Below are 107,693 nucleotides of genomic sequence, written 5' to 3'. Positions count from 1 at the left end.
TACTGTATTTTTTAAAACTTGTTTCCTTTACGCGTTCATACATTTCTATTAAAAAATATATATTTTTTGGTAGTTTACATTTATATTTTTTATTGAGTAATTTATTTTTTTATTTGTATTCTACTCAAGCGAAACGATAGGAAAACCTTCAATTTATCTAAAGCACTAACTAACTAACTAACAATCACGCCGTTTCCCCGCATGAGTAGGCAGAGAGGACGGACCGCCAAACAACTCGGTCTTGACACACACTTCTTGCCTCATTCACATTCATACATCGTCTCATACATACTCTTCTATTATTCTGACTCTTGACATGGCCCGACTCGAGTATCTGATTCACTTGATCGTGCCATGTCTTCCTCGGGCGTCCCCGACTTCTGCTACCATTCGCATTTGCATCACATATCTTCCTTACACTCCTATCTTCGCTCATTCGCTCTACATGCCCAAACCATCTAAGCGTCCCTTTCTTAATCTTACTCATTACGCTTACATCAGCCTTGCACTCTTTGCGGATCTCCATATTCCTCAGACGATCAAACATGGTTTTACCACACATACGCCTCAGGGATCTCATTTCAACAGCATTCAATCTACTTTCATCCTTTCTTTGCCAGTTCCATGCCTCACTTCCATACATCAAGGTAGGTACCAGCACTCCGTTGTGGACTGCTAACTTCGCTTCTTTGGACAATTTTTTGTTAGCGCCAACGGCGTTTAGTCCTCCATTAACGGAATTACCTGCATTTACCCTTCTTTCAATATCTCTGTCAGCCTTCCCATCTCTCGTAAACATACTTCCTAAATACACAAACTCATCCACCTGCTCCAAGTATTCCTCATTCACAATTATATTGCACACTGTTTTCGTACTCTCTCTTTCAAACACCATTACTTTAAACTTACTTACATTCATCATTAACTCATTCTTCACGCATACTTCGTTCATCCTAGACACGAGAGACTGTAGATCTTCTATACTATTAGCAATCAGCACCGCATCATCAGCATACAACAGGCAACATACTTTCAAATTATTCAAATTCGCGCCCAATCCCACCTCTTTCAATTCTTGCATACAATTATCCATGTATAAATTGAATAACCACGGTGACATTACGCAGCCTTGTTTAACACCTTTTGTGATATCAAACCACCCCGTAAAACCACCGTTTACCTTAACACATGCAACGCTTCCCTCATACAGAGACGCAATTGCGTCAGATTTGTATTTACTCCATACTTGGACAACACCTTCCATAGCTTTTTCCTGTCGACTCGGTCGTATGCTTTTTGTAGATCTACAAAGGCACAGAAAAGTTTCTGGTTTTTTGCCAGAAACTTCTCGGTGAGCATACGCAATGAGAAGATCTGGTCCATGCACCCCCTTCCACTCATAAAAGCACCTTGCACATTCCATATTTTATCCTTTGTCTCCTTTCTTACTCTTTCAATCAAAATTTATCTAAAGCATATTTTTTTTATTCATATTGTACACCAATTCGTTATAAAGCTTAATCAAAATAGTGATTTAGCACTAAGCTTCGCCGTAAGAATTAAAAAAAGTTATTTTAAAGGATTTGTTTCACTTGATCGTGCCATTTTTCCTCAGGAACTTTTTCTGACTTTTTCCACCTATCACTACTATACACCATATTGTTACTATTAAAAAATACATTATGTCGACTTCATATGTAATGACATTCCAGTGCAAAGATAATGCGCTAGTCTTCACTACTGATTACCATATTTTGTCACTTAAAAAATAACATTTAATTTGACTCGTATGTATAAACATAAACATAAGTGCGGGGAAATTAACTTAGATTCACCAAAAAATAATATTACATACCTAATAAAACGTGAATGATTTCGTTTCTTTCGGACTCTACTGATCGACTGCAATCTACATCATTAATACGGATATGGTCCGATTCGTTTTTTCCGAAAAAACCCTCTTAAGGCGATGCACTACGTAGTAATGCAAAATCATGTATTTTTGGTTTGAAAATTTGGTCGCCTAGAAATGTTTCAGATGCTTTAATTAAATACTGCGAGTAGAATACATCTTGGCCTTTGAAACAATCGAGTATTTTCTTTAAGTCTAAGTCTTTTTATAAGCCCAGAAAAAAATAATGTCCTTAGGCCTATGAAAACTGCTTTAAAGTTCAAAATCTCCTACTTACGAACCAATTTTCGGTTATGATTTTATTGTATAATATGGAAAATTAAGTTATTTATAAAATGATCGGAAAAATATAAATATTTATGCCTGAACATCCACAAAATAAAATAAAAGTCACTTTTTGGTCATGTTTTTTTCTTGCATAAATCAAAACTGGCGGATGGTGTTAAGCGGGAATTTAAACCTTATCGCCATCTACGTAAGGGGTGTTATTGATAACGGCTCGATTTAAAATACTACACGACGTGGTGCATCGCCTTAAATACATTTTCTACGAACCTTGGTCTACATCACCATTTTAAAATTTATCATTGGCAATAGTAGGTACCTTTTTTACGAATTTGGTAGCCATTTTGTCTATTTTCTCACGAGAACGGGTCGTTTCTACGACTCGTTCTTGATTTCGGTTGTGGAAATACTTTTCACTCCTACAACATGGGTCTCTTCAAAGACCCTCTGCACAGCATCTCCAAAAATGACATAGGCCCAGAAGAATTTATTTTTCTCGAGCTTCTTGTGCGGAGTTGATGTTCAAAAAATACTTGTAAGAATTCCATGCTGAAATTTGCGCTATTTCGGTATAATTATGTTGTATAATAAATAAATTGTATTATTTCATTTAGCCGTGATTAAAAGAATTTGGGGAGGGGAAGGAAATGGGGTAGAGGAAGGTCTGGCTATTTACCCATGGTCACAAAACACGGCTAAAGCTATTTCAAGCAACGCTTCCATTTCGAATGGTATTCTTTCACGACTTTCACCAAGGTGATACTGAAAGTATCTACCATCATGTGCGACTCTTTGTATAAATACAATTATTCTCAACATTTTCCCTGTCATATCCATGATAGTTTGCTAAATGAATCTTTCAGTTTGAATATTTTAATGTCTTCAAAGGCAATATGTACTAATAAATAACCTCGATTCTGCATCATCAATGCATAAGTTACACTGCGAATGTTCCTGGGATTTTTCCTTTTCCGAACATAAGTTTTAATATAATAATTAGTATAATATTACCAAAGCATTATAAATAAATCATTGCAAATGAATTCTGAGTCGCATGACGCCATTTGTATTGCAGTAAATTAAAATCTCGCAGTGGAAAATAGGTTTCTATTTACGTCACGATTTTCTAGCCAATCACCGCTCTATCCCCTGGATGGGCTACCCTTGTTAAATACATTTTCTATGAACCTTGGATGTAGACAACCCTAAACTAAGCTACTACCTACTAAGTATACAACATAGACATATGAAATTCCTATGTCTGTGGTATACAATATTATTTCTAGAAGTGGTAAATAGTTTATTTTAAATAATTGTGAACAAATTACAACAATGCTTAGTTTTAATAATTGTCGTTATGTCGTTAATATAATCGCGGAACTAAGAAAATAATAAATATTCAAGTAGGGTAGGCACACATGCAGGTAGGAGTGACGTGCCACAATACACGGTGGAAACCAGTTGTATTTTATGAATATATCTGGTGTGAGTGGTTTATTTATGTATCTGGTGTAACCATTACGTAGCCTAGCGCATACCAAGCGCTGCTGAACAGCAATAAGCCAAAAATGTTTTTTTATCATTATTTAGTTATCTTTAGTATTTATAAGTAGTGTGGTGCAAACAAAACGAAATGAAATCCCCTAAAACACTGGCCGATAATGTGTCAAGCGGCAGATTCAGATAACAGTCGATACCGGTTCGTAAGTTGATAATTTAGCTGAGACGATAAGGCCAGCACCTATTATAACGTTCATATCGTGATATTTGTACAAGTGCGAAGGTGCTACGCGTCAACATAGATGCGAAATACGTTTTGTTTTAGTTAATTTGTGGTATAAATTAGTATAATGGCGGACTTTTCAGTTTTAACTTCCTGTGTGAAGTACATGTTGTTCATCTTCAATCTCGCATTTGTGGTAAGTTTCATGATTATTGAGTTTTTATCTTGCTGCACGATCATTTTGTTTTATTTCTACCTAGTTTCACAGGTGTGGGCATACTGGGCATTATAATTTATATCTGTGGTTCTCAGAAGACATAAAATATAGTTTCTTTACTCAATTGTTTAAAATACTGTTGTTGTCGGGCGAACTTTTTTAGTCATCTATATAAATTAAAATGTAAATGGTCGTTGTTAAAATCTTTAATTTTTTCCAAAAGTTATTCAATTATTGCTTTTAATTTTTGATACGACGTTGCATTTGAATACGCGTGTTTTATATACCTATATTATATAGGGTTCCATGATAACTCAACACTGTGACAAATCAACACACTTTTAAAAAGTGATATACCTAAAGTCATTAGAAAATATGAAAAAAAAATTAAACCAAACCTAACCTAACCTACTTAACGTTAATAAAGTTTTTGTTTCATCACTTTCCATGACTTTATATAACTTTTTAAAGATGTGATGAATTATCATGTTGATGATTTATCCGGCCACCATTATATAGATTTCACCTGTGACAGGCAAAAACATGTTTTTTTATTTTTAAAGCGCCATTTGTTGGACGTAAAAGCAATATGCTTTTTCTCTACCTGCATAGATAGACTGAGAAACAGAAACTCGTGGCGGGGTACAGCTAGTGTCTAATAATTTTAAAATCTAACAAAGACTTTTTATTTAAACTGTTTTCAAGTGATTGAACGTACATTTTAATTTTTTTATCATTAAGTAGGTAGGAATATGACGGAAAGGAGGCTTCTTGAAAACGCTTTATATTATGTCGATTATTTAGGCAGGTACTTACTTTGCGATCAAATTAGGTACCTGCCAAATTTGGTTGCACGTGATATTGGAATGGCTAACTCGTCGTATTCTAGAAAAATCTATTTTTATTAATCGATATATTATTCAAAAATATATATTTTTTGATTTGCCTGAAGATTGAACCTTCCTCCCCAGAGACGGTAGTCAACCGCGCTAACAAGTGAGCCAGATACCGATTGGGTAGGACCGACATTTATTTCGTAAATTAACTGCTGTAATGTCATCCGATTTCAGAGAATGTTAAAAATAACGTAGCATTTATATATCGCAGTTTCGTTTGATTTCACTTCAAATGAAGATAAATTCAAGAGAAATGCGTGTATGTTCGTGATTGCCACCAAAAGTTGATATAATGCATTGTCATTGACAACGAGTGTATCTGCCGGGTTTCAGGTCGGATGTCGGGAAGTAGGTTAATTTCCGCTTCCATGATTTGCATTCATTCATTACCGAAAAAAGAGAAATTAAAAATACAGAAGATATAGATAATGCGAAAATATGTCGCGATATCAAGAGAAAACAAATTAATAATCTTCCAACTCCAACCGATAATGTATTATCACTAAAATAATAATGAATCATTTGTTTGATACATATTAAACATTATAGAAGATAATCTACACAAATTATCAAAGGTTTTCACAAATAAAGTTTTTCTACACATTCATAATGATGTTTCACAATATGTCATAATTTTAAAACTTTTGGCGGGGGTTTTATTTAGGCTTTCGTCAAAGATATTGGTAAGAGGTTGACGGACATAATCGAACAATCGCTTTTCGACGTATTGGAAAATCTTCGATTCCTAAAATATTCAGTTGAAAATTAATCGGATGAATTAGAATCGAGGTAGATTATTTATAATCTATTGAATTGCACGAATATACGATGAGACACAGCGTAATGAAATAATAAAGTTGTCATCATTTGATAACTGATAACAAACTAACCAACCGTCACGCTGTTTCCCGAAGGGGTAGGCAGAGAGGACAGGCCGCTAAACAACTCGGTCTTGGCACACACTCATTGCCTCATTCACGTTCATACATACTCTCAGACTTATTATTCAGAAAAAACATGAACCGAATCAAGTATCTGATTCACTTGATCGTGCCATGTCTTCCTCGGGCATCCCTGACTTGTGCCATTAACATTTGCGTCATATATCACACTTACACTCCTTTCTTCGTTCATTCGCTCTACATGCCCAAACCATCTAAGCGTCCCTTTCTTAATCTTAGTCATTACGCTTACGATCTCCACATTTCTCACACGATCATATATGGCTTTACCACACATACGCCTCAGTTACATTATTTATTAAATATCAAAAATTTTCGATTACCCGGTGAAAACTTCCTGATAAAAATATTGCTAATTTATTAAAAATCTCTTATTCATGTTGAAAACGGAATTATAGGCCATTAACGAATGAATTGATAGGTATCCTGATAAACTTTAAGTAAAATACCAATGTTTTGTCACAATGTACGAACACGTGTCCATAAAAGTCCTAACATGTCATGATATATTATTGAGGTGGATGAACGATGTTAATTTATAATTTATCAACACTTTATCAGGAAGCGGCTTGCAGTCCCGTTTTTAAGAGGATAACTTGAAGAGATAATTTGAGATATTTACTCAATTTTCTCCTTAGATAGACTCTGGAATTGAGGTATAGTGATTGTGCTTGGAATAAGTGTTTTATTATTTTAATTATTATAATAGATATCCAATATACGATATCTAATCTACTTGAAATATTTAATGAAAAATATGCATGGATGGTAGGGAGAATGAAGCATTAAGTTAGTTAGTTAATCTGCAGGTTTATGGCCCGGTATATCGGTTGATTTAAAGCTCGGCTTGGTTGGAATATAGAGCTTAGCGCGGCTTGGAACATAATCCGTATATAAGCTTAGATATCAGTAATATCACTATGATTTTAGAAGAGAAAAGTACTTGATTTTCTATGCTGCGTGAGTGGTACATCTATGCTCCACGTCATCAGGAGATCAAGACCTTTCAAAATGTCATTTTTTTTAGGCGGGCTAATTTGAGAGTTTTTTTATAAAGTTCCCTTTTTCAATCAGCATGATGGTATACTAATTTTAAATAGTATTTTTTTTCTGTAGTCAATGCACTATTCATGAAATTATGACAAACAAACCGCTGAAAACACTGTCCTTTCTCAAATTTCTCGTATAGTACCTTACCAGACTATTTGTCTATTTTAGATTGATTACACTGGTCAACATTTATTTTTTTAAGTGCAGTCCCTTAAGCATAGCTAATTTTTTTATGTGTATAGTATCCATAAACACGAAATGAAACAAAATTTTTTTTTTTAGGTCAGGTTTTTTTATTATTTAACAATGTTTTTTACATAATTCTTCCATAGTATGACGGGTACTTACTTAACAAAATTTCAAAACTAATTCAATTTCATTTTTTTTGCTCCTGATTTGCGCTTGTGAGTATCTTGAGAGTCTCTCTGTAGGGTTCAGCAATAGTCTGCTAGCATAGATGGACTCCACTTTCCTTGGTATCGCTTTTCCATAGCCGCAATGTCCTGGTGAAATCGTTCGCCGTGCTCGTCACTGACATCTCCCATATTTTCGGGGAAAAAATTCAAATGAGAGTGAAGGAAGTGTATTTTTAGTGACATGTTACATCCCATATTTTATAGGCCATGAGAATTTCAGACACAATGCTGATATAGTCTTCACTTTTATGACTTCTAAGAAAGTTCTCGACAACATTCTTGAAGGCTGACCAAGCGGCTAGCTCGTCTGTTCTCAACACTGTTATAAAATTCGGATCAGTCAAGATCTCCCTTATTTGTGGTCCCACGAATATTCCCTCTTTGATTTTTGCGTCGCTGATCTTAGGAAACTTTTGCTGTAAGTAAATCATGCCATTTCCATCCTCAGACAAGCCTTTAAAAAATTTCATCAAACCCAATTCAATGTGTAAGGGTAGAAGTAAGATATTTTTAGATTTTACTAAGGGAGCATGTTGAACATTCTTCGTGCCAGGTTTAAGGTGCTTTCTAGTAGGTCAGTCCTTGGTCTTTCCTGTCTCTGCTGTCCCACTCGCACAGAAAACAGCTTGCAGTCCTAGTAGGAGCCCTATTACTTTTATATAACCACATATTTTCCATTCGTATTATACATATTTAATTTTTGTTAACAGCAGCTTCATGTTGTCATAGTTCTCTTTCATGTTTGTGAGATTCAAATGACATTCAAGCCTAGTTTTGCCATATTATAAAAAAAAATCAATGATAACTCACGAATAAATATGAATTAATACACATTTTAGTAAAACTTAAAACCCATAAAAACCTGACGTGATAGAAAAAAACTAATCACATATCTGAAATCAGCGTGAAATTTCCTATCAGATTTGGCTACTTTCGTTAAAGGGACAAAAAACGTGTTGACCAGTGTTATCAATTAATAACATCAACATCCCCCGTCGGTCGACGAATGTAACACTCCATACTGATAAAATTATGCAATTTACGTATATTTCGGTGAGATTGGAGTACGTATAATTACTTACGTAAACGTCATATTTGACATTTGTTACTTCGAGTGACTCGGTGTCCAAAGATGGGACTATTCTGCGTATTGCCAAGGCTTAAGCGGCCGATTTAGCTCGCTTAAATTTGCGCGAGGAATGTCGCACATAGTGAGGATACGGACTGACTGATATACCGGAAATGCCAGATACGAAAAAACTATAGAGGTCTAAAAAGCACGACCTATATTTTATTTTATGATGAAAATACAGGGTATATATTATCTATATTATGTAGATAGATAGTGGAAGGTATGCAGTAACCCATAAGTGTAGGTATGTGTTAGGTACCTACATAACCTTTTCAACATACAATGGATGAACATTGGTTAGAATTGTGGTGCATAATAATTCCATATTTTAATCATACTTAGAGGTAACTTTTCACAAAAACGACGTCGTAAAAATTCGATTTATTTTTTATTTTATTTTTCGATATTACCCTCATTTATAAAACAATGCAAGTATGAAAACATATTTGAAAATTTGCTATATTTTAACCATTTGCACGACATATTTAACGGTGTCCGGAAACTCGCAGTACAAGCGTGAAACGTGAAACTGGTAAATCTACATCATATAGAGAACCCAAAAAACTTTTTTTGATTTTTAATTTATTTTTACTTTTTACTATTTTTTTCGACAAATAATGGATACATTTAAAAGACTTTAAACAACTGATACTAACTCCCCAGCGACCGATTTTGTTTTAAAATACCTGAAAAAAATTCCAACTTCAGTCTCGATTTACGAAAGCTGAAATCAAAAAAGTTATGCCACTAAATCTACCCCAAATGTGATGTAGATTTGCCAGTCGTATAATAGTACCTACCTCTTCCAACCAATATTACATGTTATTTCAATCCCTTTGATCCTAAATGCCTAACCATCGCGCATTAAGATAATCTCAGTATTGCCCTGGTGAAAGGTTGCTGAAATGTTTGTAAGTATGATCTGAACAGCCAGGTAGTTCCCAACGTTCCTAATCTATTTTCCAATCTCCTGCCCTCTTCCACTTTCTTCAGCCTCGGAACATACCCCAATTGCGGATACCATAGCGCTTATACTGGCTCTGCACAGACTCACAATAAGACTCACCTAAATTACGGATATCATAGCCCTAATACTGGCTCTGGACAGACTCACGACATACCCCGATTGTGGATATATCCCCAAAGATGACATAGGCCCTGAGGGAAATTATTTTCTTCAGGGCCTCCTGTGTGGAGTTAATATAAAAGAAAATACCCCGATTGTGGATAGCACAGCCCTAATACTGACTCCGCACAGACTCACAACAAACCCCAATTGTGGATACCATAGCCCTAATATTGGCTCCGGACAGACTCACAACGTACCCAAATTGCGGATATCATAGCCCTAATATTGGCTCCGGACAGACTCACAACGTACCCAAATCGCGGATACCATAGCCCTAATATAAGCTCTCCCCATCAGGCTGCGGACAGTTGAAAGTTAAACCCAAAAATCCAAATCTGCCAATCTTGCATCGCATCAAAAAATAATGCGAAATTATCAGATCACATAACTACGTTCATAATAACTTCTCTTACAAAACATCTTACCTGTTTGTGCTCTGGAAATGTAGTATTGGTGTTATGAAATAATAAACTTCTCATACGACGCACGAGTGGATAAGTTTCGGTGAAAGTTGTCCACACCTGTTTGCATTAAAACAACTCTACCTTTGGACCTGACATCGCATCGGCGCAACCGAACCGAGGTTCCGCAATCAATATTAAATATTCGATGCCGTGATTCACTAGATTTGTCGATAAGATAATATTCGGAATTTTATCTTATTTTTTTACCAAAAGTAATAACATTACGAACGTACAATATTCCACAATTTATTTTATTTTATAAATCGTCATCTTCATGATTCAGAAGCAAGCCCTTTGGCGTTCAGTTTTGAGTTTTCGTTAACTATAAGGGGGGGTTTAGGGGGTTCACACCCCCTCCCCCCATCCGCCTCAGTATTGCGTAGGAAATAAAGAGAATCGTATTCGTAGATTACATTCCTGGAAAATTCAACAATATTATTTGCATCACACAATGTGATGAAAGTAATAAGTAAAGGTCCCAAAAATTTTCTAATAAATTTTCCACCCTCCCCCTTTCGCCTTTCCCCAGGATCGAACCCCCCCCCCCCTCCCGAGGTCGAACTCTTCCATGTAATGATATAGCCATGCCCTTGCATCAGGGTTAGTAGTTTATGAAAAGCATGTCACTCTTTTGACTTCATAAAAGAATTGATATGTTTTATATATTTTTTAATGTATATCTATACCTATGTATCAGTAGGGGTTCGTGCTATGAGGCAGGGGAGGCTGTGTTTCCCCTAAGAAATGAGGAGAAAAGGGGAGACAATATGCAAGTATCCACACTTCCAGAATACAGTATAACTCTGTTTGATTTAAATATTACAAAATAATAAATTGCAAAGTTTTAAAGTTACCTACTTCAATTTAAATATTAACCATTTATGTTTTCTTGAAGTTATTGTTTTTATAATATTATGTAAGTCATCGTACCAGCCGGTCACACCTGGATTTCCGACCACCGAGCTACATATCGCAGTACAGTACAAAATACACTACTACTGGTTTATCATATTAACAACAAAAAAAATGCCAGATAAATAATCGAAAAAGTTATTTTTAAAGAAATAAAACAACATTTGCATTAAAATTAAGCGGTGTGTCCACTGTCCATATAAATATTATTGAAATATAAATTTGCCTTTCCTTTTCTCCAATTATCGATAGCCAAGAACTTGTTGAACGGTGAGAGGCGCACGGAGAAAAATGAGTATTGCTGATTTATTGAAATGCGATTAAAAACAGAATTACAGGCCGTTTCCTGTTAAACTTTTAGTACATTCATAATATATCGTAATACGTGTTCATACACCTGGATTTGTCCTGATAATATATAATGACGAAATGCGATAATATAATGATTATTATGAGCACGTGTTCTGATATCGCGATACTACATTCCTTTTTTACAAAAAAAATTAACAGGAAATTAATCAATTCATTCGTTAAGGACCTGCAGTACCGTTTTCAACAGGATTAAGTTGAAGAGATTCTTAATAAATTTGAAATATTTTATATCAGTCCGTGCATTAATATTGTAAAAGAAAGTAAAGTAGGGTTCTTCATTGTAAGGTATTTATTTCAGATAACTGGTATTATCATAATCTCAGTGGGAGCCGTGGTGCAAGCAGAGTATGACAACTACTCGTCTCTCCTGGACCAGCCATACCGCTCCATTCCTGCTTTCCTGATCGCCATCGGAGTGCTCATCTTCATCGTGGCCTTCTTCGGCTGCTGCGGGGCCATCAAGGAAAACTACTGCATGACATTAACGGTAGGTATTTATATAATATACTACATGCCGACTGTCGCTGAGCTATGACCAAACTCCACGGACTCTTGGCTCCATAGTAAGCGTTCAAAAAGAAGAAGAAGATGGTTTGAAAGGGAGCTATGTAGATATGAATGTTAGAGAGAGCGCGCTAACCTTGAAAAACGATTATAATTAATATTTAATAAAGTGTGACTTATTTGAAAAATACCAAATATCCCTCCAGCCCCCCCACTCAACACCTTAACACCTCAACCTTTAATTAATATATTAACACATTGGGATTGCCCCCTTAATACTTCAACGCCTTAACATCCCAACCCCTTAACTCCACAACATCTTTATAACTCACTATCCCAGCGTTAACACGTCCCAACGTAAAAATCTCAAAATAACACTTTGTTCTTCCGATATTTGGTTTTAGTTTTCGGTACTGCTGATTGGGATCTTCATCCTGGAGGTGGCCGCCGGCATCAGCGGATTCGTGCTGAGGGACAGGACCAGCAGCCTCATCCAGAAGAGCATGCTGGATAGCATTCCCCTATACGCGAAGAATGACACATTGGCCGTCACCCTCATCTGGGATGAAATGCAACAAGATGTAAGTTCTTCCCGAAGGACAGCTTCTAGAATTTGTCTCTCCATTCGGCCGTCGCTTTATTCGTTATCACGAATTTTGTTTCCACCTTTGTGTTTTTATTTTTTTATTTCATTACTTTGTAATCAAGCCGTTTTTAAATAGTTTTTTAGAAAAACCTCTCAGGGGTTCGCAAGCTCTTTCAGGAAGTCAATTATATATATATTTTTTAGTTTGTTTGGCGAAAATCTAAGAAATACCACTATGGCAAGGCGATACTGAGAGTTTCTTTCTCTTTGGAACGTGTCGCAAATATACTATACAGGGTGTTAAGTACGTACTTGACTTACTTTAACCATTGATTCCTGCCATTATTTGGAGTAAAAAACGTAAATGAAATTTTGTTCTCCTATGATTTTTATTTTAGTTTGTTAGTAACCGCTCAACCCCTCACAACGACCCTAGCTGTCCAATTCCTACTGATTTTCTAAACCTTCATTTTATCTAAATTTTTTCTCCAAATAATATTAACACCCTGTAAATTATTTTTAATGAATATATTGTACATTAAAAAAATCAATTAAAATTTACTTGCGCACGCCGGGATGTGAACCCGCGTATCCGAGAGTTTTACCTCTTGACCACGGACACCGTCAATTATTGATTAGGCAGAAGAATTCAGTGCGTACTTGTTCAGCAACGGCTATGATTTTTTTGCAGTTCGAGTGTTGCGGAGTTTCTGATTACACAGACTGGAAAACACAGGATAATAATACATTCAAGGAAGGGCTTCCCATATCGTGCTGCTCCCCCCGGCCAGGAGCCATCTCAGTGATTACTTGTACACAGGCATCTGAAAACCTGTACAAAATTGGATGCTCTCCCGCCCTGAGCGAGTTCCTGCGAAAACATGCCGGCAGCATAGGAGCCACGGGTGTTTGCATCGCCATCATTCAGGTAAAATTACTGTCAAAAATCAAACGGTAACAAGCAAAGTTCTCACGGATTTCTCGAACCTGACTCGGTAAAATTTAGGTACTTATTTTAGGTGCTGCTGCCGCTCTGGCTTATTGATTTTATTGATTAAGGCGAAGCTTAATGCCAAAACTCTATTTTGATAAATCTTTATAACGAATTGGTGTACATTATGAATATTAAAAAATATGTTTTAGATAAATTAAAGGTTTTCCTATCGTTTCGCTTGAGTAGAATACAAATAAAAAAAATAAATTACTCAATAAAAAAATATAAATGTAAACTACTAAAATTTTTTTTATATAGAAATGTATGAACGCATAAAGGAAACAACTTTTTAAAAATACCGCTAAAATTATCTCTAAAATTATTTATGACAGTTTCACTTGATTAACTTTTTTGCTTTCTTATAAAATTATTTACAAAATAAATAAAAACCAGTTTTGTGCTTGAAATTTGAACGTTTCTAGACTCATTTGTCAAGCGATTTTAATTCCTATTACCTACGATATAAGGTATACCAAGAATATACAAATTTTTGGCTTGTAGCTTCCTCTTAATCCTAATTTTATGTGTAATTGTACATTTGCCCTAATGAAGGACACTAACGCTGATTGAAACATTGGCTAAAGAAGGCTTTTGCCGTGAAAATCTCAAATCATATCTGACTATTAATTCTTGTTGTATGTTTGTCTAAACAAAATAAAGAGAGGAGGTAAGTCTGATTGGAAGAAACTCTGAGAGTTACGCGGAGTGAGCGCCGAATATTTTGGTGGCTGTCGTAAAAATTTCAAATATAAACCTAGTTAGGTAGGTATGTTTATCCTTAGTTAGTTTTATTTTGCTGTCTCATAGTATAATATATGCTATACCTATTCTATGATTGGTCCTGAACAAATGCTTATTATAATTTATAATTATTAGCATCCCAACGCCATTTATCTCGACTGTGATAATCGATGAGATTGTTACGAACCTCGAGCAGGTGATGCTCGTATCTCGCAACTTTAAAATAGATTCCAATTGTAATGGTGTCGTCGCAACGATAATGAAATATGAATGCGTTATTCAATCAAACCTTTCAAGATGTTTGTTTTGTTTTGCTCGTTACCGATCGCTAAAACTCGTATGCCTTAAAAGCAAGCAATATGTAAATACTGTGCAATAAGGTGGAGTGAATTTTTTTTTTGAGAATTTCGAAATCGACATAGTTGGGAAAGATGCTCCATATATTAAAAATTACAACAAAAATAATTAAAAAAATATATTCACAATACCCGGACATCGCCAAAGCTTTATATTTTATCATTTTCACGATTTTACCTAAGTATTTATAACTCATGTACGCGAAATAAAACACACATAAAATTTGTATTTTACCATTTATTTTACAGACAATACATTCGTAGATTGTTAGAATGGAACAAATAGTGGAAATAAAAGATGTATATATATTATTTACCGCACTGAAAAACTTGAAAATTACAAAAGTTACTATGAACGGTACTGCATTTTGGTGTTAAAAATAGGCATAAGGTGTCGTGACTCTAACCTTGTTTTTATTAATCCATCTCGCCTCAAGGGTCCACAAACAACTGCTGAGGCTTCTGTTACAATTTTCACACATCTCTCTGTAGCTTAAGTGTGGCAAGGTAAATTCTTTATCATTGGTAGTATGACATCCTCAATTATTGTGTGATCGGTAATGGCTTGTAAAATTGTCTCGTCACTTACAAATTTGGTTAGTGGCGGCTTGGTTATATTTTCCCACTTTATAACATGAATTTGAAAGGCACCAAATAGGCACTTTGAAGGTACGAATAAAGTCTGACTGCATTTTCATTTGCCGAGCTTTCAATATTCTTCTCAACGCCAACTCTCTTACGTATTTTCGGTTGTCGTTTAACATGGCTAACAATATATTTTCGTGATGCCCAAAAAAGCCATTACGCTGGATTACTGGATCAATAATATCTTTTAAATCACTGGGCAAATACCGTGAAAGCACTATTGTTTCGTGTAAATGCCTTGCACCGGAAAGACATAATGGTTTGGTCTTAATTTTGAACCACATAGGTGCGTAAACTGTTAATACAAATGTCGTTAAAGTTACCATATTTTTGTATGGTTTTAGAGTAGAAATTTAAAGCCGAAGAATCCGATTCGCTGTAGTGAGCCACCTGGATTGTACAATTTTACCGGGATTTGTTTTTGATAAATTTTCATTGCAGAATCCGGAGTCAATAGTTTTACACATTTTCAGTAGCTACAGCTGATTTGTACTTAAATCTTGTGTATTTAGTAATGAACATTGAATGATTTTAAATTTCACGACAGGAAGTTGTTCACACTTATTTAAAGATTTACCAATAATTCCAGTGAAACTTTGCGGTCCAGTCGTGGTTCCGTCGATGTTCTCAAAGAGATGTCGCAAAATGAGTTCGTTTGCTTGTAATTGACAGACAATCCACTGTAAAGGCCGTTTGAGATGTGATTCAAGGTGCCGAATAGCACCTCCTTTATACCCCGTATTGACTGCAGTTCCGTCGCATCCAATTGCAACAATTTTTTCCAAAGCAATATCTTTCGAAGACAGTAATGAAATAATTCCATTACTTATTGCTTCAGATTTTCCGGTTTTTAATGAAATTTGTCCCATGTACTTGCTACCTGGTTCTTTTACTAAACTAACATGTTCTTCAGTTATTATTTTTTGCCGGTTGTCCTCCATGCTTAAAGTTTTGTCCTTCCGTCCGTCGAAGTATAAACCAAATTGATTGGAATCGATTACTAACGGCTTACTAGTAAGGGCAGTTCTTTTCTCCATTCGAGCTCGACGAATTTTACTCCTATCCACAACGCGAGATGTATCGTTCTGTGAAATTTAGCCAACATCTTGTAATACAGCGAAAACAATTGCAGCTCCTGCTCGATCTGAAATACAATATCTGTCTAGTTTTCTGGCCACAACAGGGAAGTCTTTCACCTCATGGTGAGAATTATTTGGTTGTGCTTCACTTTGCATTATTTCTTGAGGAATTGAAGACGAAGCACATTTTTTTTGTGAGTCTAAAGTTTAAACTACAAGAAGGAATAGCGTCAGTACCCCGATCTACTAGATAATGTCTAGCGGATCGGAAACTTCGCCAAGATGATACGCGATACACTTCGCTCTGTTTGATACGCGTTTGGGGTAGAAGGATTCGTTGCTGTGTGGGAATAGTTCAACTGTTCCTACAGTCCTACTTTATAATTATACTATAAAATAATAATGTAATTATATCATAGGTAATAAATAAACACTAATTTTCTTTTAACATAATTATAAGCATTTCTAAGAATCGGGAGAACATTATTGGTGTTTTCAGTGTTTTTATCAAAAATTCAAAGTTGTGGCGATGTCGTAATTATAAATAAATATTTTTTATATTTTTTATTTAAGATAAGTACATAACGGAGCACCAATCCCGCGTATGTTGAATTCTATATTACGAAAAAAAAAATTCTCCATACTAGACCGCTCCACCTTACTGTGCAATCTTTTATGATATTTTTTTACACAACAGAAAACATATATATACCTAGTAAAATCAAGAAATTAAGTAATTTATAAAAAAAAACACAAATATTGATAGTGGCAAAACAGACTCGGAAATTAAATCAAATATAGTTTGTATCTGATTATGATTTTTTTACATTAGCTCCACAAAGGAGGCCCTGAGGAAAATAATTTCATTAAGGGCCTATGTCACCTTTGGGGATGCTGTTTGGAGGGTCTTTTTTAATGAAAGGAAGGAGATAAAGTTCTGAGAATGAAAAGGGTATAAGGATGCAGGCGATGGGTCGAGAGAGTCCGGCTGGAGAGGTCAAAAGGTTCCCTCAATCGGCCTCTCCAGATCCGGCCCAACACACGCGGGCTGACACATTCTTCGAGACCTAGACAAGCCTCCCCACATGAACACGGGTCACCCTTCTAAGTCACCCAACGTAGCGAACCACTTGGGGTGGATGGCGGAATATTGGTTATCCAATAAATGATTCCAGGGGCGGCGGTACCCACACCCGCCTGTTAAAAGGGAAAGTTATTTTTTTAACAGTCGATTTTGACAAGCTATTTTTCTTTTTTTAAAACGAACTAATTTGAAATGAATAACCTTTTATAAATGAAAATATAGAGGTACCTAACCATGCGGAAATTCCACACAAATATTTCAGTTGCAAACAGGTGAATTTGCAACTGAAATATAGAGGTACCTAACCATGCGGAAATTCCACACAAATATTTCAGTTGCAAACAGGTGAATTTGCAACTGAAATATAGAGGTACCTAACCATGCGGAAATTCCACACAAATATTTCAGTTGCAAACAGGTGAATTTGCAACGGAAATATAGAGGTACCTAACCATGCGGAAATTCCACACAAATATTTCAGTTGCAAACAGGTGAATTTGCAACTGAAATATAGAGGTACCTAACCATGCGGAAATTCCACACAAATATTTCAGTTGCAAACAGGTGAATTTGAAGACAAACAATCTGCTTTGATATGACTTGAAGTAAATTGTTTTGAGGGCATGTAATCTAGCGCATGCATTATCGTGATCGTGATAGTCAAATAGATAGCACAAGCGGTGATAAATAATGTTATAATCTTTGTGAAACATAAAAACAATAGCCGTTTTCATCACTTAACGGGCCAGAATCCCAGAATTTTAATTAATGTTATTAAAGTATTTTGTACGTTTTAAGACTCTAGCCTTTTTGATTTTGAAAATATTATGGATTTTTCTTTTAATGTGCAAGATTTTGAAAAGTTTTCTTGGAATTAGTTTGTATGCGTCATATCCTTCAGAAATCTAAGTGTGTAATAATTAATAATGATTTATATGTATTTTTTTCAGTTTATTGGAATCATATTTGCCTGTCATCTAGCAAAAAGAAGTAAATACGAGATGAACATAGACTAAACCAGAGATGACTGACTGAAAACTGATAACGGTAGTAATACATATTATTTCCTTCAAATCCGTTATAAAACTTCAACAAGCCAGTACCCGTACCAGCAGTGGATAAATTATTTAAAAAAAACATCAAATTGAAAACTTCTTAGATTTGCATCTTTTCTCCTGAAAAACCTTCTAGAACCGGACCCCTAAAAAAATTTTGGCAGCTCCATCTAATTTTTAGGATGTTCTTGTGAGTAAATTTGAGTTTAAGGCCTAAATACCCAACCAAGGCCATTAAAGAATTCAATTTTTCACAATTTTAGAGACAACTGATTATTGTGAGTTAGGATAATTATTTCAAAAAATAGTTTTGCTCCATTTACTAATCAAATACGATGAAATATAAAATGTTACGGGCGTAAATTTAAATTCCAAACGACTAATTTGTCGTATATAAATTAAAAAATTTTACAGTGTTTTATTTTTTAAATTTTATATTCCATTATATGAACACAGAGGGTGGGGAGTTTTTTAAAATATAATTACCGTTACTCACAAAAAACACCAAAGTTACCTCTAAAATCATGAAAATTAAATTTTAATGGAATATGGCATAATTTAAAACACAAATAAACAAGATAGTACGTAGTAGTGGGTTTGGTCGGGTATTTTGGCCTCAAATCTAAATTTAAGTTTTATGTGTAAAAGGCCGCGCAGCCATTCCTCTAACAAATTCAGCACCGAAGTTAATCTTCGTAGTTTGTGCAACTATGTATAGTGTTTTGCATTGTACCCGGTTGAGTGGATATGCCGTTTGGTGTGCTTTGTTTTTTGGTTAGTAGGTCAAAAACACATTTTTACTCATTGATTTTGCAAATTTGTGTTTTAAGAACCTCCTACACACTTTGTATTATTGGACTTTTTCTAATTTTGTCCATTAGAAATAGATTTAAATTCATTTCATTTCTCAACGTATATCTGCATTCTTCTTTCCATTGTTACTATTTATTATTTAGGAAGCTTTAAGATCATTATTGTGTTTGATGTGATTTAAAAATAAAATAAAAAAATGTTTAACCTATTCATAAAATATTTCCAAATAAAAATTAAAAAAACAAATACCAAAATTACTACTTTTATTTTATAAACAAATGATTTTATTTGCTGTTCCTGTATATCTATGTATTATTAACCTATCACATAATATACCAATGTATTATTAACCTATCATATAGTAATATACGTAAACAGTTTTGATTTTATTTTCTTTGATGTTCCTGTATACCTATGTATTATTAACATATCACATAAAAATATACGTAGACAGTATTGATTTTGATGTGTTAAGAACATTAAAAACTTTAATGTTTAGATGTGTCTGTAGGGAAGCTATAGTGTAGATTTGTGGATACAAATAAATCTATCATTGAAGAAGAAGATAATACTAATAAATCTAAATAAAATGTAAAACAGACCAAGACACATAACATAAAAAAGATAACGGTCACAAGTAGGAATCGAACCCAGGATCTCTTGTCTTAAAATACTTAATTCACCATCTTCTTATTCAATGATATATTACATTGTGATGGGTACTCTTCAAAATAATCAATCTATTTTTAAAATATTTTCGTCCTTTGGCCACCTGTGAAGTAAAGTGTATTAACCAAGTCGTTTTATAAAAAAATAATGTAATCGAGTAGTACCTGGGTACTTTTCAAATCCAAAAAGTTTTCCCGATGGAGTTTTCCCGACAATCTTCAATTAATTAGTGAGAAAACTTACCAAGGTTCCTATATTTTCTGCGAACCTTTGGGTACCTACATTATTCTATGGAAAATATCCGCAAATCAAAATTTGGGTTTTTGTTTTTGGCCAAAATTCACATTTTTAAAGTTTCAGGTGTTTCGGCCCTATTAAAAAAAAGCTTTAACTCTCTCTCTTTCTCTCTACCAGACTGGATATAATTATTACGTCACGCGTTAGTAGCTTATGAATAATGTCCATTAACAGTGACAGTTGACTGTTGCAAAAATATGACTTATCAGCTTAGATGTAATAGCTAATTAACACTTAACGGGTAATTGCGAAAAATAAACGCTTATCGCGGCCGTCACGACATTCGACACCGCTGACTGCTACAAACAGTCGATATCGACAGCTACAAGCAGTCAACAGGGACAGCATAGTTCCCATAGAAAAAAAAAACATTACAAAACCTAAGTCGAATGGCGCCTGGACGAGCACTTTGAATATTGGCACCTTTAGAAAAAAAGTAAATACCTACCTTCGGTATTTTTTGTACAGTTTCATTTTCTGTGTTTTTGCGTTTCATATATATGTAGCAGTGTACGTTGCTACTATAATATACATACCTACGAGAGGTGACGAGGAGGTTGCTATTGCCGCCGCCTTCTCAATCGTGGTTCAAGGTCAATAGCTTGGTGGTCCATCTTTACAAAACACTTTTAATCTGGAGGTGGGTTCTACAGGGTTTTCCAACAATAGGTGTTATTTTGATATTCTATCGTAAAAGATCCATAGTTTCGTTGCTTGTGTGGCATGTAGCGCCGTCTTGTTGAAAGTTAACGTTGTCCAGATCAATACCATCCAATTCCGGCCATAAAAAATCATTAATCATCTCTCGATAGCGCAATCCATTCACCGTAACTGTTGATCCAGCCTCATTTTCGAAAAAGTAAGGTCCAATGACTCCGCCGGACCATAAACCGCACCAAACAGTCACACGTTGAGGATAGAGTGGCTTTTCAACAATAACTCTTGTGTTTTACGAGCCCCAGATGCGACAATTTTGCTTGTTAACGAAGCCACCGAGGTGGAAATGGGCCTCATCACTCAAGATGATTTGCATTTGATTCACTCAAGTGAATTTTAATAATTTAAATGCGTTGTTAAAGCGTGTATTGTTTCATATTAATGACAGCTTCAAAAGTAACATCCACCGAAATAGCGGGCTATTCAAAATAACACCTCTTATTGGAAAACCCTGTATTACAGCACAGAGCAAAACCACGTGTATTTTTTGTAATTCACCCACTATATGGGCGCTCTGCGTTTGAATGAGCAGGCAGGGTGTAGGTTTTTGATTTGACACATACGGCGCCTAGCCGACCTGTTCCAATTTCCAGAATTTCCTCTTTATCACTTCGTTAAAAAGATTCTCCACATATGATCCCCAAAGAAGACAAATATTTTCCTCAGGGACTCCTGCATGAAAAAAAAATCAACGCCTGATCTAGGGAGGAGCCGCAAAGGAAGCAGACGCCCCTGGCGGCACACGTGATGGTTGCGCTAAAATGGAATTTGCTATTTACCGACTGACTTTGGGAAAGGTTGAAACGGTGTTTACAGCGGTATTCTTTATACCACTGCATTGTGCACTTATTTTTTTAACAAGAATAAAATTATAGGTTGACGTTGCAGACTTGTTTCCCAGAATGCTTAACAAGATAAGAACCAACTTGCACTTATATGTATTTGCAGGGCCGGCTCTGAGCCAACGCGGCGCCTAGCGCGATAAAATTTTGACGCCCCTTGTCAAAATCAGTAGACGCCTAGGTAGATCATTATAATCAATAATATTCGGATGATTTGTATTTTTTGTTTAGAGCCGATTTTGTGAAAAATAATCTCAAGGACGATGTATTAGGACTGTAAGGGCCCGTTCCCACTTCCGTTTTCAAATCGGAGGCGGGTCCCGTTTTAAAAACGGATGCCCTAGTGGCTGTAGTGGATGTATGGAGCTGTTCACACTTGTCCGACACGATTTGAAAACGGATCCGACATTTTTTGTCGGATGGCTCGCCTACGCAGCGCGTCCGTTTTCAAATCGTGTCGGAACACGCTCGCTCATAGTGTTGTATGGAGCTGTTCACACTTGTCGTCCAGTCGTTCCGGCAGAGTCCCCGCCAAACCCCGACCCCTCCCCGTCCGCTCCCTGTCGCAAGGAAGCAGGCACGCTGGGTGCTTGTATTTGGTTATTTTGTTAAGTAAATAAATCAAAACTACAATAATGGATAAGGAAATAAATCCCGAAAATTTAATACCACTGGTCGAAGAAAGAGTATGGTAATATTTTATCTTTAACTAAATAAAAACAAAACACTTGGTGTACACAAGTTTTGTACATCAAAATTTTTATTTTTATTTTTTTAATTTTACTTTTTTTAAATTTAAAAGCTTTAATGAGATGCACGGAAGAGCGTATTAGTTTAATAAACACATAATACAAAATATTTGAGTTGTTATTGTTTTCTTACTTTAAAATATCGATAGCCTTTCTTCAGGACAAATGCACTTTCTCAATTTTGTATTTTGATATGTTAAGCTCTCTGAAACTCATTCCAGTAGATGGTTAAAGGAAGTGATAGACATTCTCTTAAGCCATTAAGCGCCCTTGAGGTGATTTTTCATGGTGAAAACGGCGCTATATAAATAATCCAACCATTATTATTCTAAAATAATTAAAGAACTTTAGTTCATCACTTCTCAACTCACCAATTAACACTTGGAAAATTCCTACAGAAAATCATTTGGCTATGATTGGGTGTACCCAAAATTTTCTTTTCACTTTTTTCCTTCTTTTTAATAAGTACAACATGACAACAAGAGCTTCATCGTCGTCCATTGCGCACCATTACTGAAGAATGAGCAAATAACATGTTTTTGTTGAATCGACAATTATTTTTTTTCGTAGAGTATGGTCCGTTTTTAAAACGGATCCGTTTTTAAAACGGTAGTGTGAACAGGGCCATTGGCCATCCGTTTTTAAAACGGGACCCGCCCCCGATTTGAAAACGGAAGTGGGAACGGGCCCTAAGGTGTTAGGTATTATCAGCGCCTTGATAATATGTCGCCCGGACCGGACTGCTCCAGTTGCGCCCGCATAGGTCCGACTAAGTGAAAATGAAATTATGATTTAAAGTTATTATAGATTATTATTTTTAGTACCTAATACCTACTATTGTAATAATAAGTACTTGCCTACATGTTTTTCTTTAATTTCAGACACAAACATTTTTTTTACAGAACTAAAAAAAATAAAAATATGGTTTTGTAGGTAAGGGAAGGTTGCAATGATTGGACTACCTAACTTTGTAGACGTACAGCTCCTTAATCTTGGTACATAGAGAGTAAAAGTAACTAATATAATAAAATAATAACCACTGTTTATTCATATGATAAATAAATAAATCATAGAATTTTAGAACTTATCATTATTAACTTATCACACAACAAAAATCATTTTATTTATTTATTTGGGTTGTCTAATTTGAACCACCGTCGCGCGTCGTCATGTTTGGACCACTAACAGTCCAAGATTTTCAATAACAATAGTAATAAACCTTAAACATTAATTAAAACTCAAAAACAAACATAGTGATAACAATTACAGTAAAATACTTCTTGGCTTAATCATTGGTTATCTTTTTAAGCATTAGTTAATGACAATATACATAGTACATATACATATCTTGCCTGTTTTGGCACACTCACAACAAACACAATAAACATCAAAAACCGAAACACTATAAATATCATGGACCTAATAAGCCCGTAAATATCAATAGTGAAACAATAAACCTTTATTTGCAGGCATCGTAAAATTATTAAATTTGGTTGAAACTTTTTTTTTGTGCATTTATCAATTCTTAACATCTTATGCTACTTACACATTCGCGAGCCGAACTGCCGACAACTTATGGGAAAGGAACAAAGCAACCGCAAAGGGAGCGAAAAGCCGCTTGCAGTTGCTTCGTTCCTTTCCCGTAATTCGTGGCTCGGTTCGCGTTCAGGTTCGCAAATGTATACGTAGCAGTATAGGTGCGTATGCGGAAGCCTCACCTTGGTCTTAGATTTTAATGATATGAATATAATTTCACTAACGCATGATTTTGATATTGCTACCAATTACCTGCTACCGTCAGATATTTCGTCACCTAACGTGTAGGTTTTTCAAAATTATGGGATATCTATACATTCCTGTATACCGATTTTATATAATAAACAGTGGCACGTGATACGAGAAAAAACTCCAAGAATCTTGTAGGTTTCTGCAAAGGAATAATTATTAGAATTCTGTGCAAAGTAATTCGATGGGAACCTTTTTTTCAGAAATCACTTTGATTCTTGGAAACGTAATAAAAAAGTTATTGTTTTTGTCTATGAAAATAATTCACAAGAAACCGCAGCTAAAGATTTATAGGGTACTTATTTACATTATTATAAATTAATTTTATTTGTGACTCCCGCTCATTTCCTTTGTTGGAGAGTATAGAAGTATATAGGTACCTACTTAGTTACAAATTAATGCTTTGTGATTATTTATTTTTATTGATCCTCTCTTTCCAGGAAACGAGACAATTAGAACACATCGTTAAACTCCGCAAGTAAGTGGAAAACTATTTTTTTAGTATCTACGTATAAATTGTTACGATGGCAGTAGTAAAATTGCATGGAATAAAAAATAAAACGCACAGGTAAGTACCGCCTACGTGGCGTTTCAGTCTTGCAGGCCTTATGAATGGCAAATAAATAATAAAGTTATAGCCCAAGGCAAAGAGACTTATTCAAGTCGCTATCGAGAATAGTACAAATGATTAAAGGCAGTATTGTTGTGTTATCGTTATCAGCTGTGATAGCGAGCGACGGATCGGGTGCCAGGTAAATTGTACGACAAAAATCGATAAAATTGTTTCAATTGAGGTGCAAAAGTTAAACAAAAGGTGCAATTCTTAAAAAAAAAGCCTTAAAATGGCAACGGAATTAAATATGGGCATGAAGTGCATTAAATACATGCTTCTGACTGTGAACCTCATGTTTGTGGTGAGTTATTTGGAATACTTATTAAGATTTGCGAGTAAAAACTAATGTTGTGTGTGCATTTTCCTTCCAAACCATTATTCGTAGATTCCATTTTGTGACGCATAAGATATAGCACAGAACAGTGGGCAGCATATTTCATTCGTATTTTTTCGTCAAATTTAACAATCTATCTACAGAATTTTCTATAAAAAAGAAGACTTGGATGTTTTGCAGAGCGCCACCTAATCTTTGCAATAATAATTCGCCCAAATGGAAACACAACATAATTCTTAACTGGAAACTACATGGCTTCGCAGTTATGTTTTAATTTTCAGTCTTCAGACCAGGAATTATGTTAATATACTTTATAACAAAAACTATTATAACTGTTTGGTAGATGTGTATTAATGACAAAAAAACTATATTTGTCATGAGTATTACTAAGTTTTGTGCGTCATCGGTTCTGAAAATAGATGGATTATAATATGAATAGATAGTCCGTAGTACTTACTATGAGACACGCAGACAAGCCATGATATATAAGATGGTAAGGTTTTTTTTCTCGAAAAGAGTATAATAAAAATCTACAAAGTTATTTTGGTAAGAATTGAGGGCTCTTTTCCTATTCACAGTCGATATTATAAACACATTTGAAGTTTTATCGTTACTGAATTAATTAATTTAGCTTGTTGAGAACACGTTAATTATATTTTGGTTTCATATAAAATACATAAACTGAAGACTGGTAAGAGGAACCCAATACGAGCGGGCATCAACCATTTCATAATTAATGCTAGATTCTAGTAAGACTGACAAATCACAGAGAGAGATCAATCAATTGACACTTTTTTACAGTTAATTAAATTATCTTTAAAATGTGTATGTTACGTTCTGCTACTTTTGAAAATAAGGATTTATCTCAAAATAAATCACACAATAAAACTAATATAATTAGTGCTCAGTTTACAGCCTCCTTGATCATTTCTATTGGGACTGCAATCTACGCCATATACAGCGACTATGATCACTTTATCCACGATGGCTACTACTCGCCCGCCAGCTTCTTGGTTGCTATTGGCATCATCATGCTGTTTGTCTCCGTCTTTGGATGCTGTGGCGCCGCTAAGGAGAGCACACTCATGATTAATATTGTAAGTATTCCTTCGAAAATCTCGTGGCTGACAATCATCAATCCTGGTATAATGACATGATCGCCTGTATGAAACGCCTGCATTCCTGTCGTTCTCCTGCTGTCGCCCTCCAGTTCCGTATGTCTTGGGAAGGGGTTATTCTCCTCCATATCGTCCTAGCCACACAGGTTTAGTTCTCCCAACCCTCTTTGTTCTGCAAGAACTGAAGAAAGGAAGCTATCTTCGGTGGTCAGTTAAGCTATCAAGAAATATTTCTGCAATCTAAAAGTAATGACACTAATCAACAAGTCATTGTTCCAGTTTTGTAAATTTCGAAATTCAAACAGACTTTGAAGGACAAAATGAGAAAACACCAAATATGAATAAGGGGGGAAATAAATCACGTACCCAAAACAAAAACAACAGCATATATGAGTGATAAAAAAATCACGTTCACATAAAGCGCCCTTGAGGTGATTTTTCACAAAAATGACGCTACACAAACAATACAATAAATTCATATTAAAATGTTAATATAAAATAATAACATTTTAAAATCAAACATTTTAATGTCAAAACTCTTTTGCTTTGTTTATGGAATTTGTAAGAATATTGTCAATTTACTTTTATCTATCTCGTTTATATTTATAACAAAAATATATAAATAATATTTGAAGTTAGCAAATAAAATAGCAAAAAAAAATATCTGAAATTTTTCGCCATTTTACGTAAACTTTATAGGTAAAACTCTTTTTATATATTTTCAGATTTAGGAGATAATTGAGTTTTAGCGAAATGTGGGGATTATAAATCTCCCTGATGTCCAATTAAAGCTTTTTGTTTAGGTTCCTTCTTTATATTGCAATTTCATAAAATTCCAGTTGTTGTTTTCAGGAATCCTTATAATTTATGAATAAATTAAACACTTTGTTTACACTACTTTTAATTTACTTTTTCAATAGTGGCAAATTACTTTGTGGCGTTATTTTAATTATATGAAAATGAAATACTTTGTATACACCACTTTTAATCAATAATAATCTACATGTTTCGAAGCCAAACACCCTTCGACAAACTACTAAATAGTAGTTTATTGGGAATTTTATCTTCCTTGTATTATTTCTTATGTGTAATATATTGAAATAATGGCTTCTTCGTCAGGATAATGAAAATTAACTAATTATCATTATCCTGACGACAAAGACATTGGCTTCGAAACGTGGAGATTATTATTGATTAAAAGTGATGTAAATAAAGTATGTCACTTTCATAGTATTAATATATTATTGTATAAAAGAAATATTTCGAGATACTCTATTGCTAATAAATTAACAAATTGTATCTAGCCAGTTTTTTCCCGAACACTCGCCGTTTCTCCGCAGGGGTACGCCCCTCAAACTACTCGGTCTTACCATACACTCCTTGCTTCATCCACATTCATACAAGGTCTCGTACATGGCCTGACTCAAGCATTTGATTCACTAGATCGTTAAAACTAAAATAGGCCATGTATTCTCATGATTCGTAATTCGGCCACACATTGTTTTACCACACACTTCTCAGAACACCTTGCTTTGGTGCATGTAAACTGATACATAATTAATTACGCTTTGAACATAAAATAATATTATGTTATAGGCATTTTTTGACGCCTGCGAAATGATATGATTCTGCAATGCAAGTAGCTTCAGAGTTGCGAAGATTGCATAAATGACATTTGCATGAGTAAATTTATTTTTTTTACCTCTCCATGTTCTTTTGCTAATGGTTGATTTCTTATTTTGTATGTGGTGTTTAGATGAAAATCGCTAGATAATTAATTATTTTTTACTAATTCGTGTAAAAACACGGGATAGTAATAAAAATAATAATTGGCTAATTTATTTAGCACTGTTTTCGTGAAAAATCACCTCAATAGTCTGAATTTTTCACACAGTTCAAAGTTCAAAGCAAATCAGAGTTCCAGAGTTCATTGAACCAGAGTGCAGGACCCAAAGCAAAGGAATATTTTAAAGCATAACTTCCAAAAAGCGTATTTTCATAAAATAATTAAATTAACGCCATCTATGAACACGTAGATTGTACGTTTCCCCTTAAGGTAAATATTGTATCGATAATTCAATCCAATACTGTATTTGTATGCCTTTATAGTCAAACTTAGTTATAATGAGCATGAGGGGACCGGCTAAATTTTCGATACATCCAAAATAGGTTTTTTTTTTTTAAATGATGCAAACACAGTGACTTCACATTTTAAATAAATGAAATGAAAATACTTGGTTTTAGGTCCCTTTATTGATAAATTTTATTGTCTACCGGTTTCGTGACCCAAAACCAAGGTTTTGTAGAAGTTGTATGTATCTACCCACTCTATGTACTATCAATATATTCGCAAAAGTACAGTATATTTTCACAAAACAGGAAGGTACATTGATGTGACCGGGTATCTCATAAAAGGGACAATTCAACACACCTACAAAAAGAGATATAAAGTCATGAAAAGTGATGAAACAAAAACTAGGTTAAATAGGTCACATAGATAACTAAACTAGGCTAAATAGGTCACATGGATAACTATTTAACCTAGTTTTTGTTGAATCACTTTTAAGGTTAAACGCAACGCTCGTTGTATTCTACGTGTTCACAGGTGGCGTTAATTAAATAATTTTGTTTAAATACGCTTTTGCAAGGTATTGCTTTACAATATTAAGACAAATCATTTGTTTGCACCCGTATATACGCAATATGAATATGAATCAATAGTTTTGTTCGTTTAAAGACTTAATTCTTTCGAGAAAGGCACACAAATACAATATTTTACCGATGATTCAATCCAATATTGTATTTGTATGCCTTTCTCGATAGAATTGAGTTTTTATATGGACAAAACTATTTATTCATATTCATATTGCGTATATGAGGGCGCAAACAAATAATTTGTCTTAATACTGTAAAGCAATACCTTGCAAAAGCGTATTTAAACAAAATTAATTAATTAACGTCATCTGTGAACACGTAGAATACAACGAGCGTTGCGTTTAACCTTAATGACTCTATATCACTTTTTAAAGGTGTGTTGAATTGCCATTTTGAAGAGATACATGTAACCAATTGATGTATATCTCTATGAGTAGGTAATACTTTCTCAAAATATTTTCTCAAATTTATTATTATAATTTAAGGATTTTGCTTTCATTTCCCCTTTAAAACAATCAACGTATTACAACTATCATCACCTGGTACAAGGCTTCCAAGAAAAATATCACTATATCCTACTATCACTACTTTGTGCGTACTTTAACTACCCCTAGTAAAATATCACTATATCCTACTATCACTACTTTGTGCGTACTTTAACTACCCCTAGTAAAATATCACTATATCCTAATATCACTACTTTGTGCGTACTTTAACTACCCCTAGTAAAATTGCACTCGTCATAAATACCTAGCTTGCGGGATTGTTTTGGTTTTTGGCTGTAAAATTTTACTTGTCACAAACCGATGATGCACAACCCACGACCCCATCCTTGCGGCCGGCATGTCAATTTCATACAGCTCACTTGGCTATAGTGAAAAATCTAAATATTTAGGGTAATACTTGAAAACCCTGGCTGAGAACATTTTTTTATAGAGTTGTGCATCACTATCGTAAATTTACCCCGTGCAGGGATGTAGTATGCAGGGACTCGTAACTAGGTACCTTCATAAACATATTTATTGTTTTATAAGAAAATTGACGATGAGTTGCAATACAAAAGAAGTCGTAAAAAGGGAACAAATTTGCAAAGCTCAAATTTCGCAGATTTGATGACAATTTGACATTGTGCCCGATGGATAGCAATGGTTCACATAACCAACAATCTTACACAGGTAATGAAATGTAATGAATCTGTCCCCAACGAGATAGGAAATTTCCGCCAGCCGCCGTTGTGCACCGTACAACTAACCGCTACTTCGAGAATAATTCCCAACTATTTCTTCAGACCCAACGACCCATTCATGTATTCAGAAACTGTGTTGACAAAATTATTTGCCCGGTATATCTGTGAATCGACCTCGTTATAACAGCCAACAATTATATGAAGATAAGCCTGAACTAAAATATCATTTTGTAATTGTTCATTATAGCCGTGATCTATTGCCATGATGGTTATAAATAACCAGGTTCGACATTCATCGTAATGTTTTAAAGCATAACTTGCAAAACATGTATTTAAGTGAAATAATTTAATTGGCCCCATCTATGAAAGAACAGTTTACCCTTAACCCTTTCACAACCGCAGAAAATTATTTTAAAATTTTTGGTATTTTTTTAAAAATTATTCTATGTTAATTTGGATTAACATTGGACGTCAGAGGGTATTTTTTTAAATAGTAAGGTAAAAGAAACATAACACAAAAAGTAATACAAATAACATCTTAACTAAAATTCATGCAGAAATAATCTAGCATTATAAATCTTTAAAAGTTCGCCATACTAATCGAAAACATGTCTGTCACTACCAGTCTTAATTTGAATGAACATTGTAATTGATTTAAAATATTCTAGCAAATGACTGTGAACAGTGAATTGAACTGATATTATTATTATATAACACATCTTAATATGTAAAAATATTTGTAATTCGAGTAGAAAATATTGATATCTCACCTTAAATTAAGTAATCAATGACGGCAGAAATTCGATGAAACTCACAATCAGCAGATGTCAAAATATTTATCGTTGTTGTGGCAAAAATAAGGATTTCAACCGAGCGGAAAAAATAGACGCCACAGAAAAGATTACAAGCTATAAGAAAACAAAAACATGGCTTTTCTAGATCTCTACCGTTACGGTAAAAAATTCACAAAATTCATGTTAATTTGAATTAACACTGGGGCTCAAAGGGTTAACTTATCCCAAGGAAATTTGTAGACATTATCATGACTGTGTGTTAGTGGTGTTTTGAGAATTGTTTGTTTTATTTTTCAGTTTGCATTGTTGTTGACTCTGGTATTTATACTGGAAATAGCAGCAGCCATAGCGGCTTATAGCCTCCAAGCGGGCCTGTACGACCTGATCTCCGATAAACTGAAGATGTCACAAACAGAATATATGGTGGATGGAGAATCCCGGGCCGCATTTGACATGATCCAAAGCAGGGTAGGTTGTATTTATTTTCCCCAAGAATCAAAATTATTCATTATTAACCTCTTAAACGCTAGCATATCCTTAACCACTCGAGCGATGGACTATTTACAAAATAAATATCTTGAGCAATGGAGATTTCCAGGCACTTTTGGATCTGGCAGCACTCATTCTAAAAATTATACCTTCGTATATTAATATGGAAACATATAAACTACTTACATTAAATTAGTTTAAAACCAATAATTCTACTTACATATCATTTATCCCATATTTATAGGTTTTATAACTAGCTGTTTGCGGAAATTTAAAAATAAATTATAAAAAATCGTCTAAGTACCTAAAATTATTATCTATACTATCTGGTAATTTACAAAAACATAATTTTCATGAGTAAGTTATAAAGAAAATAGAATCAGATGGCACAAATTTTACAGCGGCACACCGAGAGTTAATCAATGTTGGTAACAATGACTGGTCTATGGCTGGATATTGCACCATTTCCTCCGTCTCACCAAAGCATTTAATAAAAATATCTAATGTGTCATACATACCTAATAAAAATTACTAAGAAATCGTGATAAAGACAACATAGCACTTAATGCAGTAAGTAGGCAATTATCTTATCTTATTGTTATCAATTGGGAATTTGAGTACCTACTATCGATAGAAAATAAGACACACTGCTATTCATAGAAATAACACTTCACTCAATCGTATTATGGTTAAAATATTTTTTAGAGAGTCCGCAGACGAGAGGCTTTAGTCGCGGCAACAGTTGTGGACATATAAATCCAATACGGAATATGGAGGTGAAAACACGAGCGACGCGACATTGGTACTTTTTTGAATCTGAATGGATTTCGGAATAGCTTCCAACTGTCGCCACGACTAAAGTCTCTCGTCTGCGGGCACCCTTAGTCTGAAATCCTATTTATTTGGAATTAAATGTTTTTTATTATTAAATAAACGAAAAAATAATTTTTTACATCAAAGATTCATTCATTCTAGATGTGCAGTAAAATAAAATGTAAGTTCAAATTAATAAGAGAGTCTAGCTACCTAAGCCTGCAATAGACCCATTGCACTGCAGTAGCCCGGGGTCTGTATTTAACACTACGGGTGTTTGGCAACATCTCCCGGTTTGATAACATGCCCCCCCTCCAGGTATCCGATAATCCCTTTCCAATATGGCGGGACACTGGCATCATAAATGCAATTTACTCAAACTATGAGGGCTTTCCAGTCCCAACAATTAAAGTGAAACAGTCTTGCTGATAGTCGCAGTATCTTCTAAAGTGAATTCATATCCATACTGTGTAGTTAGTTAGATTACGACACTCTCAATGTTGTAATTTTATTATTTGTTTACAGCTGGAGTGCTGCGGAATCGACAATCCGAAAGATTGGATTGGAAAGTACACCAATGGCAGTATTGATTACCCAACAGACGCCGTTGTGGCGGTTCCCGAGTCCTGTTGCTCTCCGGATATTCAGGATACAATGCCAAATAAGTGCAATACTCTGATATCATACCACAACGGATGCATGACCGGACTGCTGTACGTTATCGGACAGAGTGCTGTCTTGTTGGGAACTGGAGCTATGACCATTGCATTTATTCAGGTACAATTGTTTGCTTGTATTTAGAGTTTCTTAAAACCATTCTAATTATGTATATGCGTATTTTATTCACTTTACAAGCTATGAAAATCAATACAGAACATCAATCTCTCTGTATCTGCACAGAAAAACTGAGCCGCAGCAACGCGTGGCGGGGTACAGCTAGTGGTTTATAAATATTTTAGTGGATTCGTAGTTGGTTTTGTTGCATTCATTATAAACGATTTATATCCTTCCAGTGCGAATTAGCATCTTTCTATCTGCATTCTCCATAAATGAGAAATTTGGACTTAGAATAAAGATGTTGATTTAGATTAATTTAGAAGTTGCGTATAGCGCCACACCCCTAAAACCATTTGCAATGGTTGCAAGGTACAAAACTATCGTTCTTTTAGTGTAACAGGCCCTCTCATCTGGAATAGACTTCCCTCAGCTCTTACTAATCTCCAGAATTTGGCTGAATTTAAACGAGCTTTAAAAACAAAATTATTTAAAAAATCTTACCATTTATAAATTTTAACTTCTTTTCAATATTTTATAATAAGCCATATTCTAAAACTTCCGGTAATTGTTTGGTTTCGGTTGTCTCCTTATTGTACCTTTTTAAAGTGTCTGCTCAGAAAATTCTCATTTCTGAGCACAAACTGCCTCCTGTTTTATGTTATGTTTTAGTTTTAATATTCGTGTTTTGTCCTGTCCTACTGTTATTGTTATTCTAAGTTTTGTCATCACTTTGTATAAACAGTGTATTTAGTGTTATAATATTAGATCTGTATTGGGTAAGGCACACTGTAGGAATAATTTTAAGAACCATTAATACTGAATTACCTTTTTTTTAAAGTTTGTTATACGAGTAGTTAAGCGCACTTGAAGTGAAATGACACTAAACTGCGCTATATAAATTCCATGTTATTATTATTATTATATATTCAAAGCAGAACAATAGTACAAATGTAGAGAAACCTACCAAACTGTCTTTTTGAATAGACAGTCCGAGGGAAGTCTCTCCATAAACAACACAAATGTAATACAATTCGATTAATTTTAATCTCAGTTGAATTTAAAAAAAAAATATGTCAGAAAAATATGTTTTTTATCCTTACCTGTCACTCCGTTTTATTTAGCTAAACAATTACCACAAACTCTAATGTTGAGTCTAACACCTGCAGAAAAGCGCCTTAACAGTTTTCTAATGTTGAGTCTAACACCTGCAGAAAAGCGCCTTAACAGTTTTCTAATGTTGAGTCTAACACCTGCAGAAAAGCGCCTTAACAGTTTTCTAATGTTGAGTCTAACACCTGCAGAAAAGCGCCTTAACAGTTTTCTAATGTTGAGTCTAACACCTGCAGAAAAGCGCCTTAACAGTTTTCTAATGTTGAGTCTAACACCTGCAGAAAAGCGCCTTAACAGTTTTCTAATGTTGAGTCTAACACCTGCAGAAAAGCGCCTTAACAGTTTTCTAATGTTGAGTCTAACACCTGCAGAAAAGCGCCTTAACAGTTTTCTAATGTTGAGTCTAACACCTGCAGAAAAGCGCCTTAACAGTTTTCGTAATATATTGATGTAATGTTTTAGTTCATCGGGATCATATTCTCCGTGATGCTGGGCAGGGAGATAAGAAATGCCAAGACAGAGCGCGAGAGGCGTCGCCAAGAAATCAGACAGCAGATTGTCAGCAACTACACTTCCATGGAGCCGCACCTAGCTAAGAGTGTGGCTGACCCGGCACCAGTCATCTATGTACCTTCTATTGGCCACTCCAAAATATAAATTATACCTATTTTGAAATATTATATTTTACATGATGTAATAATATGATTATGTATATTCCAAAACCAGTATCTATGTGCCTTTTGTTGGAAAACTGCAAAATATTCATACTTTTTTAAAACTATACTTATATACTATTTTACTTTGCCTACGTTGATGTTAGAATTTTTATTATTTCTTGAGAAGATAAATGTTAATCTATTTAAAATGTATTTATGATAACTATTATCAAATTGAACAATATTCATTTTATTGTGAGTGTCTTGTTATAACAATTAATTTAAGATAAAAATATTATGTATATCATTATATTAAATCTATAAAGATTGTGACAAATTTTACAAAATAAATTTGAAAATGATGCCAGATATTTTTATTTATATTCAGTATCAATAGATAGATGATGATCATTTTAACTTAAAAAATATTGAAGGTAAAGAGTAGAGTACCAAATATCCTGTAACTGGTTATTCAAATGAATTCCGAAGTTCACCATTCGTTTCTTCAAAATCTTAAATCGTCCAAAATTCTTTACCGATTGCTTTGAAATTTTGACAGAACGTTGCATTCGCATGTTTTTATATTCCCATATTATATAAACGTTACCTGTGACAGGTAAAAAGATGCTTTTTTTTTAAAAAATGCACCATCTGTTGGACGTAAAAGCAAAATGCGCTATTGTTTCTCTATCTACGGGTACAGCAAGTTAAATAATAAAACATAAAATAATATTATTATTACAAAGAAGGAATGTAATAATTTTTTTGAAGAGGGTTAGATTATATATATATGGAAATGAGGTGTTTTATTTAAACCAGTAAGTAAATTCATTATCTGTATTTTCGATTAAACAAATTATTTTGGTTTTACTAAGGTCAGATAATTGACGTTCAAGTGTGATTTTGTACATTTGTAATCAGGCAATTTGAATAGTGCCATATATACAGTCATAACTGACACAATATTAAATATCACTTCCGGTTCCATAGATAACAATACTATAGATAAATCGTTAAAATTTGTAATGCATAATATATTATGTATTTTGTTGTTTTGGCTGCTGTCTAATTCTTAAATTATTATATACTTTTGAATATAGTAGTTATAGCTGTGAATAACCTTTATGCAGAACACAGCTAAAAATACCAGTTATAATGAAGTTTAATAAGTAAAAATACAAACCTAGGTAATTAGTTTTTTACATTCTTAATTATTTAGTTGCAAAATACAGGACAAATTACATCACGTTTAGCACCCTTTGTCCACGTAGCGATGGTTCCAGAAAGAATTGGCCGCGTCCAGAATCTCGCTACCCTCATTCTCCCAGTCACCCCCGGGAAGGAAAGGGGGTGTGAACTCCCGGTAGGCGATGCACACGCGCCGGGAAGCGATGTCTTCCCGCAGGACACAGTGCTCCCAGTTGTACCTGGCCCGGCCGTAGAGCACCAACAGGGAGCGCCTGGAAGAACAAGTATTTTTTCAACTCAACATCAGAATTAGTGCCTAGCTACGTGAGATAAGTTATTAATAGTTTCACTTGGATTGCATATTTGAAAAGAATATTCCTAAACCCATTAGCATCAAACCCCGCCGCCCTAAACTCCAACCAAGCCGGCACAGCGGGTTATAAGTATGTTAGTGACTTAAAAACGAAAAACAGGCATCCACATTAGATTTACATCCATATTTATTCATAATATTATTAATATTTTTTTAAACTCAATATAGTTTTACGTAACTTGACCCAATACATAAGTAAATAATTTTTACGTTTAAACATGGGAGTTTAAAGGTTATATTAGATTTTGTATACCACTACTGATTTAAAAATTTTGGTACAAAATTAATTCGGAGGTGAGGGCCAATTTTTTAGCTCAAGAATTTGGAGGGCCAATGGTTAACTGTGAATTATGAATGGATAATTCTTTAAATTAAATCTGTGTTGGACCACAGGACGCGAATAAAATGAAGCAGAAACGAAATGATGTGTAAAAATTATACATGTATTAAGTGGTTAGTGGTTACTGCTGTATTGATTTCTTGTGACAATATGATTTTTTTTCTTTTTTAGAGAAATCAATGTGGTTGCTTTATACCTGTTCTTAAGAAGCCAATTACAGATTTCCTCACTATACAAATTCATTAACAGCCTTACTAAAAAAGGTGGAAAATTTTTTATTCAATTGATAAACAACCGTATATGTAAAAACCTTACTAATTGAAACGTAAAATAGAAACTGACATAAAATAGTTCATGGAAAAATATATACATTGCTTATCCAATCATATAGGGTTGTTTATCTGTTGTATAAACTTAAAATAACAATATTTTGTCATTGAATTTCGGAATTTTGCCAAAACAAATATTATTTTAGAAACTACATAAAATTACCTTCTAGATTAGGTATTATTTTTAAAAATTGCAACATTTTAATTTCACACCTGAAAAAAGTTGAAGAAAAACAGCTTACCACAAATATCTTTAACAAAAATGTTGAAAAATTACACAGAATTCAAAAAACACAGTCCTTTTGTGTATCATGAATGTCACTCCACTTTTTACCTCATTCAACCAATAAAAAAATAAATATATTTTTTGAATTTGCATTGCTTGCACATCTTAAAATGTTTATTTCTTCGATGCACGACAATACAAACATTAGGCATTTAAAAATCACTTTATTGAAGTTCTTATAAAATATAGACCATATAATTCAATATGAATATTGGCATAACCATTTTACATAAATAACCGTCACCCTCAATACTGGATATGCTGGCGGTAAAATAATCACAAAATGCGCATGCGTGGAATGATTGCCAGATGGCAAATGGGACGTTTTAGATTTAAAAAACAGAGAAAACTTTTATAATTGTTAAACATTGTATATATTCTCTAACAAAAACACCATCAAACGGTTTTAAAGTGTCCTTTTTTTTAGTAAGGCTGTAAGTATTTAACAATTAAACAGTATAGGTATTACATATATATATATATATATACAGGGTGGGGCAAAAGTAATCACCCGATGTTCTTTTGCTGATATATTTTTTTTAATGATAAACTTTGGTACTGCTTGTGAAATTTGTTCAATTGTTTGTAAACCGATTCATGTCTTGTCGATTTGTATTCTGCGTTTGCTTCACAAACGTCAAAACCGAATTGACATTTGCCGCCATTTGCAAAAGTTATAGTGTTTTCTATACATATATAATTACAACAAGAGATTCTCCATAATAATATCATTACGTTTTATTCGATTTGGTTTAGTACATATATTTACACACGGCATTTAAATTAAATATATTAAACACGCCTTTTAGAATATGATTCATTAAACTGAAGTTCTCCATTTATGTAGCAGGATCTTAAAAATTTCATTGTGATGCCAACTAAAATAACATTACTTATTTTAAATCAGAGTTACACATACACAAAATAATCTGAGCAGGCGGCCAAAGGGAACATTCACAATATGTACAGTATGACCGAGTGTAAAGATAAGGTTTTAGATCTGTAACTTCATTTTGAACTCAATAAAATGTATAATCTACCTTGGCATTGGTATTCTGACAGTAATATCTCTCATTTCCATGTCTTCATCCACACAGGTGGGAGGAGCCAAACCCACGTCATCAATCAGTTGCCCATTGTCATTTACCACTCTTCGGTAGGTGGAACACTCCAGCAGGTTGTACTTGTTCAGGTCTCCCTTGTATGGAGTCATGGTGAGGACTGAATCCGACAGACAATTAACTGTCACAATCCTCTCTCCCCAAACCCAGCAGTCGTCAATGTGGGCATCGATGGAAGCACCGCGAGCAGGATCATACTCTAAGGAGCACTGCTCTATTGACCGATAGTTGTTCAGAATCGGTATGTGGTGAAACTTCTCCTGGACAAAGCGGGAGAATTCAGGAAATCCTTTGAAATCTCCGATTCTCAACTTTTTCTTTTTGAAGTTTGTCTTGGGTCCAAAATTCTGAAAATTAAGATGGGATGATTATAAGATTGATGATTTAAAATAATTATGGTTGATAACAATTAAAATTAAATATTTCACAATTAAAAAATAATAAATATTCCTCTGTTCATACATCATTCACTAGATAAAAGACAGTGCTTTCACCAGTTTCTTCAGTAAAGTATGTAAAAACAAATGTTCAATGCATATTTACCTGCTTTTTTCTCCCGCTCTGAGATAGATCCCACGGCATTTCATCTATGCCATTCATTAAGATATCTTCTTCGGCTTCAGAGATAAAATCAAGCTTTATGAATACGCCTGGGAAAGATATAAAATTGCCTGAATGATTTGGGTGGCTAGTATACGAATCACCGTTCCATCCTTCCCATGCCTTATCACAACACGGGCAATATGTATAACAATTTTCCCTCTAAAACAAACAAAATAATTTGACACAGACCAGATGCGGGTATATTTGATCACGAGAATTATAAATAATGAAACTTACATCAGAATACATTTTTTCATTTAACTTATAATCATTTTCACAAATAAGGCACGTCCGGCAACCTTTACATCCACACGGCCGTGGAGTATTCATTTTACTTTAAAAATTATCACTTCGCTAAAAATAAAAACGCGCTTACTTAAAACTACAGCCTTTTTCAACAAGGTGAAAAACTGACAGTTCTATATCCATAGACAATTTTCTGAAATATGTCTTAAAGTTTATACGCCATGAATGTGGCTATTCGCGTTGGATGTATATCGGGGTAGAAATGAACTAATCACAAAAAAAATTGTCTTTACTTATTTCTGTAGGCGGCGTGGACCTAAAAAGCCCTGGACGGAGCAATTCGAGAACAATTTGGAGCCGCGGGTGAGGGGGAAGATGTATGAAAAATCCAAAACCTACTTAATTTTTTAATGACGTATTCCAATCCTTGTTTCATCAAAATGCATTGACAACAGACAAAACATGATAATAGTTCAGTATGAATACAAATCAGTTCAAAAGTTAGCCGTACAAAATGGCTGCTTGACAATTTCCCCTCCCCCTTTATTTGGCTTCAATGCCATTCATACAAAAACGCACAAATTGTCCAGGGCTTTTAAGATCCATGGCGGGCGGCGGTTGAAAAACAAGATTTTTAAATTCAACGTTTCTTGATTTATTCAAAACGGCGACTCCCCTGACGACTGCATAGTTAAGTACCCAATTATGTCAATCTGTAGATGATTAATTTATCATGTAGGTCTTTCGGATGGGTACGACTGTTATGGGACGTGGACACGGTCAAGCGGCTTGATCGCAAGCACGTAGTTTATTGTCTATGGCACTTTGTGTCAAGCATTTTGACCGTGTACCGAAGCTGGCTTGCAAGCATTGCGCAATTCTACGTGCTTGCGGCGAGGCTTGATGCGAATTTATATTTTTGTGGGAATAGACAAACGACAATAGACAAATAAATATCACGTATCATAAACAATGATATAAATTGAATAAAATTGTTGTAAAATAGGTACTTAGTTATTGTTTTTGTGTTCAATTTGTAGAAATCCATCTAATTTAAAATTTTTGGAAGTATTTTAGTATTTTTTAATAATTATGACAGCGGTTTTCAAGGTCATTAATAATCAAACTGTAGAATAAATAATTTTCTGAATTTTCAATGGAGAAAACATATTTTTTGTATGAATACCGCACAAGATATTCATACAAAAAATAGCTGTAGCCTGTAATACACTTTGCAAATGCTCATGGGTAAAGCGGTACCTTAACTTGTACCATTCTTGACACCAAATTCGTTTCTTTTTATTATTTTATTCAAACCATAAAGCTAACGTAAGAGCCAAGAACGCTTTGTCTTTGACAGATTCCATTTTGCCGCGAGTCACGAAATGACAGGAAGGCATAGAAGTACATATACATAGACCACCACGAAATCACAGGAAGGCGTGGCCATGCTTGACGGAGAGGCTTGATGCGGGCTGTCAAGCCGCTAAGCATAGACAATAATAGACAACAATAGACAACAATAGACAAAAAAACTACGTGCTTGCGATCAAGCCGCTTGACCGTGTCCACGTCCCTTTTATGGGACGTGGACACGGTCAAGCGGCTTGATCGCAAGCACGTAGTTTATTGTCTATGGCACTTTGTGTCAAGCATTTTGACCGTGTACCGAAGCTGGCTTGCAAGCATTGCGCAATTCTACGTGCTTGCGGCGAGGCTTGATGCGAATTTATATTTTTGTGGGAATAGACAAACGACAATAGACAAATAAATATCACGTATCATAAACAATGATATAAATTGAATAAAATTGTTGTAAAATAGGTACTTAGTTATTGTTTTTGTGTTCAATTTGTAGAAATCCATCTAATTTAAAATTTTTGGAAGTATTTTAGTATTTTTTAATAATTATGACAGCGGTTTTCAAGGTCATTAATAATCAAACTGTAGAATAAATAATTTTCTGAATTTTCAATGGAGAAAACATATTTTTTGTATGAATACCGCACAAGATATTCATACAAAAAATAGCTGTAGCCTGTAATACACTTTGCAAATGCTCATGGGTAAAGCGGTACCTTAACTTGTACCATTCTTGACACCAAATTCGTTTCTTTTTATTATTTTATTCAAACCATAAAGCTAACGTAAGAGCCAAGAACGCTTTGTCTTTGACAGATTCCATTTTGCCGCGAGTCACGAAATGACAGGAAGGCATAGAAGTACATATACATAGACCACCACGAAATCACAGGAAGGCGTGGCCATGCTTGACGGAGAGGCTTGATGCGGGCTGTCAAGCCGCTAAGCATAGACAATAATAGACAACAATAGACAACAATAGACAAAAAAACTACGTGCTTGCGATCAAGCCGCTTGACCGTGTCCACGTCCCTTTAGCTATCAATTAGCGTTTCGAAATTACCCTTTTTTTAATTTTTAAATAGCAGTATTAATTTTTAGGAAATACACATCACGAGCTAAAAGCCCGTGCGGGACAGCCGTCTTATAAAACAAACTTTTGATTTGTATACAAAGTGTGGTATAAAATCAACTACCTTATTTTTATATTGTTTGCGAATAAGGGCTTACAATTTTTTTTTACTGGGCATTTGATAAAACAAGGAATGGGACTTTTAAAGATAAAATTAAGTAGGTAAAGGTATTTTTCATAAATCTTCACCCTCACCCGCAGCTTTGAATTGTTTTCGAATTGCTCGGTCCAGGTCCATTTAGGTTCATGTACACTTTGTGTTTTAAAGATATTACAACTAATTAAATAAAAATACGTTTTGATCATTTTAATTAAATATAATAACTTTGTTTACACCATTTTTTACACTTACTTATATTTACTTTGTACATATTCAGCATACTTTTTGTAAAATTTTGGAGTCCCTTTTCAAAACTAATGGACGCCTAGGTAGGTGATCACTTTCAGCACCCGGAGCGGACTGCTCCAAATGCGCCAGACTAACTAACTATCCTGAAGAAGAAACCATCGGTTTTTGAAAAATATTGATAATTTTTATGATAGTGGTGTAAAAAAAGTTTTTTTTTATATTGAAGAAGATATAACAAGTATATTGTCAATTACAGTTACAGTTGTGGTGTTTCAATCACTCGTCACATTTGATGTATTACCTATATTTAGACGAGACAAGAAAGCAAAAAAAATATGTACCGCTTTTTTACCTCCAACTGACCTCCAACTCTCCAACTCTATGGATGAAAGACAATTTTTCAAAGATTTTTGACGGTTGAATATATAATACTAATATAATTTGTTGTAAGATAAATAAAAATGTTTTTCGTTGATGGAATTGTTTATTTGATAAAATATTAATGGTTTTACAGTAATTTGTAAAAACTATTTCATAATATTAATTAGTTGGTATGATGGGAATAGTGTGACACAAATTTTCCTTTGAGTGCGTATTTTATGAGATCTTTGTATAACATGTATCATTTGTCTATTATTTTCAACATACATTGCATGCAAACAAATTGTATTCGATGATTAAAAAATAAATGTAATAATTTTGATTTTTTATTTAAAAATTTCTTTTTCGTTTGTATATTTCGGTGGTATACGTTTTGAACATTTATTGAAAACTAAAATTTTATCTAAACAGGTTGTTTTTCAAAATCGATCTCCTAAGTGCCTCAAAATCATTTAGTATTTATATTGAGTGGAACAATTATCATTATTCATTCTAAACATTTGCACGTCTACTTTATGAAGGTGAGTCAAAATTTATTTTTTTATTTTCAAATAATGTTAAGTATTCATATTTACTTACAACCTAATAATATTAATATTTTTTATTATAGTGTTATGAAGGTAATTAATACATAATAAGAAAATAAAACATATTTTTAAAATTTTATCTAAAACAACAAAATAATGATTTATCTAAATAATTTAAGAGCATAGATAAATAAATATGACGAATATGACACAAACTGAAATATTAGAGTTGTACCGAATATTAAATGTGTAACATAATATAGACACAAAAGTAACTCATTTTAATAATTATTATTACCAGTTCATCGGATTGAAGAAAAAAATGCAATGGGAAAAATATTTTGCTAAAAATAAAAATAGAAAAATTGTCAAAGTGACTGGTAAGTAGGTATCAAAAATAAGAAATAAAATATTTTTTCACTGGCAGTTCATTGAACTTGGCGTCAAATTGAACACATTTTACATTCATTGTAATGCATTCATATATGAGTAGGTAGATGAACATTTTTCTCTTTACACAGTTGTCCACATCGAACTTTCGCGGGTTCCGATTAAGAGTTCTAGAAACATAACATTTTTAGAATATCCCCATTTTTTCTCAAGATTATAATAACATTATTAGGTCCGAAGGGGCCTAAAAACCCATGCCTCAATATTTATCACATCTTATTCGGAGGCCCTGTTCATTCACCCCAACGTAGGTAAACAACACGGTAAACAAGTCGGATACAATCAAATTTGGATCATTTAAAATTTATCAATAATCAATATCTATATTATGGTAATATATTGAATTAAATGCTAGCTGCTTCCGTAATGTAGGTAATGGTAATAACAATAACGAATAGGAAGTTAACAATTATGCTATCAATTTAGAATTCTTTGCATTCAAATATAAATTTAGAATTCTTTGCATTAAATTAAAAACCAAAATTCTCAAGTGGGTGGGAGTATTGTCAACTGTTTTGAAACAGGCGTACACGCTCTATACAGCTTAACGCAAGTAGTTTTTATTTGTTTTTTTTTTGTTTTTTCTGCTATTATGCTGAGAAAGGAGATTGCTGGTCACCGAAGTTCTGTATGAATACAGCACCCACCTTAGTTAGTAATTGTTTTTTCAGCGAAGGATTTGAAATTTAATCGTTTTGCATTATTATTATAGACCGAAAAACTATTACGGCAGCACATAAATCATAATTTATAAATATTAAAAAACTTCCACCAAAACCTTTTAGTTTAAGTGTTTCCAAAAGTAGGTAGGTACTCATCTGTTATTCTCCCAAAATTTAATTTAATTTAAAATTTTATAATAGCAATCTTAGTACAGAACCGAAAATCTAACCTCGTACCAATCAATGGAACTTAAAATCATCACGATCGTTTCCATTCCTTCCCATGAATCTGAGAACAGATAAAAAAATTATCATCGATCAGAATGATTTTTAAAACTCTCAGGAAACTAGCTATTTATTTCAACACATTGAAACATGACGACGGTACTTTTGTTTGCAAAAGACTGGAATTTGCTGATGATTGGTATAAATGAAATTGAAGTGCAGCTAGCCCGCGAATTCTCAACCAATGTAAATTCTTCAATCTAAATTATATCAATAGTTGATCATACTAAGGTGTTATATGGTATACTGCTAGTAGTTCTGATAAAACATCTTCATCTTTCTAACAAACTACGCAGATACAGAAATAAAAAAAAAATACAATGAACCTCTCTGGCAGGACCATAGCTCCGTTATAACTTCCCATTCTTTCTCATAAACTACGGATGTAACTAAAAGAGAGGTTGCATAGCACCTCTCAGTGGCAGGACCATAGCTCCGCCATAAGCTCACTCTTTGCTGTAAAACTAGGTACTTAACAAAAAAAAATTATAAGATTTTATAAAGGAGTTCCTAATGTCAGGACCATAATTATCTATTACACCTTTGAAAATTTTGATCACAAGTCGATTGTTAAAAAAATACTTCGGTGATCTGTAAACATCTCTCTGACAAGCCAACTCGTGCGAGTTGGTCCAACTTGTAAGTGGTGCTCGTTGGCGGGTCGGGGGCCATCAGATCTGACTAGTAATGTGCAGTGGGTTCCTGGGGGGTCCGCCGTCTCACCCTAGTCCTCCACCAGCTCCCACAGCATGAGGGCGGCGTCCCCGCCCCCACTGCTTACCACCCCCCTGTCGTTGTACAGGAACCGCGCGCAGGACACTTGACCACTATACACCTTTTGTTCGGTGTACTCGGCCTTGGACGTCACACACGGGTATCTATGAACGTAAATCAAACAAAATCATAATCAATACATTTTGGGTGAAGAGATTCAATTACATCCTCGATTAATGGAGAAATTTGGTTGCGTGCATACATCGAGGTTGTTAAGCTGTGCATATCGCATAATTTATTCTCCATTGGTTTCCGAAATTGCAATTGTGTGTGAATATACTATTAGGTCATTTATTTTTGTGTACATTTGCAAATATTTATTTAATTAAATTTTGTCGAACGTCCAGAACATTATAAATATTTCCTGGTGATGACTCTAAATTACTGCTTTATGTGCCTTTAGTAGCGGGCCAATCATTGTAGCTCCTTATCCCCCCTCCATCCAATTTTAATGCTTAAATTTCTACGATTGTCTATTAGAATATTCACCTGAAAAGTCTGAGATGTCCATCGGCATCACCGCTGATAAGATAGTCGTGAGCTGAAGATCTGCTCGCAGTTGTAATAAGAGAGGTCATTGGATAGTACCTATTGTTCCACATTCCTAAAAAATGTTTAAAATATTTTATGATATTTATCTTTTGTATTAGAAAATTATAATCCAACAGTGGTAACACAAAATATGTAATTAAAAAATATATTATTACGTATTATAATGTTCTGACTTACCTGCAACGAGGAATCCAACAGTTGAGAATTGTGTGTACCACTTAATATCTTTCATGGCGATGGGGCTCTTTTCTGGTGAGAGCGATTTCACATCCCCTGCAAAAGATATTGGAGTATTAATTTAAGAATTATATTTTATGAAAATACAGTGGTTCTCTACCCGTAACTTTCTAAAAATAATATTGATTGTGGTTATAAACAGAGGCGGCAGCTCCCTTGGGTCAATTGGACGTTGACCAACTCATAAGACAAAAATAATGGTTCACATAATTACGAAACATTTTGTCAACTAGGGATTTAAAGAGAGTATAATATGCTTTTATGAAGGTAACTCAGAATTGCATCATAAATACCATAATAAAAGTTCCCATCAGGAGGTCAACAACAGAAATTGTTAAACAATTTGACGTTCCAAATATACAGAAAATCTATGCTAAAAACATTCTGGTACTGATGTAATGATTTACAGGCAAACGCCTTACATACTCATAAAACCAGAGCCAAACAAACAGAGATACTAAATATACCAAAGTGTAACTCTACCTTTGGACAAAGAAGCTCTGAATTTTTAGTACTAAAGTTATATAACAAACTCCCACTTAGTATCAAACAATTCAAAACAAAAAATAACTACATTAAGGACATTAAATCTTGGCTTAAGGAACTACCGGATAATGAACTTACTAGCATACTTAAAACATCGTCGTAGAAGTTTATGGAAATCCTTACCCAAAACATGAAGTAGAAGTCGCTGAAAACTTCCAAAACCTAGTCCCCCTCAACACAGGATATCCTAGTGAGGAGGACTACAAATATAATCAAAATCTATTATACATACCTATATATAAATTTACATATTCTTGTAATAATGTAAAAAAAATATATATATATAGCTATTAAAAAAAAAAAAAAAACGGAAAAATTATTCCATTCTCCTACATGGTTAAATAATTTGAATAATTTAATGCCAAATAGTGGGCAGTGTGGAACGGCAAATCTTAGTGGTGATATCGTTTCAATTAGAAGCTCCCATTCTGTACGCAGGCCAATAGTAATAACAATAACTCACAGAAAGCTATATCGTAGTCGGCAGTGACGGTCTGCAAGTAGCAACCATCCGTGCTCCAGTCCAGCTGCACAAGGGGCTGCGTGCCGCGGATTTTGTTGCACTTCTTGTAGGAGAAGCCGTCCCGCGTTACTCGGAAGAGGTACACGCTGCCGTTCTGGGAGCCTATCGCTATCATGTCACCGGCTGAAATAAGCGCATTTGGTCATATTAATCAAAATATACTTACTTTGCTTAAATCTTGTTTGGAACGAGGCGTATCAAACTCAAATCAAAGAGTCAGGTTTTGAGAAATAATACATTTTACCGATAGGTTAGTTGATGAAGAACTGACTTGGCATGCTACATAATTGTTCTCCCTGATTCTACATGATTTAAAATCGCTCATGGGAATGCACACTTTGATAGTAAATTCAATATAAATTCAAGTACAATATACGAGGGTAATCCCAAAAGTAAAGTCTCCTATTTAATAGAATTACAATAAACATAATTTTTTTATAATTTTCACATATTTTAAAGTTCGAACATTTATCTATTTTTTTAAATAATCGCCATTTTGGTCGTTACATTTTTGTAAGTGCTGTGGAAATTTTTGTATACCCGTGTCATTCCAGCTCACCGCCATATCATTGAGGAGCGTTGAACCTCGTCTTTCACCTTATCGTCGTTGCTGAAGCGCATTCCAGCCAAATGTTTTTTCAACATAGAAACTAGTGGGAGTAACTGGGTGCCAAATCTGGATTGCAGGATAGGTGGGAGATAATTTCAATTGACTTCTGTCAATTGGCGATGAATTTCAATCGGTTTAATCATTTGCGTTAAAAAAACCGATTAACTGCGCAAACTTCGCACTTGGCAACACTCAGCGGAAGCGATATTACAAACGGCTGCTAATACTGAGCATTCCAGTGAGGTCCACATAGGCTTTTTTTGGAAGTGGGGAAGCAACAAACACTGTTGACAACAGCCGCATCAAAAGTTCACTACGTCGAGCGCTTTGGAGACTACTTTTGGGATTACCATCGTATTAAACTGTAATCGAAATCGGAGTTCCCTATCGGGAACCTCGTTTGAAAGTGTTGAGATTTTTTGAAAAAACTTTATGCTTTAGAATTTCTAGTATTTTAATGAAATATTTTAAGAATATTAATCGTTCTTCCCTCTATTTTGTTATTCAATATCGTACGCGTTCAATTTGTTTCATTTTCTAATTGTCTGTCGTCATGGAAGTCGTTTATACATGAAAACATATTAAAGACATTTATTATTGTTTGACAAGGAAAATGGCAGATTTTGTGAGGATGACTTACTTGGACTATAGCCGACGCAACTGAGCGGCGATCCGCAAACGCGAACTGTGGCCGCCGCGGCTCCCGTCTCTGCTGCCAGCACCACGAGGTGTCCCTCCGAGGAGCCGGCGGCGAGCGCGGCGCCCAGCGGGTGGAAGGCCAGAGACACGCACTCGTAGCCCGCCTGCGCGGACCACACGAGACGGTGACGGCGCCACAGTGCCACGCTCTTGTCCTGTCCGGCCGTGGCGAACAGCTCGTCGTCAGGATGCACGGCCAGCCCGGGCAGCTGGCGTCCGTGCCCAAACACCACCTGAAACATGGAGAGAGTGCCTACTTTTAGCAACTGAAGGGATGTGGAATTAAAGATATAACTTTTTGCTTGTATGATTAGGTGTTCGCACGCCATACGAAATAATGTTCGTAATGCAGTTGACTGGTGACCAGACCACCCCCACCCAAATAAAATCTTCATGTAAGTGAAAGAGGGCATTTCAAAAACATTTTTAAATTTTTTTTTTTTATTATTATTATAATTTTAAGTGAAAATTTGTTATTGGATTTTATCTTTATTATTTAGTTTATTCTTATATATGTAAATAATCTGTTGATTTTTCCAAATAAATAAAATAAAACAATTTCAATACCTACCACAAACGATGACTTATCTGTAAATTCTAATGTGCAGTTAGGAAAATATATGAGTTTTACAGTAACAAAAACCCTGTAACTTTGTCTGTGGTTTCTTTTTTTATACAAATCTACAATTTTAACTGCCTTCATGAAATTTCTAAGAAAAACCCCATACAATTTTCTCCACCCCATTTTTAAATGTGACACCTCACAAGAGCGCCCCTAACTATACGGTCTAAAAGCAGGAAAACTACGTCGCCGCCCGGTTGGGCAGCATTGTGGGCCGATTTAAGGTAGGGGGCTGTAGAAAGGGATTTGTTAATGCGGGTCTTGAAAAAGCCCGGATTACATGAATGAGGAAAAACCTAAATCCAAAGAAGAATAAAGCCCGGGCAACGCCGGAAACTTGAGCTACTTCATATAGAACCAAAAAGCTTTCAGTTTAGGAACTTTTTTCTCCGGAAACCTTGTACAATTTCTTGACTACCCGTTAAAAAAATTACAGATACATTGTTCGTAGTGTTCAGACTCAGTGGCGTAGCTTTAGCATTCATATGGGTGGGGAGTCGACCCTAACGGCAGGGGGGGACCTCTACTTACCGCAACTTACTATTTACATCACATCGAAAGAATTATCATGAACATATAGGTAGGTACCTACAATTGTAGTACGAGTATGTTAATTGGAGAGACTTTTAATTTGAAATGGCACAGTGGTTATTATAGGATGAATAATAGGAACCATCGCAAATTAGTTATTTTTTAACCTAACCTGACTGTTATTATATTTCTTAAACTTGAACAAACCTGGTTGAATCTTCTCTGCAGAGACCCTTCCATAATATTATTCCTTGTGGTTCCAACGTAGATATTTCCATCATTCCTCCCAGGCCTCTGAGGGTAGATGCTGCGTACCCCTCCAGCGGATTCTGGCAACTGGAAATTTAAAACATTTTTAAAATGAATCAATAATTATAAGACAATACATGATAATAAAGAATCAAACTTTAAACATGCAACGGTCTTAAGATCCATGCACGGAGAAAACTTACCGATACAAAAGATTGTCAATTTATTAAAAATCTGGTCAAATTATTCGTTTGCCTGTTAAAAACGGGACTGCGGGCCTTAAATGAATTAATTGACAGATTTCATAACAAACTATAACAAAGCACGACTTTTTATGAGGGAGTAGAAACAAGTGTTCTTAAAAATAGTTTTCGCATTTCGTCCAATATATTTATTACGACAAGGCCACCCACGTGAACACGTGTTCAGAAATATTCTGAATTACTGATATTTTATTACGAAATGATATAATTTTGATAAATCATTCGTACTCATTTTTCGAAAATAATTCATTGTTAAAGAAAACTACGTTCCATCACCATTTTATAAAGTTATAAAACGTTTTGATGTATATAGGAATCAATAATACCTTCGTGTCTGTGATTCTCTTGTAGTTTTGTAACGAGTCCCACGCTGCTATCTTTCTGTCCTTCTCTCCGCCAGACAACAAAGTCCCCTCCGACAGCATTATGAGGGAGCTAATCCCCTTATTATGTGCCTACAATTAAAACAACATAATCAGACAAATTCAAAAATACATCGCCAACGAGTACGCGAGACATCGTTTCAACTTTTAAGGTCTCACAGAATCAAGGTCCCGGGTTAACAACACTCCATTAGAACTTACTTCGAACTCCATTCGTACGAAGTACGCCCCGTCACTGTCCACGCTGTAAATGGTGATAAAGCCGTCGCTGTCGGCCGTCACCACATCTCCGTCCTGCTCGAACTGGAGGCTTGTCACATTCGTTCTTGATGGCTAGAAAAATTTAAAAAAGGCTTATTTGGACAAATAAAATACCTTTGTAAAATCTTTCAACAGTTTGGGACTGGGAAGATTTGTATGCCTGGGGCTGCAGTACACGAACTGTTTCAAGCAGTTGATATTCGAAATACACGAGCTGCCGCATATTTTTTTTTGTTATTTAAGAACTCTTCACTAACTGCTTGAAGTTCTCGATATCGACAGCTTGTAGCAGTCCATATATTCCCCGCCTATATAGCCCCGTGTACTTACGCTGATTTGCACATTAAATATTCTAATTTGTGTTGTTGGTCCATTGGTAGGTAAGTAATGTAAAATATTTCTGCGTTATGCATAATATTATTCAAGTTCAACGAACTTTTAATTTAAAAAATAGAACTACTTATCATATCAGACAAGCGATAAAGTGGTTACCAAAATGATGTTATGAATTCATTTTTCTTTATTGCTCCAATGCTTAGATGAATTATTAAAGTGAAGATATGTTACTAAGACAACGCGCATGGTTTCACTAAACTAAGTCCAGTGGACATACTTTATAAGCCGTTCGTAATATACCTAATTATTCTTTAAATGGCTATCTTTTCCATAAGCGGTGCTACGTTTTTGTTCGATTAGTATGAACATAAGGTCACTTACATTTTGATAATATCATTGGATGGATGTCGTAATTTTTCTAGTTTACTTACATCCGAAAGGCAAATTTCTTTTTTCGAAAGGCAATGATCCTGAGGCAAATATATTTTTTTATAAATACTTTTGGCGTAACAATTCCTTTAATTTAATATCTCAAGATTTTCACAGGTCTGTGTGAGTAATATATAAGCTGGAAGAAATTGTAAATCACCTATTGTAAAAATCGATGTTCCATTTTACGAGTATTCCGTGCATGCTCATAAATTTGTTTGGAAGCTGTAATTGAGTGATGGGAATCTCACCGGTTTAATGATATCTGTCCTCTCGAAGAAGCCATCCTTTCTCCGGTTCCAGAAGGCCAGGTGGCCTTTGCCGTGTGTGATGAGGAGGTTGTCGTCCAGCGGGTGGAAGGCCGCCCCAGCCATCTCTTCTTGCAGTGTCTGAAAATAGCGAACATGATAAATCCGTAAATATACGTGATTCATCAGCGGCTATTCCCGTACACCGCTAACGTATATTTTGTGATCCATGAAATTAAACTCACATTAATGTGTTAATCTTAAGATTAGTGAGTAAAATCAAAATGTACTTATATAAGAATAATATCCCTTTGCAACCGGCTTTTGATTTTTGATTAAATCATGTCAGAAAATAAATCTGTTTTGTAACCAGTAGTTCACCCAGACCTGTGCCCCCGCATACCCAATTTCTTCCGATTTATAACAAGTTTCTCGTTAACTCCTTAAGTTTTTAAGTTCCAAAAAAAAAGTTATTTTTGAAGACAATATCTACACATTTGTTATGCCGAAACGTTAGTAATATGAAATTCCTTCGATAGAAAAAAATTGGCGAAATAAGCTCCGAAAATGATTAAAAATACGTTTTGTTCTGTTATGTAATATGTTATAGGGCTATAGGCATTAAAAAGTTCACAGTGTATCTTTAAATGCAACTAAAGTAGGTATTTGTCGAGATATTTTTGCTCTATTTCAAACGAGTCGTGTTTTATAAAACATTTTCATCAATTTCTCTTAATTATTATAGTTTTTTTATATTATTTTTAATTTTTATTATTTAATATTTTTTATATTATTCCCTCTTTACAATTTACATATCTCCCTTTCAAACCATCTTTGAACGCTTATTACGGGGCCAATTTACTATCAAAATCAAATATTATCCAAGTCATTTGCTTGTAAATACGGGCAAATAAATGAATTTTTACTCGAAATCGAGTAAGAGTAAATGTAGGTATGTTAGAACCTACCCACCCAATAAATTATCTCAACGTCAAGATCATCATATAAAATTTCGATTTCACGCAGAACGGATTCGTAGTAAAATAAAAAAAATCGATTTAAAAATTATACAAATGTAGACAAAAGCAACTTGAAACTGCTTTACTTGTACGTTAATTCCACCACAGTATAATCTTAGAAGTTATTGAATATTAGTATGTACATGTTTTTCTGTGACCTCGTTCAATACAATACCACTCGCGTTGGTTCAAACAAGTTGCAAGTAAAAGTTTTAAATAACATAAATACATCGTCCGGGAAAAGTTTAAATAAAAATCTTTAAATAGACTTACCGCAACTTTCCCCAGGAGGTGTCCCCATTGCCATTGCCAAACGGACAGTATACTTTCCCTTCCGCCATCTACAGCCAACACGTAGCTGCCCCCATTCTACAAAACAAAAAAACTTTAAAGTTAAATACAAATAGGCTTCCTAACATTCTGCTTTTGGAATTTCACCCCTCAGACGTCAGTAATAAGGACATGTCATATCACAAAGGAAAGTGCTTTGCTGTGGAATTAAAATAACAACCATGAAACATGGTTGACATAATTAACGAAATTGGACACACTTAACGTTAAATCTGCGTATTACTATGTGTTCCAATTTAAGTAACACCATGTTAAAAATGAATGACCCTCTTTCTTATCGCATTTCACACTAATTTGCTTGAGTTGTGATATGTAAATATTATAGTGGGTTTGACACCCGTAAAAAAACAATAAAATTACTGTTTGTACACGTTAAATGCCACGAGTAAGATAAATAAAGGGACGTTTAGATGGTTTGGGCATGTAGAGCAGATGAGTGTAAGGAGAATATATGACGCAAATGTGAATGGTAGCAGAAGTCGGGAACGCTCGAGGAAGACATGGCACTATCCACTGAATCAGACACTTGAGTCGGGCCATGTAAAGAGTAGGAATGTGAATGAGGCAAGGAGTGTGTGTCAAGACCGAATGTTTACAGTCTGAAACAAAGCATTGTTGGGTAGACATACATACATACAAACATTTTTTTTTAAATGGTGCTTCGTATGTGCTACTTTAGTGATTATATTGTAATTTATGTATGTATTGTGTAATAACTATTTATATACAGATGAAACAATCTCCACGACGAAAGTTAGAGAATCCTGGAATTAAAGAATTAAGGGCGTGTGTGTTAACAAATACGTAAGTACTAACCAACCACTAACCACATAAAGTTTCCATTTAATTTACTTCACTAAAATCAAACCTAAGTGTGCAAACAAAAGTCACAAAGCTATCATTAGATGAGCCCTGTACACTATACGGGATAAAGAACCCTTTTTATTTGCAACCCGTAAGACGGTAAGCGGGCTGGTTAAGCGATTTTTCACGAAAGATAAGAAAGTGTGCGTGATATAAACGAATCAAATATTAAACCCTACAGTTACCAATAAATCAAGTTTAAAAGATATTTCCTAAGTACATATACATATTATTAATCTCTCAAGCAATTTAAATCCTTTTCCGTTAGAAGGTTGTATTTTTTAAATTACAAAACTTTTCTTTGTTACAGACTCTGGTGGATTATAAATTTTTCACATAATATTATAAGCACTTTTCGCTTAGTTATAGTTATTAACCTTATTTTATCCGATTGTCTCTTCATAATTGATAAAACTGTTTCATCTTGATTGGAATTTTCAAACTAAACTACATATGTAAGACGAAATAATCGTGTTTCTTAAATAAAACTATAAGATAGAAAGAATTTTTTAAACTTCTAAAAATTTTCGTGGAACTTTTATAAAACCCTTCTAAATAAATATACAAATTATTATTTATAAGTTAATTTAAAAAAAAAACACACATAATAATATGGTACGTATGATTTTATTTAGAAATATTTAACTTTTTTCTGAACACATTAAACACCCATTTTATACAATTCAACATAGCGTGACATTTCATTATTGCTCAGTCAACCTCACAAAAATAATCTCGCTCTGTAAATAATTTTATACGAAATGAATCCAATTTATTATACGCTCTTGTAAAAATTATTTTTTCTCCAATTCAAATGGCAATTGATTTCTTTTCTCATTGCGTCAGCAAAGGTTAACTCTGTAGGTTCAAGCAGTATGATCATAATTGTGGTGCGTGTTGACTGGGGGTAAGATTTCCTCTATTATGGTCGCGTGCTGGGATTGCTGGTGCTCAACGCCAGTACTAGAACAAGGTACCCATTGCTCCCCTGTTGACCTCAATTAGGTTACATCTTCTCAATATGTTTCTCCACAAACCTCTCATTGAACTCTAGTATATTGGTATTATTACAGGCATTGTAAAAATTACAATACCTGATTTCAGTAAAGCCAAAACAGAAGTTAATATTTATTTTATTTATTTATTACAAAATAATAAGTTATAATGTATTATTCCCAGTGAGTTTACAAAACTCATTTCGGCAAATACAACATTATATTAAAGACAAGACAACATAGATAAATTAAAATAAATAAACGCAGAAATTATTTTGGAGTTTCAAAGAAAGAATGTGTCAGTCATTAATAAAACTGCTGAGGAAATAGCTTTTAAGAGCTTTAGCAATGTTTTTTTGTTCATTGCCATTGAAAGTATTAGATTACTAGGTAATGCGTTATATTGCTTCTGTGCAATGTATTGTAAGGAGTTAATTCGAAATTTAGTCGTGTAAGTAGATGACGATAAGTGTATTTGATTTTGTGATCGTGTTTTGTGCAAATAAGTCATAAATGCTTATATACCCGGAGCAAAGTTTTCATTCCTGACAAGGATGGTAAATTATTTGAAATGTTATTGGTCCGAAGGATGAAACCGGTCTAGGTAAAAATTAATCAGTGGAAATAATATATATACTACGTTACTAATAGCGCGGTGAAATTTTTTATTCAATTGGTAAAAGCCCGTGTATGTGAAACCGTACTTATTGAAACATTAAATAGTAACTGATATAAAATAGTTTATGGAAAGATTTATACATTGCTTCTCCAGCCAAAGAGGGTTGTTTATCTGTTGTATTTTTGAACTTGAAATAGTAATAATTTGTCTTCGATCAATGTTCTATATATTTCTTCATTTTAGAGATGTCGTAAAAAAATACAATTTTAGAAAATAAATACAATTAATTACCTTTTAGATTTTTATATTTGAAATAAACTTTAATATTTCAAAAGTGCAATATTTTAATTTCAAAATGAAAAAAAGTTTCCACAGACGTTTTTAATTAAAACTTCGAAATATTGCAGAGAATTTAAAGAGTTTGCAGGGAAGCTGTTACTTCACTTTTATCTCGTTAGTATAATTAATTCATTTTGGATCCATCTTGGCAAAAAATAAACGTTGATTGGTATTTACCTACACATGCATATATAAGGCATTTATGTCTGCCAAAATGTAATGTTGCCAGTTCTTTTTCAGCAAAGTTAGACACATTTTTATTAGTAATAATTCGAAATAGAAATTGTAGTCTTTATGCGATGTGTAACAAAAACACCGTTTAACGGTTGTGAAATGAATTATTAATAATGTGTTCAATTAACTCGAAAACTTCAGCTTAGAGTACTGGTGCTCATAAAACGAAAATTTTCATGTTTTATATCTACCTAATACTCCACTTAATTTATCTTCATAAAATATCTACAGACAGAAAACATTCAAAATATAAATTATTGTAAAATAAGTATTCCACCCAATGTAATATCGATTTGCATAATAATTTCAGTTCTCTGTACTGAGTCCTAGTTAAATATGAGTTACGAGAAAAATGCTAGTATTTTTCAACGATCCCTGTCATTAACTGCACACTTTTTGATGAGGGTTAAACCGACACACCCCTAGTGAAACAGTGAGCTGCAAAATCGTTTGGACACTGGCCAACAAAAAAACTTTAAAAAAAATGTAAATACCGCAAAAGAGTTCACACTGCATCTTGTTAACCGGAGCATATGGTATTACAGTATGTTGTGAAACTAAGGGATATGAGGAGGGGAGGGAGATGGGTAAGAGAAAGTGGGGAAGTACCTGAATATTCAAATCTGGTTACCAAACACGACCAAGGGTTCTAAATGATGGACTTTAACCAAGGCGATACTGAAAGTATCTACCACTCTGGATCTACTAGGACCATTTATTATTTTATGCGAATTTAATGTCAAATAACCAATTTAATTAACAATAATTTATTTGCGTCCCTTTGGATTCGTAGTCGAGGACCTTACTCCTTGACCACGATGGCTGTCTATACAAACATAGTATTATGTTATAAGCTTCTTTGTTGTATTTTCTATTCTATTTTGTTGGATTAGCGCCTTTTTTCTGTTTGTGAACAGGTTAGTAGAAGAATTTGTGAACACCTCGTTAGGAGAAACTGTCTCGAGGTGTTGCATGTTTTAGATAAAATGTAATTCTGCCGTCATAAGTAAAAAACGGTACTTTATTATTTCAGCTCACTGTACACGTAGTTTGTAATAAACTACGTTTCATATTAGCTGCTATGTATTTAACCCATTTCATTGCGAACAATTGTTGGGGTAATTAAGTTTTTATTCTCAGAGTTTAAGTGTTTTGAATAAAAATACGGTAGTTTAAATCTACTTATTTTCCGCATGGCGGCCCCTAATCATTTCTAATTGGCGTACAATATACAAGTACAATTAAGTACGTCAAAGAATACAATACATTACAAGCCGCGTTTTGAGATAAGGTCCTATGAATCGAGAGGTCGCAAGTTCTAATCTCGGGACGCACAAATAAACATAAATATAATTTAATTTACTGTTGACTATTGATTTATTTAACAAAAATTAATTAATAAATATTATTAAGTATATTTTCGGCGCTTTTCAGAGTAGTACCAGCCATAATCAAAACGTTGCTTGAAATGGCTTTAGCCGTATTTGTTGACCAGATCTGAATAGTTTTAGTAATAGCCCAATATAATTTTTGTTTATTGTGTAATTGACTTGAATCTACTTAAATAGTTATGAATTTAGGTGACATTTTTTAAAAATATTCAGTTCAAACACCAAATAATAACTTTGATTCCTATATCAGAAAAATAAATATTTCAAGTCCGTCGGAATGGCCATTATTTTAAACTATGTTGGTAAGAAACTACACGTGCTTATTTCAAACGAGAGGATAATTCCGAAATTAACACGGAAACCTTAAAAATAAATCTTTACCCCAAACGTATTATTAACCCAATTTTGGACAAAACAAAACCCTGAACTGCATGCTGTGATTTGTACACTACTATTTATATTCTATGCGTGGTAAGCCTTTACGTCTTAAGGCTTTAATCCTTGGCTATTAAGTTTCAAGTGCTCAATTCCTGCATATGCAAAGATGTGTTACGTTGTTCGCTTTCCACATTTTATAAACGTATTAAGGATAATATGCAAGGCTCCGACACGGTATACAGTAATTAAGGTCACCGAGAATTTAATCATCAATCTGAGAAATTTCAGTTTTCATTGACATTTTCTCTACAGAAATTATATCTGCGGTGTTCCGTCACGCCGATTTGCTTTTGACAGGCCGTGTGCTGACCAATAGTATGGTCAGATTCTGAACTGTACAGTTTGAATTCACACACTTCAACTGTAATCACGGAGTGCAGTGAGCCGTACAATCGCATTGAAACGTTTGTCTTGTCAAAACCAATGTGTGTACTATCGCCGGCTATTTATCGGAATAATCCCTAAAACGTATTTTATCGCAACTATCGCCATCCAATTCAACATAACGAGTGCTACCGTACAACGATCACCGTTCCAGTGCTGACAGATGATTCTCGAGATGCAGATTTCGTTCGCCACCCGGTAAGCTGACTGTGAATTAACCTTAAAAATTGTGTTATCGCATTCGCCTGTCATAAGCCATAGGCTTTATCCATGCTTTATCTGTGTGGAATATCCCTTCAAAATACGGCTTTCCCAACCCTTGTTCGTTCCTCGAACATCCGGATTAATTAAAATGGTTAAAAGAACACTTTTTTTGGCCAGTATAAAATTTATAATATCTATAAACAATTTGTAAATTTTTAATTATAGCTGATGGCACGAATTCATGCAATACGGGGAGAAGTTACAAGGATTTGAAATTTGAAATACCACAGAAATATTTCAGAATAGATTAGAAAACATAGTTTTCTTTTGTAATAAATCACATACCGTAGAATTTATAATTAAACTTTTATTTTGTTTTCTCTTACCTTTGATTGACCGACGTAAATTATAATCATTTAACCAATACAATAGTTCGTAATTCTTTCTATAGTTCGGTCGTTTCGTATAGTTAACCATTAGATAGCATAAGCCATAAATTCAAAATAAAGGGCCTAATAGCCATTCCAATGCTAAGAACGACCACGGCTCAGCACCGCTACTTGTATTTAGGTGTGAAATGGTACAATATATTATTGTTCAAAAACAAAATTAAGGTATTCGAAACTTTGAAATATGAACAATTCAAAAGCAAATTAACTCCCTTAAATTGAATAGTGATATATTGTACCCTTAATATACGTTTACTTAATCTATACTATCTAGCATTTAAAAAATATTGTTTTGTCATAATACTAATTCTCTAAAATTGTGTAAATTGAATCATGTTTGTAGTTAGTTTAAATATTGAATGTTAATTTGTGTGTACGTTTGTAGTTATTTAACAAGACTTTGAATATTGTTTACACATCGCCTTTAAAGCATAATTTTTGTATAATATACTTAATCCTTCCAATTCAAAACACGAGCTCCTGGAGCTCACCTTATGGAATAGTAGAATAATTATGCATACTGTTATAATTTTAAATCTTGTATTATCATTAAATAAATAAACAAAAGGTTTGAAAGAGTTTCTTTCATCATTTCAGTTTTGTGAAACAATTGGCCAGTAATGATATAACAACAGAACTTGAATAGAATCTTCACAAAACTTGAAAATCAACATTGATATTAGATGAATTGTTCAAATTTTGCGAAACAACCTGTGCTAAGAAAGAAGGGAATGAAGTCACAAAACTCCGAGCTCTGGAGCATTTGAATGTTTTGACCCGATGCCACAAGATATTCTTAACGGTGACAAAATGATAATTCATGACATCTTTAAAAAGTTATATAAAGTCATGGAAATTGATGAAACAAAAACTTTATTTACGGGTTTTGTAGGTTAGGTTAGGTTAGGTTAAGTTAGGTTTAATTTTTTTTCATAGATTCTAATGACTCTATATCACTTTTTAAAGGTGTGTTGAATTGTCACTGTGTTGAGTTATCATGGAACCAATCCTAACATATCGGTCCTTCAGTAATTTCATCACATTTGTTCAGTTTGCAATGCTTTCTGTGTATTTCAAATGGGCTATAAACATCTTATTTTCTTAATTTTCCGCAAAAAAAACTCTTTTTACGACACTAGATAAAAATATCTTTCGGCTGAATGCATTTTAAATAAACATTACCATTTCCAAATAATAAATAATAAATTTGAAAAAAGTTGTAAAAAACGCTAACCACATTTTTACTTATTTTTTTTACTCCAATCGTAGAAAAATTGAGAGAACTCGATATTTTGAAAGTACATTCGTTTTTTTGGAGAATTGGTAAGCAAACTGTACCTTCACTTTTATCTCGTTAATAGAATAAAAAAATTAGAAATAACTTTTAAAGTAAAATTGATTGTTACGATAGGGGTACGAAATATGAATTATTCATTTTGGCTATTTTAAGGATTTTATTAATGGTATCCAGTAAAAATATTTGAGGCACACTGGAAAGAATTATTATTTTTCTTTTTATCATCAAAAATTTATGTTTATCTTCATGATAGAAAAAAAAACATTTTTATAAAATATGGACGCCCTCAAACGCTGGAAGGGTTAAATGCTAGTTTGAGGCTAGATAACCAACACTTACCAGTTGTGAGAAAGCCACAGCAGCCACGCCGACCTCGAACTCGCCCATGCCGAAGACATAGAGGGTCTGAAGCGTCTCCGTGCTCCAGATGCGGATGTGTGCCTGGGTCTTGCGCCCCCTGCCAGCCCTCTGGCCCGATGCGACTAACTCACGAGATGGGTGGAGTTCCATACTAAGAAAAGAATAGAACAATTTAATTATAACCGACTGAAATTCATCAAGTAGGACTATTTCTCTATCAATATTTTCTATGGTAGTTTTTACATTCACAAAGCGTAATATCAATCAGGACGTAAAATTCTTCTTCTTCTTTCGTATGTTGGGGGGGTCAGAGAGGGACATCTAGGTCTGCGAGCCAGTCTAGGGCCTCAGGCGTCGCCATGTGGACCTCATCAATCCCGCCGGGGAATGAATGGAGCGGGCATTCGTTGACTACATGTTCGGTGGTCAGCACCGCACCACATTCACACATCGCCGACTGTTTAAGGCACCATCTGTGTATCATGTGGGCACAGCGGCTATGGGAACACCTTAACCTATTGATGGCGGACCAGGTTTTGCGAGGCAATCAGAACCCAGGCTGTCTCTCGGTGGGGTCCTGTATGAGATGGGCATTTCCCACGTTGGCCGTTTGCCACTCAAGTTTCCTCCTATCTTCTGGGGTGAGAGGTAATCGGAGGAGTCTCTCAGTAACATAAGTATCAAACATCACACTCGAGGATTGGCAAAAGATAAGCGACCTTTGCTTCTTTTTTTATGTGCTCAACTGATGCGAACATCTAAGTCTAGTCATTTTAAGAGTACCTACTTGAAACACTAGGCATAAGGACCTATTACAATGTCACCACAAACTAATTATGTATCAAACTTGCAAATACCATAACAATGATATCGACATTAATAAATTCGATGTTTAAAATATACTTAAACATTTTTTTGTCAAGATATTATTTAAAAGAATTTCAGTTTATTATTTTATTTTTATTTTATTCAGTTGCAAACCACTGTAATGTAGGAAATAATGTTTTGCAACTATCGTTTGGAACAGTTGCACAAAAATGTAACCATTTCAATTTACAGAATATAAAAGCCAATGGGCATACAACATTAAAGAGTAAATAAATAAAATAAAGTATGACGTTAGTAAATAAGATAGCATAAAAGATTTTAAAAATTCGTTTTCAAAACTTGATATCTTTAATATGATGTTCCTTATTTTAGGCGAAATTTGATGACACCATTTTTAAATCCGACAATATCAGCAAAACTACAAGCGACACGTTGACGGCAGACCCCTGCATTGCTATCGCAAATGTGATCCATTTAGTTTCACAGTCGATAAATTCTAATTCTTCGGTCAATTAGTTAGACCGTCGCTGAAATTTTCTTCATCTCACCTTAAGGCGATGAACTACGTCGTGTAATATTTTAAATCGAGCCGTTATCAATAACACCCCTTTATTCTATTGTTAACAGACAGATTGCCAACTCTAATGCACAGACGCAATGAAGGCAAGCTGATCCGGTTTAACTGGTATTTTAATGGAATCTGCTCTAAAGAGCTAGCAGCATTGATCCCCTTGACTAAACTCGAACAAACTCGACGTACAAGAGCGGAACACCCAATCACAGTTGAAATTGGCTTCACGAGAACGGGTCGCTTCTTCGACTCATTTTTGTGTAAGACGGCTCGAATGTGGAATGATCTTCCGGAATTTGTCCTTCATATAATCCGGGCCTCTTCAAGACCCACACTGCTTTTTCACTGCTTAGAAAGAGGCGCTCTTGTGAGCTATCACAAAAAATTTCGTTTTTCATTTGATTAATTTAATAGTAATAACTAAAAAAAATGTGACAAATTATGTTAAGCTTTGTTAAATTCTGCAGCAATGGACAATATTACGTTAAATGCTCCTGGTAACTAGGCAAATTTGATAGCACTATTACTTGACAATCTAAAGGGACGTTAATATTATTATGGAATTTAACAATTTAAGGAGATGCACTACGTCGTGTAATATTTTAAATTGAGCCACTATCAATAACAACCCTTACGTAGATGGCGATAAGGTTTAAATTCCCGCTTAACACCATCCGCCTGTTTAGATTTATGCAAGAAAAAAACATGGCCAAAGAGTGCCTTTTATTTTATTTTGTGGATGTTCAGGCATAAATATTTAAATTTTTTTCTATCATTTTATAAATAACTTAATTTGCCACATTATACAATAAAATCATAACCGAAAATGGGTTCGTTAGTAGAAGATTTTGAACTTTAAAGCAGTTTTCATGGGCCTCTACATTATTTTTTTCTAGGCTTATAAAAAGACTTATCTAAAAAATACTCGATTATTTCAAAGGCAAAGATGTATTCTACTCGCAGTATTTAATTAAAGCATCTGAAACATTTCTAGGCGACCAAATTTTCAAAAAAAAAAACATGATTTTGCATTACTACGTATAGCATCGCCTTAATCTTATGCGCTTCGCTCCGCAAGAATAAGATAATGACGAAGGGATTTACCATTGTATGTCCTCAGTGTGTCCTATGTAATGTCTCTGCGCTTCCTCATCCCTGTCATACATAACTGCCACGGCCGCCACAAAGTACAGTAACTCCCCTGTTGGCAGCACCCAGAGATTGCGGCGAGAGTCTGTCCCTCGGTACCCATAACTGTACTTATTGTTAAGGAAAATAACCAGTATGTACCTGAAGTTATGACTTCACCTTTATGAAACAGGTTTACAATAAATTATAAGTAGAAATCAACGCATTCAGGAACATACGAACTGCTTCCAATGGCCTGGAGCTAGCGAGACTATGGCGTCCCAACTTATTTTGACCGGTCGGTGGCCGAGTTGACATCGCGCTTGGGTCCCACTCAGGCGTAGTGTGTTCAATTCCTCGGCTGGCTAAGTCCTCCATCACAACACAAGCAACATTTTCAGCTTACTGTGATGTTAGTTGGAGATTTTCAAATATTGTCAGCTTTTTCGTAATCCGGGAATGTTTGTCTTTCTTTAAAAAAAAAAAAAAATAAATAAAAAAATTATTATTGTAATAATCATTTTCTAATGTAGAAAAACTGTTAGGATAAGTTACTATGTATAATTGTAAAATTATTATTTTCATGTGTATTCATATTATATATCTTGTATTTACGTAGTTAGAAAGTGATATATTTCTTTAACTATGATGGAACGAGGAGATGGGGGGGAGGACGGCAGTGGGTACCTGGCTATTCACATCTGATCACCAAACATGGATAAAGCCATTTTAAGCAATGTTTCAATTCTGAGTGGTGGTCTTTCACCAGAGCGATACTGAGAGAATCTTCCGTTCTGGAACGTGCTGCTAGTACACGATAGATTATTTTAAATGATTAATTGTGAAAAACAGAAATTCATAAAATAAACTTTACTTGCGCACACCGGGATTCAAACCCGCGACATTTGAATTGCTAGTTGAGAGACTTACCCCTCAACCATGGAAGCCATTAAGAAACGATGCTAAAATAAGTATCAAACAAATGCTTGAAAAATGTTTTTTGTCACAAAATATAACTAAAAGATACGCAAAGAAACGTATTGAATCTGAAAGTAAAACACATTTTACACATCTGCCCTGATGAGGATACTGTCATGCTGCCAGATTGTTAAAAAAATTACATTTAAATTTTTCAAGAGGTTAACTTTTTTAAAGATTTATACAACTGATAAACAATATTTTACCATATATTAATGTTAGTTTATTAGTTATGTAAATTTGAAACACGTTTATTAGTAAGGCCCAAAGTATTCAAGGGAAGTATGTTGTAAATCGGTAGAAAATGTGCAGGATCTTAAATGCCATGAAATTAATTTTAAAAAATCTATTTAATTGAGAAAATCCGACTGCCTTCATTGAAACAATACGTCATCAAGTTTATTGCGAAGTTACGAAATTTAAATTATGCCTAAAACCTGATGATCGAAGCCAACAATGGAAATGTGCCAATTACTCATGCCAGGTAGATTAAATAAAGTACAGTCTAAAAGTGAACCCATTACCGGGAACTGCATGCAGATTGGATATTTTAAGAATATAAGCTGCATAAGCTTAACTGTAATAAGGCATGTGTAGTCGTGTACATATCTATAGATGTTTAGAATTAACATGCCCCTCAAATTATTATAAAATACTCCACACAAAAAATCACTTACAAGATGAATTTATGTAGTAAATGTAATTTAGTGTGAAATGTGAACTTTTCGTTATTCAAATTATTTCAAAAGTACCTATTCAAGTATTTAATTTAATTTTTGCTTCTTATTTATATTAGGATTTGTTGATTTCACACAAACCCATGTGGGAATGGCCTCATTGTTAATCGATAAAACCGAGGTACGTACGAGGCCCGCCAACCCTGCCAAAATTCGATCGTTTTGACGGGCTTTTAAACTGTCAAACCTTGAATATTACTCAACGACGCGTTTACATAAAAAATAACTGGTGTTTAAGTTAGAAGGTATTCATTAAAAAAATAAAATTGATCGAAACTCCTTATTGTTTTGAATGATTGTAAAGGATACACCCATTCAAGTTGCAGCTTCTTGTCGGGCGGCGAATTGTCGACAGGCGCGTGGTGGATGGGCGGGTAGAATGTCCTGCGCAGTCCTCGAATCGTCACCCGCACAGGCTCTTCCTTCAGCACCTCCAGGAGTGTGTAGTCTGCTAGTTAGGACAAACAATTCAGTCATCGTCAACTCTGGGAAGGACTAATTAAGATTGGGAAAAAATGTTCAACAATTTTCCCAATCTTAATTAAGAGTAACGTGTGCGCGGCCTTTTTCATACAAAACTTAATTTCGGATTTGAGGCCATAATACCTAAGCAAACTGAAAATATCTCTTTTTAATCTAAATGTTTAGCATATTTCTAGTACGGATGTGTGCTATTTTATTTATTTGTGTTTTAAATATAGAAATATGTGCGATAAAAAATTCAATTTTGCGTGATTAGAGACAACTTTGGGTTTTTAAGTAAATTGTAATTATTAAAAAAATAATCTTCCCATACATACAGATTTAATATAATGATAATTATTTAATTTAATTATGTTTGCCAAACAATGTACATGTTTATAAACTATTAGCACACACGAAGATGTGAGCTAACTTAAGATTAATAAATAAATAAATAAAATAAAACTTTATAGAAACAGCGTTTTTGGGTAAAATTTTTATTTATAAATTCGATCGTTTTAATTTTGAATTTTGGATATGTCCAACAAATTTGTTTTCTTTGTAAATCGGTTGTTTGTGATTTAAATTTACTTCCATGAAAATGTTTTTTTAAATCATCTTAATTTTTTATTTTATATTATATCATATTAGTAGAGGAAACAGAGCAACATTATTTTCTAAATAATCATCATTAACTCACAAATAATTGGCAAAGTTGTTGATAAAATCATTAAAAAAATATTTTATAGCATATATTTTAAAATTTAAAACACAAATAAATAAAGTTGCTCATATCCGTACTAGATATTTGCTATACTTCCGGTTCAAAAAAAAATTGTTATGTATTTTGGTCTCAAATCCAAATTTAAGTTTTATGAAAATAGTTTCCCTTAAGGCTACAATATTACAACAAACATTGATACAAATGTTTGTGAAAACATGAAACATTGGGGCAGGGCCACTATGTTTTTGTTTTCCGTGGCCGATTAAAAAACAAAAAACGTTGTGGCCTCGACCCAATGTTTTTGTTTTTGTTTAATCTTTTGAAAAGGTTTTGTCGTTGAACCTCGTTGAACGCCATTGAACCTCCAATATAATTTAAAAATAAAAAGTAATATATAAGTATTTATTCGAATTAGAACAGAAAATAAACATTTTGAACAAAAAAACAACGTGAAACTTGGCGCCACAATGAGCAAATATATGCATTAGAACTTTCAATAAATAATAAATCTATGTTATTTAGAAATAAATTAATCAACGCTAGCATTAATCACACCAATTAAGCATGCACTCGTCACCCCTACGTAGTGATACCACTACAACCTCATCGTTCAATTCAAAAGTGAATTTTTAGCTTCTAGCTTATATGAAACGTTTACTGCGCGGCGCGGGAACTTTTCTGCTCCCTTATCAGAGCGCGGGACATGAATGAAGAGACAAGAACGAAACCGGATGTCGTTACTTTCCCGCTGTGACACGGCGAGCCACCGCGCACCGTGCCGTAGCGGCCTACGTCATACTCGTAGGGGTAGTCGCAGTCATACTCGTAGTCGTAGAACCCAAGTCCCACTCGTACAAGTCGCTTAACGTAGCCTTTTTGTAGGTTTAAACGTGTTCAGTTGAAATCTCACCAAGAGAAACCTTTTTTTAAATCTAAATTTGACTGCTAAAATCCGGTATTGTTAGTAGTACCTAGTACTTTGGAATTTATGAATGCATGTTATGTTTAATTACGTCAAATAACGTTTGCGAGAAGATGTCTGGGATATTTATTACTACGACAATCATGAACAGTAAATATAATATTATATAAATACAATAAAAACTAACAATTTTAATTTTGTATAATTGTCGCCCTATATAATTGTAAGTATAAAAGTTCTGAATTTTCCTTCGATTAATTGTTTATTCATTAAAAATTGCCGAAATTTACGTCTTGATTGAAGGTGCATGTAATATTCAACGTAGGTTTCAAATAAATTGTATTAATTTATTTAAAAAAATAAGTTTAAAATTATAAAATAAAAAAAAATAAGATTAAAATTATAAATTATAATAAGATTAAAATTATAAATTATAATAAGATTAAAAATAAAATTATTAAGAAAAATAAAGGAACTAGGGATGTAACGATGCATTGAATCAGTTTCCTTGGGAAAATTTATCGACAAATTCATTTAATTAAAGTTAATGTATTCCTTACTTTAATTTAGACTGTTGTAGTGATATAACATCTTTCCTGCATTACAGCAGTTCACATGACGTAGTGTTTGGTATTATGTGCCCACTAAACTACCGGATATACATTTGAAGAGTTAATACAAGGAAGTGTATAAATTAATACAGATATAATAAAACAGATAACAGCCCTATTCAAAATGATCTCGGTTCAAAGATAAACCTAAAAGATGCGTATATTTTATACATAAAATATCTGATGCAGATATTTTTGTTTGTGTATAGCGTAGGCCCTACCCGATAGTATTATATACACCAGTGACGTCAGTAGCGAGATTAGCATAAACGTAGCAGCGTTCGTAACACTAGATTTTCGGCGGGCCTGGGGCAACACGAAGGTTGAGCCTCGCCAATTTGGACGAGGAATTCGCCCGTGTCCGCTCAACTACCTGTCAAGTTTTATACTATGTAGTTGTGGGTCTATATGCCAGCTGCTTTATTATGTAATTGTAGTTGTTGGTCTCTGTGCCAGCTGTTATACTATGTAGCTATTGTTGAAGGTGTCATGTTTTATACTATATAGTTGTAGGTTTATGTGCCAGAAGCCAGGTGTTATATTGTGTAGTTGGAGGTAGATATTAAGCGCCCATATATATTTTAATAATATTCGTTCGTGTGTGAATTCACTACTGTATTCGAATGGAAATTTTGTTGTGACGCAAACGAATCTCGTTTCGTATTCGCAAACGTTTATTGATTGTAGGGAGGTGTTTCGAATTAAGAATGAAGTTGAGTAAAAAGGGAGAATGATTTTAACTAAAGTGAATTTTAGGTTTTTTAATTTCATCAAGGTTCAAAAATTAATAATATGAGATTGACTTAAGACCCTATTTGGTGTCGTGACCCATGGGATGAACCCTTGTAAGGTTAGGTTATTTATATGTTACGCAAACCAGAGATATAAGACAAAATGCTTCCCTTTTTGCGACAATTTCAAAACAAACTATCAGACCTACACATCTCTGTGCGACGATTTTGCATTCACCCCCACCAACCATTGACGCATGTCACAAAACAGTAAAATCGCCCCATGACCTATTTATATTTACATATACCTAAAATTTGTAATCTTCACCATATTGATGTATTCAATATATCGGTGTATAACTGTTTTATGGAGACCACGAAGAAATAAATACATCGTCTGCAAAATTTTGGTAATAGATTTGGGAATGTTGAAGACATATTTAGAGATTCCGTCAGATATGAAACGAAGTCCTCATAAATACTTTGCTGAAATTATGACACTGTAATGATGTCCAAAACGTTGGATAAAGAAGGAGGTAGCGCAACACGGCATAATATCCCAAAAATAAATCACCAACATAATTAGTAATTATTTATAAAACGTTGTAAAAGTGTTTACACTAATTAATGTGCAGTTTGTTTCAACCAACCTGATGTCCTGACGATCTCGCTCTCGGGCGCGTAGAGCACGCGGGGCCTGCTCTTGCTGCGCGCGCGGCGGGCCCGGGCGGGGGGCTCGTCCGCCACGGCAGCCACGGCGGCGCGCGAGCGGGAGCGGCGCATGGGCGACTCGCCGCCCCCGCCGCCCGCCACCGAGCCCGCGGTTACTGCTCCCGGGCCCACCGCACCCACGGTGCCCACTCCCAGGTAGAACGTCTCCACGTCGGCGAACTCGTTGCGCAGTTGGGAGAAACTGCGAACCTGCAAATATTGCTGACTTTATAAATGGAACATAATCCAACATACCTAAATACCTATAATGTCAGCTGTTTTGGGATATACCAAATATCCATGATGTTTTAAAGCGATTTCAATGATTATGTACAAAAAAATTGTTTGAAAGACATAGCCAGAATGGCTTGCGATACATATCAGTTTAGAAGTGATCTTGTAAAGGCGACACAAGACTAATAACGGCGGTTGGTTCACATTAATTAATTCCGACGAAAGAGGGAAATATTTATTACAAATAAACTGTAAAACACCCATTTGAGTATTATTCCTCAGTTAGTTAAAGAACCGAATTCCAGTGTTGTAGGGTTTTATAAATAAAATAAAACTTAATTATCTAAATGTACCCAAATAAAATATTTTTTTCGTATGCACTTATAAGTTAAATGCAGTTTTTTTTCTAACTAATATAAATGTTTCTGTTAAATAAAAGCACTGTTTATTGTGTTACTCCCATTTATTAACCACTTCCTTTCATTTTATTTATATTATAAAACGAAAACGCTTAGATCACAAGCCGCTCGTTCAATGAATATTTGAAGGGAAGAATAGTATCAGAAAACAAAAGAACAATGATTACCATTGTAAAATAGGAATCTACTAAATTGACAAACAAAATAACTAGCTTTACGATCGAAAACAAAAGAACAATGATTACCATTGTAAAATAGGAATCTACTAAATTGACAAACAAAATAAACTGACTTCTATGGTAAAAGAGTATTTACTATTAAAATAAATCTACTATTATTGTTCTAATGATAAAGCTGAAGAGACATCTATTTACAATATATGCCGTTGAAATTAAAAGTTAAAAAAAATGAATGTGTAAGTTTATAAACCATAGGATCCGACCAACTACAATAGCAGTTATTTATCAGTGAAACCTTGACTACCTTCAGGTGGACTGTAATTTGTAGTATGTATAGCTAGGTTTTAGAAGTTCATTTACTGTCAATTATTTCAAATCTATTTTCAACAATTATATTTGGCTTTGAGATATTTACAAAAGATTACCCGCCTTCTAAGAGTTAAATATTAAGATTATATCTGTTTCCTGCCGAAAAACAGTCATGTGACGGCTTTGTAGGACTACCTGTACATAAGAATATTTTGATTGTAATAATAATTATTATGTTTATACAAGTAAACAAAAAATAAAAACTTAAAAACGCCCCAAAAAAAATTGAGTACGTATTTCGTTGCCATCGTGTTAAATAAACCTTTTCACACCTGAAATCACATCTTTTTATGCAGTTCTGAAAATGACGTTAATTTTCTGTAGATATTATAGTTTTGTAATCACAAGAACAAAATTACTTAACTTTAGGTAAAATTTCTTAACTCATATTTACTTCAGACTTATTATGTTTGTTAATGTTAAAGTCCTGCTGGGTGTAAATAAATATAAATTGATATAATTTGCAAGGTCGTTTAGTGTATGGTTATGCGTGTGACCTTGGGAACGTATTATCAAATACCAGTGAGAGTTCATTCAACATTCTACAAAGGGTGCACAATGCCAGACATGTCAAATTTTTTACGTTTTTCAGGTGAAAATGGTCATTCTATATAGTTTGTGTTATGTTCCGAATTTATTGAAATGACCTTAATCGCCCCAGAATTCTATCCTCCAAACTTATTGTTCGTAGCAACATGAAAAAATGGTAAGTTCGAAATTGCTCGCGATTCGAGTTGGTAAAATCACCGATTTACTTAACAATTAAGGTCAAAGCTTGAAAAAATATTAACGAAAAAAGTTATTTGAGCCCCAAACGATCAGGTTGTCAGATTCTTTTATACTGATTGCACAGTAAATTAAGTCCGCAAAAATCTATCGATCCAGGCTTTTTGTACTTCTCAACATATTGCTTGAGCTTAGAAGGTTTAAAAATATGATTATGGCGCTGATGAATTATATGGGAAAATGGTGTTATTTACCTCTTGTCCATTTACAGCAAACATTCTTTTAGCTCCGCTCATTTTGAGAACTTGTCCCAAGTCTTCCAGCACTTCTTCAAAAGGCTGGGTGGTTCTTAAATTTAGTAGTACTCGACACTGAAAACATCAAATAAAGCCGTTAATCAATTATTGATAGCGATGGTTCAAAACGAGATATCATTATAGTGTTACATATATGTGTTTACGCCAACCAATTAAAAATGTTCAATTATAGGTTTACCTATCTCCATGCCAAGTACATAATATTCTAATGATTTTCGCACAATTTTTAGGAGAAACTAAGATCATCTATATGCGATAGATTTCCACGAAAGGTGTGAAAAGTAAATACAACTGAAAGAATAAGTCTCCAGTACCTACTCCAGTACTAAAAAGAAATAATGATCCTCTTACTTAAATAGTACCAGTATATTTTTTAGTGTTATATAGTTAGTAGTAATAATTAAAATTATTTTCAAAAATTTAATTTTTCGGGTCTCCCGAAAACGCACCAAATCTGTGGAGGTGAACAGTGACGTCACGAGTCACTTTCTCAAAAAGCCTACTTTTTTCAAATTCCCCACAATTTCCTTTACCTCGAAAATTAGAACAATATTCTACTGAAATTCGCATTTATTTTTTGTTATCTAGTTGTTTTCCGATTTTCTCTTTTGTTTAGGCTTTCAAATTTTTTTTTTGAAAAGTTGCCTTGAAAGAAAACTAAATATAGTATGATCTCACAATTATTGTAAATATTATTTTTCAATATGGTTGGATAATCAGAAATGCCCAGAATCCCCTCATTTTCCCACAAAAATGTTCTCCCCGCAAATAACCTAATTGTTGAAAATTTTTTTAAATTCCCCGTAATTTGGGGAATTCTGCAGGAATTGGCAACCATGATATGAATATTGTAGACCATAGATATATTACTCGTGTAGACCGATTGTGATGAATCAGCAGATTTAATCGTACCAACCAAACGGTTTGTTTTATTCGTTTTTTAATGACGCTTTATAAATTCTGCATATAATAATACACAATAAAACTTATATATTCAGAATAAGCGTTTTTTGATCTATATGAATGCATTTATTTTTAAGCCATAATATTTTTCACCGGAGTTCCTTATTGCGTGCCTACATTTGATCGAACGGAGGCTGCAATCTAAAAAAAATTTCACTTTTATGTAAATTTATCATCTTTATAAGCGATGTATTTTGGCAGAGAATAATTAATACACTTTTTTAACCATTTTAAGCAGAAAAAATGACCAAGCTGTGTAGTTATAATTGAAAACCTATCATTACTGCAGCTAGACCGCAAAACAAAAGATGGTGCGCAGATGCCGTCTCTTGCTATGTGCAGAAAGGGCGTGATTTATTGGTAGTTCACTAGCGTTCGTTGGTGACTTGCCACGCCGCACGCGCTTCCCGGAAAGATTTTTAGTTTCGGTCAAATAATAGGTTGTAAAGATTCCCACCTGTACTGTGTGGTCCATATTGTTGATGATCCGTATGACCCTGCCCGCCGAGGGCTTGGTGCCCCCCGCTACGGGCAGGTCGGCTTCCACCACGGATGTCTTGCGCGAGGGGGCTCGCCCCCCCCAGCCCTGCCCCACGCTGGGGGCCCCGTACCATACTCCATTCTTCTTGCCGTAGCTGGCCGCCTAGAATAAAAATATCTTAGATAGTAAGTTTGTGGGTAGAAAGTATATTTTACTCTTGAAATGTTTTATCACGTAGACCATAGGCCCAAAGTAATTGTTACAGTTTGCAATTATCGTTAAATTATCGATCGGCTCTTTTCATTAGTTCTATAATTTTATTCAAGCATTGAATTCCAACATAATGATTTCACATATTATGTCGATAGTTTTCACTTGTAATTTTGTCTTCTTTTTTCTGCGTATTTTTTTTATATTTTATTCTTTATAACTAATGAACGTTTATTGTTAAAACATGCATAGTTTGAAATGTCCGTTGTTATGCCCACAAAATGATACTAAACTTTTATTGACAATTTGCCAAAGCTTGGCATATAAGTTCTATTGTTTAAAAATATAATATCAGTTAAAATATAATTAAAAAAGTAATATATATATTTTGTAAAAGAAATTGAATTTTTTTCGCGAATTGAATTAAATAATGAACAGTATCATTGGATTAAATAATGAATAGCATCATTGGATTAAATAATTAATGGTATCATTGGATTAAATAATAAATAGTATCATTGGATTAAATAATGAATGTAAGTATCAATGATGAAAAATTTGATGACTTGCATTGTTAGAACACGGTAGATAGGTAAGCAATAGATTATTAATAGGTAACAATCATTTGCAATACCTATTGGTTAAAAATGTATACTTCATTTTCCGATATTCCTTGAAACGTTCATGTAAAGTGAGGGTATATTTTTGAAAAGAAAGTTTTGATAGATGACTATGGTAATGACTTGAAGCTCGCTTACATAAATATCTTAAATAACTCTCCATTTATAAAAAAATAATTTAACGTGTGTGAATTTGTGTCATGTTCTAAACTCAAGGCCTGTAATAAAATAAAGCATATTTGTCATAGAAAAATTAGGTTCTAATTTACTATCAAAAACATAGTAAATTAATAGCGACCTTGGTACACGAAGCTTTGCATAAACAATCAACTAATTTTAATTACGGTTGATTTATGACGAATGATTTGTTTAATGGTGGCATAGTATTTATCTACGTAGTTAATGACTTTTTAAAACATTTGAAAATTAATTTAGTCACTAATATTATTCCGAAAATGCGGCAAACCCTTTAACGACACAAGCGAAAATTAAAATAATCTAATTTAATTCGAACTTTTGTATGAAGATTTTCATGATTTTTCAGTTTGGCCGTTTGCGTAGGGATATCTTGAAAATCTTCTTACAAAAAATCAAATAAAAAAAAAATCGTTCCTTTTTTTAATATTAGCACTCTTTGTAGACCCAAAAATCTCTAAAAATGAGTTAACTTATAGGTGGAATTTTTTTCTGTTAAAAAAATCGTATTGATTTTTATTCCGGGTGCATATTCAAAAAGTAGTCATTAAAAAAACATAACTATAAATATAAACGTTTCAATAGATGTTATAAAAATAAACATGCTCTACAATCTTTAACGTAGATTTCCTCTTTTCCTGGTACAATTATCTGCCGCAAAAAAGATATTTGCAAACTAATTCAAAAGTCCTAATCAAAAAATCTTCCAAAATACCAATTATGGATACATAGGACATTAGGTACATATATAAATCTAAGCATCTCATATCCAAGATCTTGAGTACGAAAATGTGTTACTGTTGCATACTAATATAGTACAGGAAAAATATCAAAAGTATCAAATGCACATAATAAATGCCAAAATTCATGTATTTATAAAACTTTGATGTTAAATTTATCTTGGCAGTGTAAATTAAGATCTGAAGAGTCCACCCAAAAAAAGAGGTGGAACACCAATAGAGGAGGATGGGATGGGGAGTATTTTTGAAAAATACATGTATACAAACTAGCTATCGTTTACTATATTTTATTCAATATTTGATTAGATGAGACAGGTCAGTGAAGAAACGTAAAAAGTAAATAAAATAAGTAATTAACCCCAGAGGCCCTAGAGTCTACAGGGGTGTTCTATCACTTTGTTTTGGGCGCATTTCTTTTACATTGCCAAGATGTATGTATGGCCAAAGTTTTATATATGAACGAATTTTGTCATTTATCAAATCCTATTTTACCCACAGCGCTAATACTCAGGCGCCTAGAGTATGTACAATATACATGGAAAACACAAGTTGGCTAGGGGGGTAATCGTTAGAAACGTAACTTCCTGGTGGCTGGTGCCTGGTCCCTGGTTAACGGAGAGCAACTTAATGTCACTTGTCACTTGCAATGTAAGCGTGAGATAGAGGCTGACTGTGGTTTCGTTTTATAAACGATGCCTATAAAATAACGGATCTCTCAGAAGCAAGACCACGTGAACAGAAAGTATTTAAGACGTAAGTGGTGCGAATATTTCATATATATGGCTGCATTAACCATAATCAGACCACACAAACGCAGAATCCTTGTTCAGTCACGAGTTCCTCTGTCTTTCTCCTCTTCCGCGCCCAGTTATGAAATAGTGAAGTTGGATTGATTAAATGATATGATACCTGTGGTTGCATCATTGACAGATGACTGCAAACGCAGAATACTCCTATGGTTTCGGCCTCTGATGGGAAGACAACCCTCAGCTATCAAATAGTTAATAAAATAGCAAGTGGTATACCACTAACAATACCTGTGGCTGCATTGTCGACAGGGAGACGACAACGAATGCAGAATCCTCGTCACTGTCGATCATCAAGTCCTCCGGCTCCGGCCTCTGGTGCGGGTAGAAGTGACCGGGCCCCCCGCCCCAGCGCTGCACGGCTGCGCCCCTCGACCCACGTCGCCCCCAGCGACCCACTTCCACCCAGCCGGCCACGCTGTCGCTACTACTGCTGCTCACGCCGTCGCCCAGGGTAATGCTCGGGTAGGGCGGCGAGCTGGGCCGGGACACCTTTGCGGTTATGAGAACCTGCCCCCTTAACCTTTCTTCAGGTTTTATGAGCCTTTACAAAAAGCTCAAGCGTGTGCAGATGGCGACTGGGATTTTTATGATTTCTGACAACCTTGGATTTACGTTTCAAGTTTTTATGTTATTCAGTTACAGAAATTCTGTGTTTTTCACTTCTATTCACGTCTCCACAATCCAATCTTGATAAATTTAATGTTTTTTTTATTATTATTTTGTACGTCCACTTCCTTGAAGTTTATGCACTGCTTTTACGAACTTTTCACAATAATATACTGTAACGTGCTATAAAATATTTGCTGGCGTGATAATCCCTTCCCTTGTAAATAAAGTTTTTATTATAAAATTTACCATGACGCAGTTTTTCAATTAAATAACATAATGCGTCAAAAAAACCTAATTGTCCATCTTTCGACAAAAAATAAGAATATATTTTTCAACTGCATAGACGTTTTCTTTATAATTGAAAGAAACGTTTTAATGATTAACTAGCTTTATTTGTTTGAACCTCGCCAACACGCAACATTATACATTCGCACACTCGTACCAATAATGTACTCAAAGGTACATCACGCCGAATACAATACATGTACAGCCAGTAGGTTCCGTGTATGTGTAGGTGCAAGGGGCCTACGGCTAGCTAGCTACGTCCGCTACAAAATCACTTAGAAAGCTACGACGTGATTCTAACGCCTACGGGCTGTAAATACCGAAATTCGAAAATATGAAAGGGCCTGGTGCTTAGAAACTTAGATCAATCTTTATAATTTATAACCCAATAAATATTTATGTGGTCAATTTAAGAAACGGTGTTGACATTTATCCGGGTGGAATCTAAATCGATCCATCACGGAAAAATGCAAATCTCGTAGTTATACACTTATAATTGATAGCTAAAGTAATTCTGAAAAATTTTCAGAATTCTTATGCAAAGAATATTATAATATATACGACAAAAAATGTCATGGCTGATGGTTGGTAACAGATCATTATATTCAATTATGTATAGTTAAAGGAAATAAAATAGTTAAATAAATTGAATTTTTCCGAAAGAAGCATACCCTTCTGGGGTGTGATAGTTAATAATTAATAATTGTGATAATAATACATTGAATGAAAACACACACATTATAATGCTTACACCACGTCATTGAATTAATATATAGATAGCCGACAGGGTTTCGTTGTGTTGAAGCTTTTTCAAGATTCAAATTATTAACAAACTAAATTTAAGTTAACATTTTTACTGTACAATTTATTAAATAATATTATATGTTTATAAAGAATTGAATTTCGGTACTAATAAAATTGTTTATAAATTGTTTAAAATATATCCTTTAACAAAGAGTGATAATACATACTGTCAATATGTACGTATAACACTACAAGTTGATGAATTTATTTATAAAATTTATTTTATAGGTATAGGTTTGAAGATTCCGTATTTAATTTAATAAACGGTTATAAGTTATAATGGTTCAATTGACTTATTTAGTTAATTAGACGTAAGTCGTGTGAATCCTGGTCTTCGTAATGTGTTAATCCGTTAAATAAAAAATCAGTATTTTTCTTAACGTCATTGCGTGAATTGAATAAACCTATTAATCTGTTATTATTTACGATATCAAAAATAAAGTTATAATTATCACCGAATCGTTAAGTATTCAATAAATATTGTAAAGATGAAAAATTACGTTACGATGACTCTTCTTAACTGATGATAATTAAATTGGGTTTATTAAATGCTACATTTTTGTTTGCCAAGAGCTATAATCGGAGCTCCGAAACCGAACTTGCCACCGCGAGCTGGCGAAGTTCACTGCCAACCGTAACGTAAAGGTGTCAGCAGGCCACGGGGTCGCGCGGGGAGGAGCCAGTGGCCGGCGACGTCCTCTCGGGTGGCGGGCACCTGAGTGACTGAACACCACTAGACCACCAGACCACCAGACCACCTCACCAGCGACGCCATCCTCGCCAGGACCAGCTTAATCAACCTCCGACCCTCCAGGCGACTCTGACCCCAATTCCCCCCGAATTAGAGCGCAACTTTCCGAAACAGGGCGGCGGCTGACCTACACGCGATATGACGATGTTCGAATTTTAATAATGCATGATTTAGGGAGGGATTTAAAGAGGTGGGGCTAAACGGGGAAATATTCCTGAAGGTCAATTGCTCGATGGACTGAGAATGGCGCAACTAAATTTCAGGGAAGGGGGTCATATAACGTGTACCATGTATCGTCCAATTTAAGTCCTCCTAAAACTATTTTTCTTGCTCCATTAATTGGCTATCAGAAAACGATTGTCCTTGAAGTAGTATTACTAATTCTTGATTGAATTTTGCGAGTCATGTAAGGACTTTTCGTAAAATATATTTATGGGGTATGTTCGCAATGACCCCAATATAAAACATGAGTAGGCATTAAGCTATAGTGGGTCAGTCATATTTGGTTAACCTCGTTAAAAAGTAAACAAAATTTTATTAGTCTATGCCAGGATTAAAAATGTAATTATACCGCCTATAAACTAGTGAGGTACTTGGAATCACTTGTGTCTAATATATGGATAATATGTTTGGAAATCTTAAACGCTTCTTAGGCACTAAGCACACACTAAAATACAACAAACTCATGACAAATGTTTAATATAGAATAATACAACGTTTCCTACATTTGATTCCAAACTGTAGCAGATAATAAACGCTAAAGGAATGTATTTTGAAATAAAATATCCCTATTTTTTCTATGAATTAAGAAAAAAAACTATAATTCCAAAAACCGTAACTTATCGCAACTGCATATTTTATTCAGTACCACGAGCACCCAATGAACTTTATCATGGCCTTGGACATCGAAACAGCTGTCGCAATAATGATACTAAAATACTTGCAGAACTTAAGGGCGTACATAAGGGGGGGGGGGGGGTTCGAGGGTTCAAATCAGTCTCGGTATTGCATAGGAAAAAATAAAATAATACTCGTATATTGCATTCCTGGAAAATATAAAAATATACTATATTACACTTGGGATTACTAAATAATATTCTCCAGGTAATTGTACTTTTTTGTATTGTATAGAGTTTTCCAATAAGAGGTGTTATTTTGAATAGCCCGCTATTTCGGTAGATGTTACTTTTGAAGCTATCATTTTTTGACATTTGACAAGTAGAAACTACGCCATTAATAAAAATGGAACGATACACGCTTCAACAACGCATTGAAATTATTGAAATTCACTTGAGTGAATAAAATGCAAATCATCTTGAGTGATGAGGCCCATTTCCACCTCGGTGGCTTCGTCAACAAGCAAAATTGTCGCATCTGGGGCTCGGAAAACCCAAGACTTATTGTTCAAAAGCCTCTTTATCCTCAACGTGTGACTGTTTGGTGCGGTTTATGGTCCGGCGAAGTCATTGGACCTTACTTTTCAAAAATGAGGCTAGAGCAACAGTTACGGTGAATGGATTGGGCTATCGAGAGATGATTAATGATTTTTTATGGCCGGAATTGGGGGTATTGATCTGGCCAACGTTTACTTTCAACAAGACGGCGCTACGTGCCACACAAGCAACGAAACCATTGATCTTTTACGATTGAATATCAAAATAACACTTATTGGAAAACCCTGTAGTTTAAATTCTTATCCACCCTTACCAAATAAACTCTTAACTATTAAAAAAATAAGTCAAGGATATAAGCTGTTCAAAGTCGAATTATGCACTCAATATTCCCCGAAGCAATATGTTAATTTCCATCCAGCAATTGGTGCATTACAATTATTGGTCCGTATCATGTCAAGGATGCTTTACTCACCGCCGCGCCACGCCAAATAACACGTTCTGTGAAATATCTTCAACCCTCGGCATTTAAGGGCGATGTTTCTCATTCAAATTCACCAATTTCAAGTCGATTATTATGCAACTACTGAAGGAAAATTGAGGCATCTTAAAACTGAGAGCGTACCTATTATAATATTACCATATCGATCATTTAGTTCGGAAGGTATAAAATAATCGAAATTACGTTGATTATTTTTTCAAGAAAATATTAATATTTTTAAAACATCTATTTGAGGAACATCTTTCTCTTTTTAACTAAGTTTGAAAGTTATTCCTATCAATGTTATATATCATTGAAGAAGAAGATAATACTAATAAATCTAAAAGAAACATGAAACAGTACAAGACAAATGTTTTGATGACGTTTAATAAATATTTCCCAATGGTAAAGTTGGCTAAGACACCTGTACCGGTAAGACTAGAGATCCTTGGTTCGTTTTCTAGTTGTGACTTTTATCTTTTTATTTTCCTGTGTCTTGTACTATTTCATATTTAGTATTATCTTCTTCGTCAATGATAAATGACATGTATCTGAATTTCATTTTTGTTTCCTTGAATGAATGAAGTGGAATCTTGGAAGTGGAAATTAACCCACTTCCCGATATCCGATCAAGCTTAAACTAAATGTTTTAAAAAACATTTTAAAAGTTCACAGCAGTTAAGAACCAGTCTCTGATCAGGAAGTTTTAATCCTTAGTTAAACCAAAAAAAAGATTTATATATATTTTAAATAAATAAAGATCTATAATATATGATTGTTAAATTTAGTTTTTTTTATGGAATGATCTTTATAGTTTTCTTTGAAATTGTCTGATTCAAATAAGTCCATTGTACAGATAGGTAAGTACATTTTTTCTGTTCAGGATAAAAAATGGATTTTAAATATGGTAACAAACCTTGTTATTGAAACAAATTTCACGCCGATGTTTTTGATGAAAAGTAGAGAAAAGTGAGATGATGAAAATTAGCATAAAAGAATTAAAGTCTCCAATCTATCTGCATTTTTTTGGTTTTAATGGCTCTTGAGCACGCCGTCATTTAAACACGATACTTTGTACAAGATTAGTCTATTTATAAGTTTATTTAATTATTAAATTAATTAATTTAATAATTGATGCTTTAATGCATGTAGTGTAAAGTAAAATTGACGTGTGCTGTAAATGATTTATGTGTTGTGTTTCGTAAACACTTCCCAGGAGAACCCGTGCTAAGGTGTTGGCGTGTTTTTATTGTATCTATAGTATTATAGGAACATTACAGAACAAAACAATGTATTTTGGGTGTAAAAAAACATTTCTTCAAATTAATGTAATACAAATGGTTGGTGCTAGAAAATGTTATGTACTTCGTTTTTCTTTTCGAGTAAACGAAAAATGTGTCTATGTTTTTTTGCTTGATTTTTTAGTATTTGAATTTTATCGCGTGCAAAATGATACGCAAGGAAAGAAAAAGATTATTAATATGTTATTTTACGGTTGTATCTGTCAGTCCATTATTCCGCCTTCAAAACGATTAAAACCTGAATGTGATAAATTATAAAAAGATTATCGTGAGTTTTATTTATATTATCTATGAATGTAAATAGGCATACCTATAAAAGTGAAGTGACAAGAAATGTTTAATTTTCTAATAGTTTTTGGAAAAGATTTATTCGACTTCCTCGGTTGATATCGCTCTGTATAAACATTGCAAATTGTCAAGACCGAGGTCAGATATAATGAAACGCCGCAGAGACGTGGTGCTACACACGCCATCTTTGAGTACCTATAATCGAATAAATCACTTTAAATGACAAAAAAATCCTTAATTTATTTTGCGTATTTTAAATACTAACGTTGAGTTGCTTCATATTACCGAAATCATGTACCATGTACCACGTACTCGAACTTTTGTAATGCCTTTTGCAGCAATTACGGTTATTTTGAGTAATCGTAACAGTCAGACTGGCAGCACACATAACATGTTAAATTAAAAATCCACCTGGAACCGCATTCGGAAACTCTAATTGTAGTAAACTAGTAAATACGCGCTGTTACCGACAGAGATAAATTGAGATTATTATTTTTTTTTAATTCTGTATCGATATGTTGCATTTTTTTCAATTTCACCGCTTGTCAACTAATGTGTCAACTATCAACTTTTTCCGATTTATGTCCTGGTTAAATCTTCCCCATAGGAAAAACTAAACCCTTCCACACATTTTTCCACAAATGATCATCTAGTCAATCAACAGTATGCAAGTGCATTATATAAGCAAAATAAATACAAAACAATACAAGAACAACACGTCAACTCACCAGAGATCAAATGGGAAAATAATTCACCGACTCCAGATATTTTCATATCAGAGTGTTCGGCTCGGTAGAACTCCTAACAGGGCCTATAAATCCTACTGATCCCTGAACATAAATATTTAAAAAATCTTTCGCTATCCTACATGTATTCAAAATGACCGACTCTTGGATCTTTATATATAAATTTTATTGCATTATTATTAATATTAAAGGAAAGTTACCAGTGGGTTAAATTAGATTTGACTGGAGCAAACCGGAACGCTGGCGCTGTTACGATTTATAATATTAATATTTCATTGTTCATTTAATATTAATATTCCATGTTCATGAAATATTTGGATATAAAAAGCATAGTTTCCCTTAGCCTCTTACCAGCTATACATAACTAGCTATCATATACCAGATATGTATACCAACAATATATGTATAAATATTATGCGTATAGACTATAAACTGCTAATAGACAAGTTCGAACACAGTGCAGAACTGAACGAAGTATCTTATTGAGCATCTCCCCATCAACAATGACAACAGAATATAACATATAATACCTTAAGAACAATACAGAATATAACATATAATACCCCAAGAACAATACAGAATATAACATTATTATAATATGATTGCGTGACGGTCAAAGAAAATGCACTGCGTAGTTTTAATTTGGTTCAATTAGTAGGTTTTTTTTCTTCTAAACTAATTATTATTTTATCGACATTTTCTCAGAACCTACTCTAAAAGTGAGTCACGTGTTTTGCCTACCCACAAAGTTCAAGTAACTAATGAAAAGTTTGAATTACTCGTACTTCCAGAATTATTATCCGGTTTCGCCAAAGTTTCAACTCCCTTCTTTCTAAATGAACATTTTCAAAATTTGGAAAAATAATCGATTTCGACATTAAAATTTCTATTCCATTATTAATGGTGGAAATGAAGTTTTGAGCTCTAAAGACGGTTGTTTCAGAGAAATTAAAAAGTCTTCAAATTTCAAAGTTATTTTTCAAGTTCTGTTATTATTTCAGCTCTGTTAAGTAACTGGCCTATAATGATATAATAACAGAACTTGAATAGGACATTCACAGAACTCGCAAATTAACGTTGAAATTTGATGAATTGTTCAAATTCCATGAAAAAATTGTTTGCAGTAATCTAAAAAATACAGACACACAAACTGTTTAGATATAATGTTAGCGGAATTCACCGTTCCAGAGTGTTTTCTAGTTCTGAAAAATATAGAGGAATATGGTGAAACGGAGAAAATCGGCCAGATTAAATATTCATGAAAGGTTTTACACGAGTCACCAATTCTGGAAAATATAATAATTCAAAAGAATGACATATTCTCAACTCTGAGACATATCTTCCAATATCAATGGGTTCAAAAGACCTTTTGAAAATTTGTGACAGCCTGTAAAAACTTGTGAAGGTAAAGGTGTTAAGGAACGCAGAAATAGCAGGAATCTCAAAGGGTGCGTATAAACAGGACAAAATACGGAAAAGGAAAAAACAACCGCAAGCGGCGTGTCGCGCCGTTTGTGGCTGCTTCGTTCCATTCCCATACTTTGCAGCTGGGCTGGCGGAAATTTTGTTCTCTTTGTGCGTAGACTGAAGGAGCCAGATCGAAATAACTACATACGAGCATGGTATTTACCACTCTGGAGTAACGATGGGTCATGACTCATTTTATTAAGAGCGGTTGCCACCAAACCAGCTCAATTTTTCCGTACGGTTCAAATAGAACTCAATTGAACGGGAGACGGGAGCTCAGAGCGTACGAGCAATGAGAATGCTGTGCTAGCACAATACGACTTCCCGATACGACTCCCAGATCCCATCGTATGAAAGATCGTTCGACTCTTGATCGCCGCCTTTGAACACGAGATAAATAATATGCTAAGTAGTTAGTATGAGTAGTTTCATACGCCAAGTCCAAATGTCGGACTGTCAAATGCCGTTCATATCTCTGAGTATGTGTAATAACAATCAATACTTGAATAATTTTAATGGCGCTACTTTTCGAAAATGTCTCCATATAAAAAAATAGTAACCGTACAATTGGCCCGTGGTACGGTTTACCGGGAGCCCTACGAAAACGGCTCATAAAAAAAAGAGCTCAATTGTGTGGCTCGCTCATAAACGACTCATCGTTACTCAAGAGTCGAAATGTGTTGAAAAAAATGGAGCTGCCTCGTTGACAATGATGAACACCATCCAAGGTCATTAAGTAACGCAAAAGGGAAGAAACAGTACACAATAAAATATATTGTAGCGTTTTGGAAAAGTAGCAAATTAACAAAAATATATCCACTCTGTTGTACATCAACGAGTTTGATTATTAGTCCATCCTGGAGATCCAGGTACTCGAGGACTGTATATCCTTGTCATTCGCTCGCTGACTGCCGACTTGCGTGTATACAGCGTGTTCACTGAGTGTGAGATCACAAAATAAAATCATTTAATGTCCTGTCTATACTATTTTACCTACGTACATTAAACCAATTTATGAAGGAAAATAGTCGTTAAGGTAGGACGATAAAAAGGTTTGAGAAATGGCTCTAGTGAAAATGTGGCATTTCACACAATAGGGGGGCAGATATTCATTTTGGAGTTAAAAAGGTTGGTAAACTAAATAATAAAGTTGCGAACGAACGTATTACTCATTTGAAAAATAAATACATATCTCGAGGATAAGAAAAAGCTTATATTTATTCAAAACCTTTGAATATGAAAGCTAGGAATAAAATATTAATTGTAGTCAACATAGTACATATATCATTGAAATGTGTATTTTTAATTTATACACGTTTTATATATTCTGTAAACATAACACATTTATTTATTTGCTCTGCCTTCTTCTACAGTAACTCAGTGCATAGTGTTAATGTTTAAATAAATAATGCTAAACATGCTTACTTAACTTATGAATAAGTAAGCTTAAAATTGATAAACAAAATATCTTTAGGCGTATGCGAATGTACATAGTATTATTCTAGTATCCACCTAACGAATAAAGCAAACGTAAACATAACATTTGAGAAGGAATGCACAAGTTGAAGTAAATATGGAAAGTGATATCGTGAAATGAAAATATTTCAAATCACAGAGCAAAAAGTCGACTTACATTTCCAATAGAGGTACTTAAGTATATTAAGTTACTGATAAAAATCACGTTTTACAAGTTTTGTCGAGCTCTGCACGAAACCGCAACACTTTGAAGTATTCACGAAAGCTTAACAGAATTGTAAATTATTACACGTTAACTATTGTTATGTATTTACTTTGTTTATATATAATTTATTACTCTAATAGACATTCTTTATAATATTTAAACGTCAAATTAATTCAATCAAAACACCTTACCTAATACAAAATAAATACTACATAAATTCACTAACGCACAAAATAGATATTTAATGTAGGTCTAGTTTCTATATGTCAGAGGGGGGTAATTGTATAATTTTAAATTTTAATTTGTTTCGCCCGAAGTATAATTATTCCAAAAAAAATCTGAGAAAACAAACTTTCTTTCATATAATATATTCACACGTGTTGATTTTATGAATAGCGGCAGACTAATTAAAATAAACACATTAATTACAACTTGTCACGCCGAAATTTTAAGCGTCACGATACGTGAATTCACTTCTAACTGAAACAACCCAACAATAGTAGAAATCTACGCCAATTTCGATTGCGATTAGTTTGATATTCGAACACGATCTGTTGGTTAGAGATGCACGATCCACGCGCGGTCGGTCTGGACTACTCCTTGCGGCTACTGAAACCCGCCGGCAGCCCGAAACCTGAATATTATATTATGAAACCACAATCCAAGGTCCGGCCTTGAAGTACGGAAACTGCGAGGCCGCCGGGGGTGGGCGAGTCCAAGCGTTCACCCCCGACAACCCCCGCTTTGTCTGATTTCACTGAGGAAATTCTGAGAAATAATTACCTAACCCGCCCGTCTGTCAATTAAACCCCGAATTTCACGCCTCATAAACTGTATGAACAAGGAGTTATTAAGTGTGCCGTTAAAGTGGACACGAAGATTAAAAAAATACTTTATTTCTCACAACACTCTAGTTAAATATAATAACTCATTCAACGATAAAAAGGCAAAAATTAAAGCAATGATTTCAAAACACTTTGTTGAGTTAATTAAGAGTAGGTATTTTACTTCATTCTTTAAGAGAAATAAAAGCTTGTTTCTTTACAAGTAGGTTATAAACTTAAATGAAACGGAAGTAATTTATGTATTTTTTTCATTACTTCGTCAACCAAAGGTGTCGCTTTAATTTCTGATTAAGATTGAATAAATTATATTTCAAATCTAATCCCACGACCCGACTCCGATTCACGAATATTATTTCAATATCCATGAAATATGCTTTAAAATCTGTTATTCAGTTCAATTTCCTCGAGTCCCGCTATAAATCATGGCTGAAAGAACATTACGCCCGTTTTCGGTCAGCCTTTTAATCACATTCACACGCATGCTGAGATGCAAACACTTATTATAAACACTATACGCAATAAGTACCTACATATTCATCATGTTGTTATACTAATATCACTTATAGCAATACAACAAAAGAAAATCGTACGATGGAAACGTTAAGCGTATTATTGCGAAGTGGCAAATAAGAATTGAAACAAACCACCGATGAAATGATTTCTTCGTGGAAACTATTCAAAAATCATTATAGCTAAAAAATAGAGCTTCCAGTCTTTGGTGAAACTTTCCGAATTCCAGCGGGCTCGTAAAGCCACAATAATGGCTCGGCTTCTTTAAAATTTCACTCTCACAAAGGGAGTCATTTTCGGCCGAGTTCAAATATTGCAGATCGATGTGAGAAATACCTGCCGAATGTGTTTATATGAATGCTGATATCATCGGTAGGGGGTTTTCCTCCCCTCTGCGGGATGCACATAAATTTGGAGGGTGGAAAAACTTTATTCGACCTTCACTTTGCCCCCTCGGGGTCAGCAAACGTAGGTTCACGGCAATCTTATCTTGACCATAGATTAATGCTCATGCTCATGATAATACGTATCGCCGGCGTAAAAAAACATGATTACTCTAGTGTTTTTGTTTTGGTTTTAACAAAATACAGAGACTTTTTGAACCGGTGCCTTGCTATACTGGACTTTTCTTTAAACTTTAAAGTCAAGGGTAGGGGCGTTGTTTTTGTTTGTCAAATGAGTCCTGCCGTCTGGTTGATGTTTTAATAAACATTTTCCCAAGGTTTCTTCCGAGCACTTATTAAGTACCTAGCTTTTATTGGGCGTATTAGCGCCGCAAGAGGGAGGGGGTATTTGTTCTAGCCAAGCAGGGTTGTAAATTCGCTAAAATCATACTCGTCTTATCAAAGTATAAATCTTTACAAAGCAGATTAGATTTTTGGTAGAAGTCTTTTGTTGGATTACTTTAACTTTTTTTATTCTTTCAAATTAATTTCCCTTAACTTAAAGAATCGCAATTAATAAGTATCGAAATGTCTATTCATTAGATTATATGAATAAATTCGAGTGTTTAAAGTTGAACGGACATGTTTTAGATATTATGTAAATGGATATAGTGACAGGAATCAGTGACGAGCCGACGCTTTTTCACAATCTTCGCTAGTTTCAATTAACGGCTATGCAAATATAAAAGTTATCATGATTTTTTTTGGGTTATTATGCCGTGTTGCGTTTCAGCCGGCGTCACTGTGTTCATCATCATGATGTTGGTGAGGAAGTGTGTGAAACACTGTCCAAAATGTTCGCTAAAGAGGGAGGAAGTGCAACACGGCATAATAACCCAAAAACAAATCCCGATAATACTTTATAATATAAAATCATACTAAACATAAAAGAGTTTTTTTCTGGAAAATCGCGATAATCGCAAGACCAGTCACTGCATGCTACTTTAAAGTGGTGAGCAAATATATTTTTATTGTTTGCATTAATTTTTCTGCCACAACACATTATTATTTATCCGAAGAACAAGCACGAAAAACTACAACTTTTCTCAACATCCAAATCACTCAGCCAATGCACCATTTCCTAGCGAAATAAATGCATTTACTTTGATATCTACATAATATACCTTTCGTATAGGTATATTTAATTATAGCTTAGAATATTAATAATACGCCCAACTCCCGTAAAATATTTACTTCATTTACTTATATTGGCTGGCAACTCTGGCCGCTGATTTAGTATGGCATAATCGTGCATAAAATCAATTAAAAATAATATGCCAATGCATATAAAAAGCGGATTAAATTGCACCACTGAACTAAAAAAAATGTTGAAAAATCCTTGAGGCGATGCACTACGTCGTGTAATATTTTAAATTGAGTCGCTATCAATAACAACCCTTACGTAGATGGCGATAAGGTTTAAATTCCCGCTTAACACCATCCGCCTGTTTTGATTTATGCATGAAAAAAACATGGCCAAAAAGTGCCTTTTATTTTATTTTGTGGATGTTCAGGCATAAATATTTAATTTTTTTCTGATCATTTTATAAATAACTTAATTTGCCACATTATACAGTAAAATCATAACTTAAAATGGGTTCGTAAGTAGGAGATTTTGAACTTTAAAGCAGTTTTCATAGGCCTTTACATTATTTTTTTCTGGGCTTATAAAAAGACTTATCTAAAAAATTCTCGATTATTTCAATGGCCAAAATGTATTCTACTCGCAGTATTTAATTAAAGCATCTGAAACATTTCTTGGCGACCAAATTTTCAAACATCGCCTTAATAGATCATGAATTTTTATATTGATATTGTCTCTAAGCACCTATACATTAGTATCTATTGATTTTTTAATATTGATATTGTCTCTAAGCACCTATACATTAGTATCTATTGATTTTTTTAATATTTGTATTGTCTCTAAGCACCTATATGTTAGTATCTATTGATTTTTTTATATTGGTATTGTCTCTAAGCATTGTCTCTACATTAGTATCTATTGATTTTTTTTAATATTTGTATTGTCTCTTAGCACCTATATATTAGTATCTATTGATTTTTTTTATATTGGTATTGTCTCTAAGCACCTATATATTAGTATCGATTGATTTTTTTATATTGATATTGTCTCTAAGCACCTATACATTAGTATCTATTGATTTTTTTAATATTTGTATTGTCTCTAAGCACCTATATGTTAGTATCTATTGATTTTTTTATATTGGTATTGTCTCTAAGCACCTATTATTAGTATCTATTGATTTTTTTATATTGGTATTGTCTCTAAGCACCTATTATTAGTAACTATTGATTTTTTTATATTGATATTGTCTCTAAGCATTGTCTCTACATTAGTATCTATTGATTTTTTTTTTTAATATTTGTATTGTTTCTAAGCACCTATATATTAGTATCTATTGATTTTTTTATATTGGTATTGTCTCTGAGCACCTATTATTAGTATCTATTGATTTTTTTATATTGATATTGTCTCTAAGCACCTATATATTAGTATCTATTGATTTTTATTTTGATATTGTCTCTAAGTACTTATACATTAGTATCTATTGATTTTATGCGTGTAATCGTATGTATAAATATGCCTATGAGAGTGTTTGATTATGTTGGGTGCCTTTGGGTGTGCGTATATTATATATCTTGTATATATCTAACTGTGTATTTTATGTCTTTTTTTGTAGTCACTTGTAATGTTATTCTTCTATATATATTTTCTATGTTGCGTTTCCTCGTTATATTTGTGCTTTAAGACTATGACAGACCACGCCATATTCTCGTGGCTTGGCCTGTTTCAGCATATCGCTCGCCATACATTCCCATTGGGATTGTATGGCGAGCGATATGCTGAAATAGACTAAGCCATGATCCGTATAGCGTAATCTATCTCTCCCGTTATTTTAATAATAATTATTCTGAAATTGATCTGCTGACAAACTGCTTTAATGAATAATAAAAAGATAAATTAAACATTAAATGTTAACCAAGTCGCACAACTTGTGCCGCTAGGAGACGCTAGTGGAGCATACAGACATCAGAATGTATGGGAGTTGGAGGTATTATAACTCTTCTATAGTATTTGTTATAAATAAGTCAATTATGTATTGCAATGTATTGACGAACCTGTTTCACTTTCAACATTTTCCTTCTATTTACGTAAAAACAATTTTTTTAAACGAATTCAATGAAGCGATAAAGTACTTACCAATATTTTTTAACGGAAAATTATTTTAATTCTCCTTTTAAAAATTTGAATTATAATATCCCGCTTTTTTTCGGGGTCTGCTCTATGCTAATAGCTGAACCTTCACAATTAATTTGATTCGATAGCTATTTTCTCAACTTAACTCAGTTTCAGGTGCTTAATCATTTTCTCTCTATAATTTTATTTGACCTAGAGTTGACCATTATCTAAAGCTAATTTATTCCTGCAAAACGTCAAATCATTTTCTACAAGTCGTGGGGATTCAAATGTGATTAATTTATCGAGGTCGTCTGAAAGTAATTTGGATTCTAACAATATTGAAATGAAAACTCAATTTACATGCAAATCTTTCTACGTACGTTATTGTTTATTCTAACCATTTCAATTGAAGCTTGCTTTAACTTTTTAAGACCTGAATTAAAACTGGCAGTGGGAGAATACATTTGATGCTTGATAGAGTTTTTTTTCGATAGTTTAGAAACTATTTCTATTTCATTTGAAAGAACATTAGATCTCAGAGGCTATGTTTCACATAAAATGACAAATCAATACACTGTGTACGAAAAATGTAACATTTTATTAAACTTTAAAAAAAGCACTGTAAAAATTACCTCCAAAAATTCTAAAAACATAATAATAAATAAACTAGTGGATAAAACCCAAAAAATAGCGCGTAAAGCCAGTTATACCAGCAATTGATAAACCAACAGCAAAAAAATCTTAAATCTATTTATTTTCAAATATGCACACGGTCCGAAAGGGTTGCTCAATTCGGTGAATGTCTGTGGCGGGCGAGTTGGCAGAGTGGATATGATTTTTATGCAAATCTACAGTTTTAGTCGAAGATTGGTGAAATTTCGCACACTTGATCCTGAAAGCAAACCCCCTCATCCCACACCACAAAGAATGACTTGATGATTTTTTGCACACTTGACGTTCAAAATAAAAGGAAAATAACTGATTTAAAAAAAAACTCTGCATAAAGATTGTGCAACGCCGGGCACTTTAGATAATTACGAATAAAAATATTTAAATTATTGCGTTATTTTGATGTTTTGTCCAAAAATCTTTCTTACTTTATCTGCGATTAATAGAATAATACCAAAATAATAATACGAAAAAATTACAATTAATATTTAAAATGCTGAAACAATAACATATCATAATAAACTTTCCAGGTTTTCGTGTTGAAAAAAATTGCTGAACCTTCTCTAGTCAAAGGCCATCGGAATTTGGAAAGGTACGAATGCCTTTTAAATTTTCTCATTTATTTGTTCATTTACCTCAAGGACGTCATTTAGAGAATAATATTAAGTTCCGGTAGCTTACACGTTATATTTAAATTTCTATATCACACGCACCCATTATTCTTTGAAATACTATTTCTTTGTTTCAAATAAATTTGAGAATAATCAGACTCTATGTAGGACAAATTTTACTGGCTTCTTGGAAAATCTTAAAGATTATAATTATTAAAATGAACTTGTTACATTTGTTTAATTTTATTCGGTGAGATTTATTGGTTGTATAATATTTAATCACACAATGGAGTCGTAATAAAGTTTCTAACAACCACGTACCTAAAATATAGTAGTGATAATTCTATTGCACAATTTCAGTCAAATTCATTAATAAATTAACTCATCCGATCATTATCATAACGCGTGGTTATCCAAATATAAACGTTTCTCTTTTTATTATTTTACAAAATTTTGATTTAATATTCTCCTACTAGAAATGAATTTGTTCCATCTCTGAATTGTTTCAGTTCAATACAACATTTAAAATAAAATTCTTGTCAAAAACAATTTTTTCATGAATAAGCTAAGGAACTCTCATTTATTCTTTCGGCCACAAAAATCAGCAGAAGAAGATAAAAACATAGACCTTTTCAAATATCAATACACAATACATTCATAGAGTGGAAAATACCCTCAGTATCGCCCTGATGACAGACCACCGTTCAGAATTGAAACGTTGCTTGAAATGGCGTTAGCCGTGTTTTGTGACCAGATCTCAATAGCCAGTTACTTCATCATATTCCTTTTCCCCACGTCCTTGCCTCACAACACACCCCAATTGGTGATGTCTTGGTCTCACTGGCTCCAAACGGTTGGGAGCAGTTGGGACTCTCGTTACACGGAGCAAAGTGGGTATTGCTAATTTATTAAGAATATCTTCAAATTATTGGTAATCCGGTTAAAAACAGGATTGAATAAATCCCTGTGTGGCAAGTAGCCCCATCTCACTGGAACCATGCATCTTACCAGTCAATGAAAGATACGAACAACCTGTTATATAAAATAAAACCCAGAATAAATTGGTTTCGTAGAGGCACCTTTGTTTGGCCACTGGATTATTTTTTATGGGACTACTTAAAAAGTAAGGTATACTAGGACAAACCGACGAATTTGAAACTATTGAAGCAAAATATCAGATCAGAAATGGCAGTCATCTCAAGAGCGATGTGTCAACGCGTTGTTGTCAATCTTTGTTCAAGATAAGAGGAGTGCCATCAGCGCAAAGGGCGGCATCGGGACAGCATAATCTTCGCTAAATAATTTTTCAGATCAGTGTCTATAAAAAAAGAATAAACAACAAAATTTAATATTTTTGTTTTATCCAACTAATACCGACAACTACCCGCTACCCTTTTTGGATACCCTGTATTATAAGTGGGTAGTTAGGCCACGCACAACACGTCGACTGCACATTAACCTAATATACAGTTGTAATAAATGAATTATTTATACAGGGTGGTTATTATTGGGCACTTTACGTGTCGCCAAATGATCCAAATAAACTTTAACACTAAGTAATGAAACCCAAACCTAATCTAACATTCAACCTACCACCTAAAAATAAGAACTGGTTATATTTTGTATAACTTGAATTCAATCTTGGCAGGCTCCGTGGTCGAGGGGTAAGGCTCTCGACTAGTAATCCGAAGGTACTTGCATAGGTAAATTTTGTTTGATGATTTTCTGTTATTTCACAATGTATTCCTTTAAATAATTTATAGTTTACTTGCGGCATGTTTCGATGTGGAAGATACTGTTATTATAGCCCAGGTGTAAGACCACCATTAGGAATTGAAACTTTAATTGAAATAGTTTGAGTCGTATTTGGTGACCAGATCTAAATAGCCAGGTTCCCCCATCTTCCTCTTCATCATCTTCTTCCCCTCCCCACCACCTTCAGCATCAAAAACATATCGTAATTGGGAATGCTCTAGTCTCACTAGCTCCAGAAGTTTGGATGCAGTTGGGACTCTTGTGCGACATAAAAAAATTGTTTAAGAACCTCTAAAAAAATTTTTTTTCTTTGTTAAAAAATTTTGAAAGTATTTTAATAAACAAAAAACGCCATTTATAGAAGATAAAAATGGAAATGAAATTCTTATTTCGCGGCCTATTTAAATAAAGCTTCCTCAAACGAATATGTATGTTGATAAAGAGAAATTCATTACCCTTTAAAAAGGCTTTTGATTATTATTTTTATGTGTACCAATCATAGTCGTGTTAATAATAATATACTTAACTATAAGAAATACTGGTTTTAAGCAGGAAAGTATTTTTTTTAAACTCCGTTTACAGTGCACGGAGGGTTAGTATAACTTAATCAATTCAAGAAGCATGTTCAAGACTCTTGAAGTGTTTGAATGGCGCATAGAGTGATCCGTTTGGACGTTAACGGCATTGGAGGGGACCCCACCACTTTTCCAACTGCGTTATAAGGAAACATACGGTTTCTTCCTTAACCGCACACGTCAATTCTATATTTTTTTAAATTTATTTAACGAAGCTACATTTTTTAACGTCTCAAGGCCCTTCTATGTCCTTGCATACGGGGTTAGCAAGCAGTATGCAAGCACATAGATAGTTAGTTTAATATTACAGACTTCGCAATCTAAGTAACACGAGATAACGTCAAAGACAAAAAAGAGATCAAAAATCAAATATGTAAGTCTACAAGGTTATGAACGTGCATCATCGCGTACCCAAGAAAATGGGTATTTTCCATTTTGCATTTTAAACGCTTTTCTCAGTGCATTTTCCATTTTAAATGCTTTTTGCAACATTCTTCCTACTTCTCCACTCATATGTTTTTCATAAGCCCCAAATATCAGTCGGTCCTCAACCTCGCTATGAGAGATAATTTCCATTTGTCAAGTTGCTCCCTTGTAGGAGCCCTGTCAATTGAGTGATACCATTACAAAAAATACTGATTCAAATAGGTACTGAACATGGGGCCATGACGCTGTAATATTAAATGTTAGATAGCAGTTCCAATGTTTTTACGTTGGCAACAGTAGTCCGGCGCAAATTTTTTGTGGTTTCATAATCTGTAGTCGTGGTATTTTTGGATTTACCATCATGTAATATGTTTGTTCTACATTGATGTCCATTATTAAATGACAAAATTTTTAAAAAATTCTATAATTATTTTAATTGTTTGACCTGAGAAACCATTTTGCATTTTCAATGCATTTTGAAAATAGGTATTTTGCATTTTGCATTTGAAATGCTTTTCTAAAAACCATTTTGCATTTTGAATTGTCAAATGGAAAAGTTTTGACCCATTTCCATTTTGCATTTCAAATGGTTTTGGGTACCCATTTTGCACATCTCTGACAGATTGTAGAACGAACATGACATATTCAACTGTAGAAACATGTGCCATGTTGAGTTTCAATCAATAATACAATAAACATGTTTCAAGTGATTTTGCTAATTTAACTGTTTTTCCCCTCTTGCCAACTCCCATTCCTTGACGTTATCCTATTTAGCTATAAACGCTATGAAAACGCAAAATTGAAGCTACAAAAGCTAATTTTCAATAATTAATGCTACATTTCTAAAAAATTAAAGCTATGGGTGTCTGTAGCTATACCCCTTTCGCCGGACAGTCCCATTGAGAATGAGTGACGTTAACGGCCGCATACAAGTCTAGGTATATAAGAAAAAACCTTTGTATAAGATTAAGAATTATCCTAGAATCCTAGGTATAGTAACTAATAACTTGGCCACTCCTCGCCCGTTATGTATTAATGCTGCCATTAATTTTGCGACCAGCCCTTATCTGCCGGTGAATTGGCACTCTGCACTTTGCCCATAATAGTAATGTAAAAATGCGGCAAAATGAGGCACAGTAAGGCAAAGTGAGGCGATATGAGGTAAAGTGAGGTAAAATGATTGTAATGGGGGCGATAAAGCTCGCTTCCATTTGATAAATTGGTAGCGGCGATCTGCAGTGGGCCCACCCATTTCTTTCAAATTCGAGTGCTTATATTCATGTCGGCACGAGCGAGTTACATCATTTTGTGGAGTAAAAGTAATTTGGAAATGTAAACTATATTATTAGGTCTACTATCTTTACTTTAGATAAAAGGAAACTCCCTAAAACATTTTGAAAAAGCATTTTTTGATAGGGTCAAACACGATCTTTTTACTTAAGGCGATGCACCAAGGCGATTTTACTTAAGGCGATGGTATCGGGCCGCTAACAAAAACACTCCTTATGTATATAACGCTTTAAACGCGATAAAGCTTTAGTTCCCGTTTAACAAAAACCGCCTTTTTGATCTATGCATGAAAAAAAACTCTAAAAAGTGTAAAAAAACTTAATTTGCCACAATATACAATAAAATCATCACCCAAAAGGCATTCGTAAGTAGGAAATTTTGAACTTTAAAGCAGTTTTTATAGACCTGATACGTTTTTTTCTAGACTTATAAAAAGACTAGGTACTTCAAATTTCGACTATGTCAAAGGCCAAGCTATGGCCTACTATGTACGTAATTAAAGCATTTAAAATATCTCTAATCGAACAATTTTTTTAACCAAACACACTCTTTAAACGTTATATTGATTCGAAAATATTATAAAAAAATTGTAAGTAGTACGCTTGATTACATTGATTGTGTTTTGGTAAAACCCTTCAAGCCAGTTTATGGCAATCTTACTTTTTAGTGGTTTCATATAGAATAGTTCTCAAAGTAACTTTTGCTGATTTATGCATTTTTGATACTAAAAACTCAATTTTAGCCTACAATTTTAAGGGGTTATTTTGAGAAAACCGTAGATAAAATTACTCAACCCTCAAATCTCTCATAATTATAAATAGAATTGCATATTTTACATCGTTATTAATAAATATTTTAAAAACATATAACCACTCTCATTTGAACTTTAGATTTTTAATTAGCTTAACGAATTTGTAAATATTTGTTTTATCGTATCGTGTAAAGTATTCGTTTTGCGGCTTAAAGGGTTTTACATCCATCTATGTTATAATCGATTAAGAAAGTGTATTGCATTTGTACATTATCTATCAATCTATGATTATTGGAGTCTCTATTCAAAACCTCTCTTCTTATTCATTTCAGCATGTATCATAATATAGTTAATAATAATATAGAAAGAAATAAAAAAATACCCTTTGTTGCAAAACAATTCTTCGCATGATAAAACTGTACATTTAAAAATAACAGTAGTTTGTTCTTGGTTCCCGATTGGGGATCTGGATCCTGGATCTTGAGTGTTCACTAATTTGCATGTTTTATTAATTTAATATGCGTTTAATGATTTTTTTGTTAGAAACCAGTTGATTTGGAAATCGGATTACACCACAAAACATTTTCGAATAGCTTTTTGTGTTTTTTGTGAAATCTTATGTAAAGAAACATAGCTACACTTATGTTTGTACCTTAGTAAGTAGATAATAGCGTGATATGATGTATTTATGTCTCTTATAAATAGTTCACATCCATTCGTGTTCAGTAAGTGCAAATCCTTTAGATTGGTCAATAAGGCACTCGGATTCTCCGGCACTTTCCTGTAAGGTAAGCCTTTAGTCCAGTATCGTGGCAATACCCGTGGCCAGCGTGGCCTGAGCATTGAGCATTGAGCGCCGTTGACACGAAAGTAAAGAAAACATGGCGTGCCGCGAATATAGGCTAGGCGGCAATATGTCAGCTAAACCATCTCAAAAATAGGTTTTTAGGCTAAACGTCGCTTCATGGCTTAGCCCACTAAAGTTATTGCATACATATAATATACATATTTCGGCATTTTAGTAATCACCAAAGGAAAATGGGCAGTAAAACATGGATTAAACCATTTTCCCTGGTATTATCGAGGTTAGCTTTTGTTTTCGTAAGTGAAATTGGTTACACAGGTGTGCTCGATTTCTAATTATTAGCTATCAAGAATTGCCTGATTATATGGTCTCGTTAATTGTATGACGCCTTTACTTGCGTTCTGCGATAAAGAAGTAAGGCTTAGGGCCGAGCCACACTCTGCTGTTTTCTTCGACACCATGTCAAAATTAAAAAAAACCCTTTATTATTACAAATATTAAAAAAATATAGTATCGTATTTGTAACAGAAAAATATGTTTGTTTCTTTTTTCAAGATTATTCTGATTGGTCGAGAATGAGGTCGTCTCCTTCAATGTAACTTTGTATTTTTTACAAATTAATTAATAATAACGGGATGCTGAGGATAGAAATTTTTGATTTTTCGAAAAATACCGAATAAGTACTGTCGACTTTTGCGATCGGCCGAAAAGCTGTGACAACACGATTGATACGCGGAGGTACTGCAGCACTGCCATTCGATTTATGCATCGTACTGAATCATTACACGTGTGACGTCACGAGACATCATTGCAACCCATGTTCACATTGAAAGCTAATAATTAAACTATTATTGAAGATATCAAAAAACTAATTTTACTCTCCTTATTATCTCTATTGATATATAGATTCAATTCAATGTACCTGCGCGTTTAACACGCTTTTGGGTCTTGTTCAGGGTTGACCAATGCAAAACGAACTCTAAGCAGAATTCTTGCCTGAACAGACTATGCAATAATTACAATGGTGAATTATCCAAGGTTGATATTTTCAGTTGCAAACTTACCAAATACAAGAGGTCCATAAAAGAATATTTCTGTTTGTGAATAATTTTTATGTCTCTATTGTTTATATCTCTATTATGATTCGATTTATATGTACAAGCTCTCTCCATTGCTATAAATGAATTGTTTTGTAAATTTTTCGTTTTATGTAATCTTTTGTTTTGTATAAATTTTATAATTCATATTCCTTTCGTACAAATTTAATTTACTTATTCCATATTATGCTGTCTCAGTAGAGGTAAAGTCATAGGGAGGAAATCCATAATTGGTTTTATTTTGGCTTTATAATACTTATGTACAAACTGATTAAATGTAAACTGTCGATTTCCCGAAAATTAATAAATAAATAAAAATAAAAACATTTTCATAAAAAAACTAATTAAAAATAAATTAGCAATGACCTCATTCAGACTATTCCATGATTTTTCACGGATCTGCGTTAGTGTACGAGTATTATAGTGTGTTACAATGCCTATAGTACCTGCGTACCAAACGCACCGAAATCTTTTTCAATGAAATGACTCCACCCAAACAACGAAATCGTACCTAATATTACGAGTGCCATTGTTCGTGATATCGTGATTCACAGTAGCTAATGACCGCGGTGCGATGAGCCTTTGTTCGGCAGCCGGTGGAATGAGAATAACAATACTTGTGAAACTAGAATGTGGAATAGCACTTTGGTTGAAATCCATCGATCGCGGTGGGACGGGCGCGTCCACTGTGCTATGGTCAAGATGCTAATTCGCAAGACGAGAGGGCGGCGGTGGAGCTTGCGATAAGGCAGTGTGACTCGGCACTTAGCAAATTGCGGCATTGTCCGTTATTTGTTTGAGTTTTTGCTATGCAGGCATCCCCTGCTGGCTACTCGGGAAAATGTGAAAATGTATTCATCGTGTTCAGCGTTTGCATTACTACACAGGTTCATGGTTCTTTGTTGGGTTAATGTTGGAGATATGGACAAGGTTAACAGTATAAAGTTGTTTGAACTTTGGGTCTTGTTGCGTCTGCTCATTCTTGAGCATTTGGGATAGCCTTGCAGTTTCCTGAATCAGTACAGATACACGAAGAAAGGTGGACCTGAATTGTAAACACAGCGAGAATCTTAAATCATAAAGGGATTATATCTGCTCTAATGATCAGCACTGCAAGGCTATTCGAAACGTTGGTTCGAGAAAGAAGTGGAAGCAAATCATTGCTCGATGGCCTCCGTGGTTGAGGGGTAAGGCTCTCGGCTAGCAAACCGAAGGACGCGGGTTCGAATCCCGACGTGCGCAAATAAATTTTATATGCTTAATTTGTATTGTTTCACAATTTACTCATTAAATTTAGTGCGTAGCATATTTGCCGTACGTTACAGGTTCCAGAGTGGAAGGTACTCTCAGTATCACCCTGGTGTAATTCCACCATTCAGAATTAAAACGTTGCTTGAAATGGCTTTATACGTCTTAGTTGACAATATTAGAATAGGTAATTTCCTACCTTCATCTTATTCTTCTCCCCCTCCCCCACTACCTTCATCCTCACACACACACACCAATCGGGGATGCATAATCTCACAGGCTCCAGATGGTTGGGAGCAGTTGGGACTCTTGTGCGGTATTCACAAGAACAATTAAAATGGATCATTATCCTAAAAGTTAAACATTGTAGTATTATCGGCCGTGAGTATCTCAAATCACATCCAGTTAATGAGATTCCATTTGTTTATTTGGGAGAGCCTCTCAATAAAGTTTTCAGGAACCTATATTAGAAATAGGAGTTACAAGAATAATCGGAAAGCACCTATGCTCGGAGGCAAATAAAGACAAAACTATACATTTTGTGGAAACACGAGTAATGAGGTCTTCTTCTGAAGAAAGCTTCTGAAAGGGCGGAAATGTCCGTTTCACTGTCAACCCACAATAGTAGATACAAGTTCAATTATTCCTCATTCAGAAGTAACCGATGACGGCGATGATGATGGTATTATTAAAGCCACTTTAAACGTTGGAGGTGAACGTACTTGTCTTTGTGCGAATGGCATAAAAAATTAACGACTTCTAAGAACAAATCAGTATTAACATAAAACTACATACAATCACGTAATTTTCCAAGTAGGCTATTATTTGAATAAGTTACAAATTCTATGGTACATAAAACAAGCTCTTTTCTTATGAGGTGGAAACATACAGGGTGTTTCTAAGCGATGCGTGAGTAGGTCGTCATGAATTGGGGAAAAAATCGTTGAAATTTAAAATGTCGCCCAAAAATGAGACGGTCTGACGACCACAACTCTAAAAATAACTAATAATTTATTTAAAAAATAATAATTTAGCCATCAAAATGTCATTAATTTGTTGACCACAAGATACCACCTTTAATGTGTAATAAATATACGTACAAAGTATTTGAGTGAAGCAGTATCTATAAGGGTGGGATAGGTATTATGTACGTCCAGTGGTGTACGGTAAATTATCATTTTTTTATAAATTAACGATGAAAAAGGGCGCTTACTAGCGTAATTAAGCTTTTTAACACTGCATTCGTTGGGGTATATAATGAACCGACATTGTTACAGTCACCGTCCCGATAGATAACGCTATTGCCAGAAAAAATATAACGCGGACTTAAACTACAAACCAACGTGCTAGTTATAATATATTTTTACTAAGATAAAGATAATTCTTATTGTTAAATGTGTATAGGTACAATAATATTTGAACATTTTTAATATCATTACAGATGAAGAATGTATTTGCAGTGCCACAAACCTTTTAACAGCGTTAAAGGACGTGACAAACACATCAATATTTTATCAACTGTGTTTAGGAAATACGTGGCACTCCCCACAGATGAGTTTATGAACAAATTGGTGCAGCTGGCTCTATAGAAATGGAGGTTATGGCTAATGAGACTAAGAAATATTTTTTGTCGAGCCAGAATTTTATTGCTAGATATGTATCCGTTTAGTAAAAGATAAAAATATTTAATCAGAGCAATACCTCCAAGTGTCTCTCAGGGGTGTTAATTGGTAATACCCAATATATAAATGGATGGTTATGTATAGCCCGTAGCCTGGGGAGACACAAAAATAAATATATTTAAAAAAATCTGATGTTCGTTAGTTAATGTTAACTATGACAGATCTTATTATTACATTGCCTCGTTTGAATCAAAATTCACCCAGGCACTGAACAACGAAAGGCTAGGATAAAGGAAAGTAAATATTTAATTTTAACTGGTAAAATATTTGGTTTGAAGCGTAAAGCTATTTAATATCGAAAAAAAACTCGATTTAACTTCGGTCAAACACAAACTTTACATACCTATGGACTACTATCTTTATCTACGTGTATAAAGATAGTAGTCCCTGCAAGAGGTCGTACGTGACGTAATCATTCTATTTTATTCTCTATTTTTCTTGTTCATATAAGGCGTGTGAGAAGGAAGTTTTTCCTGTTTCTAAATGCAAAAATTTTATGGGAAATTTGGTACTCGAGTGCAATTCTGAACTAAAATACATATTTTTAGTTTATAAGACATGTTCTTTAGTTTTAAAATGAACTTATAGAAACTCTGAACTCATTCCTTCCTGGAAAACAAGTATAAGAAAAGTGAACTGAATCATTGAACATCTCACCGTTTCCTCAAATAAAATTTTCACTGCACGCCACTGGCTTGATAGGTAACCCACCCCCGGCACCCGCCGAAAGAATTAAAAGAAATTACGGACATAGTTGAAGCGGGAAATCGTTATTTCATGCATGTATTTTCTGCGCCAATACACGATACGGAATGAATTTACATAAATGAATTTTGTATTTAACGAGTTAGTTCCCATCCAAAGAGCTTTGCACCAGCGATATGGAAAAATTATGCGACGGATTAGAGGAATTTTTGAGGAAATATTTTATTTTCCGGTGTAAAATGAACTGGGTCATCTCGTATAGTCATGATTCTATAATATTTTAAACGGGTGTCTGATATTTGCGACTTTAATTACCCCCCTTGTTGTTGTGGAGGCATATTTTGATGAAATATAAATCTAAAAATGTAAGTAGGCCTAATTTTAACTTCATTATGTTAAAGTAATGTAAACCTATTTAAAAGTTTGTGTTGTTCAATGTTTAATTTGTTAACTCGACCATTTGAGCGTAGTGAAGACCTGTTTTAACTCGTCCATTTGGAATTTTATCTGTCTGTAAAATTGTTTCTCACGTTCCAGTTTAAGATAGTGGCCTTGTTGGATACTACCTTTATTCCTCCGAGTTCGCGTGATAGTGGTTTTTAGCAGTCAAATCGGAATAATCAATATTATGGTACCCACCAGCCAGAAGAAAATTTGAAAAAAAAATTCATTGATAAGATGACATTTGTTTGGACGAATTGTATAATAATTTTTTTTTAATGTTGCACCAAATATTTATGGTTTTTGATTAATATGGTGGGTATAAGTACTTACTTACAAATGTTATGATTTCAGAGGAAATTTTGACTTTGATTTATTAAATAAGAGAATATATGAAACGTATTTTTATGGAAGCGAGGTACACTATTCACAGAACTACTAGTGTAACTCATGCAAGGATTACACTCTTTAGGATTAGTATAAAATTGGCACCCTTGGTATTGAGGAATGTTGACAGTACGGAATTTTTTATTTACAAGAGTTACAACTGCTTCCAACCGTCTGGAGCCAGTGAGACTATGGCACCCCCACAAGGGGTATGTTGTAAGGCTGAAGATAGTGGAGAGGGGAAGGAGAATGGGAATAGTAAGGTGGGAAAGTACCTTGCTATTCAAATCTGGTCACCAAACCTTAGATGTGCTAGTCGAGAACGTTACCCCTCGACCACGGAGGCCGTGACTTATCCATAAAAATATTCCAAACTAGGTAAATGCCCATATTATGGTTATGGTATTTTGGTTACTAAAAATACAACAACAGGTCAAGTTCACTCTACACGTACTGCCTTCAAACTGAGATCCTATACTTTCATTGTTCCATTCATATACAATAAGCTAGATCCGTAACTAAAAAATATAATAAGGTAATTATTCGGAAACGCTGGACACGGATTATATGATTTTTTTTAAATAAAACCTTCTAATTTACCTTGATAACTATAAAAGGAATCTTACTGCATTTGGGATATTTTTCATTTCAGCATTTTCATTTTTAATTACGTAAATCGAACATTTACTTTCGTTGTATGGATGACAGCTGGAATTATTTCTGTTGATGACATTTTCTCTTTGTTGGTATTCCTGATATGAGTGGCTAGATTTTTAATCATTTACTGTATGCAAATACTAGGTAGGTACTATTTTGGAGAAAATCGAAAAATAAAATAAAAATATATAGGTATGTTTTATACATCAGTCAGATTCCTTTTTATAGTAATTAAGGTGAATCAGAAGGTTTTATTTAAAAATATTTCATAAAATCCCTGTCCAGAGGTTCCGAATATTTACCAATAATAAGTAATAGGTATAGCGCTGTTTTCAAGCATTTTTTCACCTCAAGGGCGTTGAAACATCTCGTTCACGAAAGGTATTCAATACTATATTTAAGAAAACCTTACAATGAGCGATCCCTCGGCTCCTGAAAGTATCACGCATTCCATCACGTAAATTAAATTATTTTTTCTTATTCAGGACAGATAAGTATTTTTATATTTTACTGTCTAATTATACTCAAATTAAAATTATAGTTAGACATTCAATTAGCCTCTATTGTTTTGGTTAATTCAATTTTTTCCTTTATTGTTTTTACTACATATATAAAACATGCATGTTTAATTTGTATATTCATTGTTCTTAAAATGAAGTCGTAGACTATCTGCTACAAACGGCACAAGTTAGTGAAGCAAGTAGGGAAATATAATAAAATTGTGTATGTAAATATCTCAGAACAGGTTACACCTTGTGAGGAAAATTAAATTTTATAGTGAATTTTCGCAAGTACTTATGTTACATCGTATGAAACTGTTAATAATATTTTAATAAACGCCGATTTATCGGCACTGAAATAATACAAAGACGTAGTAAAACTAATAATAATTAACAAAAATAAATATATTGAACATTGCCGTTCCATTACTTGCGCAGCTGTCCATTTATCGGGGATGGCGAATTTACAAGGTTACAAGGTTAAAAGGTTACAAGGAGTAGTGAAGTTGGCAAATATAGCCATTTTATGTCATTTCAAGTAACCAACAATCAATTATTAATATTCACTCTTAGTTTTGAGGTTAGAGTTTAGATGACGTTGATTTAGAAATGTTCACATTTGAAGCTTGCTATTGTTCTTGACGGTCGGTGATTAACAAAGATTTTAATAAAGATGCAGGTAAAGATTAACGTTCAGATTGCCTACTTTAATAATATTTAACTGTCTGAGCGAATTAGCTCAAACGCATAAGAAGTTGCAGACGAACGGTAAACTGGGGTAACTGTAATAACGGTTTAAGTGTTGGAACTAATTATGTATTAAATATAAAGAAATATTAAAGCAACACACATTCCTATCGTAGGTACTAAATACATATTAATCAAGGGTTTCTAAAAACCTAAACATGCCAACAGTGGTCCAGTCTTTTGATTTAAGGCTTTTAGTGTAATAATTTCCCGTTAATGGCGCTGGCTACACGGTAAATCCTTTGCATAAAAATAAGAAAATGTAAATTGCTTTGACACACTTCTCTCGAATATTTAACGTTTTTAATTTATGGCTAAATTAGGTGAAAATTTTAGTACCAAAAACATGCATATTTTAATTATTTATGTATCCGCAGCTAACAAATTAGAAAACACATTGTGATAAGGAGTTAGCGGAACCGAATAATTAAACCTTTGTTTTAAATTCAGAAAAACAAAAATTTTGTTTGAAGGGAGAAATTTAAGAGGTTAAGTAGGTAAGTACTTTACATTAATAATAATATGCACAAAAAGTGTACCGCTTTGAAAAATAAATAAACGAGATCGCATGTCACATGCCAGCCTTAATCCTGCTTGCAGATGGTTGACATACGAGGGAAACTTATTTTAAATGAAAACAGATTTTAAAAATAGGCTAGATTACAACACGGATTATAGAAAGTGGCGAAGATTTGGAAAATAACATACGAAGATAAAGTAACAATCACGGCATAAAATAATAATCAACTATTGGCGCAGGGAACGCCGTGACATGTCTACTTTTCAGTGACGGTTTTTTTCATCGGTAAATAAAAATGATATCTTTTCGGCATTTGCAAGACGTAACAACACGCCTCTACAAACCCATACGAACACCAAATACTTTTAGCGATAGGTAATCGTGAGAAAATCATTTTTAGGTTATCATTTTTTTTAACCTACCTTAGAAGCCCCTTCACAGGATTGAAAAGATTCTCGTTTTGTATAATTTTCGTTCAATTAATTTGAAAAGATCTAACCTTAAAAGCCTTATACGACGACACGACGTACGACGCTCCATCCTCCAGCTCTTCCAGTCGTATCTTGCGGTCTCCGTCCAGAGAGAAGACGTATCGGGCTCCTCGAGGCAGCTCCATGCGAGCTGATAGTCTGTCCAGCAGGGCGCCCATGGTGCTGAGATCTCTGCCGGGGCGGAATCTACAAAAAACATATGTTTGTCATTATCTATGTTTTTAATTGGCATTCTTGTTACTGACGCATCGACATTATCAGAATTGAATCTCCATATAAACTGCTAGCCTTAATTCAGTTCTTTTGATACAGGTTTTGTTTTAGTAAGTTATTGTATTCTGATAAAAATAGCTGTTTTACGCATTTTTAAAGTATTTATACTTAAATTCCATAAATTAAAGGGATATACTAACTTGCGTTTGTTTAGGGTGATTAAATATTCAAAACTGCAATATTTTTAAGAAATTTGGTGGGTCTATTTTTTTTAAGTAATAAAAAATGAGTAATCTCATGTTATATATCGAATAAACATTTATTCGATTAGTGTGTGTTGTCACTGGGAACAGATACCTAGTAATGTGTATGTGAAATAGGAATATGAAGCAACAAGTGGTTGTTTGTCTCTGTACCAATCAATTTATTGGCTTTCGACGAATCGAATGGTCCCGTGCCGCCTATCGGCGTCTAATAAATTATCATTTGTTATCATTGGAAGAAACATGAAATATGGAAAATGTGTCGAGATACCTTTACGTTTCTTATTATATCGATATGATTACACTTCTATACTATTGTAACATACAGTTCTCTTCTTTTTAATACTATTTTAAATGTTTTTTCAAAAAAAAAATTTTTTGTTAAACAGTTTTAAATATTCAATTTAGTTAAGTCAAATAAAAAAACTTAAAAAACATTGTGCATGCAAAATAAAGGTGTCAGAACCGATAGACGTTTATTATTGTAAGAGATACACTTTGTAGTAAAAAAAAGGTTTATTACTCGCATTAAGGCGTTCAAATATTATTGCTTAATAAAAATAATTGACCGCCTACGAAATTCGCTTACGTATTGCTTACTTCATTCACATTCATAGTTATTCTGCTTTTTGACATGAACCAAATCATTTGACATGAACCAAAACAAGTTTTCTAATTCACTCATGTCTATCGGGAATGCGACACGATAAATTTATAATTACGATATAAAAACACAACATATTTTAATCAATATATAAAAAACACTAGAAGAAGAGATATAGGTTAAAAGATTAATATAATATAAAAGAAAACAGTGGTTACCTAAATTCCACTCCTGGGAAAAAGGGGTCCCCATTCTTGTAGAAAGTGACCTTCCTCGCGCGCCAGAAAGATAGGTTGGCGTAGCGGCTGGAGGGCTCGGCGAGCTGGACAGGGGGCGGTGGGGGCGCGGGGCTGGCGGGGCGCGAGGCCCTCCAGCCCGTGCCCGGGGCGGGCGCGGGCCTCCCCGCGCCGTGCGGGGGTTCCTCGTCCTCCGTGTCGGGCGGGCTGTCGGGGCGCGCGGGCTCCGCGGGCTCGCGGCCGCCACTGCCGGGCCGCGGCGAGCCCTCCGCACCCTCCGTCACGGGGGACGGGCTCTCGTCACCCAGCCGCGAGGGGACGCGGGACGCCACCTGAAAGCGGCGGAAACGTTTAGAAACTCTTTTCATTTTTGCAGTTACAAGTGGTTCCGGGAAACTTCAACAGATGGCGCTGGTTGGCCGTAGCGGCGTAGACCTTAAGACTGTATTATACGGCATACAAAAATATATTTGAAAAAATCCTCCAGGATTATTATTAATTTAGTAATTTTTTTTTTCAAATATGATCCCTAATCCTACAAGGGTTTTCAAGTAGATTTTTTAAACTAATTATGTAAAACCATTTAGAAATGATTTTTTTCTAGTAATATTTTGTGTAATATGGTATAGTTGTATGCTATTGATATTTATTCCGCTATATTTGATAAACGTCCATACAGCTTTAACCACATTGCCAAATAACTATTTCAAAATTAGGTGGTAGGTATTTTAACCTACACAAAATAGATTTTAACCATATACACTGTTTTTTTTGGGGTC

At 34.2% G+C, this 107,693-nt stretch overlaps 4 protein-coding genes across 4 annotated transcripts; 2 read left to right on the top strand and 2 right to left on the bottom strand.

Annotated features, from left to right (window-relative positions):
- Positions 1 to 3,671: 3,671 nt before the first annotated feature.
- On the top strand, positions 3,672 to 19,570 carry Tsp29Fa (Tetraspanin 29Fa). The gene is made up of 5 exons (XM_089634554.1): positions 3,672 to 4,116; positions 11,769 to 11,957; positions 12,379 to 12,555; positions 13,252 to 13,488; positions 18,410 to 19,570. The coding sequence occupies exons 1-5, from the start codon at positions 4,048 to 4,050 to the stop codon at positions 18,473 to 18,475; spliced, it is 738 nt and encodes a 245-aa protein (XP_089490680.1). The 5' UTR covers positions 3,672 to 4,047; the 3' UTR covers positions 18,476 to 19,570.
- A 5,454-nt stretch (positions 19,571 to 25,024) lies between these two features.
- Positions 25,025 to 35,284, top strand: Tsp29Fb (Tetraspanin 29Fb). The gene is made up of 5 exons (XM_089634553.1): positions 25,025 to 25,300; positions 26,242 to 26,430; positions 31,384 to 31,554; positions 32,914 to 33,165; positions 34,738 to 35,284. The coding sequence occupies exons 1-5, from the start codon at positions 25,229 to 25,231 to the stop codon at positions 34,930 to 34,932; spliced, it is 879 nt and encodes a 292-aa protein (XP_089490679.1). The 5' UTR covers positions 25,025 to 25,228; the 3' UTR covers positions 34,933 to 35,284.
- A 61-nt stretch (positions 35,285 to 35,345) lies between these two features.
- Positions 35,346 to 39,571, bottom strand: LOC149421792 (alpha-ketoglutarate-dependent dioxygenase alkB homolog 4). Its single transcript, XM_089634552.1, has 4 exons — positions 39,409 to 39,571; positions 39,112 to 39,330; positions 38,488 to 38,915; positions 35,346 to 36,391 (listed from the first exon to the last, which is right to left on the bottom strand). Exons 1-4 carry the CDS (start codon positions 39,499 to 39,501, stop codon positions 36,181 to 36,183), a joined length of 951 nt encoding a protein of 316 aa, XP_089490678.1. The 5' UTR covers positions 39,502 to 39,571; the 3' UTR covers positions 35,346 to 36,180.
- A 5,478-nt stretch (positions 39,572 to 45,049) lies between these two features.
- On the bottom strand, positions 45,050 to 107,282 carry DCX-EMAP (Doublecortin-domain-containing echinoderm-microtubule-associated protein). Its single transcript, XM_089634318.1, has 18 exons — positions 106,897 to 107,282; positions 105,607 to 105,784; positions 72,840 to 73,025; positions 71,357 to 71,473; positions 69,115 to 69,385; positions 65,324 to 65,462; positions 63,276 to 63,425; positions 60,752 to 60,923; positions 53,121 to 53,216; positions 51,832 to 51,969; positions 50,756 to 50,887; positions 50,498 to 50,626; positions 49,867 to 49,995; positions 48,448 to 48,739; positions 47,138 to 47,320; positions 46,069 to 46,164; positions 45,829 to 45,943; positions 45,050 to 45,443 (listed from the first exon to the last, which is right to left on the bottom strand). Exons 1-18 carry the CDS (start codon positions 107,280 to 107,282, stop codon positions 45,290 to 45,292), a joined length of 3,063 nt encoding a protein of 1,020 aa, XP_089490444.1. The 3' UTR covers positions 45,050 to 45,289.
- Between the last annotated feature and the right edge of the window lie 411 nt (positions 107,283 to 107,693).

Source organism: Hesperophylax consimilis, chromosome 8, assembly GCF_061612785.1.
Source record: "Hesperophylax consimilis isolate HC1 chromosome 8, BYU_Hcon_1.0, whole genome shotgun sequence".
In the NCBI taxonomy this organism is placed as follows: domain Eukaryota; kingdom Metazoa; phylum Arthropoda; class Insecta; order Trichoptera; family Limnephilidae; genus Hesperophylax; species Hesperophylax consimilis.
This window is presented reverse-complemented; position numbering and strand designations above follow the sequence as displayed.

What these genes read in the sequence shown, in the direction of transcription:
- Tsp29Fa (XM_089634554.1), top strand. Translation starts at nt 4,048, where the DNA reads ATGGCGGACTTTTCAGTTTTAACTTCCTGTGTGAAGTACATGTTGTTC. An exon ending in TCTTCAATCTCGCATTTGTG is followed by an intron (nt 4,117 to 11,768) that starts GTAAGTTTCATG and finishes TATTTATTTCAG; the next exon opens with ATAACTGGTATTATCATAAT. An exon ending in GGGATGAAATGCAACAAGAT is followed by an intron (nt 12,556 to 13,251) that starts GTAAGTTCTTCC and finishes ATTTTTTTGCAG; the next exon opens with TTCGAGTGTTGCGGAGTTTC.
- Tsp29Fb (XM_089634553.1), top strand. Translation starts at nt 25,229, where the DNA reads ATGGCAACGGAATTAAATATGGGCATGAAGTGCATTAAATACATGCTT. An exon ending in CTGTGAACCTCATGTTTGTG is followed by an intron (nt 25,301 to 26,241) that starts GTGAGTTATTTG and finishes ATTAGTGCTCAG; the next exon opens with TTTACAGCCTCCTTGATCAT. An exon ending in TTGACATGATCCAAAGCAGG is followed by an intron (nt 31,555 to 32,913) that starts GTAGGTTGTATT and finishes ATTTGTTTACAG; the next exon opens with CTGGAGTGCTGCGGAATCGA.
- LOC149421792 (XM_089634552.1), bottom strand. Translation starts at nt 39,501, where the DNA reads ATGAATACTCCACGGCCGTGTGGATGTAAAGGTTGCCGGACGTGCCTT. An exon ending in AGAGCGGGAGAAAAAAGCAG is followed by an intron (nt 38,916 to 39,111) that starts GTAAATATGCAT and finishes CTTAATTTTCAG; the next exon opens with AATTTTGGACCCAAGACAAA. An exon ending in GTCAGAATACCAATGCCAAG is followed by an intron (nt 36,392 to 38,487) that starts GTAGATTATACA and finishes TTGTTCTTCCAG; the next exon opens with GCGCTCCCTGTTGGTGCTCT.
- DCX-EMAP (XM_089634318.1), bottom strand. Translation starts at nt 107,282, where the DNA reads ATGAAAAGAGTTTCTAAACGTTTCCGCCGCTTTCAGGTGGCGTCCCGC. An exon ending in AAGCTGCAACTTGAATGGGT is followed by an intron (nt 63,426 to 65,323) that starts GTATCCTTTACA and finishes CAATAAGTACAG; the next exon opens with TTATGGGTACCGAGGGACAG. An exon ending in GGACATCTCAGACTTTTCAG is followed by an intron (nt 45,444 to 45,828) that starts GTGAATATTCTA and finishes TTACGTTCATAG; the next exon opens with ATACCCGTGTGTGACGTCCA.